Source organism: Cervus elaphus, chromosome 20, assembly GCF_910594005.1.
Source record: "Cervus elaphus chromosome 20, mCerEla1.1, whole genome shotgun sequence".
Taxonomy (NCBI): Eukaryota; Metazoa; Chordata; class Mammalia; order Artiodactyla; family Cervidae; genus Cervus; species Cervus elaphus.
This window is the reverse complement of record NC_057834.1, coordinates 47,871,739-48,015,627: the sequence shown is the minus strand read 5'-3', so window position 1 is coordinate 48,015,627 and position 143,889 is coordinate 47,871,739. Positions and strand designations below refer to the sequence as shown.

General features: G+C 45.4%; 3 protein-coding genes across 10 annotated transcripts; 2 read left to right on the top strand and 1 right to left on the bottom strand.

The window, feature by feature from the left end:
- Nucleotides 1-37,377: 37,377 nt before the first annotated feature.
- HAO2 (hydroxyacid oxidase 2) lies at nucleotides 37,378-67,546 on the top strand. 3 transcript variants are annotated; one of them, XM_043878219.1, is made up of 8 exons: nucleotides 37,378-37,506; nucleotides 50,431-50,569; nucleotides 52,520-52,671; nucleotides 54,506-54,789; nucleotides 56,291-56,500; nucleotides 60,766-60,924; nucleotides 61,500-61,569; nucleotides 66,214-67,546. In XM_043878219.1, exons 2-8 carry the CDS (start codon nucleotides 50,439-50,441, stop codon nucleotides 66,267-66,269), a joined length of 1,062 nt encoding a protein of 353 aa, XP_043734154.1. In that variant the 5' UTR covers nucleotides 37,378-37,506; nucleotides 50,431-50,438; the 3' UTR covers nucleotides 66,270-67,546. The 3 variants fall into 3 exon arrangements, with proteins under 3 accessions (XP_043734154.1, XP_043734155.1, XP_043734156.1); XM_043878220.1 differs by having other exon boundaries at nucleotides 37,385-37,483; XM_043878221.1 differs by lacking the exons at nucleotides 37,378-37,506; nucleotides 52,520-52,671.
- Nucleotides 67,547-83,960: 16,414 nt separating this feature from the next.
- LOC122677875 (3 beta-hydroxysteroid dehydrogenase/Delta 5-->4-isomerase) lies at nucleotides 83,961-93,829 on the top strand. 2 transcript variants are annotated; one of them, XM_043878176.1, is made up of 4 exons: nucleotides 83,961-84,077; nucleotides 84,214-84,435; nucleotides 88,935-89,099; nucleotides 92,609-93,829. In XM_043878176.1, exons 2-4 carry the CDS (start codon nucleotides 84,291-84,293, stop codon nucleotides 93,418-93,420), a joined length of 1,122 nt encoding a protein of 373 aa, XP_043734111.1. In that variant the 5' UTR covers nucleotides 83,961-84,077; nucleotides 84,214-84,290; the 3' UTR covers nucleotides 93,421-93,829. The 2 variants fall into 2 exon arrangements, with proteins under 2 accessions (XP_043734111.1, XP_043734110.1); XM_043878175.1 differs by having other exon boundaries at nucleotides 84,021-84,435.
- An 11,286-nt stretch (nucleotides 93,830-105,115) lies between these two features.
- ZNF697 (zinc finger protein 697) lies at nucleotides 105,116-138,510 on the bottom strand. Of its 5 annotated transcripts, XM_043877136.1 has the most exons (4): nucleotides 138,337-138,510; nucleotides 131,094-131,192; nucleotides 111,642-111,922; nucleotides 105,116-109,801 (listed from the first exon to the last, which is right to left on the bottom strand). In XM_043877136.1, coding segments are annotated over exons 2-4 (1,692 nt in total). In that variant the 5' UTR covers nucleotides 131,096-131,192; nucleotides 138,337-138,510; the 3' UTR covers nucleotides 105,116-108,392. The 5 variants fall into 5 exon arrangements, with proteins under 5 accessions (XP_043733071.1, XP_043733072.1, XP_043733070.1 ...); XM_043877137.1 differs by lacking the exon at nucleotides 131,094-131,192; XM_043877135.1 differs by lacking the exon at nucleotides 138,337-138,510 and having other exon boundaries at nucleotides 131,094-131,547.
- Between the last annotated feature and the right edge of the window lie 5,379 nt (nucleotides 138,511-143,889).

The window sequence follows — 143,889 nt, the reverse complement described above, 5'->3', positions numbered from 1 at the left end:
AGCTGCGTGGGCGTTCTGGCCCTGTGACACTGTTAGATGAAGGAACAAAAGTGACTAATTCCCCTGGATCTGCTCCCTCATCTCTAAAATGGGAATGATGAAAACACACGCTGAGTATGGTGGGGCAATGATTTATTTAGGAGGTCAAGTTTCCGACCCAGCTCTGAAGGATGATATTACTAGGAAGACGCCAGGAAAGGAGGCAATGTGGGTGAGACTGGACCACAGAAAGTGAAGTTGCGACTGGGAGCCCAGGGTGTGGATTTGACTGTCACCCAGTCACCCGTCTCCCCATTTGCCATAGTGTTCTATTAGTGAGTGTAGCAGGGCTTCTCTAAGGCAGAGATAAAATCTACTTTCTCATTTCTGAAAGTAAAGACTCCAGGTCATCTAGGGGATTTAGTTTTTCTGGGGGAGGGGGAAGCTGAAGGTCTTCCTTGGTTATGTAAACCTGGAGGCCCACCATGTTCTGGCCTTGAGAGATAAGAGAAATTCCTGTTACTGTGGTGAGGCTGCAAGTCCTTTCACCCACTGGCATACCGATCCAATCTCTGAAGTGGTGTGGTATCCACTTGTAAAAGGAGCTTGAGAACCTTCTGGGAGAGAAGATGCTAAGGCTGCTAACTCCTGCTTCCCAAGATTTGAAAACAAGAAGACCTGAGAGGGGCACCGGGCTGCCCCCAACTAAAGTCGGGGACAGAGAGACGCGCTTGGGCTGCAGAAATAACTTAAGGAAAAGGGAAGCCTGCTTGATGCAATAGCTAAAAGAATTGCAGAGGAGGTCTGGTGCTGACACGGCATGGTGTGGCTGATGCTAGAAGCTCCTCTAGAATCAACTGCTTGTCACAGCAGCTGCACTTGTGGGGAAGATATCTGAACACGAGGATGTGAACCCCAAGTCTCTACAATCAGGACACACACATGGGGGAACACCACTAGCCTAACCCAAGTTAACTTCTAAGCTTGGAGAATCGTCCTAAGCAACAAGGTGAACAGCAGTAGTCAAGTAATCAGACTCTAGGTCTTCTGTCTTTAAACTGTAAGTCCTCAGCGTTCTCAGACAACTGGGGCAGAGGAGGGGAGCAAAGAAAAGGACCTTGGATTTTACTGTTCACAGAGCAGGTGGGAGGGGCTGGTAAAACAAAAGATATTAAACTTCATTTGGACCCCAAGTTGGTGAAAAACTTTTTATGATTTTGATGAATTCCAATATTTTTTTAAAATATTAATTTATTTGACTGCATCAAGCCTTAGCTGTGGTGTCCAGGGTCTTCGATCTTCGTTGTGGCATGCCAAATCTTAGGTGTGGCATGTGGGATCTAGTTCCCTGACCTAGAAGTCCCTAGGCAAGTCCCGCCAATACTTTTATCACTAATTGTTGCGTCTTCAGTTAGGAAACAGGCTTCATGAATTCTCAGTCCACAACACTCAAGGAATACTTATCTCTGCTTCTTTCCTAGACCTCCATTTTGCCCTCAATTATAGAGAAGGGATAACTCTAAATTGTGTTTGGAACAATTTTTTTGAATGTATCAATTGACAACATGCTTTGTTCTTATCACTCATCTTCTCTTTTTTTTATCTCCTGTCTTGGTCTTGGGAAAAGTACTTTATCGGTAAATGTTCTGCTGAATGACTTCACATAGGTATTTGATGAAGAGAGGAAGTGACTGAAGCAGATGAAGCCACAACAGTGAAAGTTCTAAAATGAAATAGGTTTGCACAAGATCAGTCCACAGCCCTCCCCACATGACCCACTGGGGTGGATCTGCCATCCCTCCCCACACCCAACCTCACTACCTGTCCACTCACAAGCGGGAACCAGCACCATCCCCCAGGGTTTCCTCTTGTGGATATTAGAGAAGAGGCCCTTCCCCCAGAGGGCCCAGATCACTGAGACATTATTTAGAACGCAGACTGAATTTCAGCCCACAGTTTCCCTCTGCTGGGGGCTCCTTTCTACAGGTGTCAACCTGCACAACTGTGAGGGAGACCCAGCCCTCAAGTTGCTCTTCTGTGATTGGCCTGCCCCTTCCTGGCCTTCCTTAGGGCTCCTGGTGGACATCTGAAGTCCAGACTCATGGGAGTCCCAGCTCCTCCATTTTTTAATCTGTGATATGGGGCACTGAGCGTACCTGAGGCATAGGGTTGCCTCTCTCTCTGGTTCCTGTGAGGGAAATATAGTTCCCACTGAGAGATAATCTAGATGTTCTAGGCCCACCCCCTCATGTTTCTAATGACAATCTCATTTTACAAAATTGATGATAAGGAGATAATTCCAAACCTTTGAGCTGGAAGGGGCTTTAAGCACAAGAGAGGGATGGCTGGATGCCAAGTAGTCAGACCTTGCCAATGGCAGGACTTCTCCGCAGGTGCCCTCCAGAGCCCTGGTGTCACCTCACATACCCCTGCCCCGGGTTTCACCGCAGCATCCGCCCCTCCACTGGCAGGGCCAGGCCAGCAGTCCCCACGGAGAGCCTCTGAAGCAAGGCATGGACCTTGTTCCTCCCCAGTCCCCCAGGAGTCAGCACTCAGATGGGTTTTGTCACCAAGCAGGCCCTCATTAATGTGTGCTGGGCTGGGCTGAGCAGATCTGGAGGCTTCGGGACTATCAGTGTCCCCTCACGGCCCTCCATTCCACTGCAGATCCCACTGGCAGCTTGAAAATCTTCCCAGAAGGTTTAGATGTTGTCTCTTCTTTGACATTCATGAATTGTGTGAACACTGCCACCCTCCTCCTCTTTGTCCATCCCACCCTTCCTGGACCATGGCCTGTATAGTCCAAGAAGACAGAGATCCAGGAGAAGGCGCCAAGGCACACACGGTTCTAGCAAGTTCTTGGACACTCTGAAACTCTGACTTAGCATCTCAAAAAGAATGGAAAAAGATTTAGGGGCCAGAGAGGTGTCTGGGAATGGCCTCATGTGTCATCTGAGGACACAGGTGTCTGGAAGCATGGCCTGGGAGAGCCTTCACAAGCCCGGCTGTGAGGATCATCCCATGGCTGCCTTGTGAGCCCAACTTTCCAGGGCACCGAGCTTCCCCACAAAAAGCAGGCCTTTTTGTGAGTAGGCCTTTTGACATGTGAGCCTTTAAGTAAGGCTGACTTGGGTTAGCCAGACTGACAGTGTTGTGACCCTGTAGAAGAACCTGAACAACTCTGACCTTTGTTCCTCATCTACTCACCTGCCCCAGAGGCCCAAAAGGACCACATATACCTGTTATTTACCCAGATGCTAATAAAACTGAGTATTTAATTTTACTGCAAAGACAGTTTTGTTGTTGTTGTTTAGTTGCTAAATCACATCTCCCTCTTTCGTGACTCTGTGGCCTATAGCCCACCAGGCTCCTCTGTCCATGGGATTTTCCCAGCAGAAACACAGGAGTGGGTTGCCATTTCCTCCTCCAGGGGATTTTCCCAATCCAGAGATCAAACTCGCATGTCTTACGTCTGCTGCGTTGGCAGGCAGATTCTCTACTGAGCCGCCAAGGACGCCCTAAGGATAGTTCTAGATGATCACAATACCTGAACAAAAGGACTTTCTAACGAGGAGGCCAGTGTGTGGTTTGGGTCTTGGGGAAGAAACCAGGAAAGCTGACCACACTTCCTCTTTGACAATTGATTCTCTACATGGAAACGGCAGATATTTTTCTATAAAGAGCCAGATCGTAAATATTTTAGAGCCTGTAAGTCACACAGTCTGTGTCTCAACTACTCAACTCAGTTGGGATAGTGTAAAAGCAGCCGTGGATGGTACAACAGTAAATGGATTCGGCCTGTTCCAATAAGGCTAATTACCAAAATAGGCAGCAGGCCTGATTTGGCCCAAGGGCAATAGTTTACAGACCTCTGCTTTGTACCATCCGCGCCTCTGAGTATAAAAACAGACATCCTGAAATATTTCCTTTGGCTGAGGCTGGCTGCAACTCCACACCCACCCTTGTCCCTGTCCAACCCCAAGGTTATGCCTTAGGAAACAGCTGGGGGGTAGGCGGGACCAGTGCGGTCCACCTCTAGCACAGTACCTGGCGCATACTTGGCACCTAATTTATTTTCTGAATAAGTAGTCATTTAATTAGTTGGTTGATTTCTGGGAATGTGAGTTTGCTGTTTGGTTATCCCAGACTACTCTTGGTCTCCAGGTCAGTCACCAGCTTCAACGTCCAAGCCCACAATCAACATTTTTTTGGCCAAAATCAGTAGTGAGAACAGTTATCTGGGGCCATTATCTGATATATATCCTAAAGGAAATTAACCCTGAATATTCACTGAAAGGACTGAGGCTAAAGCTGAAGCTCCAATACTTTGGCCACCTGATGCAAAGAGCCGACTCATTGGAAAGGACCCTGATGCTGGGAAGGATTGAAGGCAAAAGGAGAAGAGGGGTGACAGAGGATGAGATGGTTAGATAGCATCACCAGCTCAATGGACATGATTCTGAACAAACTCTGGGAAATAGTGAAGGACAGAGAAGCCTGGCATGCTGCAATCCATGGGTTCGCAGAGTCAGACACAACTTCGTGACTGAACAACAATGACAACATATTATCTGATCAATTCAAATGGTTAACCCCAACTGCTTTGGGGACCATGTGCTTCAGCTGGGTACCCTGAGTTTCCTGTCATGAACCTCTCCTGTAACAAGCCCTCTCCCATTCCCAGGAGCCAGTGGTGTTTGGGGAATCAGTGACCTTGTGACGCTGATGGTTTCTAAAACAGACAGAGGGTCTGCCTGAACCTGAGCTTCTTAGGACATCTTATTTCTTTTTTTTGCCCGCTATGGTCAGTCCTGTCACAGGTATATTCTTGGTGCCTGAGCCAGGTTTGGAACTGAGCAGAAAAATCCACTGAACTGAAAGAAGAGGTACCTCACCGTCCCCAATGACTGCTGCATCATCTTTGCATGAGAAGCACGTCTAGCTTAAGGGCTGGTGGGGCAGGCAGATTTCTGGTTCTGCCAGAAATTTCCAACATTACTTGCTACCATGACTTATCATCTGCAACTGGACATGTTCTACACACATGGGCGTGCCGTACACATTAATACATGCTTCCTGCATTAGGAGATTTCCCCAGATTGAGGACATTTTCCTGGTGCAGAAGTGAAGACTGGATTGAGGTATTCAGATGGACCTCAGCATCTTTGAATCTAGAGTAAATTTGGGATGCCGTCTCCCCTTTAGGGGGTCCTTCTCTGTTCTGAAAAGCAGCAGCATTTATCACAAGGCCTCAGCCTGGTCCCCAAAAGACTAGAAGGAGAGCTTACTGTCCCAGCCAATCTTGTCCCTGAGCAACCCTGCCTTTCTCCTCCCCCTTCCACATGGGGGGAGGCTGTGGGCTGTAGCTCACAGCTCACCTGGAACGCCTCCGGTTGCTGAAGGACTGGATGGAGACTCAGACAACCTGATGGATCATCTCATAAACAGAGCCTGCAGGAAGGAAAAGAAAATTATGCCAGCAGAATGCACTTATGAGAAATAGATATGTGCGGTGCAGGGAGAAATGCTTTGATATTAAAATTTTTTGTAACTTAAAAAGGCATGAAAAATGATACCGACCACTAACTAATCAACATTCCTTTGCGAATGCAGCTTCAGTTCCTAACCAAAAACACATCCCTGCTATTGTCTTGTCTGGATCCAGATGCAAACATGATTAATTAAGTTTTGGGTGAGGAGCGGGCGGGAGGGGGATGGTCAGGACGGATGGCCTTTGCTGAGGATCACTTTTACACACAGGAGAAAATCTCTGAGGATGCGTGCTTTGCTCCATGAGGCAGGGTTTCCATTCTGTGCAAGATGTGGTGAGGGTTTGTGCCCAGGCCAGAGAGGCACTCCAGGCAGTAAGCAGAGGCTCTTGGTCGAGTTCATTGCTACCTCTACGCACAGCATAAAATGAAAGTGAAAGTGTTAGTTGCTCAGTAGCGTCCGACTCTTTGTGACCCCTGGACTGTAGCCCATCAGTTCCTCTGTCCCTGGGATTCTCCAGGCAAGATTCCTGGAGTGGGTAGCCATTTTCTTCTCCGGGGGATCTTCCTGACCCAGGGATCCAACCAGGGTCTCCTGCGTTGCAGGCAGATTCTTTACCATCTGAGCCACCGGGGGAGCGCCAGCACGGTATAGTAGAGTGGTAAACGCACAGGAGGCATCTTGGGAGACCTGCTCCCCACACTGCTAGCAGGTAATTTGGGACCTTAAGCAAGCTGCTTCTGTTTTTGCAGGGGTTTCTTTGTTTTTGCTTTTTCGTAAAATGAAGGGTTGGCTTCAACATTCCTTAAAGTCTCTTCCATGTCTGGCTCTTTATTCTAGTGCCTGAGGTCCTTTCCTCATAGCAGGTGTTTATCGATTGATTCCCTAGTGTGGCAGCAACTGTCACCTTTGGGCCGAGCTGCCTGCTGATAATGGGACTCGGAGGTGCACCAGGTGGGCGTCTCTGATGCCAGGGACCAGACTGCAGAGATCTGAGCTGCACATCAGAGGACAGGAGACTCGTTTTCCGATCACAGCTCTCCCGCATGGTGCCCAGTGACTGAGCAAGACACCTGATTGCTCTGCAGCCTCGGGTCTCCGTTTGAAAACAGAAACACCAAGTCCAACTTACCCTGGGGTGTCTTGAAGCCGAGCAGCGGTAGCCCACAGTTCTGGGCTTATGCTAGCTGGTCGGAGAGGACAGTAACCTGAACGAGAGCTGTGAGTGCTCAGCAGTCCGCTCCCTGGTTGGAGCTGTGGGTCATGTTCACGTTAACTGAGTGGGTAAGAGGGCAGGGTCTGGATTGAGGCTGTCTACAGTCGGGTAAGGAGATGACAACCCACACCAGTATTCTTACCTAGAGAATTCTGTGGACAGAGGAGCCTGGTAGGCTACAAAGTGTCGGACACAACTGAGAGACCAACACTCACAATTGGGTAAACTCCTCCAGCAACTGAACCATCAGGCAAGATACACACCTCCTTTTGGCCTCATTGACCTCATCCATGAAGTGGGAGTCATAATCACAGAACCTACCTCATAGGATTGTTGTGAAAATTTTTTTAAAAATGCTTATAATCACAGTACTTTTGGCTTTGCTAAATGTGTTAGTATTATCATCAAGGGCCCCTTTTCACCCAAATGTCCCTTCAGTATGACCTCAGTTGTGTCTTTTCTCAGGGAAGAGTAAGTGAAGCTGCCCTGACCTTCAGCTAAACAAAGCAGGGATATTCATTCATTCATTCATGCATTCATTCATTCAACAGCTATCACTGTGTACCCACAATGTGCCAGGCCTTGAGCTAGGCTTTGGAGAGACTGTTTTACATGGAGCCTCCAGCTAGGTTGAATCCTGGGCTCACCAGAAGAGCACATGGTGGATGCCTCCCCTGCTTGGTGAGCAGAAGCAGGTTCATGCACAGGTAAGTCTTATAAGGTCTGCTGGACCCCAGGGTGATACTGTGCTGTGCCAAGCCACTAAATCATGTCTGACTCTTCGTGACCCCATGGACTATAGCCCACCGGGCTTCTCTGTCCATGACATTCTCTAGGCAAGAATCCTGGAGTGGGTTGCCATGCCCTTCTCCAAGGGATCTTCCCAACACAGGAATCGAACCCATGTCTCCTGCATTGGCAGGCGGGTTCTTTACCACTAGCACCAGGTATTGGTGCCTGGCAAAATAAAAAAGCCTCACATCAGACTTTAAACCTACTGGAAGGATTCAAACCAGAGCCAAGGCTAGAGTTGAGCGAACTAGTTTCGATTTACTGCTTCCTTACAAAGCCACTAGTATTCACCCCCTCTGGAAGTTAGCTGGGAATGACGAACTGTTTAGTCAGCCACACCCTCTCAAACCTTATAATGATAAATTGCCCACTTCCAGTTCTATAATTTTTCTCAATTCCAGAGGAAAGAAGATGGGTTTTACATGTGTTTGAGCTTGTCCCTGGGAGTATCTAAGAAATATGCAGTATTCTTTTACCTAGTTGGGAAATCACTTTGAAAATATTATCTCTAATCCATTTTCATGTTTTCAAGAGGGAGTTTATTATTCCCATTTCCCAGATGGGGTAACTGAGAGCAGAGTTAGGAGATCGCTTGCTCAGGGACTCAGAACAACAGAAAGAGTCCATGGTAGGGCTGAAAATGAGTTCTTATTTCCTACCTCACAATCCACTGCAACCCAGGAATGACCTTTCTGAGCCACTCTAGAAACATGAACATATGAAATGGAGAATTTAGACTACAATCCCTTGGACCTTGTCCAGGACACTAAAATGAGTGTCCTGCTCCTGTGAAACACATTCTAAGGATTATTTACTGTTCTGAATGTAATTTAAGATAAAGCGGATCTTCCAAAGAGGCCCCAGGTGAATCCCAGCCCCATGGACAATGACTCTCAGTTCATGTCAGCAAAGGTTTAATCCCTGTGATGTGCAGGGCACTGCTCTACTGGAAATTTTAGAAAGGAATCAAAATGAGAAGGAACAGCATGAGGCTAGCCCAAGAGATGAAATTCTGGCCCCAGCCTGTGCATAAACCAGCATTGCACATGTGTGTCCTGTGCTGCAGCTGACCTCTTGGGAAGCCTGAGGGGCTGTTGTGCTACCTTCAGCAGCTGCTAGGAACTTTCCATCCTCATTTGAGAACAGTTCCTACTTCCCTCCAGTTTCAAGCCTCTCCTTATTTCAGGCTGCTTCTGCCCTTGGCCTTGGTGTTAATGTTCATCCTGGGTTTCCCTGCTTTTTGTTCTCAAGGTCTTGGGTTTGGACTCACTCCTACCACCAACACACATACACACACACACATCACGCACATACACTCCTTCCTAGAAATCTGTGCCTTCATTTTCCTCCCTCATGGTCATGCCCTAGCATTGACCCTTTGCCTGGGTGCCCAGAACTGGGGACAGGAGAGGAAACCCTAAGCTCTGAAGTCATAGTCTTAATATGAGGGCACATCCATTATTACTAACGAGGCCTTAGAGGAGAACTGATTCATGGCTTCAAGGCAACTTCCTGCTTATCTCCCTGACTCAAGGTCCCACTGGTCTTTGAGCATCTCTGAGCTCCTCTGTGCTCCCCTGGGAGAGGTTGTAGAAGACTTAGGCCTGTGTCTGCATAGCTTCTGAACCTCCCAGACCCTGGGAGAGCCCAGCTTCCTCTCATCAGCTAGAGATGATCAACTTCTTTGGACTCCATTTTCTTTTGACTAAATTAGCAATACCTTCTGCTTATGCATGCGCTGAGAATCAAGCAGTATGGAAAAGATGTTCCTACATTCACTTTGATACTCATAGCAACTCTGTGTGGCAGGCACATTCCCTGCTTTACAGATGAGAAAACTGGGTGATTCAGGGAGGTTAGGTGAAAACTCAAGTCACACAGCTGCTGAGTGACACAATGACAGCTGAACAGAAGCCTAAGTAGGTCTCATCTAGGATTTGCATATCATTCAAAAGCAAGCATGACATTGTTGCTGTTTTCAATGAATTTATGACTTACTAGAGAGGACAAGAGAAGAACTGGTTGAGTTTCTCACAAAAAAAAAAAAAAAGAAGAAAATAATATTTGAAAACTGGCAGAAACTTTCCTACATTCTTTCTAGAAATAACTGTATAATAACTGTATTGGCTTTCTGATATCTCTTCTTGTAAGGGCACTAATTCCCACCCTCATGACTTTATCTAAAGCTGACTATCTCCCAAGGGCCCCATCTCCAAAGGTTATCACATGACGGCTAGGGTTTCAACACATGGGTTTCAGAAGGATGCAATTAAGTTCATAGCAGATATATAAAATTATTTTGTCAAATATCAGATCACAGATAAGTGTCTCTAAATTTCTTTAAGAGATTGCTATTATTATTGAAACCCTATTTGATTTAAACACCAGAAATTCATAAACTCTTTTTGTAAATTACCTATTTGTGTTGGCTTCATTACCCACCAGCTTTTGTTTCAGCATCTTTAGTCACGAGTAATCTTATAAGGCTATCTGGTAACTTTTCTCTTCCCATTTTCCTTGTATGACTTTCAATAGTAAGATAATTTAGTTGTATGGAAGACTGGGGAAAATCATAGTTGACTTTACAGATATTAAACCACTTTCAAAACGTAACCTGACAATTTTTGCAGCAAACTTGAGAGAAGGTATTATGATCCTTGTTCCTAATTTGAAATGAGAAAACCCTGACTCAACAAGATTTAGTGCTCAAGGTGACCAAGCAATGAAGAGGCAGTGTCTGGATTTCACCCAGGTCCTCTCGTATCAAGGCCAATGCTCTTCTCTTTGCCTGCTCCATCATGTCCATGGTGGTGACCCCATGGACTGTAGTCCACCAGGCTCCTCTGTCCATGGGATTCTCCAGGCAAGAATACTGGAGTAGGTTGCCATTTCTTCCTCTGGGGGATCTTCCTGACTCAGGGATCGAACCCATTTCTCCTGCATCTCCTGCATTGGCAGGTAGTTTCTTTACCACTGAGCCACCTGGGAAGCCCCTCTCCTTAATCCATAGATGCCTTTTTAGCACCAAAAAAAAAACAAAAACAAAAACAAAACTCCTTCTCACCAGGATTCCCTGATAGCTCAGTTGGTAAAGAATCTGCCTGCAGTGCAGGAGATTCTGGTTCAATTCCCGGGTTGGGAAGACCCCTGGAGAAGGGATAGTCTACCCACTCCAGTATTCTTGGGCTTCCCTTGTGGCTCAGCTGGTAAAGAATCCACCTACAATTCGGGAGATCTGGGTTCAACCCCTGGGTTGGGAAAATCCCCTGGGGAAGGGAAAGGCTACCCACTCCAGTATTCTGGCCTGGAGAATTCCATGGACTCTATAGTCCATGGGGTCGAAAAGAGTTGGACACGACTGAATGACTTTCACTTTCACCAGGATTGCTGGACAGCATGCTTTCTACTGGGGGTCTGAAAATGGAGAGGATCTGGGTCTTACTTCCTACATGAAGTCTAGAAAGACTGCAGGCATGACGCATTGCTGTGTATCAACAGTGGAATAAAAATGGTGGCATACCATAATGGAGCCAGAGGCTACCTTGAGTTTTCTACATCCCTGAAGGGGTATGCATGACCATCTGAAAATACCCAAGGCTCTTGAGTGAGATACAGAAGACAGCTGGGAGAGAGGAAGCCCATGGGGCCTTGGGACCAGCACAAGGGAATGCCACATCAGAAGCTTGCAGCCCATGAACAGGACTGCTGACGCTCTGAAGAACTGCAGTTGCATCTCAGAGGGTGGTTGTTGTGTGGGTGGGTATCTCAGATGGATATGGGACAGGGTCCCTCTTATCAGAGCACCGAGGGAAACCAATACTGAGAAGTAGGTGCCCAGACCCCACCCCAGCCCTCAACACCATGTTGGCAAGTATGACAGCAGCCAGAGAGGGGGTGGATAGACCTTTCCCTTGTGGAACAAAGACCAAGCTGGGAGAAGATAAAAGAGAAGAAGGAAATCTCAACCATGACCCAGTTGTAACCCAGGATGGCTCAGAAATCACAAATATTTACATTAACTTTTCTCTAACAGTTTGATTGAGACACAAGAAACAAAGTAAGGCTATAAATAGGAAAGATAGAAGTCGGGTGTTTGGGGGGGTTTTTTGCCCACCTGAGTCTGTTTTGTGAAGTGAATAGTTGTTAACATTAGCTATTGTCTATCATTATCTAGTGTCAATGTTATGCCAAGTACTTTATACATATCATCTCATTTAATCATAGCAACTTTATGATGTAAGTATTACTATTTCCACTACACAAGACCAGAGAGATTAAGTCACCTACCCAGCTCACCCTGCTAATCATCAGTTAGACCAGGATTCGTATCTGTATTGATGACTTGAAAACATACATTCTTGGATTAGAGGGAAGAATTTATCAAGGGTAACATTTGTACCTTTGAATTTTAAATCCTGTAACTATATTGTTAACCTTTATAATAGTGTTGCTGCTGCTAAGTCACTTCCTCATGTCTGACTCTTTGCAACCCCATGGACTGTAGCCCACCAGGCTCCTCAGTCCATGGGATTCTCCAGGCAAGAATACTGGAGTGGGTTGCCATGCCTTCCTCCAGAATTTGTAACAGTAAATATAATTAAAAAAACAAAAGCTATTGTCTTTCAATGATTTTTTAATTGAAGTATATAGTTGATTTACAAAATGTGTTAATTTCTGGTGTGCAGCTAAGTGATTTAGTTATGCACGTGTACATTCTTTTTTTATATTCTTTCCCATTATGGTTTATCACAGGGTATTGAATATAGTTCCCTATGCTATACAGTAGGACCTGGTTGTATATCTATTCTGTATATATAATAACTTACATCTGCTAACCCCAACCCTCCCCCAACCCCTCCCCCATTGGCAAGCACAAGTCTTTTCTCTGTGTCCATGTAAAGCTAATGTTTTTACAATACCTTATCCCAGTCTTCATATCCTCCCTGTACAAAAGTACTTTGATATTCACAAACCATTTAATTCTTTTCCCATCTCTTCTTTGTAAGTGTCCGTGAAGCACTGACCACAGAGAACCAGACTTTAACTGAGTGGCAGACCTGTCGTTTCCTTTAAAAGCTATGAATAGGCAGTGTAGACTGAGATGGCCTCATGCCCTGGTCAGCAGACAAGATCTGTAATTTTTCTTTGTTCATTTAAAATGTTTGCTCATTAATCTACGTGACTCCCTATTTTGGACAGTGTGGTACCACGGGAGAGGTATGCTGGAAGATCCCACAGACTGAGGGAGTAGCGGCCAGTGAAGGCAGAAGAGTATCCTCTGATCTCAAACCTCTGCTCTTTTCTAAGCACGTAGCCAGCCAGCACCAGTGGTCTCTTGTCAGAGGACCCATGGCCTTGTAGGAAGAAAGGATTCTTCCTCTGAACAAGAGACAGGAAATGTGAAATCAATGCCCTGGTTGAGTGAAGCCTTGGAGGCTAGATTTTCATCACACACTCAGTTGTTGGAAGTGGGTGTGAAAGGATTATTCCAAAACTGATTTTAGGAAGAGAAGAAACAGAATGATACTTATTCCTCTGATCCACAGCTCTGACCATTTCCCAAATAGGAATCAAGATTTTCCCTTCCTCAGTACCTGTAACTATAAACTCGGGAAAACTAAGAATAAACAGGAAAGTGAAGGGCAGAAGAGGAGAGTGTCAGACATAGAGATCCCCATATGAATGGTTTTCATTTGTATGTGAGACTATTTGTGTCATCAGTTCAGAGTATATTTACAGCTGTATTTCTATTAATTTGCCAACAGCCCATATGTGTTCTGTGGTTGTTTGTTACGCAGTGCTAGTATGCTCACTGTTAACTGACCCATGTGCCATCAGCTCTGTGTTGAGCTCCAGCTATCAACTTCAATCCTCCCCCCTTTCTCAGGATAATTTCATTTTCAGGGACTTCATCGATCTTCTACATCCTTGGTCTTGGTTAGGGTTAGCCTCATCCACCTCCAGTGCATCATCATAACTTTGATTCTTGGGACACAAGGTTGAGATCTCAGACCCTGTTTTCCCAGAAGACACTGGGGATCCTTTTGCAAATAATTCTTAACCTCTTGCAAGACTTCCCCTTCTCAAGGAGGTAGTCTGTTTTATGAAGGCTCAAAACCTAGAAGGTCCAATTATATTCTTCTCTGGAAAATTACAACTTGATCAGCAAACTCTTATGTAAATAACAGAGACTCCTTGGGCTCTGTCTTTACAAAGCCCTGAAACCTTCTCTGGCTGGGAAAAGGTCTCTAATGGTACACATTATTATATAAACATAAGTCTTGGGGTGACATTCTATTACACGTATAATTATAAGGTAATGATCTTAGGAGCTACTTTTACATTCAAGAAAACTGAAATATTGAGACGTTGCATGCGTGTGTTTCGTCGCTCAGTCGTGTCTGACTCTTGCGACCCCATAGACTGTAGCCCGCCAGGTTCCTCTATCCATGGGATTCTCCAGGCAAGAATACTGAAGTGGGTTGCCGTTTCCTTCTCCAGGGGATCTCCCCAACCCAGGAATCGAAGCTGGGTCTCCTGCGTTGCAGATAGACTCTTTACCAACTGAGCTATGAGGGAAACCCCTTGAGAAGATGTTTCCCCCCTAATTTTAAACACCTAAAGTAAGACAGAGCCAGGATCAGAACTAACATTTTCAAGTCCTCTATTCAGATTTCTTTATATTTAAACCATGTTGGGGTGTCTGAAGGAGCCCAATATATAACACTCCTCTTTTGTGCCCATGTTCTATATAAACTGAGCATAAAACAAAAGCCTGGTCAAAAAAGCCAAGGCAAAAATCTCCCTCGTTTCTAACAGAGACCAGGTTGGGGGATATGGTTGTCTGTTAGCCAAGTAGATCTGCCAACACTGGACCCCAGTGAGGAGAAAGATCCCTCCCCCAGAAGAGCAGGATAGATTCCTTCCTCTCTCTGAGCAGCTCACTCCCAAAAGGAAGAAAGTTGGAGCAGAGCTGAGCACACCCAGATGTTTCAGTCAGTTAAGATACTCCATCCTCCCCTAGGGAAATGAGAGTAATAGAGAGAATGGAGGCCAGGAGTTACACTACATGAGCTCCCTTTAACAAACAGAAACCTCATGAGTTGGGTAAAAATGTTCCTACAATAAGCTAGATTTATTTAATATCATTTAAGGTAGGCTTCATTAGAAAAGCCCATATCTCATTTAACCCACTTCCATAAAGCAAGATAGATATGTCTTCTGTCTCATTGTTAACAAAAACAGTAATTTTTCAAGCCTTAAGCAAACTCTCAGGTACTGTGGGGTGGAGTGAAACGGACTGTATACTGAACCATCTTGAAATCACACCACCATATTCATCCACCAGTTCTGCCTCTGTGTGAAGTTGACATGGCTAATCCAGACACAAGGAAAACCCTCTGTGCTTCCTCAATTTATTAGCTAATAAGAGGCTATTTTAATTCTCATAAAATTGTCATTTCCCCTCCCACCCCATCCCCACCTTTAGATGTAGTAATGTTCTTTTAGGCCAAACTGATTCATCTTCTTCTAGGAAAAAATCATCTGTTAGAAGAATCTGAATCTTAAACAGGTTGCCATCTGAGCATATTCACAATCCATTACTTATTCCAACTGCTTGTTTGCTCCTTGCATCTAATGCACCACGCACAGTGAACATTTAAAGAATAGGAATTGATAGATGGATTCCCCAGACCATGGCAGCAAAGATTACCTATTGCCAAAGCCTTTTATAAAGTCAGTGGAGAGCAGGAATGGTTCTGATCATATCCTGTCTCCACCATCTTGATTCATCTACAGTGAAAAAGGAGGAGGGCATGGTGTGGAAATGTGTGTGTGTGCAGTGTGTGTGTGTGCATGTGTGTATGTGTGTGTTTCAAATTGCATTTTTTGGCTACATCTCTAGTGAGATGATTAAAGAACTTTAGCTCTTTGCAACCAGCTCAGCCAAGAGTTAGACTATGCTTTGCTTTCCAAATATGGTTCTCATTTGTTTTCAGCCTCATTCATTTCTTATGATTTGTCTCTCAGAGAAAAAGGCAGCAAGAAAAATCAACCTTGGGCTTTGTTAATTAAGGCTTGCATTCTTGCTGGTATATTTTAGGAAGACAATCGATTCCTTTTGCCCCACTCTCTGGAGAACCTTATACTGTGGTTCTATTCATTCACTGGGCTCTGTGAAGGTTTGGGACCTGTCCTGGTTGGTCCTTAAATCCATTTTCATACAGAATAGTGGGCATCGTATCAGTTTATAAAACTTATTTCTCTCTGCAGAGCTCAAGCAAGCAGCCACTAGGATAATCTCATAAATCCTCGTTGGGAAAACAGAAGCAAGGATTTTTATCTGACTTTGTGATTCTCATAATGAAAAAGAAAAACAAGGTAAACATTAGAGTTCTCACTCTACCCCTCCACCATCCCGTCCCCGCCCCCCCCGCCCCAGATACCAAGCATTTCTGATTCTCCATTTACTTGGTATGTGAGGTCCTGACCCACTTAAACTCAGTCTCATTTTTCATGATAAACAAAAATAAAGGTGGGGAACTTCGGGGTTATTTTCCAGAATGTGGAACCTGAGAGAATCAGGAAGAGAAGCCATATGTCTGCCTTCTCAAATCTCCTTTCCGTTTCACATGTATGCCTTCTTTTTAAATATATATATATATATATATATATTTATTATTTTATTTTTGGCTGTGCTGGGTCTTTGTTGCTGTACAGGATTTTTTTTCTCTAGTTGCGGCAAGCAGGGGCTACTCTCTGGTTTTGGTGCACAGATTTCTCTTGTTATGGAGCACAGGCTCCAGAACGTGCGGACTCGGGGGTTGCTGCTCCCGGGCTCTAGAGCACGGCCTCAGTAGTTGTGGCACAAGACTTAGCTGCTCCGTGGCATGTGGGATCTTCCCAGACCAGAGATTGAACCCATGTCATCTGCACCGGCAGACAGATACTTTACCACCAAGCCACCCTGCATGCCTTCTTGAAAGAAGACCAATGTGGTTTAGTCATTCTACCCAAACCTCTGTTTTTATTCACACCAAAATAAAACTTTCAGGCTGGACTCCCTAGGTAAGAATGGATCCTTGAAGAAAATTCTCCACCTATTTATTCAGCAGACACTGTTCTGCTCAAGGCAGTGTGTGAGAGTGTTGTAGGGATTCAGAGATGAGCTCACAGTGCATATGTAAGGTGTCCATCCACAGGACAGAAAATGACAGATTGTTGTTGTTCAGTCACTAAGTCATGTCCAATTTTTTGTGACCCCATGGACTGCAGCATGCAGGCTCCTCTGTCCTCCACTTGTTTGTTCAAACTCATGTCCATTGAGTCAGTGATGCAATCCGACCATCTTATCCTCTGTTGTCCCCTTCTCTTCTCACCCACAGTCTTTCCCAGCATCAGGATCTTTTTCAATGAGTCAGCTCTTCACATCAGGTGACCAAAGTATTGGAACTTCAGCTTTAGCATCAGTCCTTCCAATGAATATTAAGGGTTTATTTCCTTTAGGATTGACTGGTTTGATCTCCTTGTTGTCCAATGGACTCTCAAGAGTCTTCTCCAGCATCACAATTCGAAAGCATCAATTCTTTGGTGCTCAGCTTTCTTTATGGTCCACCTCTCACATCCCTACATGACTACTGGAAAAACCATAGCTTTGACTATACAGACAGATATGAAACAGAAAAAGAAGTAGAAAAGGCAGGAGAAGAAGGGAGATTAAACATGACTTTTTGTGATGTTACTTTGTCCACAAAGATCTGTCTAGTCAAGGCTATGGTTTTTCCAGTAGTCATGTATGGATGTGAGAGTTGGACTATAAAGAAAGCTGAGCGCCGAAGAATTGATGCTTTTGAACTGTGGTGTTGGAGAAGACTCTTGAGAGTCCCTTGGACTGCAAGAAGATCCAACCAGTCCATCCTAAAGCAGATCAGTACTGGGTGTTCGTTGGAAGATCTGATGTTGAAGCTGAAACTCCAATACTTTGGCTACCTGATGCAAAGAGATGACTCATTTGAAAAGACCCTGATGCTGGGAAAGATTGAAGGCAGGAGGAGAAGGGGATGACAGAGGATGAGATGGTTGGATGGCATCACCAACTCAATGGGCATGGGTTTGGCTGGACTCCAGGAGTTGGTGATGGACAGGGAGGCCTGGTGTGCTGCGGTTCATGGGGTCACAAAGAGTCGGACACGACTGAGTGACTGAACTGAACTGAACTGAACTTTGTGATGTTGATCTCATTGTCTTTGGTTTAGTTGACTCTTTCTTTACACATTGTCATAATTCCTATTTCTCCTTTAGCATTGTAGCCAGATGAAGCACTATCAGAATGAACAGCCACAAAAAGTCCCCATGGATCTGGAGGGTGTGTGGACATGGGTCAGTGGTCAGTTCCTCTTGTTTGGACTGAGTGTTGGAAGAAGCCTGATGAAAGTGGCCTGAGAAAGTGGAAACATGGAGTTTCCATCTCTGGGATGAAGAAATTTGTGAGGTTGAGTCCTGGGATGCTTCAACTTGAAAAAGTCAGGAAAATGGGGATGAACCAGCAAGAGGTAAGAGGAAATATGTGATAGAATTATGTCCTAAAGGCCAAAGGAAGAAAGAGTTAAAAGAAATAGTGACCTCTTAGCTTAATGCCAGCTCCCCTGGTGGCTCAGTCAGTAAAGAATCTACCCACAATGCAAGAAGCAACCTGCAATGCAGGAAATGCAGGTTCAATCCCCGGGTCGGGAAGATCTCCTGAGGAAGGAAACAGCAGACCACTCCAGCGTTTTAACCTGGGAAATCCCATGGACAGAGGAGCCTGGTGGGTTTCAGTCCCCAGGGTCACAAAAGTCAGACAGGACTGAGCGACTAAACCACCACTACCTTAATGGTGCTGACAGCTGAAGAGGAGGCCTGAGAATTCAAGCTTGGATTCAAATGTTAAGGCAAGAAACCAAAGCCTGACTGGAAAAGAGAAGAAAGTAGAGACAATGATTATAGACATCCCTTTTGAAAGAAATCTTTGAACATAAAAAAGACAGTCATTGTTTGAAAGGTTGATTTCTCAATTACCTAATCATTCTAATGCCACAGAATAATCGCCTCCCTCCAGGCCTGTAGGTTTGCAGTTTTCTAGAACAACAGTGGTTAACATTGGTTGCACTTCAACTCAGGGCCAGGCACCCTCATAACCTTGTATACACATTTTTGTCATTTATTGAATCCTTCTAGCCCTTGTCAACTACAAATTGGCACTCGCCAAGGGCATTTGCCATCTACCGCTGTGGAGACTGAACCCTGTCCTGCCGCAGCTGTTGACCTTCAACCCACCCTGAAGAGAGTTCAGGGTGGAGAGTGAGGCAGTCTGTGCTCCAGGGAAACTGGTGGAACACGTCTTTACATAGTTAAATGTTCTCAGACACTGATTTCATGACCCCAATCCCTGCATCTCTTCATATCTTGAAAAGTAGCAAATCCTTGCATGGTGACATCACTTCTCATGACTAGCAGAAAACCCTTCATAAAATAAGCGCTTGATTGCACCGAACTCCCCCTTCACCAAATTTTATATATTGACCTCCCACCACCACCTCTTTGGAGACATCTCTCAGAGCCATCTGAGATGCTGTCTCCCGGGCTGCAGTCCTCATTTTGCTCCAAATAAAACTTAACTCTCACATTGGGCATCTTTTTTCAGTTGACACCCTTTAAGTTTAAGTAACTGCTAATCAATAAAGCCTCACACAGATGAGGAAATGGGAGCACAGAGAGTTTCAGTAGGTCAGCAAAAACAGTATAGCTGGGAAGAGGTGGACATAGAACTCAATACAGCTGAACCGGCTCTGGAGCCCAAGTTGTAGCCCATGTGTTACCCTGTCGTCAGACTCGGTCCTTGGGTAGCACCAGAATTTGAAACCCTGGGCTCTTTCTTCCAGTGTCTGTTTTGCTGGCCACCACTCAATTCCAGCACTCAGCATTCCAGGACAGAGGGAGCAGGAAGCTGGCCAGAGCCCCACTTTGCCGTGCCCTCAGCACTCAGGAATCTCACACCTTGGTCTCCTGCTGTCTGTCTCTTCTATTGAACTTCCTAGACCACAGCCACCACCGCCTGTGATGGGTGAAAAGCTGGGGTGATGGTAGTGGGCAAGGTAAGAGGAGCCGGGGAAGGGCTGAGGCGGAGTCATGCTGCTGGAGGAAAACTGGCAACGTCCCTTGAGCCTCATGTTTCCAGCAACAAAGCCCTTTGTCGGAACTGGGCTTAGGCTCCAAGGCCACTATTCCTCCTGCTCTTCCTGCTTTACCTGCACCAGGATAAAACTGAACCAGGACGAGAAGACCTAGGTCTTGGGGTCAGGGAAGGTCTTTGAGAGCATGGAGTGGGTTCTGCCTAGCATGAACTGGCTAGAAAAAACCCCTCTAGAAAAGTTTGTCTTACCTTCATCCTGCTCCAGCTGCCCCACTGCTTACCACCTGCCTGTTTAAGAGCTTAAAGACCAGGACTTCCCTGGTGGTCTAGTGGTTAGGAATCTGCCTGCCAATCCAGAGGACACAGGTTCAATGCCTGGTCTGAGAACTAGGATCCCACAGGCTGCAGAGCAACTAAGCCCACACACCACAGCTCCTGAAGCCCACGCACCCTAGAGCCTGTGCTCCACAACAAGAGAAGCCACTGCAATGAGAAGCCTGTACCTTGCAACTAGAGAGTAGCCCCGCTCTCCACAATGAGAGGAAGCTCTCACGCAGCAACAAAGACCCAGCACAGTGAAAAAACAAAGAAACAAATGAATAAGAACACTTAAAGATTCATGTTATCATGCCATTGCTTAGCTAGTCAGAAAAACAAGCCAAGCTGTCTCACTTTGAGAAAGAGGACTGTGGATCTACAGATTGTTTTTGTGGTTGAATTGCAACCAGCCTTCTTCTCTCCTCCCACTCTATGTTTTCCGTGCCTTTACTTAAGCCCTTCTCAGAAATTTTTGTGTCCTCCTCTGCCTTCCCTGGGACTTCCCTGATAGCTCAGCTGGTAAAGAATCCACCTGCAATGCAGGAGACCTTGGTTCGACTCCTGGGTTGGGAAGATCCCCTGGAGAAGGGATAGGCTACCCACTCCAGTGTTCATGGGCTTCCCTGGTAGCTCAGACAGTAAAGAATCTGCCTGCAATGTGGGAGACCTGGCTTCAATCCCTGGGTTGGGAAGATGCCCTGGAGGAGGACATGACAATCTGCTCCAGTATTTTTGCCTGGAGAATCCCCATAGTCAGAGGAGCCTAGCCGACTACAGTCCATGGGGTCGCAGAGTAGGAGACCACTGTACAACTAAGCGCCCGCACGCGCGCACACACACACACACACACACACACACACACACACACACACACACTGCCTTTCCCAGTAAATTTTACAGTCGCTGGGAATTAACATTCTGCCATGTTCCTCTCTCCATCTTCCACACCCATACCTGGTATCTCACTGCATCATTCAGAATGTCTCAGCTAAACTAACAGAAAAACACTCAAATAGATCTAAACTAATGGACAGTTTGTTATCTCCCCAGAACAAGAAGTCCCCAGTTGGAATGTCCCAGGATTGATGAATGACACAGCTCGAGGACATCAGCGATGTCGCAAGCTCTCTGTGTCTTTGTCCTCTGCCAGCCTCAGCGTGTTGGCTCACAACCTGGGTTGACCCTCCTCAAGGTGACAGGCATGCTGTTACTCACAGACACGTGACCCTCCTCAAGGTGACAAGCACATGCAGTTTCTGTGCGTGACGCTCACAGACGTGACAGCCTCCAGTGGCCACTCTGAAAAACTGAGGAAACCTTTATCCAAAGCTCCCAGAGCAAACATTCCCTCCCCATCCTTGACAGAAACAGGGTTATATGCCCACTTCCAAACTAAGTACTGGCTTAGAGAATGGGCTTCCCATGATTAGACTAATCAGCTTTTACCCTTGATTTGGGAATTGGATGGAGTTTCCTGGGGACACTGCTACATGGAAGAGTGTGCACAGCTGGAAAAAAAATCAGATTCTACTAGCAAGAAAGTAGGGAAAGGTGGGAAAGAAAGTAGGGGGAGGTGTGAGGATCAATTTGGTGTGTGCAGCCTACAGTGTCTGATAAAATAACACATGATAGTGATGTCTATTGAATTTCACCTCACCCTAGCTTGACTTATTTCATCAGTTCTGGGAACAGAGCGGTGAGGGGATAGGACTCAGGTCAGATAGACTCTGATGATGAAAGGGAAGGGAACATGTAGGAGAAGTTGGGAGTATGAGGCATTACCCTGCTGCCTACAACACCGTATGACGTCTAACAAGGGATGAACAAGAAGCCAATCCAGAAGACCCACCACATAGCAAGCACCATATTAGGTTCCCACACACATCATCCTATTTAATTCTCCTAGAAGTCCTCCATAAAATACAAACTATAGCTCTCCTATTACAGATAAATCAATCAAGGCTCAGAGAACTTGGGTAACTTGTCATGGGTTCCTTGGCTTGTGACTAGCAGAGAGGGCATTCTGTTGGCTGCTGGTTATGACTGTAACCTTCCCACAAGGCTCAAGTCTCCAAGGGATTTATAGGGACAGAGCCCCCAGGTGAACAAATACCTTTTTATGATCTGAGGCTTTGGAACCCACATCTCTGTGAAGTTTCCCGGTGAGGTAGACCATTTGTGAGCACCAAAGTCGTGTTCATGCTTCTAGCCTAAGGCTTAGGAGAAAAGCAGCCCAGGTGAGCCCCTTTGGCCAGAGCCAGCACTTCTCAAATGTTTCTACTGAGGTGTGTCCAATGGCAGAGAAGGGAGACAGAGGTTAGGGTTGTAATCGCAAGAGATCTGTGCTGATACAGAGCAGGCTTCTGCAAGTCAGCAAGGTTGGGGAAGATCCTGGAACGCTCGCCTCCAACTCACTGCTAACTGGCCTATGACTTCATGGGGCAAAGAGCGAGAGTAGTCTTCTCAGCCAGACCCAACTTCAGAAAAGGAGAAAATGCAGAACAGAAGCAAATACTAGAAAGAAGAAAAGATTCTCATGAACAAGCTAAAAGAGTCAGCCATGGTACAAGTGATCACCTTGGAAAACTGGGCCTACTGGAGCAAGATCTGGTGGGGCGTGGGCTTCTGGAAGTGGTTGAGTCTTCCCCAGAGACTAGAGGAAAGGAGAAGGGTCAGTATGAGATTGAGTGGAGACCAGAGGAGCCAGTGAAGACTGGACCACCAGGGACCTGCAGGGCTCAGCCTCCAGAGACTGAGTTCTGGGGGCCTGGTAGGTTTCCTCCATGTTGTCTTCCCTCTTCTCCTCAAAGTCTGTCTGACCTGGCATCTATCCAGGTTGCTCAGCTCTGGTCTGGAGGACCCTCAGTCTGCATGTGACCACTCAGATAGGCCCACCCACCACCCAGCCTCACTACCTAAGACAGGTAATTGGGTGCTATTGACCTGCTGTAAAAATTTCAGTAAAATGACCCCCTTCAGAAAAGGCTGAATGGTTGAATTCTTGTGGAAATATGGATCTGATATGAGGTTCTTAGAGGAGAATCAAGAGGGTTGGGAAAAGAAAACAGTAAGAACATAAGTGTAAGAAGCAAGGATTTCTATGGAGAAGTCAGGCTTACTCAGTCCTGGAATTGAGGCGTGAGTACATTTTACTTAAATCTCCAAAGGGCCTGTGTGTGCTAAGTTGCTTGTCTTGTCCGACTTTTTGTGACTCTATGGACTGTAACCTGCCAGGTTCCTCTGTCCATGGGATTTTCCAGGCAAGAATACTGGAGTGGGTTGCCATGCCCTTCTCCAGGAGATCTTCCCGACCTAGGTATCGAACCCTCGTCTCTTATATCTCCTGCATTGGTAAGTGGGTTCTTTACCACTAATGCCTCCCCAAAGGGCATGGAGGCCCAAGGGACGTGTGGGTTATCTGCATATAATAATGCCAAACTGGCAGGATTGCTGTGAGGATCAAACCAGCTCTCTCTCATATATTCACTCACTCATTCATCAGTGATCCTCAGCACTTCCTGGGTGCTCACTACGTGTCACAATCCATTCAAAGCCCTTGACACTCCTTCCTCTCTGCATCCTGATGAGACAGATGGCTGTTGTCATTTTCCCCAGTGGACAGACACCTCCAAGAGGTGGAAGGACTCACCAGTGTCACGTATCTAGCAGGCTCTGAATCCAGACCTGTCCTCGTTCGCTTTTAACCACTAGGCCTCTTTGTGTCTGACACAGGTCAGTCATCAGAGATGCAAACAAGAAAAATACAGACATGAGGTTTGCCCTAAGACTCTCATAGGCTGATGAGAGCAAAATGTAGGAAGCTTCTGGACACAGCATCCCTTTACCAACATCAGGGATTATCTCTCTTTAGAATGGATGTGCTATCCACATAATGGTTGCCAGAGATAATACTCAAAATATTTGATAGATATTATGATATAAGCCCCAGCCAATCAGAACTGAAGCCAAATCTTTGGTCCAGGCTCACCAGGATGACACCAATGACAGCCCACCACTGTCAGTCCCAGACAGCTAGTCTGACAATGAAATGCTTCCTCCTCAGGCTGGAAGGGGCTTCCCTGGAGAAGAACAAGGACTGCATATTTCCAGATACAGCTCAAGTCTGGTGGTGGCATAAGGGGTTGGGGAATGGTTAGGTTGAGGGGAAGCAAGGAGATTTTTAAGGGAATAGGAAAACTGTTAGGAACCTGGAAGCAAAACCAGCTTGCCAAAAGGAAATTCACAAAAACCTATTGGCTGAAAGCAAATTAACCAAAAATTCAGCTTTATAAAATCGTCCAAAGAAGACATAGTTTTCCTTTGAGAGGGCTCTCATTCATTTTCAATTCTGTTCAGCAAAATCTAAGAACTAGAGAGTTCTCAGCACAGCCAGAGCCTTATCCTAGGCTCCTGGGCCAGGGCAGAATGCAGAGCACTGTTTTCCAGGGGTTGGAAAATCAAAGGTTCACTCTTGTCTGCCTTGAGCTCCAGCCCCCCGGCTTCTGTGCTGGTGCTCCTGAGACTCTGGGTGAACGGCGGTGATGACATATTTAATGAAAGATAAATATTTATGGTCAGTCTCCAGCAGATGTACTCTGTGGGTGGGTGGGTCAGTGGGTGAGTGAGTGGGTCAGCGAGGGCATCAGCACAGGAGCTGGGATCTCATCCACGGTTATGCCATGGATCTCACCCAATACGTTGCTGTGTGCCTAAACTTGACCCTTTTGTTCCGACACCAGAGCAGGTAGGAAATCACACACTCAAGATACCATCAACAACCTTCCAGCTCCAGGAGGACTGCTATATGCTTGGAGCTGGAGCAACTTCCCTTGTGTTGTTTTGAAAATTCCCAGGTCTTCCCTGATGGCTTAGTGGGTAAAGAATCCACCTGCAATGCAAGAGACACAGGAGACTGGGTTCGATCCCTGGGTCAGGAAGATCTTCTCCTGGAGAAGGAAACGGCAACCCACTCCAGTATTCTTGCCTGGGAAATCCCATGGACAGAGGAGTCTGGCAGGCTACAGTCTAGATGATTTAGCTACTAAACCATAACCGTCACCATCAGGGAGGCCCAGCACAGCCAGGCAGACTCCTGGGACAGTGCTGGCATCTAGTGGAAAGACAGGGGAGCAGATGGCATACAGATACAGCACTCAAAGACAAAGGGGGGGCCAGGGAGACCCCATCCTCTACTGCAGGGCTTACATTCAGCAGCCCGTGCTCTAACAAGAGTGGTACTAGCAAAAAGAGGAGCCAAAGGAATGGAAAGATGCTGCTCCAATTCACCCGCAAGAATCGTTCTCAACACCAGCAGACCCAACACCCTCTTTGTACTATGTATACTTAGCTTTTGTCCCCTTTGTGTCATGCTGTGCTAAGACGCTTCACTCATGTCCAACACTTTGTGACCCTATGGACTGGAGCCCACCAGGCTCCTACATCCATGGGATTCTCCAGACAGGAATACTGGAGTGGGTTGCCATGCCCTCTTCCAGGGTATCTTCCCAGCCCAGGGTTCGAGCCTGCGTCTCTTACATCTTTTGCATTGGCATGCAGGTTCTTTACCACTAGCACCATCTGGGAAGCCTTTTGTCCCCTCTACCATTCTAAAATTAAATTCATTGACAATAAAATCAGTTATGCACATTATTATGAAAATTAATATAATGTCATAACTAATAATATAACACAAAGGTGAAAATATAGTAGCATATGGTTTTTTTAAAAATATGTTTCAATATGTAGATATTCACACATGAACAAATTAGGACAGGTAATTAGGTCACATGTTTGCACTTACACACAATGATTAAGTGTGAATTTAAGAAAAGTATAACCATCAGAAGCCATTCTATACACGAAGTGTGGGAAAATAAAAGAGGAGAAATATGGGTAGGGGCTAGAATAAATCCTTTTATTTGAATAAATAATAACAGACCACCCTAATTATTAGTCCATGATATGAGAAAGGAGGAAATGACCTTACTGAGAGAGGAAAGATGTGTTTTACATTTGGGTCAATGAAGAATAAAAACAAGAAAAACCGTTGAAATTTGGGTTGCAAAACAGCACCCAGGTAGGGATGCTCTCACTGTGTGAGTTTTATCAGCAGGACATGCTGCCTGGTTCAACAAAGGGTGGTTGGCAAGTGAGCAAAGCTGCCATTTGATGAGAAAACTGCCATCTGGTTGGTGTGTAACTCAAGTAGTCTGCTTAATATTGAGGCTCTCATTACCCGTAGGTGCTTTATGCACATTACTTAATTCTTATAACTGTGCAAGGAATTCATTTGGGCTTCCCTGGCGGTTCAGACAGTAAAGAATCTATGTGCAATCCGGGAGACCCAGGTTCAGTCCCTAGGTCAGGAAGATCCCCTGGAGGGGGGAATGGCACTACAGGATTCTTACCTGAAGAATCCCGTGGACAGAGGAGCCTGATGGGCCATAGTCCATGGGGTCACAAAGAGTTAAACACAACTAGCTACTAACACACACAAAGCATTCATGTATGATCTTCACTTAACAGGGGTGAAACCCCAGATTTGGGGAATTAAATAAGTAACACAGTCAAACTTCTGGTAGAATGTGGCAGAGCCAGGATTTGAATGCAGCTGCATCTGATTTGAATCTCATACCCACCCTAGCAGTTCTGGATAGAAATAGGAATTGTCTCCACTTTGCTTTTGAGGGACCTGAAGCAGAGAGAAGTGACATGACTTGCTAAATGTCCTGCTGCTGGAGTGCAGTGTCCTTGTCCTGGCTGCAAATCTGTCTTCTCTAACTTTTCCATCATATCCTGGGATATTTATCCTATCTTGTTTAGGAATCTCAGAAATCAACTGTGATCTTAAGCAAATTAAACTCTACTGGCAGGATATAAGCATGGTAATTTATCAGCTGTTTCATAATGGAGACCAGAAATGTAAATGTCACTTTGGCATTTAGTTAAGATCTGTGCTCAGTATGGGAACAATTAGCTAACAGACTGCAAATAAATTCTCTGATTACTTAGGCCTGGGATAGTGACTTGTTACAAAGCTACTCTTGGAGATGAGGGCGATCTGGCTTGAACATCTGTCATCAAATTGATAGCTGGGTTTGATCCTGCATGGTGGGCTGAGCTATAGTGCCGTCCCCCTTCACCAATCCTCAAGCATCCTTCCTAAGTTTGCACACTGGGTCTAAGGTCCCAAGGAATGGAAAATCTTTTTCCTATTAAGGATACTCAAGAATGAGGCATTTCTTGGGGACAGACCACTCTCCAAAATCTATAAAAACCAATGTTAAGGTTCTTTGAGCTGTTCCTCTAAGTAGCGACTATGAGATAATAGAATGAAGACTAGGTGGTAACCAAATTCTCCTACTCTGAGAATGGTGGGAGTACCCTGATGGTTGGGAGTATGAGACGGCACAGTCATTTCAAAGTTCTGGAGAACTTTTCTTACAAAGTTAAAAATGTACTCACTCTGTTACTCAGCAACTTTACTCCTGGGCATCTACCCAAGAGAAAAGAAAACACATTCACAAGAAGAATTGTAAAAGAAATTTCACAGAAATTATGAAATGCTTCCCCAAGCTTCATAATAAACTTCCATAATAACCCCCCAAACCTGGAGCAACTTGAATGCCTACCACCAGGTGAATGGAGAAACATATTTGCATTATATTAACACAATAGAGCGATGCTGTTGTTGTTGTTCAGTCACTAAGTCATGCCCGACTCTTTGCGACCCCGTGGACTGCAGCACACCAGGCCTCCCTGTCCCGCACTATATCCCAGAGTTTGCCCAAGTTCATGTCCATTGAATTGGTGATGCTATCCAACCATCTCACCCTCTTCCACAGAGCAATCAGTTCAGTTCAGTTCAGTTCAGTCGCTCAGTCGTGTCCGACTCTTTGCGACCCCATGAACTGCAGCACGCCAGGCCTCCCTGTCCATCACCAACTCCCGGAGTTTACTCAAACTCATGCCCATTAAGTCGGTGATGCCATCCAGCCATCTCATCCTCTGTTGTCCCCTTCTCCTCCTGCCCCCAATCCCTCCCAGCATCAGGGTCTTTTCCAATGAGTCAACCCTTCGCATGAGGTGGCCAAATTACTGGAGTTTCAGCTTCAGCATCAGTCCTTCCAATGAACACCCAAGACTGATCTCCTTTACGATGGACTGGTTGGATCTCCTTGCAGTCCAAGGGACTCTCAAGAGTCTTCTCCAACATCACAGTTCAAAAGCATCAATTCTTCGGCGCTCAGCTTTCCTCACAGTCCAACTCTCACATCCATACATGACCACTGGAAAAACCATAGCCTTGGTCAGATGGACTTTGTTGGAAAATTAATGTCTCTGCTTTTTAATATGCTATCTAGGTTGGTCATAAACTTCCTTCCAAAGAGTAACTGTCTTTTAATTTCATGGCTGCAATCACCATCCGCAGTGATTTTGGAGTTCAAAAAGATAAAGTCTGACACTGTTTCCACTGTCTCCCCATCTATTTCCCATGAAGTGATGGGACCAGATGCCATTATCTTAGTTTTCTGAATGTTGAGCTTTAAGCCAACTTTTTCACTCTCCTCTTTCACTTTCATCAAGAGGCTTTTTAGTTCCTCTTCACTCTCTGCCATAAGGGTGATGTCATCTGCATATCTGAGGTTATTGATATTTCTCCCGGCAATTTTGATTCCAGCTTGTGCTTCTTCCAGCCCAGCGTTTCTCATGTTGTCCTCTGCATATAAGTTAAATAAGCAGGGTGACAATATACAGCCTTGACATACTCCTTTTCCTATTTGGAACCAGTCTGTTGGTCCATGTCCAGTTCTAACTGTTGCTTCCTGACCTGCATACAGGTTTCTCAAGAGGCAGGTCAGGTGGTCTGGTATTCCCATCTCTTTCAGAATTTTCCACAGTTTATTGTGATCCACACAGTCGAAGGCTTTGGCGTAGTCAATAAAGAAGGAATAGATGTTTTTCTGGAACTTTTTTGCTTTTTTGATGATCCAGCGGATGTTGGCAATTTGATCTGTGGTTCCTCTGCCTTTTCTAAATCCAGCTTGAACATCTGGAAGTTCACGGTTCATGTATTGCTGAAGCCTGGCTTGGAGAATTTTGAGCATTACTTTACTAGCGTGTGAGATGAGTGCAATTGTGAGGTAGTTTGAGCATTCTTTGGGATTGCCTCTCTTAGGGATTGGAGTGAAAACTGACCTTTTCCAGTCCTGTGGCCACTGTTGAGTTTTCCAAATTTGCTGGCATATTGAGTGCAGCACAACATCACAACATTATCTTTCAGGATTTGAAATAGCTCAACTGGAATTCCATCACCTCCACTAGCTTTGTTCGTAGTGATGCTTTCTAAGGCCCACTTGACTTCACATTCCAGGATGTCTGGCTCTAGGTGAGTGATCACACCATCGTGATTATCTGGGTCATGAAGATCTTTTTTGTGCAGTTCTTCTGTGTATTCTTGCCACTTCTTCTTAGTATCTTCTGCTTCTGTTAGGTCCATACCATTTCTGTCCTTTATCGAACCCATCTTTGCATGAAATGTTCCCTTAGTATCTCTAATTTTCTTAAAGAGATCTCTAGTCTTTCCCATTCTATTGTTTTCTTCTATTTCTTTGCATTGATTGCTGAGGAAGGCTTTCTTATCTCTCCTGGCTATTCTTTGGAACTCTGCATTCAAATGGGAATATCTTTCCTTTTCTCCCTTGCTTTTCGCTTCTCTTCTTTTCACAGGTATTTTTAAGGCCTTCTCAGACAACCATCTTGCCTTTTTGCATTTCTTTTCCATGGGGATGGTCGTGATCCCTGTCTCCTGTACAATGTCATGAACCTCTGTCCATAGTTCATCAGGCTCTCTGTGTATCAGATCTAGTCCCTTAAATCTATTTCTCACTTTCACTGTATAGTCATAAGGGATTTGATTTAGGTCATACCTGAATGGTCTAGTGGTTTTCCCTGCTTTCTTCAGTTTAAGTCTGAATTTGGCAATAAGGAGTTCATGATCTGAGCCATAGTCAGCCGTACTCAACAGTTAAAAAAAGAAATAAACTACTCATACAAGTAACAACAGAAATGTATCTCGACAGCATTTGTTGAGTAAAAGGACCTATCCATACATAAATAACCATCTAATTGACTCCAATAACGTAAAGTTCTAGGACAGGCAGAACTAAGTTATAGTGATAGGAATCAGAACAGTGGTCTCTGCTGTGGGTGGGAAGCCACTGACTGGAAAGAAAGAAGTATATTTTCTGTGATAATGAAACTGTTCAGTATCTTGACACTGGCAGTGGTTATATCAGTTATGCCAAAGTTTATCAGACTGTACACTTAAAATGAGTTGGTTTTATTGTGTAAAAATTACATTCTAATTTTTAAAATGAAATCTAAGATTGTTTCAGCTACTGGGGGAACATAACTGTGTTCTGTTTCTATTTCTGCCTTCTCTTCCACTTTGTTTTCCATGCCTTAGGCCTTAAACCATCAAGAATCGTACAGTCAATCCTTAGTGGAAATAACTGAGAGTGGGGGCTGGAACAGTGGGGTCAATTGTAGTTTAGTATTTAAATGATAGTCAGCCCACGGTTCTAGAAATTAGATACAGCACCTTATGGATCTTTTTTTTTTTTTTTTTTTGACTCAGCTGGGTCTTGGTTATGGTACTCAGGATCTAGTTCCCTGACCAGGGATCCAACCTGGGTTTCCTGCATTGGGAGTGCAGAGTCTTAATCATTGGACCACCATCTGGGAAGATTTTTTTTTTTATTAGAGTATAGTTGATTTATAATGTTGTTAGTTTCAGGGGTTAGTTTCAACAGAGTGATTCAGATATATATCATACCTGAATATATATATATTTCAATATATATATTGGAATATGACATATATATATATATGTATATATATATGTGTGTGTGTGTGTGTGTGTGTGTGTGTATAGGGCTTCCCTGGTAGCTCAGTGGTAAAAAATTTGCCTGCAATGCAGGAGACCTGAGTTTGATCCCTGAGTTGGGAAGATCCCCTGGGGGAGAGCATGGCAACTCACTCCAGTACTTGTGCCTGGAGAATCCCATGGACAGAGGAACCTGGAGGGCTCCAGTCCATAGGGTTGCAGAGTCTGACACGACTGAAGTGACTAAGAAGCAGCAACAGCAGCGCATATACACGTATATAATATCCTTTTATATTATGTATAATATTCTTTTTCAGATTCTTTTCCCTTATAGGTTATAACAAAATATTGAGTATAGTGCTATACAGTGGGTCTTTATTGGTTATCTATTTTATACACGTTAGCCACTCAGTTGTGTCCGACTCTTCGCGACTCTGTGGACTGTGGCCCACCAGGCTCCTCTGTCCATGGGATTCTCCAGGCAAGAATACTGGAGTAGGTTGCCCTGCCCCCCTCCAGGGGATCTTCCTGACCCAGGGATTGAACCTGGGTCTCCCACACTGCAGGCAGATTCATTATCATCTAAGCCACCAGTGAAGCCCATTTTATATATAGCAATGTGTATATGTTAATCCCAAACTCATAATTTATCCCTCCCCCAACTTTCCCCTTTGGTAATCAATCACTAGTTTGTTTTTCATGTCTGGGAGTCTTTTTCTCTTTTGTAAATAAGTTTGTTTGTATCATTTTTTAGATTCCACATTTAAGTGATATCATATGATATTTGTCTTTTTCTTATTTACTTCACTTAGTATGATAATCTCTAGTAGCATCCATGTTGCTGCAAAAGGCATTATTTCAGTCTTTTTATGGCTGAGTAATATTCCATTGTATGTATGCACCCCATCTTCTTTATCAATTCAAAGATCAAATATTTTTGAAGCACATTAAATGCTTGCTGTCACTTCCTTACAAAACATAAGAATAGCCAGGCAGCCTGTTCATGCAACTTGAATATACCTGTCCTGAATACGCCTTGTTCAAGGAATGAGCCCTGAGCACACGCAGGAGACTTTCAGGGTAGAAGACCATGCAAATTCAGTGTATGAAGGGGGAAGGAGAAGGCAGCTTCTAGCATCTGCTTTCAGAGATTCTAGGTCCTCCTCTTATCCGTAGTGACATAGCAGGCTAGTGAGTCCACTGGGACCTGGTGCAGCTCATTCAACAACCACAAGGTTGGGCTCTAATGGGAGTCAGTGGTGTCGTTTGTGGGCAAGGGGCTGGGGCTGATCAGAATCTAAGGACTTTAATAAAGCTACCACCTCGTGAAGCTGATTGTCCCTACATAACCCGGTGTGTTTACGTGGAGTTTGGCCCTTAATCTGCTGAGGTCACTGCACATTCAGAAATGTGAACATCAGTCAGCAGTTCACAAACCAAAGTTATCCTGACCTTTGCATTAAACTGGCTGTGCTGTTCCAGTAAGACAGATGATCGAAAGGAGTGAGGAGGGAGAGGCTGGGTAGAGACGTAAAGGGGAGATGCTGACAGCATCTCTGCTTGCTTCTTCATCTATTCTCTAATTCTACAACATGTCAGGCTCTGGTGGGCTGTGAGTTTCAAGAATGAATACAACAGGGTTCCTGCCCTCAAGGAACTCCAAATCCTACAAAGCCATAATGGACCAATTGGAATACAGTGTGACATGTTTCACACACACTCATTCACTCACACACACACACACAGTGCCAGCTCTCCTGACAGCACTGGGGAGGGCTTCATGGTTGGGAAGACACATCTACTGGATCATTAGGACAATTAGGAGTGATAAGAATATTCCAGGAACCTTGCATGTGAATCTACAATTATCTCAAAAAAATTTTTTAAGTTTAATTTTAAAAACTAAAAAAAAAAAAAAAGGAATATTTGAGGAAGAAGGAATAGCAAGTACAGGCAGAGATATAGAAACATCATGTTTTGGTTGCAATAGGGGACAAAAGTCAGCCAGCGAGCTTCGAAGTCCCTCGCTGAGTCTTCCGGAGTCCCTGCTCTCTAGGAGTCCTTCATTAACTGGCTCACTGGCTCTGGGTTCAGCAGGTCTGGGGCCTCAGCTGAACACCCTAGCTCCATCCACATAGGAGCAGGACTTGTAGGCTCAACTTCAGGCCCACGGACTGAGATTAAGAGCAGGAAATAGAATCAAATTTATGTGGAAGCGCCAGATGAACATGTTAGTTCAGGTCCCCCACTTCCTTGGTCACCCCAGCCAGAAGCAATCTCTTTCTCCTCGGGTCTCCCACAAGCTACTCTGAAATATGAATTAAACATAATAGTTAACAGCGTGGGGCTTCCCTAGTGGCTCAGACAGTAAAGAATCTGCCTGCAATGTGGGCAACCAGGGTTCAATCCCTGGTTCAGGAAGATCCCCTGGAGGAGGGCATGGCAACCCACTCCAGCTTTCTTGCCTGGAGAATTCCATGGACAGAGGAGCCTGGCGGGCTACAGTCCATGGGGTCACAGAGTCAGACAAAACTAAGTGACTAACACTTTGTCACTTTGTCTAACAGCGTAGACTCTGGAGCCAAATTTTCTGACTCTGAATCCCAGCTCTGTGCTTGCCAGCTGTGTGATCTTGAACAAGTTACTTTTCTGCTGTGTGCTTCAGTCTCCTTATCTGTAAAATGGGGATAAAGTTGATCCCTATGAATTAATACATGCAAAGCCCTTAGAACACTGTCTGGCACCTTGTAAATGCCCTTTAAGTGTTACTGATGATTGTTAAGGATAACACTACCATTTATTGAGCACTTATTCCTGTGAGCACAGTGTGAGGACTTTTACACACCTCATCATGGGGCAGCTGTAAGACACCCTGGTGTCTGAGCAAGACCAAGTCACAAATGAGGTGTCTTGAGGGAAGAAACCACTGCTTCCTCTCCTGTACCAACTGTCCCTCCCTGTCACCTAACTCATATATAAGCTGTGTTTGATCCTGGATCAGCATAAACTTGAAGAACACAAATCATCTCCAAGATGCCAGTGGCTCTCATATCAATGGACTGTTGATGGCGGCTCCCTCATTGTCTCCCATGGAGAGAGCCGTGCCTGTGACCCCAGATACCCAGCAGGATCTGAGATCCTGAACTCTTGTCTGCACCCAGCACCCAAATTTCTCCATGATCTTGAGAAGCTTTATAATCCCAGCTCTTGCTACCTAGCTCACCTCCATATTCAGAAGCTCTCTCTACTTCCTATCAGACCTGATCTACGTAGCAAACTCAGCAAATGGAGAAAGAATTTTCCTTCCTCCTTCAGGCCCTGTAAAACAAGGACAGACAGTGCAGCCCTGTGACAAAGTCAATGGCATATAACCACATTCCCCAAAAAGCCCTTCTTCAGGCTGTGTCCCCATCCTTCCCTGTGACTCACTGCACAATTGCCCCCACCCAGGGGAACAACCACACTGCTGGCCTCTTAGCCTCTGAGAGGTTCAGTAGCTGCAGAAAGATCAAACTGCTGCTCAGTTTGACCCCATCCACAACTGGTTGGCTTCAGGCTTCAATAATTCAAGGTTAATATTAACTTGCCTGCAGCTCCAAAGGGTCAGACATGTGGTGGGCTTGAGCCCAGACCTCAAAGTTCCAGGTTCATCTGGTTTCTGGAATCAGCTTAAGCAAGATAGATGGCTGCGTGGCACAGCTGGGACCAGGAGGGCCTAGGTGCCCCCCATCATAGGGGATTGGGGGGGGTGCCTTTATGCTGGCAGAACTACGTTTGTTCTCTAAGAGCTGGGTCATGACTGCTCAAGAATAACCTATTGTTTCTCTTCACCCAAATTAAGCAGGCACATTCCAGGTGGTGCTAGTGGTAAAGAACCCACCTGCCAATGCAGGAGACATAAAAGACATGGGTTCGATTCCTGGGTTGGGAAGATCCTCTGGAGAAGGAAATGGCAACCCACTCTAGTATTCTTGCCTGGAGAATCCCATGGACAGAGGAGCCTGGGGAGCTACAGCCCTTAGGGTCGCACAGAGTCGGACACGACTGAAGTGACTTAGCACATACACATACTGTTTAATATGTACCCTGTGCGTGCGTGCATGCTAGGTCGATTTTTAGCCATGTCCAACTCTTAGTGACCCTATGGACTGTAGCCTGCCAGGCTCCTCTGTCCATAGGATTCTCCAGACAAGAATACTGGAGTGGGCTGCCATGACCTACTCCAGGGGATCCTCCCCATCCAGGGATAAAATTCACTTCTCCTTTCTCTCCTGCATTGGCAGACAGGTTCTTTACCACTAGCGCCACCTGGGAAGCCCCAGGGCCACCTGAAAAGCAAACAGTATCCAGTTACAACCTTTTCCTGAAACACGCTCCACACCCACTGGTGCTGTCCTGGCCAACCCGGTGTCAAATCCAACGTTGAAGCCATCATGAACACAGTCTCTGGACTTCGAGAGATGTTACAAACCACCTCAAACAGCTCTGCTTGTGTCCCTCTGTCCCCTGTGGGGATTAATTCACTTAGGCTACTGCAGTGAAGGCTGATACTAAAGAAGAGAAAATGTTCCTTAGCTCAGTGACCAGATTTGAAAGATCCCCAGGACTTCATATTAGATTCAAACTTGAGAACCTAGTTTGAAGTTGATTCAAACTATGAACCTAGTGATGAGAGCTATAGAACCTCCACTGGTCTACCGACTACCTGAACGTTATAAGTATTAACTCATTTACTTCACATTAAAGTGTAGGAGACATTGTGAGGATGCTGCAGCACTCCGAAGTTAGAAGTGGCAACAGACTGGCATTCAGGAGCTCACAGGGCTCCAGGGTCTGTGTTCCTGACCATGACATAATGTCTCCTGGATAGCGAGGAGGCCCGGGGGTGAGAGAGCTGACTGTGGGCATGGCCTGGAGGCTGATAATGGAGGGATGAAAATCACTGCGGAAAAGGAATTTTGAGATCCTGCCGTCTGGGCACTTTGAAAATATTTCTGAGGTAAGCCTGCCATCTAGTGGTCATATAGCAGGTAGCAATTACCCTCAAGTAAATTTATCAGCAGCAAAGTTGTTTTTCAGTTCAGCTGCAGGTTCTAAAAGATAGGGAAATCCCACTGCCGTGGTCCTTGAAACAGCCTAGAATTTTCACCTGCCATTGAATGGTGGCTACAGGCTAGATGCAAATCCCAACTCTTCTCATTACTGATGGAAAGCTTGGGCCAGTTAACTTCATTTTCTCTTCTGAAAAATGGGAAAATAATATTGACCCATATGGTTGCTGTGAAGATCAAGTGAAAGAATGTGTGCGACGTGTCAGGACTATTGTCAGCAATTCATAACTGGTGGTTGGTGCAGAATGAAGGGCTGGCTCAGGAGCACAGCAGGAAAGGCCTGGACAAATTGGACATTAATTAGTGACATTAGTGAGCTCCACAGGACTGCTCTTGGGGAATTCTTTTTTTTAAACATGTACTATTGTGAAATACTTTGGCCACCTGATTCGAAGAGCCAACTCATTGGAAAAGACCCTGATGCTGGGAAAGATTGAGGGTAGGAAGAGAAGGAGGCGACAGAAAATGAGTTGGTTGGATGGCATCATCGACTCAATGGACATGAGTTTGAGGAAGCTCTGGGAGATGGTGAAGGACAGGGAAGCCTGGCGTGCAGCAGTCCATGGGGTTTCAAAGAGTCTGAGCGGCTGAACAATGATGCTTGCGTTGGCTTCCTCAGACTTCCACCTGATCACTGAGTCATCTCTCCACTCTGAAGGGTCAGTGGTTCTCCCCGCTTCCCTTACTCGTCTCTGGTCAGGCCTGGAGGGCTCGACACAGCACAGCCCTCAGTCCATCCTGGCGGGGTCCCCACTGCTGCCTGTGCACCGGTTCCCAGGTGTGACTGCTCCTTACCCATCCCCTCAGCACTTCCCCAGACAAGCCTTTCCTTTACAGCATGGGGGGTTTTGTAATTCTCCACCGAAATCACCGATTCTCTTCCTCTAACCACCTTAGAAGCACTGGTTCAGTCACTAAGTCGTGTCCGACTCTTTGCAGCCCCATGGACTGCAGCACGCCAAGCTTCCCCATCCTTCACCATCCCCAGGAGTTTGCTCAAATTCACGTCCATGGCATCCATGATGCCATCCAACCATCTCATCCTCTCGCCCTTCTCCTCCTGCCCTCAATCTTTCCCAGCCAACTCTCTTCCAATGAGTTAGCTCTTCACATCAGGTGGCCTAAGTATTGGAGCTTCAGCTTCAGCTTCAGCCCCAGTCCTTCCAATGAATATTCAGAGCTGATTTCCTTTAGGATTGACTGGTTTGATCTCCTTGCTGCCCCAGGGGAGAAATATATGGCTTGAGCAAATTAGCAACTATTTTATTTTGAGGTTGAATTTGGTAATGAGTGTCACTTTAATGTGAGGTAAATTGGCAAAGTTCATTTCATGGTTAACATGCTTTGGCCCACTTGCTCACTGGCTTCCAAGCTGGATGTTGTTCTGGTTAAAGATTAACTTGTAACTTTGAACCTCTTCTGTCTTCAGGGGGCTGTGGATGGAGACCTGCTATTCCCACCACAGCCAGCTGTGAGCCAAGATCGGGGTGGCTGCCGCCGGACACCACTATCCCCAGGTACTGGAAGAGGCTAAGACCAGGTGTGTTGCTGGTTGTCTCCCGTGTACTTGGAACTGGGGTGGGAGAGCGGGTGGCAGGTGGGACGAGAAGAGGGGCTAGAGACTTTAGGAGGCACCAGAGGTGCTCAAATGTGAGTCTTCAAAGGAAGAGTCTTGGCAGAAAGATGCCATGTGGAGGCAGGCCCCTGAGGGGCCTGGCAAAGGAAGGCTTTGCTGCAAAGTCACTCCAGTCAGTTCCCATGAGTTATCTCTTATATACAAGAAAGTAAAAAAAGTGATACAGTCATGTCCAACTCTTTGCGACCCCATGGACTTTATAGCCCACCAGGCTCCTCTGTCCATGGAATTCTCCAGGCAAGAATACTGGAGGAGGTAGCCATTCACTTCTGCAGGGGATCTTCCCGACCCAGGGATCAAACCCATGTCTCCTGCATTGCAGGCAGATTCTTTACCGTCTGAGCCACCAGAGAAGTCCCATTTTATACATAGTAGTGTATAAACTAGGTAACTCATGAGAACCTACTGTATAACAAGGGAATTCTACCCAATGCTGTGTGGTAAACTAAGTGGGAGGAAAAGCAAAAAAGAGGGGATATACGTACACGAATAGCTGAGTCACTATGCGGTACAACAGAAACTGACACAACATTGAAGTACAATTATACTAAAAAAAAAAAAAAAAAACTATAGATAGAGAGGCTCTGTCCAGGGAAGTTAAGTTTTAGAACCACCTGAAGGAGTAATTTTTTTTTTTTTTTTTGGCCATACCAAACAACTTGCAGGATCTCAGTTCTCAGGCCTGGGATTGAACCCTGGCCCTAGCAATGAAGCCTGAAATCCTAACTGCTAGGCCACCAAGAAACAGCCCCAAGGGAGTACTTATGGACGTCTTTAGGGGGGAAGATAGCTTAATAGATGTCCACTTAAAAGGGTTCTGGAAAATCTAAAAGTCACAGTTCCTGCCCTCAGGGATCTACTCTGTCACTTGACCACTGCTTTGTGGCCACAGACAGAAGATAACAGTGATGCAGGGACTGCTTCTAAAAGGCAAAAAAGTTAATGTTTGTCAATCAGGCTGGTGTAGTTTCTTTGGGGAATAAGTTTGCTTGGAATTGGGTAACAATTCCCTCCAGTGTATAGCATCCTGAAATTATGATTGGGTCAAGCTGAACCTGGCTTCCCCAGTGGCTCAGCAGTAAAAAATCTGCCTGCAATGCAGGGGACGCAGGTTCGATCCCTGGATCAGGAAGATCCCCTGGAGAAGAGCATGGCAACCCACTCCAGTATTCTTGCTTAGAGAATCCCATGGACAGAGGCGCCTGGTGGGCTATAATTCATAAGTTTCCAAAGACTGAGCATGCATGCACGCAAGCTGAATCTATAGATCAGTCTGGGAAGAACTGCCCCCAACAGTGATCAAGTCAGGGTGGTATTTATAGAAAGACACCCAGATCAGTGAATTGTAAAAGAGTCTGGAAACAGGATCAAGGGAGAAATTGCTTTTTGTGATATCCTACCTCCTAACAGGAAGCAAAACTCCAAAGTCTTTACTATTGAAGTAATAGTAATAATTTACTATGATAATTTACTATTATCATTACTATTATTTAAATGATAACTTACTATTATCCTTAGGTTATTCTGCATTTGACAAGATCCTTTGATTCTCACAAGAGCTCTGTGGGATAGACAGCCATAACCTAACTTTATAGATAGATGAGAATTGGAGCTTCTCTAGACTAGATGAAGTGGAACATCACTTATGGGCTACCCATTTGAGAAGCAATGGGAATATTCCCACATTCCTGGGCAACCCTTCCTAGAAAAGGATTTCTGTTATAGGCAACATCATATCAACTAAAGGAGAATCTGCTGTTGAAATCCATCTTCTCTTTCAACTGTAAGCTTCTTGAGAATAGAGACTAACATCATGTAGCTCTTTTTTTAACCTGTGGTGTTTGGCATGATGCCTTGATATAATAAGTTAGGTTTGGATATGCTGTGGTAAGGAGTAAACCCTGAATTCTTCATGGTTTACCATTCAAACATCTATTTCTAACTCACAAAAAATCAGCTGATCTCCAGGGCTCCTTCTTTTCAGGTGATGATTCAGGGATCCAAGCTACCTTTATCCTACAGTGATGCCTCCTGATGGACATGGCCCCTGGAATGTTGTAACAGGAGAAAAAAAAAAAAGATAGAGAGTCACATAGAAGCTCTTAAATTCTTGGCCCCAAATGAACACATGCCACTTCCACTCCCCATAAATAGTCATATAAAGCCTGCCTACCTATAAGCAGCTGGAAACCATTGAGAAGCATGTGCAGAACAGTGACTGCCTCTGCTCATCCTGGCTGAGAGTGTGCACTAGATAAGCCTTGTGGGATTAACCAATGAGTAAATCCAACACAGTTTGAATTATAGCATCGCATGGACCTTGAGTCTGTCATACAGAGTAAAGTAAGTCAGAAAGAGAAAAACAAGTATTGTATGTTAATGCATATGTATGGAATCTAGAAAAATGGTACAGATGAACCTATTTCCAAGGCAGGAATAGAGAGGCAGACTTAGAATGGACAGGTGGACCCAGGAGGGGAAGGGGAGGGTGGGACAAGTCGGGAAATTAGGATTGACAAATGTAAACTACCATGTGTAAAATAGCTGGCTGGTGGGAACCTGCTGCATTGCACAGGCAGCTCAGTTCAGTGCTGTGATGACCGAGAGGGGTGGGATGGTGAGGGGTGGGGGGAGAGGTCCACGGGGGAGGGAGTGTCTGTGTGCATACAGCTGATTCACTTTACTGTACAGCAGAAACTAGCACAACACTGTAGGGCAATTATATTCCAATAAAAAAGGAAAGAAATCACAGAATTACTCAAAGGTGAAAGCCACTCTCAACTTCCAGAGCCTCAGAGGAGAATGTCCAACAAGAGAAAGAATGCCAATGGTTCTACCAGTTAAGGATAGTCTAGTCTATACAAGAGCTTCCCTGGAGGCTCAGACAGTAAAAAATCTGCCTGCAATGCAGATGCCTGGGTTCAATCCCTGGGTTAGGAAGATCACCTGGAGAAGAGCATGGCAACCCACTCCAGTATTCTTGCCTGGAGAATTCCATGGACAGAGGAGCCTGGTCCTCTGAAGGATGGACTACAGTCCATGAAGTCACAAAGAGTCAGACATGGCTGAGCGACTAACACTTTCACTTTCACTTTCGTCTGTACAAGGCACTGCTCTAGGAACATTATGTGGACTACAGTGTTTAGTCCTCATGAGGCCCTGCAGGATAGGCATTAATAATCTTCTTTTACAAATAACCTGTCCATGGAACCTGGTGAACAAGCAGCAGAGCTGAGTTTGAGCCCATGTTTCCCAAGGCATAACACTTATGAGATCCTGTCTTCCTGACTCCATGGACTCCCTCAGCTACTAATGTCTCATGGAGTATCGTGAGCAGATTCTCTGTCTTCTCACTCCTCTCCGGCTGCCTCTCAGGAGCTGCCACTCCTGCGTAGAGCTATGCCTACAAGAATTCAAGTCAGGAATGAAAACAGCAGAGTTCAGAGCTTGTTCTGAACCTTTGTGTAGTTTCTGACATCTGTTCAGTGCCCTTCACCCTTTCTGAGCAAATGAAGATGCAGGGCAGTGATCTCCACACAGGACACCTTTCCCAGTGGCCTAGCTTTTGTGGGAACTGATCAAGCTCACTTTGTGTGCTCTTTTATTTTCTGCCATGCCACAGGGAGTGTGGGATCTTAATTCCCTGACCAGGGGTTGAACCCACAGCCCGTGTGTTGGAAGCTCAGAGTCTTAAGCATTGGATCACCAGGGCAGTCCTTGTGCCACTCTTCTGACCCTACAGAGCAGAGACCTGAACTGATCTTGTGCGTGTGTATGCTAATTCGCTTCAGTCATGTCCAACTCTTTTGCCAACCCATGGACTGTAGCCCGTCAGGCTCCTCTATCCATGGGATTCTCCAGGCAAGAATACTGGAGTGGGTTTGCCGTTCCCTCCACCAGGGGATCTTCCTAATTGAATCCACGTCTCTTACGTCTCCTGCATTGGCAGACGGGTTCTTTACCACTAGCGCCATCTGGGAAGCCTAGCAAACCACTAACACCATGTACTGGCCAACTAAAGAATATTCAGAGCAAACCAGAGGAATTCCTAGTCAGGCCCTGCCATCCTCATTGTGTGAATAGAGACAATTCATTTGAATTTTCTGAGTTTCAATTTTTTCATCTATAAAATGGGACTCTCACCATTTTCAATGCCAGCTCTCACCCTACAAACCACACTTGGCTGCAGATATTTGCTTCTTTTCGTGATGCTTAAGAGCCAAGCCACAGGAGACAGAGTATATGACTAGATATGTGATGCTGGGCAAAATATTTTAATCTCTCTGAACCTCCAGTTTCTCACCTGCAAAATGGTGATAATAATATTTGTGTTTGGAGATTACACATTAATGCACCTAGAATAAGCTACACCGCACATGACACATCATGAAGCAGTCCATAAATGGTTGCGAATTTATTGTCACTATTCTTGTTATTAAGGAGCCACCACGCTGTCTCCAAGGGTCTTTGTGTAATCAAATGATTTCACTGCTCAAGGGAAGAAAATTCCCAATCTCTGCAAACACCCTGTGAACCCTTGGATCACGGTCTCCCAGTATGTCCTAAATGATAGCCAATACCCCCATAGAAAACACACTATTCACAAAGAGGCTTGTGCTCCAAAGCTCTACGAGGAGGTCATTTGTTTGGAACTCAGCGCATATTTTCCCATAGAAAGAAAGCTATTAAGATAGTGGCTGGATTCCTAGGTTACTGAAAATACCCACTTGATTTCCAGAGTAGCAGAAAACTAGCATATTTGCAATGCAAATGAGTATAGAATCCTGTATGGCTAGTAATAGGCTAAAACTGAAAGCTAAGAAGATTGTGTACTAAATAGTTTCTTTTGTTTTTATAAACTCTGATGAAGAGGACAATTAGGCTTAATTAGACAAAGAAAGAACTCTGTGGTGACAGAGGCTAGAAATCTTGTGCCCCTGAGGATATTTTCAAAGGCTTTGGAGGTTTTCTTTAACCAAGTCTAATGCGACTTCAAAACTTTTTCACTTTGTTCATAAACCAAGGAACTCCACAACACCAGTCTCATCCACCACGAGGGGGTTATTTCTGGTTTGCAGATGGAAAAGGGAAGGAGACGGAAGAAACTAGGGAAAGGGAAAAGTGAGAAAGATTTCCTGAAAGAAAAATCAGCCAATAGTTTGGAGAAATCAGGGAAAGAAGAGGATACGTGTGCAGGAAGATGGATTAGCAGATGGGCCATCTGGAAACCCAGGTGGGGTGAGAACCTGCCTGGAAAAGGGAAACGGTGCCCTGACTGGTGAATGTGTTCCTCACTGAAGCCTCTGGTTGCACCACAGGGTCAGAGGAGCTTGTAAAAACCCGCCTCAAGGTTGGTGAAGAAGAGCAAAGGATGTCTGTGAGCTTCAAGCTGGTTAGTGTCAGGAACCAGCCCAGGTAAGGGGCTGGTTCCCTGTTCTGCACTTTATCACCATGAAGTAAGGGCTGAACAAGAATGCTAACGTGATCCATCTAAACAGAGGTCTTTGCATTTTTATGGGCAAAGCAAGCATAGAATGAGGACCTCGTGAACATCAGCCCAACCTTTAATTTCTGGTGGCTTCGAATCTGGTATTGTTGTTGTTTAGTCACCCAACTGTGTCTGACTCTTTGCGACCCCATGGACTGTAGCCCACCAGGCTCCTCGGTCCATGGGACTGTCCAGGCAAGAATACAGAAGTGGGTTGCCATTTCCTACTCCAGGGAATCTTCCCAAACCAGGGATGGAAGCTGAGTCTCTTATATCACCTGTGTTGGCAGGGTTCTTTACCACTAGCACCACCTGGGAAGCCCCCCCGCCAAATCTGGTAGAAATTATACCTAAATATATAAAACCCATAGCTTCTCCAATGAGGAACTGAGGTCCAAAGAGGGCAAGTAACTTGCCTTTGCTCATAGAGCTAAGTGTCAGTAACCTCGTCTGAAGCAGACTGCTTCTCCATCCTCCACAAGTGTGGGGCCACTGACTACACAAGCAACAGTCTGTTCTGCTCCTCCAGCTTCAGCCCCTTTTTGCTGACACTGGCTAACCAAGCAGGCTCAGAAGGAGTTGGGGTGATAAAATCCAGTGTACATAAATTAGGTCTCTAGAAACCTCAGGTCTATGCTAGAAACTAATGCCCAGGTAAGGAGAAGCAAATTCCAGGTAATTTTGCCAGCCTCTTCAGAGAAATTCTGAGTCACATACTATGTCAGAAAGAGCTCTGAACATAGAGACCGGAGACCCAGGTTCATTTTTTAATTCTGTTTTGCGGTGAACTTGTGGATGTCTCTCCGTCTCTCTAAAGTCCCTCTCAGCTCCATCAAGCACAGCCGCTCTGTCTTATTCACACCAGGCAGGATTTGCAATCATTACCATCAGCAGAGGTGGGACACTGGGTCACTAATGACCGAGTTAGGTCACAACAGCTCCAGAATGAGCATTAATATAAATGTACCTCCCCTCACAACCTCACAATCTCCTTAAACGGAGCTCCTAGAGTAAAACAAAGACAGTCTCCATAGTAAACTGCAGAATAGGTTCTGAAGAGCCCATGTGTACTGCTCTTCATAGGAGGATGTGCCCACAGGTCCAGAGGGGAGTTTTAATGACTGGGAAGAAAAACCGGCTAATGAGAGAGGATGGTGGGGTGGTGGCTGGAGAGGACGGATTATTATTGCACAAACAGAATAAAACAAAACCACAGCCCTCTTGTCCTGGAAGGGGTCCTGAGTCCTCAGTTCAGTGTGGGAAGCCTCAGGGAAAAGGCCAGAACTGACCCTGGGCTGACAGAACCCTGGGTGCGTTCTTGCAGCTTTAGACTACCGGCACCTGTCAGACCCACTCCAGGCCCCCATGTAAACGCCACCCTTAGTTCCTCAGGGCCCTCCAATGTTAGGGACACTCCCATCCCATCTTTACTCTGATATCTGACCTTATGTTCCCGAGAGTCCGAGTCCTGTTTGTTTTTATATTTTATTGGAGTTTAGCCGCTTTGCAGTATTGTGTTGGTTTCCACTGTACAGAGAAGTGAATCTGCTGTTCGCATACACATATCCTCTCCTTTTTGGATTTCCTTTCCAATTAGGTTACCACAGAGCACTGAATAGGGTTCCCTGAGCTATACTGTAGGTTCTCTTCAGTTATCTATTTTATACATAGTATTAATAGAGTATATATGTTAATCCCAATCTCCCAATTCATCCCACACCCGCTTTCCCCCTTGGTGTCCATATGTCTGCTCTCTCTGTGTCTCTATTTCTGTTTTGCAAATAATATCATCTATACCATATTTCTAGATTCCACATGCATGCGTTAATATCTGGTATTTGTTTTTCTCTTCCTGACTTACTTCACTGTATGATAATCTCAAGGTCCACCCACATCTCTGCAAATGACCCAGTTTCGTTCCTTTTTTTTTATGACAAGTAATATTCCATTGTGTTATATGGACCACAACTTACGTATCCATTCATCTGATGTCCATCAACAGAGGAATCCACCACGTCCCTGACCTTGACCTTTCCTCCTCATTTCAGGGTTCCCTGGGGGCTCGCCTGCCTCAGTCGTGGGTGTTGTTGAATCCCATCTCCTGGTCCTGACACGCCTGTGGCTCCAGCAACACCAGGACCCCTCCTTCCCCTGCCCCCACACCTTCCACTACCAGGGCCTCCTCCTGCTACAGCTTCTCCGGTTCCAATGCCACCGTTGCTATGGCAATGGCTCCAGGCTTTGCAGCCACTGTCCTTGAGACAGTCACCCACAAAGAGATTAAAGCACTGTCAGCCAACCTTGAACAGAGTAATGTCTCAAACAAGGCTCCCAACATGTAGCCTTGATGTTATCTCTACCACTCCATTGGGAAACTTGGCATAATCTCCCAGGGGACAAGGCCAAATGGTCTTAAAGGACACCAAGCATTTGCTTCTGGAGGCAGGTCATCTGAGATAGCCCTGAGATTCTCCCTTGAATCTCAGCCACCTGCACTGTGATGTCCGCCCCCCACCCCAAGATTTCTTACAGGGTGCATACAAGTCAAAGCATTCCTAAAGAGACATCAACATATGAGCCAAATGAAACTCCAGAGGAAGACAGGTTGTTATCCAGCCTAACTTGGTAGGCACTTAACAATTTTGAAGAAAGCAAAATCTGCCTTGAAATGCCAACCAGCCCCAGTCTATGACCTTCCCCTTTCCTTCACTTGGGAAGATTTGAACTTCAGGTCGTTAGCAGCAGGTACCACTGAGTGTCCTTGCTCTTAGATTTTAGTTTCCTTATTACTGGTATGTAAGTTGCACCTCATCTTTTTTTTTTACCATAGACAAAAAAAACTAAACAGATGAAATGAGCTAAAATGAGCTAAGTTGTTGATTAGCGAGCAAAAGACTTTCATCCTTTTCTCCTCCTCTTGCATAATTGGGGTAGAGGAGAAAAGAAGAAAAAAATGCTGGAATGAAGATGAAATGAAATGGGAATACAAAACACACCCATTAGACAACTTGGATCCTCCCTTTAATTTCTTGTGGCTTTAAAGCCAGTATGGGTCAAACTGAAATACATTAAAACATATAGTGCTTAGTTTCCTTCCCAAATAGGGAAAACTTGAAACAACACATTTGTCCTTCTCTTCAGTTATACACCTTATGTTGGACCTCTAGTAAAAATTACGGGCTCACGACTCGACTAAACTTTACATATGCTATGAAAAGAAAATAAAGAAGCACCATCATTACACTTTCACTCTACAAAATTCTTTTAAATTCAGTATAACAAGTAATTTAGGTAAGCCAACTACTTTGCTCTGTACCATGAAATTGAAAATGGAGACTGTCTACCTTTAGAAATGACCAAGATATGATTCTGAGCCTTCCCCTGTAATAATTTACTGTCTGATCCTTCACGAGGTATTTTGTTTCCCAGGCTCCATTCTCTTCGGAGGAAACTAATAACTCCTCCATCTACTTCACTGGGAAGCAAAAAGGAAATAGCAGGTGAAAAGGGAAATAGTAGCTAGACATTCGATAAAATTGTGCTTGCTATATGTTATGCCGATGTCCGAATCCCCGAGCGGGAAGAGAGAAGGCTTCCAAGACAATGCAACTCGCAGGAAGGGAAGTTTATTACTGACTCGAGCCAGGACTCTCCGCCCGCAACCAACGCAGTGGTGCGGGTCAGAGAGCCCCGAGCCCAAGCTGTTACACAAATTTATAGGGTGAGAAGCGGATTGGTTACACGTTTGCAAAGCAATTTCATTGGTCAATACTTTCGGGCCCGCGGGACTTTCCTGGGGGGGGTTTCCGCCCCCTTCCTAATTTCCTAATTGGCAAACATCGGTGAAAGCTAATTGGTCCTAATTGGCAAACAGTGGTCATTGTTAAGTGAAAGCTACCTGATAGTAGGAAGGCCTACTCCTAATTTAAGTTGCGTTACTTCTGCTCGCCTCACAGCTATATGTAAAGATGCTGTGTTCTTTATTTCCAAGCAGCTTTATTCACATTATTCCAGGCGAGTAATTCTGAGTGAGGCTGTACCATTTCCTTTAGAATAGAAGCAAATACTGTTAAGTTTTTATGCTAAAAGTCTGCAGAAGAACATTTCTGTGAGTGGGTAATGTTTAGGATATGGGGATTTGTTGAGACACTGGGAGTTGAAACTTGATGATGAATTCTCAGCCCACAAAGCAGAGAGATGATACACAGGGGAATGGTAAATTCAAGCACTGAACACTTATGAACAGCAACTCAGCGTCACATACTGTCCCACTGCTTGGGGAGGCAAAGTGTGTTGGGGGTCTCAGGTTCAGTGATTCACGAGGAAGACCTACAGGACACAGTAGACAGTTGAGGCTATGATTCATTACAGTGAAAGAATGCAAAACAAAATCAGCAAGGGACAAAGGGCAAAATCTAGAGGAAAACAGGCATAAGCTCCCAAGAATCCTCTCCCAGTAGCCTCACAGACGATGCAGTTAATTCCTCCCAAAATGAGCTGTGACGGCACTTTGTTGTCTACCCGGAAAGCTTGTTTTAGAAAGTTGGTGCCCCAAAGAGTCAGGCACAACTGAGCAACTGAACTGAACTGAATTGAATAGATGTAACTCCACTGTCTTCTGGCTTCCAGCATGGTAAAAGAACTCTTAACAGTCCGAGATTTTTCTCCTTATAGAATTTGTTCTTTCTGCCTGAAGTCATATACCATTTTCTATTAATAACTGGAGTTCTGGGATTTTATCATAATATACTAAGAGTTTTCCCTCATCTCTCCAGCCTGGAACTCGGTGAGATATTATAGTCTGCAAACTCATTTCTTTCATTTTATGGACACTGAGTTCATTTGTTTAATTACTGTCTGACTTCCTTTTTCCTCTTCTGCAACTACCTTAAGTCTCATGGTAGACCTTCTAGACACATTTTCTAGGTGTCTAATTGCCTTCCTAGATGCCCATCTCTTTATCTGTTTACTCTGCAGTTGGAGAAATATCTTGGCACTGATTTTCAGAAAATGTCAGATTTCAACAGTGGGAACACCCTATCCCCAAGTTCCTCTAATAAATTACATATTTGGTTGTTAAAAAAGAAAAAAAAAAAGAAAGTTGGTGCCCAAAGTTTTTTCCTGGGAGCTGGTCATAGGGACACTGTCTGCCTAACCCGTACCAAAGTTCTGGGCTCTCAGAGGGAAAGCAGATGTTCAGCATAGAGCACATTGTTTGCACAAATAGTTTAGACCAAAGAGACATTCTTATCAGGAAATGGTGGGAACCCGCTTGAAATCCAAGTTCCCAGACTTCAGCCAAGGTCCAAACTTAATGCAAGCTTTTCGAAGTCTAGTATTCTCATGTCTGCTTTACTAACCCTTTTATGCACAGAGAGGTTTAAATAATTGATTGCAATACAGTTGCATAAATACAATGATGAATTCATTCAATGAAAGTCACTGATTGTGCTCCAAAGTCCACCTCCAGGCCTCCTTGCAGAACTCACGGCACATCCCAGGGGTGTTTCCTGTCTGTTGTATAACTTCTTTCTGCTTAGCTCTTCAGGCGGGTGTTTAGGCTACCTTCCTCTTTGACTTAACTGGATTTTGGCACAGCCCCACCTCCACCAAGATTCCCAACACCCCACATTTCATCTGGCCTCTCTGGTCCCATCATTCATTAAGGGAGTTGCCTCATTAGTGTTGGAAGCGCTAGTCCCTGGGTCTTATCCACATCCTTCAGATGATAACTTGGTAGGCACTTAGTTTCTACCCACAGCCTTTAGGTAACTCTCACCCCATGGCCAACTGCTGGGGAGATATGCTGAGCTATGTACTACAGATTTCATCACCCTTCATAGTGGAATCCTCTTATGTGGAAGCTCTACATGCTGAGACTGACCATAACCAGTGCCTTCAGCAGCTCTGTAGATACTTATTCCTACTAGAGAGATTTGTCCCCTAATCCTGCCCTCTTTCCTCTTTCAGGGATGGTCATAGCAGAAGTACCAAGCTTCAGGTATTCATGAGGTTCAAATAAGGGGATAGGAATGAATGGAGAGAGCATGTATCATTTTCTTGGGCTCAAAATTAGCATCATGTTCAATGACCCAGCCAAAGAGTTGCAAAAAGTCAGCTTCCTACCAGATAATGAACTAGCTGCCCCATGTATTCATTTTTTTTTAATGCTTTGAGCCTTGATATATATTTTTTCATTTATTTTTATTAGTTGGAGGCTAATTACTTTATGATATTGTAGTGGTTTTTGCCATACATTGACATGAATCAGCCATGGATTTACATGTGTTCCCCATCCTGATCCCCCCTCCCACCTCCCTCCCCATCCCATCCCTCTGGGTCTTCCCAGTGCACCAGCCCCGAGCACTTGTCTCATGCACCCAACCTGGGCTGGCGATCTGTTTCACACTTGATAATATACATGTTTCAATGCTATTCTCTCAGATCATCCCACCCTTGCCTTCTCCCACAGAGTCCAAAAGTCTGTTCTATACATCTGTGTCTCTTTTTCTGTCCTGCATATAGGGTTATTGTTACCATCTTTTTAAATTCCATATATATGTGTTAGTATACTCTATTAGTGTTTATCTTTCTGAGTTACTTCACTCTGTATAATGGGCTCCAGTTTCATCCATCTCATTAGAACTGGTTCAAATGAATTCTTTTTAATGACTTGCCCCATGTATTCATATACCCAGAGATTTCTGGGACCTCCCAGATACTGATTTCTGCTCAGATCCAGTTTTCTTGCCCTGGTGGATCTCCTTCCCAAAAGGCAGAGATACGAAATAGCCTTCCAGAATGTTCAGAAATTGTTTATAGTGACTCAGCTGTCAAGAAAAAGCCACCAAGAAATTAAGCTGGTGTGTCAGGAGCCAGGTCCTAGAAAAGTGCAAATGCCACACCATGGGCACTTGAGAGCCAACAGCCATGACCAGACTTACATTTTAGAAAGGTCCCAGGCAGCTGGAGGGCGACGAGATGGAGACTGAGAGATAAGATAAGAAATTTTCATAATAATCTTATAAGAGGTGGTGGGGCCTCAATAAGACCTGAGACAGCAGGCCTAGAAACAAGGGGACAGCCCTGAGGGACAGTTAGGAGATCCAATAACCAGGAGTGGGAGCCGGAGTTGGGAGGACAGAGGAGGGCAACAGGACCCCCTGCTCTCAGTCTGGGAAACAGCAGACTGAGCAGCCCCTCCTTTGAGATGAAGATTACACGGGGGTTCCTGTTGAATCCAAACAGCTTTGTGCTATAGTCTACCCCTTCACCCTTCTCAAATATCTGAAGACTTCTCATTGGGTTTTGTTTGGTTGGTTTTGGTTTTTCCTTTAAAGGTCCAGAAATGCCCTTGGTGTGTTTGACAGACTTTCAGGCGCATGCACGGGAGCACCTCTCTAAGTCAACTTGGGATTTTATCGAAGGAGGAGCTGATGACTGCTGCACGCGGGATGAGAACATGGCAGCGTTTAAAAAGTCTGGTCTTCCGTATCCTTTCTATTGCTAAGCTAAGGTGCACAGGTTGAAAGCTCCTTGGAAGGTAGCAGTTCTGGTTTCTGCCTCCAAAGAACAGAGTATTCAAAACATTATAATGGGCTTTTGTTGGTGGTGGGGATTTGGGGGTTTTCCTCCGCAGGTGAGTGGGTAACTGGGAACAGGATGGTTGGAGAGAACTTTCATCTTAGTGCCTCTACACAGCTAGCACAAGCGAGTCACCCTCTGCTGATCATGGTGACTCTGCCACTCGAAAAGATAGCACAACAGTCTCAGGGTCTCCAGCCCCCTGGGCAGGGAGGAGAATCCAGCTGGGTAAGCCTAAATCTCCTGAATGCCTGAACTTTCGGCTTGGAGGTATAACAGGAGAGAGGGCTCAACGCTGGAGGAAATATGGAGACCCAAGGCGTCTTGGGGAGTACAGGAGGTTGATTCAAGAGAGAAGAGCTGGGCTGGCACAACAGGGGTAAATTAGGGGTCAGTAAACAGGTCAGGTCAGGTCAGGCCCGCTGCCTATTTCTGGATGGTCAGGTCAGGCCCACTGTTTCTGGATGGTCCACAAGCTAAGGCTGGGCTTTTTTTCATTTTTAAATCATTGACAAAAATCAAAAAACGAATTGCAATATGTCAAAATTATATGAAATTTCAATGTCCATAAATAAAACTGTATTAGAACACAGCGATGCTCACTCATCTACATCTTATCAGTGGTTGCTGTGATGTTACAATAGCAGAGCCAAGTGATTGTGACAAAGACCTCATGGCACGCAGCCTAAAATATATACCATCTAACCCTTTACAGAAAGTGTTTGCTGACCGCTGTGATACTGAGGCCAGAAAACACGGGAAAATGGGATGCAAGCTGAACACTATCTTCTGTGTTTTCATACATGTTGAGCACTATATTAAGCACTTTAATTGCTTCTTCTCATGTGTTTTCACAAGGCTATTAGGAAAGTTGAATTATTACTCCCATTTCACAGATCAAGTAACTGAGGCTCTCTGACCCAAGTTTGCACAATCACCATTTCCAGAAAAATTTTTCTCAGTTTATGTACAGGAATAATAGTATTTTGTGGAAAACAAGCACTTTTGGACCCCGAAGCTAACTAAGTCTCTGTTGGGATAATTAATACTTGTTAATTTCCCTACTTTCTTCTAAAGTAGTGTTTAAGTCAGATTTTCAATGAATTAGCCTCTAACCAAAAAAAAAAAAAAAAAACTGGGATCATTCTCTGGGATTTGTCCTCTTGCAATGACTTTTTCTTGCCTTGTAGAGACTTGTGTCTGGGCTTCCCTGATGGCTCAGATAGTAAAGAATCTGCCTATAATGCAGGAGACCTGGGTTTGTTTCCTGGGTCATGATGATCCCTGGAAGAGGAAATGGCAACCCCCTCCAGTATTCTTGCCTGGTAAATCTTGGCAAGATTTCCAGAGGAGCTTGGCATGCTACATCCGTGGGGTCACACAGAGTTGGAGATTACTGAGCAACACACACACACATACACACACACACACAGACTTGTGTTTAACCTAAGAGAGAAGAGCCTAGAACTATGCCCTGCTCATTTATATCCATTCTAGTTCTTGTTATGATGTATCAATCAAGGCCTCCACAAGTTGAGAGTCTGGTTATGGAGGCATGGCTCCAAGACACAGACCTCTGATTGAGCAGGCAGGGAACAGAAAGACTATGTGCAGTGGAAGTTCAGGGAAGGCCAGGTTAATGGGAATACGGGGTTGGGAGAGGCTTCCCAGAAAAACGGAGCCTCTTGCTTGTCTATACTGCCTCATCAGCCAACTGACCCTGCGAGAGGTTTCTTGGGACCCAGTGAGATCCTAGACCTGTGCCAGGAATCTGGAGGTCCCAGCAGCACCTTCATGCTGGAGAATGATCCCACCAACAGAACATCTCTTTGTTGTCCAGCACAGAATCCGCCTCCGTCCCCGGTACCTGAAAGATGTGTCTAAGGTGGACATGCAGACCACCATCCAAGGAGCAGAGATCAGCACTCCCATTTGTATCGCACCCACAGGTTTCCACCGCCTTGCCTGGCCTGATGGAGAAATGAGCACAGCCAGAGGTGTGAGCTGCCCCCACCTTGAGGCTCCCCTCCCAAGGCCCTTTAGGTGTGCAGAGGTGTGCTTCAGGGCAGGGGCAACCAGCTTCTCTATGGAAGGGGCTTAGGGACATGACCCTGGTTGGAATCAAGGGTAGGAAAAGGAATGGTTAAAGCCACATTTGCATAACCTTTCACCTAAGATTGAGGAAATACCAGTTTTCCATTATTAAGAATGGTTAGGGTGGGAGGGAGCTACAGATGAATAGGAAAGTATGAAAACCCCACCAAGCCATCCCAAGAAAGGGGCACTGGCCCTGTGGGGGAAGGGCTGCTTAGTGTGGCCACAAGGGGGAGGCCTTTCTTTGAACCCTAGTGGGCCAGGGCTGGGGCTGAATGCCAAGTCTCTGAATTCAGGACGAGGACAGTCATGACCTTACTCCTAACACAAGATCCTGGCAGGTGCTCTTGTCCAAATGTTCCATTTCTCTTCTCTGGGAAAGGTTGAGGGCAGGAGGAGAAGGGGGATGACAGAGGATGAGATGGTTGGATGGCATCACTGACTCAGGGGACATGAGTTCAAGCAAACTCAGGGTGATAATGAAGAATAGGGAAACCTGGCGTGCTGCAGTCCATGGGTTGCAAAGAACTGGACACAACTTAACGACCGAAAAACCACAGTTGATTTGATCATCTTATTTGACAAAAAGTTTTTCATTGGGTCTTGTCTTCTCCCTAGTCCCCTCTCAGCCTCTTCCCTCATTCGCCACCACCAAAAAGTAAGAGAGGGAAGGGCAGGGGGTAAAAACATTCCTGGGATTCATTTGCCATCTTCAACTGAAACCAAATCTTTTTTTCTCAAGTTGCCCAAGGCCTCCCTGGGGTCTTTTCCTTTGACTCTGTGATATAGGAAGTGATGAATCCAAGGATTCTAGAGTTAAAGTGACATCCATCTAGTTAGGAATACATTTGGCTGAGTTGAAATATGAATACCCTGTATGAATATGACTGCTTTACTAAATCTTCATGGTTGAGGGTGTTGGGTTGTTTGGGGCAGGAGAAAGCGATATCCCCTGTTGATGTTAGGAACTGAAAATATTAATTGTGATGAGGTCAAATTCTCTACCCGTGAGTTGTAGAATGGTAGTGACATTAACCTTTTGGGGAATCCCCTGAAAATGATTAAAGTGGGAAATGAAAAAGATGCAGTTGGCACATCATTGTCACCATCATCACCATCATCAACAACATTATTACTAGCATTTGTACATTCCTCACTTCATAGCTTTAAAAAAAAAAAAACTTCCATAGCTGGTATCCTATTTAATCTTGCAACAACCCTATAAGAGTGATATTATCATTTTCCCCCTTTACAGATAAAGAAAAAGAGACTCAAGGCCACACAGCTAAGAAGTGGTAGAACTAGTTTTCTTCTAACTCCAGATAGCATGCTTTTTCTACTGCAAAGCTCAGTCTTCTCCTTGGAATTATGTTCTCAACCTTCGCCTTCTTTAGTTCCTTTCTGCTTCATTAATGGGTTCATAAGATGTCCATTTCCTATCTGAAAGCTGCAACATGTTCAAATGGTTTTGGGAAATGGTTCTGGGGACTCAATGTCATTTCTAGCCTGAAATATTTTAATGGAATACAGAGTTTATAAGACAAGTTGTACAGTGGAGGACCCAGGCAGTCTGATCAAACAGCTCTGATGCCTGCCCGATAGGGAAGAAGAATGAAGTCAAGCTTTAATCTTCACTCACAGGCAAGCTGGCCAGAGCGAACACAGACTTATAGGGCATTTCACCCCAGTTCAGAATGTCGCTGCCCTCCAACCTGAGCTGTATCACTTGCTTTGCAGCTGCACAAGCAGCCAATATCTGCTACATCACCAGCACGTATGCCAGCTGTAGCCTTGAAGATATCGTTGCTGCTGCCCCCAGGGGCCTGCGGTGGTTCCAACTCTATGTGCACCCGAACCGGCAGATAAACAAGCAGCTGATCCAAAAGGTGGAATCCCTGGGTTTCAAAGCTCTGGTCATTACTGTGGATGTGCCCAAAGTTGGCAACAGACGGCATGACATTACAAACCAAGTCAACTTGATGAAGAATTTATGGTTGAAAGATCTCGGATCACCTGAGACGGTAGGAAAGATACCGGAGCCGGGAGGGCAGGTGTAACAGGAGGCAGATTTCCATCCCTTTTTCCTCTCTTCTTTCTCTCCTCAAGAAGTCATTGTTCTGTGCCTGTTCTGTGCCAGGCACTAGGGATGCAGCAGTTCAAAAAGCAGATGGAGTTCCTGCTGCTCAGAACTTCCAGACAAGCAGAATATAAGACATTGTTCTCACCTCTGGAGCTGGCCAGCCTGTCCCCAGAAGTGTTCTGGGCCGGGATGGGTGTTAGGAAATAAGAAAGCTAGGGAAAGGAGTTTTTTTTTTTCCCATGAAACAGGAGAGTAAAAGTTTCTTCCAACATTTTCTACTGTATGGCACACTTAGAAAATGATCACACATAGATAAATGGACCATCTGAAGAAGACGCTCCTATTCAAGGTGCATGCCTATGGAGCAGGACTGCCTTGAGCACTGGGCAGCAATACCTCTTCACACCTGGAACTCATCCATGGGGCACCAGAGAGCTACACCGTAGTTTTTTGGACAAGGTGACTACAAAGGCACTTTCTCCATTAAAATCCTTTAGTCCAAAAAAAAAAAATAAATAAAAAAAAAAAATTAAAAAAAAAAAAATAAAATCCTTTAGTCCAATGGGATGAAGTGTCCCAGAGAGAAAAGACTGTGGCAAAGTTGGAATCCCTTAACTGCATTAGAGATAATGGTACCAGCCTTCTCAGCCAATGAGCAACTGCAATACCCAGACAAATGACTCAATAGTTCTACCCTTTAGCCACAAATTGGCCCTGAGGGTTTCTGGAATCTTAGCTCAGATTCCAGGGACACCTTGGGGCCTATAGATATTTGATTCACATGGTAAGCTAAGATAAATATTGGGTAATATTTGACTCAGGCTTCCCAAATGACTCAGTGGTAAAGAATCTGCCTGCCAATGCAGGAGACACAGGAGATGTGAGTTTGATACTTGGATGGGGAAGAGCCACTGGAAAAGGGAATGACAGCCCACTGCAGTATTCTTGCCTGGGAAATTCCATGGAAAGAGGAGCCTGGTAGGCTACAGTTCAGAGGGTCACAAAGAGTCAGACATGACTGAGCAGGCACGCAATATCTGACTTAAGATTATTGAAGTGTTGCTTAGTTATTGTTACCTGGTACATATCTCAGTCACAACAATCACATTGGCCTATAAATGCTTTTGCTTATCTATCTCACTTAATAAACTCTGAGATTTGGGGGTGGGGGGAGTTGAAATTAAGGACTGTATCTCATTTGCCTTTGTGTTCCCAGGTCTTATCAAAATTATTGAGCAGGGACGCAAGTAATGGTTAACAAATAAGCAATGGGAGTAGAAATCCTTTAACAAAAGTTTTGTTTGGAAAGGAGCTAGGAGTAGTGTTGGGTTTTATGGTTCCTCTTTTCAAGCTTACAAATGGCGGCTTTTCAAATGTGCCTCGTCTTTGGAATGAGAGTCTCAAAGGAATTCAAGACTAAGGTTCTCTTTTATTCCCCGCAGGGAAATTCAATGCCTTATTTCCAAATGTCCCCAATTGACCCATCCATCTGCTGGGAAGATCTCTCTTGGTTTCAGAGCATGACTCGATTGCCCATCATCCTGAAGGGGATCTTGACAAAAGAGGACGCAGAGTTAGCTGTGAAGCACAATGTCCATGGCATCATTGTTTCCAACCATGGTGGAAGGCAGCTTGATGAGGTTCCTGCTTCTGTAAGTAGAATGACTTCAGAGTGGGTGTCTTTGTAAGTGCTGTGTGTGTGCATGTGCGTTTGTATGTGTGTGTCCACAGCAAGGCACTCTGTGAAACTTGGTGCTCGTTCCCCTCTCCCTAACCAACTGTGTTGGTAATATATATATATATATATATCGGAAGGACTTTTAATCATTAATAATAGTCTAGTGTGTGCCGGGTTATTTTTACAAACTCAACATATGTCATCTCTAAAGTGCACAACAGCCCTGCATTACTATCCCTACTTAACAGATGAGGATACTGTAAGATGTAGAGATGTTAAGTAACTTGTGAGTTCACACAGTTAATAAGTGATTAAGGTGAAATTTGATAGAAGAGCTGTTCCCAAGGCATAGAGGTCATCTGCCTTCTGAAAGAAGCATTCAGCTGGAAGTTTGCCTGTCTGCATGGATTGGAACCTCATATTTTCTCATATGACATATCCCAGGAAGAAATGGTGCCTCACTTAAGCTAACAAATAACTTTCACAGTAAAACTTTAAAATGCCCTATGAATCCTTTGCTAAAAATCCAAGACAGTCTAAATTTTTCCCTAACTTATGAATTTGTCCACTAGAGATGGAGTCTGGGGAAAGAAAATGAAAAGCAGGGAGGCAGGGAAAGAATTTTTAAAGGAAGTTCATTGATGTTCATGGAGATTGATACCTTGTATTTTTTCAAGGGATTCTATGCTGCTTGACTCATTCTGAGAAATGGAAGTGAGTTTTTTTTCCTCTTAAGTTTTTTTTTTTTTTTGTCTTTTAAGTATGACATATTCACTGCAAGTAAATTGTAAAATATACCTAAACAAAAAGAATTAAGATAAAAATCATTGCTATTTATGACAATAGTTTGATAAGCAATTTAGTGTAAATATAACATTTTAGGTTTGAAAACTATATATGATATTGTGTAATTTTCTTCTCTTCATTTATCAATATATCAAGAGCATCATTTTACTTCAATAAATTTGCTTTTTTTTGTTTTTAATGGTGTATAGTATGAATGGACAATTTATACAACCAACTTCCTATTGTTGAACATCTGGATTGCTTCCAAGGGTTTGGTCTTTTAAACAATACATCAGTGACCATCCTGAAATCTTCAGCACATTCTCAATTTCCCCTTTAAAAAGAATTACAGGAAATAGAAAAAGCTACATCAGCCAGTTTATACATTTCAAGGCTTATGAAACTTGGAGGTTTCAAATGCCGATCACTGGCCTCCTCCTCTCTGCCAGGTTCTACCTCATAGCAAACAAGCACGGATTGAACTACAGGGAATGGTCAAGCCTCCTACTTCCCACCCCAACTCTTGACCTAAGACTTTAGGAGAATGTAGGCCTTCAGAACATGCTCTGAGCTCTCTCACCCAACTCCTGCAAGGATACCATAAAGCCATCTCTCACGCATCCAGTAATTGACGGGATAGAGGGTGCAGAGCATAGCAGGTCCCCAGCTGACCCAACTGTGCTGACAATAGGAACAGAAAGCAAAGAGCCCCTCACCAACCAGCAGCAAACAGAATAGAATGCTGACTTTTGAAATAACACCAATAGAACATTATACAATCGGCTGTCTCTCATTAATCAGTTTAGCTAGTCTTGCTCCCTCAGGGAGTTCTGAGAAAGGAGTGGGGATAAGTGGCCCACTAATTTTCCCACTGCAATTCCTCAATAAAGAATAAGCAGTGATGAAGGCAGGTGCCAGAACAAGAAGAGTTTCTTCTGCCCCATCACACTGATCAATGCGCTGTTCTCCCAAGCCCTCTGACCTAACAGCCAAACCCAAGGTCATCCAGGGACAGTACCAAGATTAGTGGGAGGCTAGTGAGAGGCCCACCCTTGGCTCAAAATTCAAGAACATGCCAGAAAAACTGAATTAGGAATAATAGTTTCATGCACTATTTGAAAAATAAAAATTAGTGCAGAAAAATCCACAGTGAATAGCAACAGTTTTAATAAAGATAGGATCTGATCCTGCACTTGCATAATGTTGCCTCACTCATTTCACTGTAACCCTGGCCCTGGTTCCAATAAAGCTTTATTTATAAAAACAAGCCCCCAGCTTGCAGGTCAAAGTTTGCCATTTGATTTTTGTAAACATTGTACTCAAATATTCTTTATATTTTTGACACCCTTTAAATTTTGTGCCTGGGGTAAGTCGCCCACCCTTCTCAACACAGTCCCTCCTTGTGAGGGGTGTGACTGTCTCAGTGATAATCCATCTCTGTAATGTTCCATATCTAACACTCCTGTGCTTCCTTCCAGAACCAGGGGAAAGCTAGCTTTTGTCCCCAGAAGGCTCTAATGAATGCCCTACTGTGGCTTATCAAAAGCTAACTCTCAAGCCATACTGAATGAACCCTAGTCTGAAATTCACCCCCTATTGTGTTTCTTAAACTACTGCCAGTTCCATTGTCCAATATGGCTCACTAGAAGGGCTTCCCTGGTAGCTCAGACAGTAAAGAATCCCCCTGCAATGAGGGAGATCTGGGTTGAATCCCTGGGTTTGGAAGATCCCCTGGAGGAGGGCATGGCTACCCATTCCAGTATACTTGCCTGGAGAATCCCCATGGACAGAGGAGGCTGGCAGGGTGCAGTTTATGGGGTCGCAAAGAGTCAGACACAACTGAGCAACTAAGTGCACAGTGCAGAAGAGTTTGCACAAGTACATTTCTTTCTTTCTCACAGCATGCCGATACAGGAGACATGGGCTCGATCCCTGGATCAGGAAGATCCCACAGGCCGCAGAGCAACTAAGCCCAAGTGCCACAGCTATTGAGCCTTTTGTAGAAATGTTCCAAATAATACCATGGTGGGACTGTAAAAATACCCTGATTTAGATGCACATTCTCTCCAGTCTTCACATGTATGTTAACAAAATGTTCAATTCACCCATCCACTTGGAAAATACAAAGCTTCTTTCCTCCCTGATTTCATAATCTGCTCACTCTCACCAAAGGATCTCATTTGGGCAGAATTCAACCCACTCCTTCCGCTGCAGATTCTACTCCTCTTCAGTCATTCCTCAAAGAGACAGAACAGGAGCCCTGAGGCAGGTCCAGAAACTTTTCCTGCAGGACCCTCCCCCCAGACTCTGCCCTCACTTCTTACAGACTTGGAGGTACCCAGGAACATAGCTCAATCTGGGGCACCTTATGTCCACAGGCCTGTTGACCACACAGCTGGGAATGAAAGAGAAAAGCTAGGAGAAAAGATCCAATGGAGAGAGGCGGCCAGAGTGATCAGGCATTTTTTGTTTTGTCTTTCTAACGCTTCAGCCCTGCCCTTACAATGTCAGTGCTGCCTTTCTATCCCCCGTCTCAGATAACCCGTAAGGGAGTTAGGAACAAGTAGCTCAAATGTGTTGTGTCAGGAATAAGTTACAGCCCAGTTACATGGAACAGGCTGTGGTTCAGACACTAGGGTCACTGTTGATCACACTTGTTTTGCCAAAAAGACTTAGGGCTTCAGCAATGGGGAACATTTCTAATCGTTCCACCTTAGAAGCAGAGAAGGTGGAAGAGGATCAAATCAAAATTTTCTTTAAAATGAAGAACATTAAAATGTGTGCAGCCTGGATGGGAGGGGAGTTTGGGGGTGAGCAGATACATGTATAGCTGAATCCTTTTGCTGTCTACTTGAAACTATCACAACATTGCTAATTGGCTATACCCCAATATAAAATGCTTGTAAAAAATGAAATGAAATAAAAAGAACAGGAGACACTAGTGCTAAAGAATCTCCCTACCAATGCAGGAAAAACAAGAAACCTGGGTTCAATCCCTGGGCTGGGAAGATCCCCTGGAGGAGGGCATGGCAACCTGCTCCAGTATTCTTGTCTGGAAAATCCCATGGACAGAGGAGCCTGGAGGGCTACAGTCACGGGGCAGTAAAGAGTCAGGTGCAACTGAGTGACTCAGCACACAAAAGCAAACACTACAAGTGGAAAATGCTCCCTTGGGGATGTTAAGAGATACCAAGAGTTTCTTCCAAGCTGTAAACACCTGAACTCTGTCAGAGCAGGAAATGGCAGGAGGGGGTAGCCTGGAAAGAGTCCCTGGGCCTTGGGAATGTAGCTACTCTGCTTTGACAGCACCTGCAGCCTCATGCATGGAGCCATGAGGCATTGCCCCAGCTTAGACCTCCTGGAGCCAGCCAAGCCCGGGGGGCAGTGCTGTCCCCAGACTCCCTGAGAGTCCAAAGGCAAGTCCCTCGAGCCACACTTGTCTCTTGTTTTCAGATCGATGCCCTGACAGAAGTGGTGGCCGCTGTGAAAGGGAAGGTTGAAGTGTACCTGGATGGTGGGATCCGGACTGGCAACGATGTGCTGAAGGCTCTAGCCCTCGGGGCTAAGTGCGTTTTTGTGGGGAGACCCATCCTGTGGGGTCTTGCTTACAAGGTGAGAGTGGTAAAGTGAAAACCAACCGGAAGGCACCCCACTTCTCGTTTGTTTCCATGTGCTTCTGTGGTTTAACCCCCAAGTTTAACCAGTTTTGGGGGGTGCCACAGATCCTGAAGGACGGTGACACCTCGCCTGCCCCTCCACACTTCTTCCACAGCATGTTGTAAATTTTCAAGAGCTCTCATACCCACCATTTTCCTCTTTGCTTTCCTTTATCCCCAAAATAGTTCAAATTTCACAGATAGCCCCCATCCTCCCCACCACAGCTCTGAGCTCACTTAGAAATACTTTTTAATGTGTATTTACTTTGCTGCGCCAGGTCTTAGTTGCAGCATGCAGGATCTTCAGTTCTGTTGTGGCATATGGGTTCTTTAGTGGAAGCACACGAACTCAAGGTGTATGGGATCTAGTTTCCTGACAAAGGATGGAACCCAGGCCCCCTGCGTTGACAGCATGGAGTCTTCCAGGGACCACCAGGGAAGTCCCCTCACTTAGTGTTGAAACTCAGCCTGTGGTCAGGACGTCCCTTCACACCTCTCTGTTGTCTCCTCTCTTCTCTGTCTTATGAGCAGGGTGAACATGGTGTTAAGGAAGTTTTGGATATTTTAAAAAATGAATTCCACACTTCCATGACCCTGACAGGTAAGTTTTTACCATTCTTTTCCTAACTCAGAACTGAAAGCAGGCCGTCTAAAGAACAGAAGCTCGGGTCCTTCCTTCTCACTTGCCTCCCCCAAACCCAGAGAGGGCGCAGAGGAAATGCCCGAGACAAAAGTGGAATGAAAGTGTTAGTTGCTCAGTCAGGTCTGACTCTTTGTGACCCCGTGGACTGTAAGCCCACCAGGTTCCTCTGTCCGTGGGATTTCCCAGGCAAGAGCACTGGAGTGGGCAGCCATTTCCTTCTCCAGGGGATCTTCCCGACCCAGGGATTGAACCTGAGTGTCCTGCATTACAGACGGATTCTCTACCATCTGAGCCGGTCAAGCATAAACTCAGAATGTGATACATCTGCTACAAAAGCAAGTGCAATTTCAGATTGTGGTAAAGAGGGTCCCATTTCTCTCTGGCCTGCTCAGATCCCATCAAACTTGTCAGATGTAGTTCTGGGGGTGAACTTTAAGTGAGATTCATGGATTGTGAAGAGTAGAGAAATTAAGTCACGGGGAAAGCATGGAGGAGCTGGGGAGTTGGAAGCAAGCAGGATGACAGAACAGAGAGAAGGAGAAACATCATCCTGGGTAACCACAGTCAGCAAGACAAACTCGAATGTCTCAAAGTTACACAGGCAGGTGTCAGGCAAAACTGAGATGACTGTAAAGTAGTGCTCATAAAAACTTACATGTGTTCAGCAAGTCCATGTGATCACTGGAATCCAGTGATCCTGTGAAATAGTGATTCTCGGCTAATGATGGTAACTTCCCTCTTCAGAATCATTTGTTTTGGGGGTGGGGGGTGGCTTATCTTTTTTTCTCATTGGCACAGTGATGCAGGGTTGGTGTTGGAGGTATTCAGTACTCAGGGGTCAAGGATGCTAAATGTCCTAAAATGCTTGGAGCTGTCTCAAACAAAATTGGCCGCCCAAATGCCAGTCATCAGTAGCTCTGTCTCTGATTGTCTTTGTCTGCTGTAGATGGTAATAGATTATAATGTGAGAAGCAGACAAGATAAACCCAAATAAGACCTCCATTCATGCCTCAATTCTAAAATTTGGTAATAACAGAAACTTCCTCCAGAAGTAACAAAATAATGAATCAAGAGCTCTGAAGAGGAGTTAAGACCATTTTTGTGCCATTGACTTGTTTCCACAGATGATGCTACCAAGTGTCTGCCATCTGCCAGGCACAAGGCAAGGTGTCCAGGTCTTTTCTAGTCTGGTTTTCATGAGCTATTTAGACAAGTATCTTGTACTCAGCATCCAAGCTACATAGTGTTCCTTGGGGCTGTAACCTCAGCCTTTTGGGCTTAAGTAGTATAAGCTAGAAAACTTAGACCAGCATTAATGCCAGTCCCTTTCAAATGAGTAGATTAATAGGAAAAAAAAGGAGGAAGTGGACTAAGACATCAAGGACCAGGACTGTCCATTTGGGGCCAATGTCTATGAAGATAAGTCAATAAATAACCCAAGGTTGCCAAGTCTCTCCCGTGAGGGCAAGGGGGGCACAAATGTGAACAGATATTGTGTTGATGTCTTTTGCCCTTGGGAGGGAGAGAGAGATGGGAAGATCTAGGAGTTTCTGCAGATTCCAAGAGGTTGAGGTGACTTCTCTTGCTCCCCCAAATATTTTCTCCTGTCTTTGTGATACTATGTCTGAACTTTTAAAACAGAAGCCTGGCGGGGGAATTCACAATAACAAAGCTTTTTTATTCCACCAAAAGTTTATACTTAACAACCATTGGGATGGAAATAGAGGCTGGAAAATCTTTTTCTAAAATAGAGGGTAGAGAGCACTCTTTTTAAATGGGGTCAGGAAAAAAAGAAAGAAAAAACAGGATGATGAATACTTTTATGCCTAACTTTTTACATTCCTTTCCTTCTAATTGTTCTCCAATGAGAGTATTGTTTAAATGCAGAGAAAAAATGACTAATCAACAACCAAATGTGGGATGGGCAGGAAGGTTTGGGGAAGAAGGGAAAGAAGAGAAAACTTAGGCTGAAGGCCATCCCTCAGCATTCTCTGTGAGTATCGGTCCCTCAGGAAAGACTCCTCAAGTTGGTCCCTGGGGAGAAGGGGGTCTCAGGTGAGGAGGGCTGTGTTTTTGGTGGAACTCACTCAAATAGAAAATCATAATGTGAAACCCCACAGAGTTTCACATTCAGTTCAGTTCAGTTCAGTCACTCAGTTGTGTCCGACTCTTTGCGATCCCTTGAACCGCAGCACGCCAGGCCTCCCTGTCCATCACCAACTCCCAGAGTCCACCCAAACCCCCATGTCCATTGAGTCGGTGATGCCATCCAACCATCTTATCCTCTGTCGTCCCCTTCTCCTCCTGCCCTCAATCTTTCCCAGCATCGGGGTCTTTTCAAATGACTCAGCTCTTCCCATCAGGTGGCCAAAGTATTGGAGTTTCAGCTTCAGCATCAGTCCTTCCAATGAACACCCAGGACTGATCTCCTTTAGGATGGACTGGTTGGATCTCCTTGCAGTCCAAGATTAGCCCTTCCACGCACAATGCATGTAAGATGCATGACACAAAACCAGCACCCAGGAGGTGATCAGTCAATATGACTTCTCTATCCTAATTCTCCTGGAGATGTGTGACATTTTTCCTCTGTGATCTTGTGACATCGCAGCCCTGAGAAGAGAACCCTGTTTGCACTATTGTGAAATCAAAATAAGCTTAGAAATCATCTTTTCCTAATTGTGAGACCATATGCCAAAACTGTATATATAGGAATGTTACAATCCCAATTTGCCTTGGAAAACAAAACTGTGTACATATAAATCATGTGTGCACAGACCTCACTTAGGTCTCATCTCTTGTAAGGGGCAGGGGCTGAAACAGAAGAGTATATGAATCTTCTTGAGTTTTATTGCTCAAAATTACCTACTTTGTTTTAATTTAGCTAAAGTGTTTTAGTGTGAATATCCTCCTAATTTACAGCAATGAAAAAACAAGAATACATTGTAATTATGAATTCACTCTTAAACCTTTAGTGAACCTCTACCAAGAACAAGGCAATGTCCCTGGTACCATGTGGACCAAGACTCCATCTAATGAGCTTATACTGATAAATAGAACAGTACACAAATAGTACCAGGGCTTAAATGGGAACAGATGTTTCAAAGTGTCTCAAAATGGTATCACACACTTTGATGCAACTACTGAGACATTTTTACATAGCTTAAATATTTGTTTCTACTATAATGTATCAGCAGTTTCTATTTTGGCATCTCTGTGCTCCTTGAGGAAATCTACCCTCTCCAAAGCTGTCTGCCCCGTGGAAACCCAGAGCTGTCAAAATCATTGTCACTTCTGATGAGAGCACCTCTGGCTCCAAATTCCCACTTCTGCTGACTTAGTTCATTTTATGAGTTATTTATGCCTCCTTCACCTGCCATTCCTGTCACCTATCATCAACACCAGGGGCTTCCCTTGTGGCTCAGTAGTAAAGAATCTGCCTGCCAATTCAGGAGACACGAGTTTGATCCCTGGGTTGGGAAGATCCCCTGGAGAAGGAAAATGGCAACCCACTCCAGTATTCTTGCCTGGGATAATCCCATGGGACAGAGGAGCCTGGTGGGCTACAGTCCATAGTGTCGCAAGATTCAGACATGATTTAGTGAATAAACAAACACAAATAATCAACACAGACATAAAACTCAACTCTTTCCTCTGCTTCGATTTTTTGAAAAAGAGCCTCTCATTAATATACCTCTGTGAATAACACAATTTTCTAGTTAGGTTTTTGGAGATAACCATACACACATCACAGATGGGGAAGAACTTATGAAATATTACACGTTGTCTTACTCAACTTCTTATCACCGGTGAATTTTCTTGAGTCCACAATTCTGCAACTGACATTACCTCTTTCTCCCTTCTCTTTTGTCGTCTTATCTGGAGTCACTCTCTTCAATTCCTGTGTCTCATCTCTATGACAGTCCAGTTTTGCATTTTAATTAAGATCCTCCACTAAAGAAAGATATTCTGCTTTAAAACTTTTTTTTAGAAGACAGTTGTATGAAACATTCACCCCATCTTGTCTGCTTTCCTTGAGCCCTCATCCTTCCTGACTGATCCTTCCTGTGTCCTGAAGGCTTATCCAAAGTGTACGCAGTTGCCTCCGTCATGTCTGACTCTTTTGTGACCCATGGAATATAGCCGCCAGGCTCCTCTGACCATGGGATTCTGCAGGCAAGAACACTGGAATGGGTTGTCATTTCCCCCTCCAGGGGATCTTCCTGACCCAGGGATCGAACCGACATTCCCTGCATTGCAGGCGGATTCTTTACCTCTGGGCTACCAGGAAAGCCCCAAGGTTTATCTGGATGGCAATAAAAGTCAGGTGTTTTCACTGCACACAAACTGACTTTTCAAAAAGTTGAAATACTGTTTTTATGTTTTTACCGTGCCATTTTGCCATGGCTGTTTTAAAAGAGGACACAGGCACAGGCTCATAGAACAATCCCCAGTGTAATCAGAATTACGGGATATGTTCTGTACATATAACATCTTATCAGGGTGAGGACAAGGCTCAAGGCTTGTTTCTATCCCCATGGTGGGGTGGCGACTGAGGTTTCAGAGAAATGAGCTTTTAAACTACATTTTTTTTTTTTTTTTTAGGTTGCCGATCGGTTGCTGAGATCAATCAGGACCTGATCCAGTTCTCCAGATTGTAAAGATAGAGAACCGATGGCCTGACTGCAGAGTTTGCCCACAGGAGGAAGACAAAATCACAGTAGGGTGTGTGACGCCCTCTTGCCTCAGTCCCATCCTGGCCAGCAGCTTACTCCTGCACCCTCAACCACTTCACCCCAAATCCCTGATCTCCCTCAAATATGCCAATGCTCTTCTTTGCCTCACTGCCTTGTATATGTTGCTCTCTTGCCCGAAATCCTCCTCTGAAAGCAGAGATCTTAAAAGAGCAGATCAGCAATGGCTGAAATAGCTAGTGATTAAAACTATTTGAATATACTATGTTTCTATGAAATAACTATGGAAATCTGTACCCGAGAACGGAAGAGCTATACATATAAAATATTCCCCAACAAAAATCATACTCCTATCTGTAGACAATAGAGAAACAATATAGTTAAAAACATAAGCTTTGGAGTCATACAGACATAAGATTACCAGGACTGTTACTGACAAGCTGTGAGGCTTGGGGATGTTTTTTGATCTCTGTTCTTCCAAGTCTTTGTGTATAAAATGAGATTTATAATACCTAGCCTATTAGGTTGGGAGAAAGATTAAGAGAGATAACATAAAGTTCAGAGCACAATGCTTAGCCCCTAAGTTTAAGAAAGAGTAGCTTTTGGACTTCCCTGGTGGCCCAGTGGTTAAGACTTCACCTTCTAATGTAGGGGGTGTGGGTTCAAGCTATGGTGGGGGAATTAAGTTCCCACATGCTGCAGGATGTGGCCAAAAATTAAAATACATAAATAAAACTTGAAAAAATTCCTCTTAAAAAAGAAAGAGCTAGTAGCTTTTATGATTATTATTTGGCAAATTCCTGTTTATCTTTTAAGATCTTATTCAAATATCACCTATTTTTACCTGGCTACTTGCTAAAGGTTTCCTATTGTGCTTTGCACATTATACTATTACAATCCTTATTATAATGTGTTATGTTTATTTGTCTCTCTCCGTAAATAGACTTTACATGTCTCTGAGCAAGAAACTGTATGCTTGGTACTGGGTTTGGCATATAGCAGCATCTCAGTAAACATTTGTAGGATGGATAGATGGGTGGATGGACTGAAAAGGGTGAAAGGAGAGATGGGAAAATGAATAAATGCTCTATCAGAATAAAAACCCCCCAGAACAGCAGTCAGCAAGAATAGACTTCTAGAGCAGGGGCACTTGGCTGAATAAGATCTAACACTTGAAGACATCAAGGAAGTTAAGGATAAATTCTCAATATCCTAAATAAATATTGATAATTTCATAACTGGCATTCATGTTCTATCTTGGTCCTTGTTATAGTCTGTTTTCTACACGACAATCATTGACTTTTTTAAGTAAAGCAAATCCTACTAGTTTAGTGCCTAATTCAGTCATTCAGTCATGTCCAGCTCTTTGCAAGCCCATGGACTGCAGCATGCCAGCCTTCCTTGTCCATCACCAACTCCCGGAGCTTGCTTAAACTCATGTCCATCAAGTTGGTGATGCCGTCCAACCACCTCATTCTCTGTTGTCCCCTTCTAATGCCTTCAATCTTTCCTAGCATCAGGGTCCTTTCTAATGAGTGGGCTCTTTGTATCAGGTGGCCAAAGTATTGGAGCTTCAGCCTCAGCATCAGTCCCTCCAATGATTATTCAGTACTGATCTCCTTTAGGATGGACTGGTTGGTTGGATCTCCTTGCAGCCCAAGAGACTCTCAAGAGTCTTCTCCAACACCATAATTCAAAAGCATCAATTCTTTGGCACTCAGCGTTCTTTATGGTCCAACTCTCACATCCATACATGACTACTGGAAAAACCATAGCTTTGACTAGACAAACCTTTGTTGGCATGTTATGCCCGATGTCCGAATCCCCAAGCGGAAAGAGAGAAGGCCTCCAAGACAATGCAACTCGCAGGAAGGGAAGTTTATTACTGACTCGAGCCAGGACTCTCCGCCCGCAACCAACGCAGTGGTGCGGGTCAGAGAGCCCCGAGCCCAAGCTGTTACACAAATTTACAGGGTGAGAAGCAGATTGGTTACACGTTTGCAAAGCAATTTCATTGGTCAATACTTTCGCGCGCGCGGAACTTTCCTGGGGGTTTCCGCCCCATTCCTAATTTCCTAATTGGCAAACATCGGTGAAAGCTAATTGGTCCTAATTGGCAAACAGTGGTCATTGTTAAGTGAAAGCTACCTGATAGTAGGAAGGCCTACTCCTAATCTAAGTTGCGTTACTTCTGCTCGCCTCACAGGCAAAGTAATGTCTCTGCTTTTTAATATGCTGTCTAGGTTTGTCATAGGTTTTCTTTCAAGGAGCAAGTGTTTTAATTTCATGGCTGCAGTCACCATTTGCAGTGATTTTGGAGCCCAAGAAAATAAAGTCAGCCACTGTTTCCATTGTTTCCCCATCTATTTGCCATGAAGTGATGGGACAGGACGCAATGATCTTCGATAGGCAAATCCTATACCTCACCTGTTTGAGGCTTTTCTATGGCTTCCTATTCCATTCAGTATCAATTCTACACTGAGCACCAGCTCTCCAGGAGATTGCATGATCTGGTTCTTCCTGATTCTTCCCTCAGCCTTCACTCTCCCCTTCCCTCATTATGCCTTAGCCAAAATGCGTCCATTCTATTCCTTTTTTTTTTTTCAAATAAAATCTATTTTTATTTCTAATTGGAGGATAATCACTTTACAATGGTTGGTTTCTGCTGTACGACAAAGTCAATCAGCTGTAAGTATACTCATATCCCCTCCCTCTTGGACCTCCCTCCCACCCACTTCCACCCCGTCCCACCCCTCTGGGTCATCACTGAGCACAAGGCTGAGCTCCCTGTGCTATTGCAGCAGCTTCCCACCAGCTACCTATTTTACACATGGTAATGTATGTATTTCAACGCTACTCTCTCAGCTCATCCCACCTTCTCCTTCCCCCTCTGTGTCCACAAGTCCATTCTCTACATCTGCATCTCTGTTTCTTAAACAAGTAAAACTCTTGCCTCTGGACTTTCATCTTTATTATTCCCTCTACATAAAATGTCCTTCCCCATTCTCTTCCCATGACTGGCTCTTTCCCTATAGTTAGATCTCAGCTTAGCTCAGACGGTAAAGAATCTGCCTTCAATGCAGAAGACCTGAGTGCAGTCCTTGGATTGGGAAGATGCCCTGCAGAAGGGAATGGCAACCCACTCCAGTATTCTTGCCTGGAGAATCCCATGGACAGAGGAGTCTGGCAGGCTACAGTCCATGGGGTTGTAAAGAGTCAGACAAGACTGAGCAACTAACTACACTTAAATGTCACCACCCCAATCAGATGAGAGTTCCCTGACCATCCCATCTAGAATAGTCTCTCCTTTACTCATCACATCACCCTGTGTTTTCCCCTCCCAGCACTTAATACAACTGGCAATTAACTTATCCTTTGTTTATTACTCATTTGCACCAGCACAGCACCCTTTATCAGCTGTGGTCACCTCTTCATTCCCAGAGCATGAACCAGGCCCAGCTCCATGGAAGGCTTTCAATAAATATGTGTTAAATGAATTAATCCAAAAAGACAAAGCTAAATCAAACTGCATCGCCATATATGGAGAAATATACTGGTCCCAGAGGGAACACAGTTAGCAACAGAAAGAAGCTGAATCAGACAGTATCTAAGCCAACAGACATGGAAAGTCTCCTATCATTCCTAGGCCGACGCTTTTCTGCATGAACTCCTGACGTAACAAAGGTCCCCTGTTGCCCAGATTATCCCATATAACCAAGGTCAAGGGAACATTAGATAGCATGGGGAACATGGAAAGAGAAAGCAGTCCTGTGGTAGCCTCCCTGATCATAACTGTTAATGCTCTAACCATCTGCCTAACCCAAAGGTATGGCATATATGCCACCTATATATTTGTAAAGAGAAATTGAACTATGGTGGCATTAGAGAATCTTGTTTGCCTATACTGGGGTATATTTAGGAGATGTGAACACCCAGACTCCCAAATCTTCAATTCCTTTGATTCTTCTCTGAATAAAAGATCTTTAAAGGGCAGATCAGGAATGACTGAAATAGCTCTATTTTTTTGTACTATATCTTTATGATATAACTGTGGAAATTTGGACTCTGGAGAGAGAGCTGTCCACATAAAATATTCCCCAACAAAAATCATACTCCCTATCTATCAGACAGGGCAGAACAGATGAACCAGATGAAAGAAGGAAAGAAAAGTTACTGTAGTTAGAATACTTAAAGAGCAGTAGCCTCTTTATAGAATTGTGGTCTTTGAAAAGAGGCCCAGGAGAGTGAGTTAGATGACATTGTTAATGGGTTTTAAAAGGAAAAAGGTAATTGACCATGACCCTTGTGCTAGACCCTATGTTTTTATTCAATTAAAAGTTAAAATTGGCTCCTTCATTGTCAGGCTCATGGTCAGTTTGAGGCAAGGAAGGGTCTTAACTTGGCAGCAAGAATAGGTGCTTGTGCTCAAAGTTTAGGGACATAGTAAGTAAGTGCCACGTCCAAGGGCACCTGCCTGGCTGACACAGAGATCACAGATGCACAGCAGTGGGATAGGAGGCCCAAATGACCATGGGTTTGAAGAAGGCCCTCAACACGCAGATTGGAGAAGAAACATGGGGAACGCTCACAGGATCTAAAAGGGTGATGGTGCAGGGGTGGTCATAGTGTAGACTAATTCACACACTGCTGCAGGAATCTTCAGGAATTTTTTTTACTTTAGTTCACAGAGCCAAGACCAAAGACATGAGAGAACAGAAAAGCAAGAGAAAGCCTAAACATTTGTGCTTATGACCTAGGACGCTACAGAACCTAAGGGCGCATTAAGTATGCCTATTCTGTGTAGCACGCTGACCTCCAGGAGAGGTAGTGAAAAGAGAGTTTTCAGACAAGAGCTTCGGGGACTCCGGAAACTAATCAAAATAGACTGTATCAGTCCTTGGGGGGCTTCCCAGGTGTAAAGAATCCACCTGACAATGCAGGAGACAAGGGTTCGATCCCTGGGTTGGGACTATCCCCAAGAAGAGGAAATGGCAACCCACTCCAGTATTCTTGACGGGATAATCCCATGGACAGAGGAGCCTGGGGTTGCCAAGTGTCGGACATGACTGAGAGACCAAGCATGCACACAGGCATCAGTTCTTGACCAATAAGTGAGAAAGGAGAGACCTTTATTGCACTCATATTTTAGTTTTCCTTGATAGATGTAGGCTTTCTCAATAGAGTGCTCAACCAACTAAAGAGATTAAAGTCTTAAAAATAATCTCTTACACAGGGGTCCCCAAGAACATGGTCTCCGCCAGTAGAAAGGCTTTGGGGAGACTCCTGAGAGAACTGGACAGCCCAGCCACATCATGTCTAGATGGACTTTGCTCTTCTCTGCCCTGTTCCTCTGCCCCCATATCCCCGTCGCCCATTACGAGTCAGCATTGCATCCCCTGGGACTTACTGCACTTTCTAGAAATTCACTCTCTAGAATTCCACTTCTAGATCACAGAACTATGCCTCAGATACCACTTGTTGAAGTCTCTTCCAATTTGTGTTAAGTCTGTGACTCTGGTCTCATGATTCTCTTATGTCAGAAACCAGATGAGAATATTGCAGTACCACATTGCCCTTCGTGGTCCAAGAGAATAAATAGACAGCCTTGACAGTAAGGTTTGAAACCAGAGAAATCACTGGTAGAACATCCACTCCCCTAGCCACCTCACCACAATCTCATAAATCAGATTTTATTTTCATATTAAGATTATCCAGCTGGCTGATGAACATGCAGTAAAACTGGCCAAGTTTCTCTGTAATAACTGTACTTATTACAGGGTACACTGCCGACTACCCCTTCTAAGTAGGCACGATGGCCAGGAAGCCTCTTCAGTCCTGAAATCACCAGCTGGGATCTTGACTGAGTTGTCCAGACTGGTTTGGGGTAAGAGAGAAACAAATCATAATAGCATATGGCATGAAGGTAATTTGGTGTGCAGATAATGGAGTTTGCTTACTTTACGAGAGAATCTGGTGTAAGTTCTCCCTGGGCACATCTACTTGGGTGATAACTGTACTCTTTTTTCAGTCCTGGACACATGTCTGTGTTATTTTCTGAGTTGCTTTTCCTTCTGGACTCAGAGGGATGGATCTAAGATTCAAAGGGATATGGGCAAAGATGTTATAAAGATAGTGTCCAACGCATCAGAACTGTGGACAACAGAATGTCCTCAGTTACATGGAGGGATACATATGAAACATCAGAAGGGACTTCTTGGCCTCTAGAGATGTCCTACGTGCCTACGTATTCACTCTCTTCAGTTGTGTCCAACTCTTTGTGACCCTACAGACGTAGACCACCAGACTCCTCTGTCCATGGGAGTCTCCAGGCAAGAATATTGGAGTGGGATGCCATGCCCTCCTTCAGGGGATCTTCCCAACCCAGGGATTCAACCTGCGTCTCTTATGTCTCCTGCATTGCTGGTGGGTTCTTTACCACTAGTGCTACTTGGGAAGCCCAAAGATGTCATACACTAGAATGCATTTGTAAAGAAGGCAGAGAAAACCTCCCCACTAGAAAGTTTCAACAACTGAACAGAACACTGAGTATGTAAAAGAAAAGCAATGTGTTCTGATAGAGAGGATCAGCTTTTGAGTCACTCCAGGGTCAGGCTATCTGGATTCAGATTCTGACTCCACTGTCTTCAAGATGCTTAGCAAGACCCAAAATATCTTTTGCTTCTTCTACTAAATAATAATACCAATCTCTTTGGAGTCTCACTGTGAAAATTAAACACTACAGGGGACTTCTGATTCCCAATATAGGATATAGGGAGCTTGGAAGTTGCCAGTCCATCCCCAAAACAAGCAAAATGTTGAACAAACTGAAAAATCGACAGCTCCTCTAGTTCCTTCAGAAAAGTGAGGTCATAGGGCACAACACAGTCCCTCAGATTGGAAGAACTAGCAGAAACAGAGGACTATAATTTGTCTGAGCAGAAATCCATGAGCAGAAGCGTCCATGAAAACCAGCCCTGACATTAGAAAATCTGAACTGCAACTGATGAATAGCTGGAGGCTCAGTGTGGACAAATCTGAGAATTAAAAATTCCAGGAGGAAACAGTCAGGGGAGCCCCTGCCCCATACTTTTGTTTTACCAACAGGAGCTCTACTAGGCTCTCACACTGAATATCAGAGAAAAATCCCACAGAGCTCCCACTGGGAGGGGAAAGCAACCATTTTGAAGCACTCCAGTGAATTCTGTTCTTTTTTTTTTTAAATATTTATTATTTATTTATTTGGCTGCAGTGGGTTGTAGTTGCAGCATGCAGGATCTAGTTCCCTGACCAAGGATCAAACCCAGGCCCCTTTCATTGGGAGCCTGGAGTCTTAGCCACTGGACCACCAGGGAAGTCCCAATAGTACGTTCTGTTCTTAACTAGGCCTGCCCTCAAGAGGGACTTCCCAGATGACTCGGTGGTAAAGAGCCTGCCAATGCAGGAGCCCAGGAGATGCGGGTTGGATCCCTAGGTCAGGAAGATATCCTAGAGGAGGAAACGGCAAGACACTCCAGTATTCTTGCTGATTTAATCCCATGGACAGAGGAGCCTGGCAGACTACAGTCCATGCGGGTCACAAAGAGTCGGACATGACTGAGTGATTGAACAGGAGCATGCCCTCAAGAGAAACCACTTTACCAGACCCTCACATACTAGGATTTTATCACAACCTAACCAACTTGTCGTTGTTCAGTCTCTCAGTCATGTCTGACTCTTTGTGACCCCATGGACTGCAGCACACCAGACTTCCCTATCCATCACCATCTCTCAGCTTGCTCAAACTCATGTCCATTGAGTCAGTGATGCCAAACCATCTCATCCTCTGTCATCACCTTCTCCTCCTGCCTTCAACCTTTCCCAGCATCATGGTCTCTTCTAATGAGTCAGCTCTTCGCATCAGGTGGCCAAATCATTGGAGCTTCAGCTTCAGCATCAGTCCTTCCAATGAATATTCAGGGATGATTTCCTTTAGGATTAACTGGTTTGACCTCCTTTCAGTCCAAGGGACTCTCAAGAGTCTTCTCCAACACCACAGCTCAAAAGCATCAATTCTTTGGTGCTCAGTCTTCTTTAGAGTCCAACTCTCACACCCATACAGGATTACTGGAAAAACCATAGCTTTGACTAGGTGGACCTTTATTAGCAAAGTAATGTCTCTGCTTTTTAATATGCTATCTAGGTTTGCCATAGCTTTTCTTCCAAGGAGCAAGTGTCTTTTAATTTTGTGGCTGCGGTCACCATCTGCAGTGATTTTGGAGCCCAAGAAAATAAAGTGTGTCACTGTTTCCATTGTTTCCTCATATATTTGCCATGAAATGATGGGACCGGATGCCATGATCTTAGTTTTTCAAAACCAACTTGGGAGATGGGAAATACCCAGCTCCAGCCCCCTCTAGCCATCCGGTCCCACTTAAGGGGGCAAGGAGGGACCATGAAGCACTGGTAAAGTTCACAGTCCATGGTTACAGGCTCACCAAAAGGCCAAGACTAACCATAGGACTAGAAAACACTTTTCCTAACACAGACCTTACCACCACATTACTACAGGCCTGTTGGCCGGAGTTCCTCTTACCCAGTACATCATGTCTGGCTTTACCTTTCAATAACAATGAACAGTTTCATTTCCATTTGTCACTAATGCCCAAAAGAATTTCTATTCAAAGGTTTCTGTAAACATTAGTAATTACATGTATGCATGGACATCAAGAACTTGCAGGGCTTCCCTGGTGGTCCAATGGATAAAGAATCTTCCTTGCAGAGCAAGGGATGCCAGTTTGATGCCTGGTTTGGGAAGATCCCACATGCCTCGGAGCAACTAAGCCCATACGCCACAACTACCAAGCCTGTGCTCTAGAGCCTGAGAGCCGAAACGACTGAGCCCACGCGTTTACAACTACAGAAGCCCAGGTGCCCTAGAGCCTGTGTTCCACAGCAAGAGAAGCCACTGCAAAGAGAAGCCCGCACAGCAACGAAGGCCCAGCACAGCCAAAAATAAATAAACCAACAAGAAAAAAGAAGCCTACTACACTCTTAAACAGGTTCTGTTTAGAGACAGACCACTTTTCTCTCTAAAGGCCCAGACGGTAAAATTTTAGGCACTGCAGACCACAGTCTGTTGCATCTAGTTAAGTCTGATGTCATAGCATGAAAGCTATGAGTGTCAGATATTAAGTAGAGCAGACAAACTGTTTGTTCTCTTACTCTCTCTCCTTTTGCCTATCTGGTACCCCTCCTTGTTATCATATACTTGGGGTATACTTACACTGGGTTCTGTGTTGAGCTATTGGTACTGAATTTAAAAGGATTAATGTATTCTTTCAAGAACATGGTACATTTGATGGGACTGTTTAGAAGAAAGTTTTCAGTAATCGAGTATGTTTAATGATTGTTAACAGTCCTTCTGTCGAGTGAGTAGAAAAAGTGGCTCAGCTAGACTAGATAAGGCTACAGGTTTGGCAAACGCTTAACTTTTTAAATCAATGGGCCCACAGGGAGTGGGTGAGCCTTTCCCCTGCACTCTTGACCTGCTTACACCCCTTACACTGCCTATTATCTGCCGGCTCCAGGAGGCAAAACACACACCTCGTGACATTATTACAAACTGTCTGTCTCCTGCCTCTTACAAAATCAACTAACACAGCATAGAACATGAGGTATGAATCTGAACTAGCACATTCTACTTAAAGCTAGTCATCGTGGATTTCCAGGGAGTATCACACACCAGCCAGTGGCTATATTCAGACAGACTCTAACATGTGTACCTGGCATGTGGTTTAGAAGGAGTGCAATGCTTCCTTCTATTTCTAACAAGCCTGTCACCTTTTCTCTGTCTCCATATCACTACTTGAGAGTGAGTTACCGTCCTTTGTCTTACACTTCCAAACTCCTTTCCCAGTGGATTTCTCTGAGTCTTCTTAGCTCACACTAATTTGTTCTACACACAGTAGCCAAAGTGATCTTTTAAAAATGTAATTCTCATCATGCCACTGCATGACTCAAATTTCTGTTTTGACTTCACGTTGCTCTTAGGAGAAAGCCAAAATCATTATCACGACTTCCTTTCAAGATTATGCATGTCAAGGCCCAGCTCACCTTGACAACCTCATTTAATCCCACCCTCTCTCAGATTCTTGTGTTTCAGACACACACTTGTATTGTTCAGTTCCTTGAACTAACTCTCCAAATATACCACAATTTCTTTTTCTATTTACCCACTGATGGGCATTTAGATTATTTGCATATCTTGTTTATTGTTTATATATAATGCTGCAATGAACATGGGGGATGCATAAACCTTTTCAAGTTGGTGTTTTCATTTTCTTTGGATAAACATCCAAAAGTGGAACTGATGGATCATATGGTAGTTCTATTTTTATTTTTTCAAGGAGCCTCCATACTATTTTCTGTAGTGGGTGCCATTTACATTCCCACAAATAATACACAATGGAGGGTTCCCTGTTCTCCATGTCCTTACCAACACTTGTTATTTCTTATGATATGACAGATATTAACCCAGCTATATAAATACTTCCTTTAAGCACCAATGGTCTAAATACACCAAATAAGATTTAAAAAACAGGGACTGTCAGAGTGGATCAAAAAACAAGACACAATTTATTTTTGTAGTCACTCTATTTACTTTTCATCTGTTTCTCAACACATTCCAATTAGAATTTCTAAATCCATTGAAATTGCTCTTACCAAGTTACTTATGAACTCCATGTTGTCAAAACCAATGGTCAATTGTTTTCTTCATTGCACTTGATGCTTCAGCAACATCCAACACAGTTGACCACATTTTCCTTCTTTACGTACTTCCCTCATGTGATTTTCCTAACGCCGTACTCTCCTAATTTTCCTCCTGCCTTACACCACTCTGGCTCAGTCACCTTAGCTGGCTCTTCCTCCTCTCTTAAACCTCTATATGTTGTTAAGTTTTTCCTGGGTTTCAGTTCTGAGGCTTTTCCTTTTATCTACAAGCCTTCTTTCCGTATAGTATCTCACCTAATCCTGTGGCTTAAAAAATTATCATATGCTTTCTCTTCCCAAATTTGCCTCTCTAGAACCATGGCACAAGGAACTTAAGTGGCCCAGGACTTTAACAACTTATCCAAGTGAAGGAGTTCCCTCTTCCCAGAATGAGAGACTGTACCATGAATAGATCCCATGGAAACAGTGGCTTCTTTCCAAAGAGAGAAACACTTCCTATAAGCCCCACGGACTCCAGGTGCTGGGCAGTTAACTTTCCCATACAACTCTTTTTCAAAATTTATTATTTTTAATTACTAGTTTTTTATTGTTAAAAAATTTATTTATTTTATTTATCTACACCATATCTTAGCTGCGGCATGTGGGATCTTCTGTCTTCCTTGTGGCATGCAGGATCTTTAGTTGCAGCATGTGGGATCTAGTTTCCTGATCAGGGACCGAACCCAGGCCCCCTGTACTGGGAGCACAGAGTCTTGGCCACTGGACCATCAGGGAAGTCCCCTCATATAACTTATAAATAGCTAGCACTCCAAATCCAGACTGCTTGGCACCAACAGTAGGTATGTTCCTCTATTGATTAGCCTGCTTTCTTGTGCTAACAGGATACCAAAATAAAATAAAATAAAATAGAATAAAGGAAGCTTGTGTCCCTGCACTAGAATGCAGACACACACCGTAGGCCCAGTTTCCTGAACATTTACGCATCAATCAGTGTAGGATAGAAGGATGGGGGAATCATACCCTCTGTTCCTTTGCTGACCTTTGCCTTTTGTGAGTGTCCCTGATGCAGCGTATTTTTCAGCCCATGATGTGTCATACTGAGGAGTTCTTCCCAAACCCCAACGCCAACTGGGGGTAACCCAGATGGGCCCAGCCTTACTTAACACGCTCTGACCTTCCCTGAACAGGTACAAATCTCAGTCTTGAAGGGGATGGAGGACAATCCAGTTGTCCCAGTGTCATTTGTTTAAAGGTTATCATTTTCCCCCACTGAAGTTACTTGACATCTTTTCAATTGACCATCTGAACTAGACCATAAACTCACACCACATGCAAAAATCCCCTCAAAATCTATCATAGACATAAATGTAAAGGCTAAAACCATACACTTCTTAGAAGAAAAAATAGATTAAAAATCTTCCTGACATCCTGACATTGAGTGAGACAAAAACACGAGCGGTAAAAGAAAAAAAATTGAAAAATGGGACTTAATCAAAATTAAAAATACTTATTCTTCAAAAGACATTATCAATATCATTTTTCTAGATTCCATACATATGCACTAATATACTATATTTGCTTTTCTCTTTCTGACTTACTTTACTCTGTATTACAGGTTCTACATTCACCCACCTCACTAGAACTGACTCAAATTCATTCTCTTTATGGCTGAGTAATATTCCATTGCATATATGTACCACATCTTCCTTATCCATTCATCAGTCAATGGACATCTAGGTTGCTTCTGTGTCCTGGCTATTGTAAACAGTGCTGCCATGAACACTGGGGCACATGTATCTTTTTGGATTATGGTTTTCTCAGAGTATATGCCCAGTAGTGGATTTGCTGGGTCATACGGTAGATTTATTCCTAGTTTTTTAAGGAATCTCCATACATTTCTCCATAATGGCTGTATCAGTTTACACTCCCACCAACAATGTGGAAGGGTCCCTTTTTCCCGTATTCTCTCCAGCATTTGCAGGGAAGGAAGGAGACACAGATGTAGAGAAGAGACTTGTGGACACAGTGGGGGAGGGAGAGAGCGAGAAGAGTGGAGGAAGTAGCACCAGCATATATACACTCCCGGGTGTAAGATGGATAACTGGTGAGAAGTTTCTGTATAGCACAGGGAGCCCAGTCTGACACTCTGTGATGCCCTGGGGGGAGGGGAGGGAGGCTGGGGGGGAAGGGGTGTATGTGTCATTACGGATGATTTGCATTGTTGTATGGCAGAAAACAACACAACATTGTAAAAACAATGTTTTAAATATTAAAACAAAAGACATTATCAATAAAATAGTAAGATAAGTTATAGACTTGGAAAGATATTTTCAAATCATTTGTCTATGAAAGAACTTGATATAGAATATAAAACACTTTACAAATCAAAATAAAAAGATAAATAACCCAATTTTAAAATGATCAAAGAATCACATAGATTTTTCACCGAAAAGCTATAGGGATGTTCAATAAGCATATGAAAACATGCTTAGCATCATTCATTATTAGTGAAATACAAATCAAAACCAAGGTGAGATACCACTTCTTATCCACAAGCATGGCTATGATTTTAAAAATAGATAACGTCAGACTTCCTTGGTGGCACAGTGGATAAAAGCCCGTCTGCCAATGCAGGGAACCTGGGTTCAATCCCTGGTCTAGGAAGATTCCACATCTGCTTAGCTGCAGAGCAACTAAGCGCATGTCTGCAACTACCAAGCCCATGCTCTAGAACCCATGAGGCGCAACTTCGGAGCCCACATGCTGCAACTACTGAAGCCTGTGTGCCTAGAGCTCATGTTCTCCAACAAGAGAAGTCACCGCAACGAGAAGCCCATGCACCACAACGAGGAGTAGCCCCTACTCACCACCACTAGAGAAAGCCTGTGCAAAACAATGAAGACCCAGCGCAACCAGAAGTAAATAAACTTTTAAAAAATAGAGAATGTCAATTGAAGAATATGAAGAAACAATAATGTGGAAAAAGTAAAATATTCACTCAGTACAGGTAGAGAGCACAGCCACTTTGGAAAACAGTTACGCAATTTCTTAAGTTAGAGATAAATTTACCACATGACCCAACAACTTCACTCCTAGCTCTCCGCCCAAAAGAAATGAAAACATGCGTCCACACAAACACATGTATGTGAATGTTCCTAACAGCTTTACCCATAATAGTGCAAAAAGTGGAAACATCCCAACTATCAAGTGGTGAAAGAATAAACAGAATATGGGATATCAATACAATGAAATAGTACTCGACACCTAAAAGGAATGAAATACTGATACATCCTACAACATAGATGAACCTCAAAAGTATGTTATGGTAAGTAAAAGAAGCCAGACACAAAAGACCACGCACTGTATGACTCTATCTATAGGGTATTCAGAAAAGGCAAATCTATAGAGTCAGAAAATTAATTAAAGGTTGTCTATAGCTGGGGTAAAGAATTCACCTGCAATGTGAGAGACCTGGGTTCAATCCCTGGGTTGGGAAGACACCCTGGAGAAGGGAAAGGCTACCTACTCCAGTATTCTGGCCTGGAGAATTCCACGGACCATATCGTCCATGGGGTCACAAAGAGTTGGACATGACTGACTTTCACATAGCTGGGGAACGTGAATGAGGAGTTGCTGCTAATGGGTACAGGAGGTCTTTTAGTGGGGATAGAAATGTTCCAGGGCTTCCCAGGTGACACTAGTGGCAACGAACCCACCTGCCAATGCAGGAGACTCAAGTTCCATCCCTGGGTCAGGAATGTCTCCTGGAAGAGGGCATGACAACCCACTCCAGTATTCTGGCCTGGGAAATCCCATGGACAGAGGAGCCTGGCAGGTTATCGCTCACAGGGTTGCAAAAAGTTGGACACAACTGAAGCAACTTAGCACACACACACGCACATACACAAACGCAAAAATGTTCCAAAATAGGATTATGGTGATGGTTACACAGTTCATAATTTTACTTAAAATAGTTGAATTGTATATTTAAAATTAGTTAATTTTATGACACATAAATTTGTTTTACAGCAAAGATGTTTGAAAATAAAACAAAGGTAATGTTCTGACCCCCATCTGCCTTCCCCTTTATCTCTCGCTGTCTACATGGTTTCTTCAGTTCCACTCATCGACTCTGAAGTCTTGTTCTACTGGTTCTTTGGCTGAAGGCAATTCTCAGAGATACTAGACAAAATCTACCAGCCTCCAACATTTCCAAGAGCTGGGGGAATTAGCTCTTCAGCCCCAACCTTGGAGGGGATAGGAGGCATAAATGCCCACTTGCAGCATCACTACAGCACGCAAAGCTGTACGATGCACTTTGATGACCTCAGACAGGCTCCATGGGTCTCAGTAAGACCAAGGACCTTTAGCTAGTGCTCATAGAACAAGATGCTGTAACCCAGCGCCTTTCCTAAGCAAGGGTGTTTGAGGCATTGGGAGTCAAGTCCCAAGTGACAAGAGGAGAATGTCTACAACACAGGAAGAGGGAGAGACCTGAAGGAGGGTGTCAAACCCACTCTTATAAAGCTTCACTCTCATCAACTGTTGGCAATTTAAAAAATTCTTTTCAAGTGCTTGTGGCATTTCACTAAGACAGACCATTTGCACTGAGCCACCAAACAACTTTCAATAAATATCTGAAAATCAAAATCATACGGACTATATACTCTGACCGCTATAGTATTAAATTAGAAATTGATAACATTATCTAGAAAATCTCTGGGTTTAGACATTTAACAACATGCTTATGAATAACTCATGCAGTAAGGAAGAAATCACAGGTAAGTCAGAAAATATTTTTACCTGAATGGTAACAAAACTGTTAAGTGACTTCCCTGGTGGCCCAGTGGTTAAGACCCTGTGCTTCCACTGTAGCATGCAGGTTCACACTCTGGTCGGGGAACTAAGATCCCACATGCCTTCAATGTGGCCAAAAAAAAAAAAAACAACACACTGTTGGTTGCAGGTAATATGGTGCTTAGACAGAAATTTGTAGCTTTAAACGCAAATGCCCATTGTCAAAAAGAAGAAATAAAGTATCTAATCTTTGACCATAAGAAACTTGAAAAAATATAAATTAAACACAAAAGCAAGCAAATAATTAAAACAAGAGAAATTGATGAGAGAAAATGGATAGGCAATAGAGGAATACAATAGTAACATTTTCTGTATGCAGTGTACAAAACTTGATTTTAGATGAATTCTATATTTAAATATACATCCAGAATGATGAAGACTTTAGAAGAAAAGTTAGGAGAGTATCTATCCACTAAATATCAGAGTGTAGCTGTTTCTGGGGTAGGTTGGAAGGGTGGGAATTGACTGAAAATGGGAAGAAAGAATTTTCTGCAGGGAAAAAAACATTCTAGATCTTGTTTTGGGTGGTTTCTTACATAGCTGTACATAATTGCAAATGGTTCGTTGAACTAACATTTAAAATCTGGACATTTTAATGCACGTAAATTACACCTCAATCTTTTGACAATATCTTGAGATGCTGATGGCAGTGGTATTTGGATATCTCTGGGGTACAGGCTTCTGAAGCATATAAGCATCATCTGTTCAAGAATCTACTGAGAGTGTTTTTGCAAACAGAATGTGGGTTTAGTGCAAACATTCATAATAAAAGCTACTATGGCCCATAGCTACAGACCCCTACTGTTGGAGGCATGCCCATCAAACTGAGAAGGCATCTTGGGAAGGAAAAATGAAGCAGGCAGCTCCATGTAGTCATTGGATCAGTTTATCAGAATAAAACTTACAGAGTAGGGTTTGGTGGACAATGACCCAGAAGCATTCACACATGTACTCATCACTGCTGAGGGGCCATGGGGACAATTTTATCACTAACCCAGGGTATATGGGTAGGTGCTGGGAACACCTGCATACAAAACATACATTCCTAAGTTAGTATTTATGAAGGGGTAACTAGTTTCATGGTTGCCAAGAATACAAATAGTTTCACTGTTGTTTGGGACTAGCAGAGCATAGAGCCCATTGGACCCTAACAGTTATTATGCAATATCTATTGCACTTCCCAGGTGGCTCAGTGGTAAAGAATCCTCCTGCCAAAGCAGGAGACACAGGAAACACAGGTTCTATCCCTGGGTCAGGAAGATCCCCTGGAGAAGAAAATGGCAACCCAGTCCAGCATCCTTGCTTGGAGAATCTCATTGACTGAGGAGCCTGTTGGGCTGCAGTCCATGGGTTCACAAAGAGTCGGACACCATTTAGTGACCAAACAGCAACAACAACTAATATCTTTAAATAAAAAAGAAGCCCTTGATGACAGAGAAGTGATTCACTGTACAGTCCTGGGTAAGGTTAGTGAAAGGACAGGAGAAACTATAAGGGACCAAGGTGGCGATAGTTATGCTAACAGCCATACACCTACTCAAGTTGTGCAGGTCATAGAACTAGACAGTTATCACCAGAGAGCTTCCCTTCAATGGTGCTCTTCCTCCAGAAACCCAGAGCTCTGCAGGGGGAAAGAAACTAAGGTTCCAGATATATTGAGTGGGAAAGAAAATTGCCTTCCACAGAATTTAGTGATTGGAGCTTCCATCACTGCAAATTTCTCAACTCTAAACTCTGCAAAACAGCAACATTTCAAAGAACACTCTGACAGAGGAGACAGTGGGCTACAGTGGATCCACCTCACCCCCCCCCCCCCCGCCCTCCAGATGTATTTGCTGCATAAGGCAACAGTTCATATTGCTGGAGATTTCTCCCCGTCCAGTTTAAGTTCACAGATTGTGGATCCCAGGCAGCAGACACTGACTGCCAGGAGTCCCGCTGAGGGTAGAACCAAGCGTCTTTATCGCGCTGTGGCCTCGAAGCTTGCTGTCTCTTCCTATGCCTTGGAGGAATGAGAGATACAAGGCAAAGGTCACTACTTCTTGGAGAGGAAGTGAGGAGGGGTAAACAATGAGTACACCATAAGAGCTCAAGGCTGAGTGGGCTGAGTCAGAGGCAGCAGCATATAAAGCTCTCTCCAGTTCCGTCTTTGGGCAATCTGGAGATCAGAACCCGGGTGCTTTCATCTGGCTTGCCACAATCTGACCGGTTAGAGCTTTTTCACTTTCTTTCTGCTGCTCCTGGGAGGGGGGCACAAGGGATTTTTACAAAAATGGAGAAGAAGGAACACCGTGTGTCTTTATGAGCATGGAATCACTTGAACTCTCTTTTGGGCTCTCTCCAGCATCGTCCTCTCGCCCAATCTGCCCCCCCAGTGCTTTCTGGTTCCTGGTGAGCGTTTCTCAGCGCCCAGGTTTGGCCATGGAAGGATGGAGCTGCCTCGTGACCGGAGGAGGAGGATTTCTGGGCCAGAGGATCATCCGCTTATTGGTGGAGGAGAAGGATCTGCAGGAAATCCGGGTGCTAGACAAAGTCTTCAGACCAGAAGTTCGGGAGGAATTTTCTAGTAAGTAAGCCTGAGTCACAGGAGTGTAGCTCCCTTTGAAGACCTACGTGGGTGTGGGGGAGGGGGTTCTTTCTAGCAGTTTAAGGAAAGTTGTAGCCAAATCAAGGCTAATCCTGTTATCAGAAAGGAAGATCACAGATGGGGTAATACCATGGTATAATCACAGGTAGTGTCAGAAGATGGGGTAGGGCGATACATGGTGTAGTCCCAGGTGGGTCAGAGGTCCCAGCCCAGGGTGAGAGGGTGGGCCGTGGACCAGACACTTAGAGTCTGTTCTTCTCATCTAGAAAATCATGTTTTCGTTTTCTCCCTTGTCCACGAGGCTTGTTACTTGTTGTGCACTGTCTGCAAAGGGCGAGCCTGTGCTGTTAACCTGGAGATGCCACCACTGGGATCCAGAGCTTCTTGATTGCCCTTGTCTTTCTGTGGCTTCACTGAGCGTCTCTGTTGAAGGTGAAATAAAAGGAAGAGAGGGTGAAGTGTGCGAGTGTGTGTGTGTGTCTGTGAGTGTGTGTGTGTGTGTGTGAATGAGAGAGAGAGGGAATTAGAGAAGGAGCCAGAAAGAGCGGGGAGGAGAGGATGCACAGGCATGCAACAAGGGAGCCAGAAAGAGAACTAGAGGCAGCGTGAATGCAGACACGCCTTGCGTGGATTCCCTGTGCGTCTCTTTGTACTATTCGCCTCTCTCCTCATCATCACAAGGACGTGACTACAGAATCCACTAAAGCAGCTCATGGCTCTCTTTCCTGACTGCTGCCCATGATGCCAAGGCAAACGCTTGATTTATAGTGTCTTTTCCAACCTGCTTTGCTCTGAGATCCTCAAAATAACCTTGTGAGGATGGTAGGAGAGGGTAACACCCACCCGGACAATGAGGAATTGAGGTCAACAAAGGTAAAGCGACTTGTCGAGGTCTCTGGGATTGATGTGGAGCAGAGCTCAGATGAGCCCCAGTCAATGCCCCGAGGGCCAACTCTGGACAAAGTGAGTCTTTAGTCTCTCCCATTTCCTGCCTGTGTGCCCCCAAACCAACTCCTTGTCTCCCCTCCCCAGCCCCGGTGGATTGGCCATCTATACACAGGCCCTGGCTGCCCAGGACCCCCCTCCCCACTTAAAGTCTCCCTCCCCAGCTCACTCTCCTGGACCCTGCCCATCACTCTGTTCTCCTTTTCCCTCCCTGACCTTTGCAAACTTCCTGTTTCCTCTGCCCTCTGCTCCAACAGTGTCTTTGATTTTTTTAGAAAAAATTCACAGATGATGAACACCAACCTTTTGTAATCCCTCCATCCCAGCAATATATACAGGCTGATGACTTATGCCCAGAGAGAGTGATGCTCAACCTAGCAGAACAGCTCCCAAGGTGAATAAGTCAGGTGCAGGTGTGGGTGGGCAGGGGCCTCTGTCAAGATAACGACAGAGAAAACTTACGGGATTCCTTTTGTGCCAGGCGCTGTGCCCAGCGTTTTACATGTATCAACTCATTTGCTCCTCATCACAACCCTCTCTTTGGGATGGGTAACAGGGTCTTCGGTTTATTTTTTTTCTTTTTTTTTTAATATGAATACAGGCATAGAAGAATCCAGTCAATTCGGGCTGCCATAACAAAATACTGCAGGCTGGGTATCTCATAATCTGAAATGTATTGGTCACAGTTCTGAAGTCTGTGTGTGTGTGCGTGCTTAGTTGCTGCAGTCCATGACCCCATGGACTGTAGCCCGCCAGGCTTCTCTGTCCCATGGGATTTTCCAGGCAAGAATACTGGAGTGGGTTGCCATTTCCTCCTCCAGGGGATCTTTCCAACCCGGGGATCGAACCTGCACTCCCTGTGTCTCCTGCATTGCAGGTGAATTATTTATCCGCTGAGCCATCTGAAGTCTGGAAGTCCAAAATCAAGGCAGGGTCAAGTTCTGGTCAGAGGTCTCTTCCTGGTTCATAGCTGCACCATCTTGCTGTGCCCTCTCTCGGTGGAAGGCATGAGGGATCTCTCTGGGGTCTTTTCTGTAAAAACATTAATCCTATCCATGCTCTACCTTCATGATCTAATAACCTCCCAAATGCCCCTAACTCTTAACACCATCACATTAGGATTTCAATGTGGCTCTGAGGGGACAGAAACGTGCAGACACAGCAGAGGTTAACTAACTTGTTCAAGGTCCCATCTCAGGAGACCCCGGTTCAATCCCTGGGTCGGGGAGGTCCCCTGGAGGAGGTCATGGCAACTCAATCCAGTATTCTTGCCTGGAGAATCCCATGGACATTGGGGCCTGGGGGCAACAGTCCATAGGGTTGCAAAGAGTCACGCACAGTCTGGCTGCAGTATCTGGGCTCTCAACCGCTAGTCTGTCCAGTAGCTTCTCTCTGGGCCTCCCTCCAACCCCGCTCACAACAGGTAAGCTTCCATCGCATTTTCAGTCTATGCAAAACACTGGCCAAGCCCACAGAGGCTTGCGGAGGGAGCTAGGGGTTCCAGCTGAGGCATCTACAGCGCCTCTGCTGGTCACTCTGCATCCCTGCAGACTAACGGCTGAGCGGTCGTTCCTCACTTGGCCTTTGAGCCAGTCTGCTGAAGTCAGCCTTGAAAGAGAGGAAGAGGAAGGGACAGGCAGGGAAGAAGTGGGGACACAATCAGAAAACTCTGCTCTCCAGCTAACTCCTCTGCGTTTCTCCCACTCTGTGGCCTTTTTGGAGTGGAAGGGGCTGGGGCGGAGCTAATCTCAAAGAGGCTTAAAGGAGAGCAGATGGTTTTATCAAGTTGTAACCTAAGAAGGAAATTCAGTCTATGAGGTCTCTACCTTCACGATCTAATAACCTCCCAAAGGCCCCTAACTCCTAACACCATCACATTAGGATTTCAACAGTGGATCTGAGGGGACACAAACATACAGACCGGATGTAGCAGAGGTTAATTAACTTGTTCAAGGTCCCACACCTGGAAAATGGCAAAGCTGGATTTGAACCAGGCTGTCTGGCTGGCTCCCCTGGTGTCAAAGTGGTGATGAATCTTCCTGCAACGCAGGAGACTTTTCACTCTGGATTTCTCTCTCACTGTTCTCTGGCCAGTGGAGAGACTGGCCATTTCATCTAAACTGACTGATCCCGAACTTCTCTGCAGTCCTGCAAGTGGGTGATGGGACAGCAAGCAAGGCTTGAAGGCAGGTGGGCAGGCTGGCGCCTTCATTAGAAGTGTGACTTAAGACTATGCCTCTGAGCCTGGATGTCCTTGCCTGTAAAGTGGAAATCAGAATCCCTGTCTCATGAGATGGCTGGGAAAGGGAATTAGAAAGCTGAAAGCCATGTGTGAAATAAATAGCACAAAATAAGTGCAGGATACTTATCTAAGCTCTATGTGCGGCATTTATTTCACGGGCAAATCTAAGGTGGGGCTTCCCTGTAGTTCAGACAGTAAAGAGCCTGGCTGCAATGCAGGAGACCTGGGTTCGACCCCCGGGTTGAGAAGATTCCTTGGAGAAAGGAAAGGCTACCCACTCCAGTATTCTTGCCTGAAGAATCCCATGGACAGAGGAGCCTGGCAGGCTATAGTCTATGGGGTCGCACACAGTAGGACACAGCTGAGAGACAACACTAATCTGAGGAGATGAAGTTGTGCCACCTCCAGTGGGCTTCAGAGGAGCCGGAGACCCTGATGACATCTCTGTGACCCTTGGCTAAGATGGCCAGAATGTTAGTCCCTTGGTGGCTGGCTCATTTTCAGCACTGATGTCTTCTTTTGATGATATCTAATAAGAGCTCTTGCAGTTAAATTCACCATTGGGGCCCATTCTAAATTCCTGTTAAAAAGCACCACCATCCTCTTAATCACTCAAGTGGAAAAAACTCGGGCTGCCTTTGACTCTTCCTCTCAGCCCATCTCCAGTAAGAACCAGGACCTGGAAGGTAAGGTCTGAAAGTCAAACTTTGGGCACTTCTCTTCTCAGCTCCCTCTGCTGGATCCCTGGTTCCCGTCCTCCTCATGTGAACTGTGGTGCCATGGCCCGATTAATCCCTCAATCACCTTGCTTTCTCTTAGCCACCCCCCACCTTGATCTACTTTATAATACTGCAGCCGGGGTTTGCTTCCTACACCACAACTCTTGCTTACATTTCTCCCTTAATTCCAAATCCATACCCGATTCCCCATTTCACTTAATTTAAATTAAATGCAAATTCTTTCCTTAATGAATTTTATACATGCCCCATGAGTCTTTTTCACAATTTAGTGTTCCAGGCACTCTTGACTCCTCATAGCTCAAACTCTCTTTTTTATCTTTTTTGGAAGGAGATGGGATGGAAAGAGATGTTTGCTCCTTCTCAAGAAATGCTGTGCATTCTGATTACTATGCCCTTGTTGACTTGCTCCTTCCATGGGCTGTTCACCTCTCCTCCCCATCCCTCCTTCCCCTCAGTCTACCTGTCCTTGAAGACCTAGGTAAAATGCCACCTTTATCAGGAAACTTGCAGATTCAGAGAGCCTTCCAGTGACCTGCCTCCTGTTCACACAGAGCTCCAGAGCAAGATCAAGCTGACCCTGCTGGAAGGAGACATTCTGGATGAGCAGTGCCTGAAAGGGGCCTGCCAGGGCATCTCGGCGGTCATCCACACTGCCTCTGTCATCGATATCAGGAATGCTGTCCCACGAGAGACCATCATGAACGTCAATGTGAAAGGTACAGGGTCCTGGGGAGGAGCTGGAGGGAGATGGGCCAGTGAGGATCAGAAGCCAGGATAAGGGAGGGGGAGCCTGGTGAACACCTGCTGGGTGGACACCAAGCGTTTTTGCTCATCACCACCGACAGAGATTCCTGGTGGCTGAGAGACTAAAGAATCTGCCTGCAACTTGGGAAACCCGGGTTCAATCCCTGGGTCGGGAAGATCCCCTGGAGGAGGAAATGGCAACCCACTCCAGTATTCTTGCCTGGAGAATTCCGTGGACAGAGGAGCCTGGTGGGCTACAGTCTGTGGAGTCGCAAACAGTCAGATACGACTGAGCGACTAACATTTTCACACACTTTCTAACAATCAACAGAGATTCACAGCCATCATCCTCAGTTTTTTAGATGACGAAATTGGGGCTGAGATGGGCTAAATAACTTGTCTAAGGCACTATGGAGAGAAGTGAAAGGGCTAGAATTTAAACCCATGCCTCTGTAAGTCCAAAGGCCACAAAAACCTTTCTGCTGGTCCAATCAAGTGTTGACTCAACTCCAACCTCAAACTCTTGTTCTCCGACCACCTCCTGCCTCCACTGTGTTGGAGCCAGAACTTACAAGTGTTTCCTTGGTCATCACATTAGCCCTTCTGTGTGGCTATAAGGCAGGGGTCACAGTACAGCCAAGAACTAACTAACAGGTTTGTGATACGAGGTGCCCCCAGGTCAGGAGTGATGGGCCACAGCTCTGGGCCTGTTTCCTTCAGGCAAGACTTCCTGCAAAGGAAGAATCATAAGCGTAGTGAGAATGTTGAGAGGACTTCTGCTCACCCCCAAAAAGAATTCCTCACAAGAAAACTGCCAAAGCTGGTTCATAGTGGTCTAGCAGTACAGAATTAGCCAGCTCTGGTCTTCCTGTAATATCTTCTTAACAAGACTAGTTTTACACTATCCATAATACCATCTCTTCAGCTCACTTGTTGTGCAGTTGCTCAGTTGTGTCTGACTCTTTGCAACCCCATGGACTGCAGCATGCCAGGTCTCCCTGTCCTTCACTATTTCCCAGAGTTTGCTCAAACTCATGTCCACTGAGTCAGTGATGTTATCCAACCATCTCATCCTCTGTCACCCCCTTCTCCTCCTGCCCTCTATCTTTCCAGCATAAGGATCTTTTCCAATGAGTCACCTCTTCACATTAGGTCACCAGAGTATTGGAGCTTCAGTTTCAGCTCACCACCAGGTCTTTTTTTTCTTCCGTTCATTTTTTTGGTGGTGCCACATGGTACATGGAATCTTAGTTCCCTGTCCAGGGATCAAACCCATGCCCTCCTGCTTTAGAAGTGGACCACCAGGGAAGTCCCACCAGGTCTATTATTGAAGAGTAGTTCAGGTGTCCAAAGTATAGCATCTTAAGATCCTTATCCCTTAAATGCTTCCTGGCTGTCTCTGAACTGTGGATTTCCAATCTACTTTAAATCTAGACACTTCGCTCAAGGGATTAGCTTAAATCCCTTCTTAGCTTGCTGTATAGTATCCTCCTCTGATCCCTGGAGGCCAGTCTCTCTAGGACCACAGCATCCCAGCCCCCAGCACATCTGCCTTGCACCTGCCCACCAGAATTAGTCTACTCAGAGACTATTTTTCTAAAGCAACTCTTTGCCTTTGCATCTCTGTCCTAAAATCACAGTCTCAAAAAAGACCCTTTCTAGTTTTGCCTTAGCCATACCCCTGGTTACCCCCACACTGCCAGGAGAGTGCTAACGGGTCTTGAGTTTTCAGCTCCCCTAATCCATAATTGCCTACTCTCCACAGCTCCCAACAAGAGGGGATTTGAAATCCCCGGGAAGAGTTAGAGGCCTCCACTGACTAAAACTAGTATCACTGTATCACTCTCTGGTTTAGAAAATGCTTCACAATCATGGTCTTTTCTTCTTGTGCAATTTACGTGAGTGCATGCTCAGTGGCTCAGTCGTGTCCGATTCTTTGGCCCCATGGACCACAGCCCACCAGGCTCCTCTGTCCATAGGGTTCTCCAGGCAAGAACACGGGAGTGGGTTGCCATTTCCTTCTCCAGGTGATTTTCCCGACCCAGGGATCAAATCTGTGTCTCCTGTACATCTTGCATTGGCAGGAGATTCTTTGCCATTAGCTCTGAATTATCTCTGCTTTTAGATTTAAGTTTTTTTAATGAGGCTGTCTTTCCTGAAAATCAAATTGCACAAAGACATTAAAAGGTTTTTTTTAAAAAAAAATACCACTCCAAAATGATGTTTTTTCCAGGAAATGATTTCTTTCCTGTAGGGAAGACTCTGGGTTACCTCTAGGAGCTGAAATTCTCCCCAGGTTAAGGAATTCTACAAGATCCGCCCATGACATATATTACCAGCAGAGGGCGCACTCCTTTCTGGTTCTTCACCAGGCTCAACACATAAGGCCATTGACAGGCTCCAGAAGACTAGTATAGATAAAAGGTTTACCACCCCAGCTTTTCATACCTCGGTAAAAAAAAGTCATAGCCAAAATTAAGAGTGGCCTTTGCAAGAAGCAAAATCAGAAACAGTCCGGATCTCCAGCTTCTCCCCAGAACCCACCATTCATTTGCTCAGTGACAAAAAGTCCTTGTGACAATTTTTTTATTGGTCTTCAAAAAAAGATAAGAAAATACCAACAATTCAATGTATTATAAGAGTATATATTACTTGGATCTTGCCTGGACAATCCCCTGGACAGGGAGGCTGGTGAGCTACAGTCCATAGGATCACAAAGAATTGGACACAACTGAAGCAACTTAGCATGCACGCTCGCATTACTTACATACAACTCTGTGTGTGTGTGTGTGTGTGTGTGTGTGTGTGTGATGTGAGTCCTTCAACTATCCTCCTATGGACCAGAGTTGTCCCTATTCTAAGAGTATGGCCCCCTAATCTTTTAAGTTTACAACAGCTGTCTTTAGGACTTCCCTGGTGACTCAGATGGTAAAGAAGCCACCTGCAATGCAGCAAACCCAGGTTCAATCCCTAAGTCGGGACAATCCCCTGGAGAAGGAAATGGCACCCACTCCAGTATTCTTGCCTGGAGAATTCCATGGACAGAGGAGCCCGGCAGGCTATAGTCCATGGGGTTGCAGAGTCGGACATGACTGAGTAACTAACACTGTTACTTTTTCATTTCAGCCCACCTTTAATGAGGTGCTGGAGATGACAAATGATCATTTTTAATCTCTTTACTCTGCAAAATATAAGGTGACAACTCGTTCTTTTCCAACATAAAGAGTACAAACATGTTCCATGTAAATCCCAAAAGTCCATGAAATCCAAATGCTTGCAGTCCAGAACCCAAGTCTTGTTCTCCTTTCATTTTTTCATTTCCACTTTTGTCCTATGGCTTTAGCATGGTTGGATCTTAGCCAGAGACCATGCACTGCTCGGATGTGATGGCCACTGCACTCAGGACCAGGGGCAGACACGGGGCATGGCAGGGCTGGCCTGGGCTGTGTCCGGACACTGACGCTGTGCTTCCTTCGGGCAGGTACCCAGCTGCTGTTGGAGGCCTGTGTCCAGGCCAGCGTGCCAGTCTTTATCCACACCAGCACCATAGAGGTGGCTGGGCCCAACTCCTACAGGGAGATCATCCAAGACGGCCATGAAGAAGAGCATCACGAATCGGCGTGGTCCTCGCCCTACCCGTACAGCAAGAAGCTTGCCGAGAAGGCAGTGCTGGCAGCTAACGGGTGGGCTCTGAGGAATGGAGGCGCCTTGCACACTTGTGCCTTGAGGCCCATGTACATCTACGGGGAGGGGAGCGCATTCCTTTCTGCCTACATGCACGGAGCCTTGAAGAACAACGGCATCCTGACCAATCACTGCAGGTTCTCCAGAGTCAACCCAGTCTATGTTGGCAATGTGGCCTGGGCCCACATTCTGGCCTTGAGGGCCCTGAGGGACCCCAAAAAGGTCCCGAACATCCAAGGACAGTTCTACTACATCTCAGATGACACGCCTCACCAAAGCTACGATGACCTCAATTACACTTTGAGCAAAGAATGGGGCTTCTGCCTGGATTCCCGGATGAGCCTTCCTATTTCTCTGCAGTACTGGCTTGCCTTCCTGCTGGAAATAGTGAGCTTCCTGCTCAGTCCAATTTACAAATATAACCCCTGCTTCAACCGCCACCTAGTGACTCTTTCAAACAGCGTGTTCACCTTCTCCTACAAGAAAGCTCAGCGAGATCTGGGATATGAGCCCCTCTACACTTGGGAGGAAGCCAAACAGAAAACCAAGGAGTGGATTGGCTTCCTGGTGAAACAGTACAAGGAGACCCTGAAAACAAAGATTCACTGACCTAGGAGTGACAATGATGGGAATGTGGACATGTGGGTATGGTTAGCAGATGTCTATCGAGCGCTCCCCTTGAGGTTTCATACAGAAAGTAACACAGACGCAAACCTGGGTCCTCCTGCCTCCCTTTTAGAAGATGCTCATCTGCCTTCCGCCTCCAGAAATTGTGTCTTTCACTGGCCCAAGTGGAAGCTTTCTTCCCTACCCGCCTCCAGGGGACAGACAAGGTGATTTGCTGCAACTGATATCAAAATCTCAGTGGCAGATTCTGAGTTATTTGGGCTTCTTTTAACTTCGAGTTTTGTCTCTTAGCTCCACTTTCTTTGTTAAATGTGAAAGCATTTCTTTTAAAAGTTCATATTCCTTCATGCAGCTCAATAAACATGATCAACGTTTTCATGACTCATCGGGAGGAAGTTGTGGTTTACGTGAATACATTCTCTTTTGTTCTCCCCTCCATTTCCAGATATCAGCCTTTTCTATTCAGAGAAGCAGCGTGGGACCGGGTTGGGCAGAGTGTTGGGAGGTGGACAATAGGGTTGATGAGGACTTACTATGTTTCAGGCACCTACTGAATGACTCACATATATCACTTATTTAACCCTCACCAGAAACCTACGAGGTAGGGATGACTGACTATTCCCTCTTATGAATAAAGAAACATGCTCACAATCACACTAACTAGTGAGAGACTGGGACATTTAACCCAGATAAACTTGAGAACACTTATCTGCCACTGAAGTGTGTCTGCTGCTGGCAAATGAGCTGTAGGGTGCAGCGGGAACACTGGACATGGGGTACTGATTCTTGGGAGCGCCCAGATCTCTTGGGTCACCTCCTTCTTACCCGGTCCTGTGCAGGAGACACCCTAGGGCCAAGGAAAGCCCCTCACGGAATCTGGGATGTTTCCCTACCCTTGGCAGCTGGGAGGAGAGGGAGACACAGAGGTGCAGCCAGCTCCACGGCTAGTGCCAGCGTCCTTGAAGGTCCTAGAACACACTTGGATGTATGTGTGTCTTGGCCACTCTGGTAACTCAGAAGCAAATAATCCCATGTTCTTTCAAATCACGCAATGAAGCCACATGACGGGGTCCCAGGCAAGTAAAGGGAACAGATGTGAATGTCCCTGAAAATGTCTCTCCCACTCGGTGCCAAAGTCAAGATTTAGCTCCTCCAGATTTAGCTCCTGCTCCTCCTCCTCCTTCCTCCTCCCCATCTCTCCCTCACCCTGACGCCTTTCTTCCCTCCCCTCTCTCAGCCTCTGTTCCTTTCCTCCATCTCTCCCGAGCCTCTAGCCCTCTCATTCTTCTCAGTTTCCCCAAGGAAGGGAGGCCAATCGAGACATGTTTGGGGACTTAAATGATGACACCCTCATTAACTGACTGGAGGACAAGCAGTCAAAAGAGACACTGTCAGACCATCAAGGACCGTGTGACCCGCAGCAGGAGAGGAGGTGGCCTGGGGGGTCAGGGGCAGGGAGGTGGGGCTGTCTCTTCTAGACCAGGGGGTCACCTGTCTTTGTGAGCCCCGGCCACAACAAGAGTCACGCCCAACACCAAGATGGCCTCTCTCTTACCCAAGGAATTTGCAGATTATGAATTCAGTTGAATTTGATACCGCGAAGCTCGTTTAAGTATTCACTCTTAAGGAGAAAAGGGAAAAAGCACTCTGGCTGGGAGAAATGGGTTTCTATCACCTTAAAAACCCCAAAGGAGGGAAAAAAAAAAAAAACAACCCAAGGGACAGAGGATCAGCCCTGGGAGATCAGTAAATGGTCCCAGGGGTGAGACAAAGTGAGAGATGGAACACCCGCTTCCTGCCTTCCCCCAGGACACAAAACACAAGAGGCAGCCTCTGTCCAGCCGGGTACGATGTGCAAACCCTCATATGTTTATGCCGATAAGGAAGGAAGGAAAGGAGGGTGGTGGAGTCTGAGACAAAAATTCCCTCTGGCCGTTTTCAGTCTCATGAAATCCCACAAACATAAACCCGCCAGAGCTGTCCTCCCAGGGGAGGGAGGTGGCATTGTCACCAAAGGGCAAGCGGGGTTGGTGTGAGAGAAGAAAGAGGAGAGCGGATCTGGCCGGCTGTTGGTCTCCACTGAATAAGCTAAAGAGACCTGGCAGTGCTTTGACCAACGAAGCCGCGTCCTTACGGACACTGGGCTCCCTGACACCCGCGCGGGGTGGTCCGAGCTCGCGCACAGGAGCCCTCGGTGCACTACGGGGAAGCACCGCACGGGGGCAGCAGAGACCCGGAGGGAAGAGGGAAACCGCCCCGCCGCCCCGCTCCCCGCCCCGCCCGCCCCCCACACCTGGGTGACCGCGTGGGGTACGGCTGAACGAGTGGACGCAAGCCAGCCACGTGCTCAGCCACCAGGTTACTGCTCTGGATACTAGGTCTGCAGAACGGAGCTGAGCAGAAGTTATTGGGAAAAGCCTCAAGGACGAGGTGGGACCGCAGCTAGGTCTTGGAGGAGAGAGCTGGGACCTAGGCAGGAGCTGAGTGAGGTGGTCCAGGCAGCGGGAAGCAGCTGAGCAGTGGTCGGAGGAGGCGGGGGCGGCGCTGGGCGAGGGGAGGGGGCGGAGGAGGGGAGAGAGGACCCAGGTCCGCCGGGTGAGAAGGGTTTGCCCGGGGAGATTAGGTAGTTTAGACTGCCCCCCAAGTTTGAGGAGGCAAGCCTCAGAGGGCCGAGATGGAGCTGGCGGGAGGGTGACTGGCCTGGGGAAGGAGGGGCAGAAAAGCGATAAAGGACCTGAAGGGGCTGGAGGAAGGCAGACCACACAGCTGTGGTGGAAACTGCAGGACAACTACAGTATTCCCAGTTACTTTATTAACAAACAGATGAGGACAATGACAAAACCCAACCTCACAATTTCTCCTCTCACAAGAAATCCCAAATACCCCCAAAAGCGTCAAAATCTGAGAGCTCTGGGATTGAGACCTACCTTCTCCCTGAAGGCCTGAATGCTTGTAGGCAGCCTGGCCCACCCCAGAATGGATGGAGCAATTTAAGTCTGCATCACACTTCACATGTACTCTAGGTTTCTTTCCGCAGAAATTTCAGTGTGTTTAATGACAAGTTGCTAACCTGGATCTTGCTGGGGTGTACTGTAATATATGATACATACTCTTATTACCTTGGTAAAATCCAGAAGAAATCTGAATTCAAAAATATATCTAGCCCTGAGGGTTTTGGATAAAAGAAAGGGAACCTCAACCAGCAAAATTATGAACCAAGTATGGTTCTAACACACTTTATATGAGTGTGTGTGCGCTCAGTCGTTCAGTCCTGACTCTGCAGACCCATGGACTGTAGCCTGCCAGGCTCTGCAGCCCGTCTGTGAGATTTCCCAGGCAAGAATACTGGAGTGGTTTGCCACTTCCTCCTCCAGGGGATCTTCCCGACCCAGGGATCAATCTTGCATCTCTTGTGTCTCCTGCATTGGCAGGCAGGTCATGTACCACTAGCACCACCTGTGCCTGCTAAGTCGCTTCAGTCATGTTGAACTCTTTGTGAACCTATGAACCATAGCACATCAGGTTTCTCTGTCCATAGGATTCTCTAGGCAAAAATACTGAGGTGGGTTGCCATCCCCTCCTCCAGTGACTCTTCCCAATTCAGGGATCGAACTTGCATCTCTTTCATCTCCTGCATTGTCAGGCAGGTTCTTTACCCCTAGTGCCATCTGGGAAGTCCCATATATATAATAATACTCAGTCAACATCCAAAAGTAGGTACGCTTATTATCCTAGCCTGATATATGAGGAAATGGAGACAGAGAGGTCAATAACTGGCTCAAGGTCATTCAGCAAGTTATGGTTCAGTTCCAGTAATAAAAAGCTTTTGACTTCAAAGCTCTTACATAAAGATGGCAAACTCACATGCCTGCAGGAGCCAGGTACCATGTGTAAGTGAGGCAGGCAAGAGCTAAGAGGCTTCAGGGAGTGGTGGGGAGTGTGGTGTGCAGGGGAGCACATACTTCATCTCAGGAGGGTAGCAGTCACAGACCCCCCTCCCATGACTCAAGTGGGAATATACCCCAAATCACCAGATCTTCTGACTCTTCAAGGAAAGCAAAGCTTCCTAATTTTTTATGTGAAATCTTTTGATTTCTAAATACTGTCAACTAATTCTAAATTTTAAAAACAGTGTGAAGACCAGTTCTGGGAATGGGACCAGTGTGGGTTTGTGCTCAAATTTTATGTGTAATAGCTTATTTCTTTAAAAATGGGCAGTGAGGTGTTGAAGGCAATCTGTTCATTTTTGGCGCTAGGTCTTGAGTATATATAACATTATCTTCTGTACTTTTCTGTATGTTTGATATAGGTTATAATTTTTAATACATTAATTTTGATTTTAAAAAAGTTCAAAATAACAAAACACATCTGTGGGCTGGACTGACACCTAAGGCTTCTGGTTTTGCATCTCTGCTCTCAGTCTACTGGAAGCAATTAAAATAGGAGGCACGGTCAGTTCTGTGCACAGTAAAATGTACCAAGTGCCCTTAGAAAGGTAAAATGCTTTTGGAGGGTCCTCTCTGGGTAGGGTACTCCACAGAGCCCTTGCACTGGGCCTTGATGTTGACAGATGGGTAGGACTTCAACAGGCAGAAATGTGGGGGGATGTATGCCAGCCAGAGGCGATAGAGACAGGAAAGATACAGAGGTGAGAGAGGGGAGTCATTTTCAGGCAGCGAAGAGACCCGTGTGGAAAGACCAGATGCGGGAGAGAATGGAGGACACACCTGGAAAAACTTGGTGGGTTCCCTTGGTCACCTATAGGAGACTGCCTTCTTTCCCCTTCCAGAGACCATTTGACATTTAACTACATGTCACATGCCTCACCTTCTCTGGAAAATTAGACTCTTTAAGAACAAGGAGCATGTCTCCATACCTGCCACCTCTCCCCACGCCCCTCAACAACAAATATCAGTAGTCAGACTATGGAATGTGGAGATTATTCAATATGCAACGGGAAACCACTGAAGATTCTTGTTCAGCTGTCCCTGGACGATTACTTTGGCAGCGATGTGTAGGATGGATTGGAAAAGATTAAAAGGCTACTTCAAGAATGTAGGCAAGAAATAAAGGCTTGATTTATGTAGTGTTAACAAAGGGAACACACAGGGCAGCTAGGCCAGCCTGAGGCAGAACAGACACTACTTTGGGCAATGCCTGAGTGAGTACCCCATGTACCCACTTTCTGAAGCCAGAGACCTCAGTGGCCTTCCCTTACTCTCCCTCCAGCCTATCATTCAGTCTTATCGGCTTCACCTCCCAGACACCTCCCGAAGCTGTTGCCTGCCTCCCTGGTAACCCAGCCTGGGTCAGGCCTCCCTGCCTCAGAGTCATTGTCCGTGAAATTCATTCTCAGTAGTTTTGCCAGAGTTATCCATCCAACATAAAAACTGACCATGTCACTCTCTTCCGTGAAACCATCCAGTGAAGGACCCTCAGGACTCCTAGGATAATCCTGAGTGTCTTAGGACAACATAGAAAGCTTCTCAACAGACTGGTGGTTGCCAAGATGGGAGGAGGAGGGGGAGGATAACTGGTTAGCAGATATAAGCCTTTATATATAGAAAGGATAAACAACACGGTCTTATTGTAGAGCACAAAGAACTATATTCAATATCCTGTTGCAACCAAACAGGGTTCTTGGCCTGTCCCAATCAATAGAAATTGACTAGAGGCCAGATGAGAAATTCAGGCAAGGCTTTATTGGGGTCCCTGCGGCGGCAAAGGTGAACAAGGACAAACAACACGTTCCCTTGCTTGCTTATTCCCCTGCTGAGGGGGCAAGCTTGTTCCTTCTATGGGGTGAGGGTAGGGTGTGTCCAGGGGTCGGGTTTAAGAGGTGGCTTGGGTGTTTTGCCCACCCTTTTGGTGGTATTGCGTGCAGGGGGCATGTTGCTCACCCCCAACTTTTCCTCCAGTTTCTTCAAAAAGTGGCAGTTTTTTTTATTTCTTTGTATCTTTTGGATCTGGAATTTACCCCAACCCAACCACAGCTATTTTTAGTCCCTAGTCCTGTATAGTTCCTTTGTATTTTATTTCTTGAGGAGAGGTGTGTCCAAGTGCAAGCATTGCCACAGTGCAACAAAGTGTCCCAGGTCCCAGGCCTGTCTCACTATTATGAACCATAATGGAAGAATTTTTAAAAATGACTGTGTGTATATATATATATATATACATATATTAACACAATGTTGTGTTAATTGCTGCTGTATAGAAGTGGTTCAGTTATGCACACATACATATATACATTTTTATGTAGGTATGTGTATATATATATACGCAAATGTACATATGTATGTAGTAGTAGTAGTGTTAAGTCACTCAATTGTGTTCAGCTGTTTGCAACCTCATGGACCGTAGCCCACCAGGCTCCTTTGCCCATGGAATTTTCTAGGCAAGAATACTGGAGTGGGTTGCCATTTCCTCCTTCATGGATATATGTATGTATGTATATTTATATGTACACATATATATACATACACAGATATATATATATATATATGTATGTGTGCATAACTGAATCACTTCTCTATAGTAGTAATTAACACAGCATTATAAATCAACTACACTTCAGTTTTAAAAGAAAAAATCTTAAGAGCTAGCCCCTGCCTACCTCTCCAGACTAAATTCCCACCAATCTCTGCCCTGTCTCCAGATTCTCCAACTTTATGCTCCAATAACAGGCCCAGATTGGGAGCTGCTGGCGTGTACCATCTTTTACATATTCCTGTACCAACGCATGGTGCTCCTTCTGCTTTGAGCTCGCCCACCTCTCCTGCCACATCCTTCTCAACTCCTTATTTAACATTCAGTGCTTCCCATTTTATCACCTCTGCACCATGTGGATATCTAATTGCTATTCATATATTCTGCCTCCCTCGCTACACGGTTATATTCTTGAGGGTGAGAACTCACCATGTCATCTCTATGTCCCCTATGCCTGGCCCTCTGTCTGTCACAAAATGGTCACACGATGGACTGATGACACGTGGATGAACAGACAGACAGACAAACACACACAAACAACTGAATTGCTGAGGTGGGGAGTGAAGGGAGGCAGAGGAAATGACAATTCTAGAAAGAATTCAGCGATAATGTCAGGGTTTTAATGAACCTGAAGAAGTTGGACCTTCATTATGAGAATCAGGAAAAAGAGAAGAAACCACACTTCTTCTTAGGGGGTTAGGGGTAGAAATATGAAGAGTGAGTGAGTGATGAGTAAATGAAGAGACTATGAGAGGGAAAAGGCTTTTGTGAAGGAAAAACTTAGCTGCTAAGATTTTAAGGGTTTTAGAAATTAGATACACAACCTGAAACAACCTCATGCCCAGAGTTTTTGTACTACAGAAATAAGGGGATCCTACTTTTACTGAAAAGCTGAACTCATAAGAAAATCTCCCACTCCCTTAAGTGATTTGGGATGTGTGTGCTCAGTCACATCTCTATTCAACCCCAAGGACCATAGCCCACCAGCCTCCTCTGTCTATAGGATTTCCCAGGCAAGAATACTGCAGTGGGTTGCCATGCCCTCTGCCACGGGATCTTCCTGACCCAGGGATCAAACCTGTGTGTCTCCTGCATTGCAGGTGGATTCTTTACCACAGAGCCACGGGGGAAGCCCAAGTGACTCAGGGTAAGGACAGCTCAATCCCTCAAGCTACAGCAAATGCTTCTTGAAGCATCAAGGCAGGGGACTTCCCTGGTGGCCCAAGTGGTTAAGAATCCACCTGCCAAGGCAGGAAACATGAATTCAGTCCCTGGTTTGGAAAGATCCCACATGCCAAGGGACAAGTAAACCGGTGCACCACAGCTACTAAAGCCCACGTCCCTAGAGCCGGTGCTCCACAAGAAAAACCACCACAGTGAGAAGCCCTCGCACTCCAACTAGAGAAAGGCCGCATGTAGCAACGAAGACCTAGTGCAGCCATAAATAAATAATTTTAAAAAGCATCGGGGGCATCTGGGAGAAGTTCATGGGGGAGTCGTTTTCCTTTGTCATGGCCCAAGATCCCAGAGGTCTTGAGCAGGGAGGGGACCTGGTATTTCAAGGCGTGAAAGAGGTTCATTATGAAGGAATGGAGCCTCTGTTGGGATGGAATCCAAGAAAAAGTGGATTGACCACTCTGTTCCCAAGGGCAGGGGGCCCTGATAAGTGATAAGTTAAGTTGCTCAGTCGTGTCTGACTCTGCGATTCCATGAACTATATAGCCAGCCTACCAGCCTCCTCTGTCTATGGAATTTTCCAGGCAAGAGTACTGGAGTGGGTTGCCATTTCCTTTTCCAGGGGATCTTCCCAACCCAGGGGTCGAACCCAGGTCTCCTGCATTGCAGGCAGACACTTTACCATCTGAGCCACAAGGGAAGCCCAGGGGGCCCTGAGGTCAGTCACAAACTCTGGTACAGTCACCAGTCTGTCTTAGAGAACTGAAGCTTCTCATACGCAGTCTTTCCATCATAAACTGAAGAAACTGCACCAGCAAAGTCAGCCCTTCTTCCAAAATAGATGCTGGAGACAGAGGGTGGGCATGAGGTGGGCTACTGGCCCTCCTGGCACAGACCCTGGCCATTAAGGTAGGGAGAGCCTACTCACGGCTGGGGATCTAGAATCCTCCCCCCACCAGCTGGAGTGTGAAGTCCCTGGCAGTTATGAGCAGGGCATCTTCACCGGCATGTGGATTGAGAGGTGACCCGTGCTTGACTTCATGCTCTACTGGGAGGGCCCCCCTTAGATTTTGCAGAGCCCTTAAAATTACACAGCCAGCCCTGATTAGGAACATGTCTTTCAGCAGTGGGCAAAACAGCTCTTGCTTAATCATAGGTATACAGGGAAGGCTGTCTCCTGCAGGGGAAATCAAAGGAGCACCTTCTGCAGATAAATGTCTGCTCTGAATGCTTCCACTGACTCCCTAGTCTCCAGCAACTTGGGGGGCCTGGAACCTTTCAGTTCTTTCAGTCAGGATGAAATCCCTCCAAATACATATGTGGGAATGCCCACCTGAGCACTGCACACACACTGATACCTTTTCAACCTTCTTAAGCATAGGACAACTTGGTACTTGGGACACTTTGTCACCCACCTCTTTGGTTTCCAAAGCTGAGCATCTTGGTCACTGTGATGAGGTGGGTCACCTCATCATAGACGGATACAGAGGGCTGTGAACAGTGTGACTTGGATCCCATTGGGACAGCTGGAAATTGAAAACCAATGGAATGTGTCTGGGGCTAGCAGAAGTGACCTTGAAACACAGGCAGGCAGCAGCGAACTGCAGACACTTGAGCTCTGGCCGGGAAAGACAAGAGCATGACACTCGTCTGCTCAAGCTGGGACCTCCTCCTCTTTCCCTCCGGCAGCAAAATTTAGGAAACAATTTGACTGCCAAGTGCAGCTGAGAAAAAGAGAAATGTGTGGAATTTTGCTTTGTTAAGTGAGCTGAGACAAGGGATGAAGGTCAGAAAGAAAGGAAGGCAGACTTTCTGCAGTTGGCAAATACAGAAGGGCCGGTGGCAGCCAGTGATGCCCCTGGGGCATTATCTGAGGAACAGCAGACAGGCATTTTTCCTGACTCTTACTTATTATCTTTAACTATTTGGGGAAGGCATGTGTGAAACAGGCCTACCAAGAGCAGACAGGCAGCAGAGCCTGCTCTGTCTGACAACACCCTTTGCATCTGACCGGCCCCTCTGTACCCCAAGGCAGACAAAAGGATTTGCGGCTTAGGAGTCTTACCTAACCATAATCCCCAAGGAAGAAAGGAGGTGCTTAATTCATCCTACAGACCTCTCAGTCATGGCTGAGTTTCCATGAAATACCCATTAAAATCACCTGGGAAGCCTTTATAAAATCATGATGTACTTGGACATCACCCCAGACCAGTTAACCAGTGCCTTGAACAGTTTTGTTTGTTTGGGATAGGGTTGTTTTTAAAACTCTCCAGATCCAACCTGTCAATCCTAAAGGAAATCAACCCTGAATATTCATTGGAAGGACTGATGCTGAAGCTGAAGCTCCAATACTTTGGCCACCTGATGGGAAGAGCCGACTCACTAGAAAAGACCCTGATGCTGGGAAAGATCGAAGGTGGGAGAAGGGGGTGACAGAGGATGAGATGGTTGGGTGGCACCACCGATTCAATGAATATGAGTTTGAGTAAACTCTAGGAGATACTGAAGGGCAGGGAAGCCTGGCGTGCTGTAGTCCATGGGGTCACAAAGAGTCAAACATGACTTAGCAACTAACAAGGTAATCCTACTGTGCAGTTAATGTTATATTAAGAAAATCTGTCTGAAATGAATCAAACCTGGAGAATTCCACGTTGATTAGACATACTTTCTCTAACTGGAACATGGATCGAGGCTGCCCTAACTGAAGTCCAGGTTGAGCATCCCCTCACCATGCATCACCTAAGACCATGCATCACCTAAGGCCAGGTTTACTGTTGTGTTCCCATAAGGCACTGAACACGTACTTCAAATGCTTGGTTTAACATAGCTTCCCGGGGACTAGGAATGAGACTGGTGGTTGCTTCGAGCCAGAATAGTCAGGCTCAGGGAGAAATGCTGCAATCACAAACTGACTGCCTCCTTACAGGACTAGAACCCAGCAGTCGCTGGCCCTGCTCAGCAGCGCAAGGGCTGTGGATATTCACTTGAGGAGGTAGTTGCGATCACGAAAAGAAATTAAGCTGCCTTTCATGCTCTTTTCTATTACTTGAGAACCCCTTCTTTTCAAACTACTGTGTCATTGTTTTCAGGGATGGAGACTAGCTAGAAAATACTTTGAGCAAGTTTAGTCTAGCTGATAAGTTGCATTCCATATTATCTGGAGTCATTAAGCTATATTTTTGAAAACTGGGTGAAAGAAAATACTTTGTTGTGTGATTCAGGAATAGTTTTTACAGATCAGAAATGGTACCTGAAACTGCTTCCCTCCTCTGTCACTGTAGTCCTGCCTACTGCCAAAAATCCCCACAGATTGCTTCTTACAAGGAATGAAGACAGATCTTTGGAAATTGCTACAACAGTATAAAATTAACACATTCCCAACCGCCCAAAGCCACATTAGTGCAGAAATGTTGCTCTGAACTATTGGTGAGAATGGGCAGACTACTTAAGACATCAGCCAATTCCAGAATGATCTAGGATCCACCTAGACATTCTAAATCAGGAGTGAGCAGACACTTTCTGTAAAGATTCAGGTGGTAAATATCTTGGGATCGTGGGTCACATAGCCTCTGTCACAACCACTCAACCTTGCCATTTAGTGCACAAGCAGCCATAGACACGATGTAAAGAAGGCTAAGTAGAATTGCACCCCAATAATTTTTTTAAAAAATATTTATTTGTCTTTGTTGGGTCTTAGTTTCAGCACTCAGGATCTTTTGCTGCAGTGTTTTTTTTGTGGTTGTTTTTTTTTTTTTTTTGCTACTTGGGCTCTCCAGTTGTGGTGGGATCTTAGTTCCCTGACCGGGGATCACACCGAGTCCTCTGCATTGAAAGGTGGATTCTTAACCACGGGACCACCAGGGAAGTCTCCCAACAAAATTTTATTCACACAAAGAGGGGCTGGATTTGGCTTCTTGCTGACCCTTGTTCTACCAGAGCATAACTTCCATAGATTGAACTGAATGCTATTTAATGGGTGACAAGTGCTATTTAATGGGTAAAGAAGAAAGACTGACATGGTAAAAGACTGATCTGGATTTAATGACAAATATTCCATATTGGTTGCTGAACACCAGAATGCTGTCCAAGGAACCATCATTTAAATAAAACAACCTGAAAATAAGGTAATTCTCACATACACAAGCACACATTCACACAAAACCTGTTACTTTTAGGATCATTAAATTATTCACTATTATAACAAACAGTTGTAAAATAACATTACAGTGAAGGAAAATGTGCACAAACTTCAGAAACACAGTTCCGATTGTCTATGAACACAGGTTCTTAATTTGTACTTTTTCACATATGTATAGCCTCAGGATTTTAAAGAGGCCACATGGCTCAAGGGGTTAACTTATCTTCTTCCAACTCAGAGCTCAATATTTAATCAAGCCATGTAACCTATTTAAACCTGCTCTCTGTTCTCAGAAAAGTGCAGCCTGCACTTGACCCAGCTCCCCAGGAAACAAATGATACATTTGCCTCCACCATCATGAATGAGTTGGTAGAAGGAGTCTTCAGATGAACATTTTTAAGGGTGAACCACAGTTACCAGGGTTTGCTTTAGAAATACTAATTTTCTAGAACTAAATATAAGAAACTTCCTGAATGCATTTAACCTCACTTAATGCAGCTATGTTCCCTGAAGAATTGTAAGGAAAATGGAATCACATCTTAGATGCACCATGAGCAGGGAACTGGTGGCTGGACTGTTTTCTTTTGCTAAGGGATGCACTCATAGAAGGGATCCTGAAGTAGTAGCTGGCTTTCTTATCTATGGTAACTGAAAGAACAGAGGAGGTCAGTGACATCCAAAGATTTCCGCTGCCAGTAAATTACTGAACATTAGTTTCAGCCTCCTCTTCCCATTGAACCCATGCTCGAGAGCTGCTGCAGATGAGACTGCAATAGTATGAAAATGTCAGCAAAAGACCAAGTGACCCAGAATGTGGATCATAAACCCATGAATAACCAAAAGTTGGATGAGATTTCATAGGCACAGACTTGAAAGAACTTAAAACAGCTGGAAGAGGTAGATGTGCATTTAAAAAAAAAAAAGGAATAAGATTACCTACAAATTGGCTATATTATTTTCATGTGAGTCTTATACACTTAGTATTCAGACTTCAAGAGTCAGAATAAATAATGGACACTTGCTTTGCTCAGATTACTCTCAACCAAAATAAAAAGGAATTAGTATCTTCCAAAACTATCTATAGTTTAAAAATCTATTTGCATTTGTGAATAATAAACCAATTAGAGAGTAAGATCAACAGGCATTATACAAACCCAGATTTCTCAGGATTTTTTTTTAAGTGTTATGATGGCAAAAACATGCTTTCCTACAGTCCCCAAAGAAGTTCTTTGCTAAAATACAACTGACCAAGTATAACCTACCAGCATCCATACAAAGTTTGCTAAAAGACAAAAACGATCTTGTGGATTTTTTTTTCCTTGTCAAGTGTGTCCAACAGTTTGTGAAGATGCTTTCATGAAAAGTAGAGAGTAACAATCACTAATAAAACAAAACCGCTTTCCACAACTCTACCTTCTAAAGGCTAACCTAAGGGAGGGATTTTCAGCATAGGTAACTGAAGTCTATACAAGAGTCATCTATAGCCCCGACTAGAAATGGAACAGATCTAGGACACTCTAATTACATGACAAAGACCAGCTTTGTCAACAAGGACATCTTTGGCCCTTCTAGACTAGCCTTAAGTTTTTCCATCAAGCATAAGAATTTTCAGTGTCCTTATTATATAAATCACAACAGGTGAGTCTTCCTAGCAGCTGAACTAGAGAGCACAATAGGTCAGACCCGCCTATCCACACTGCTGTCTGCCTCTCTTCAGAACCGCCTGTCGCATTCCTGTCCCCTGGCCTTCCCTAAGACAGGCGTCATAATACTGTCCTACCTCACAAAGATGTGAGAAACAACTAACAATCATTCAAAAGCATGAAGCACTTTACAAATACAAAAGTGCTATTTTGGCATGTACAGAACCACCAGACAACATTCACTGCTTGTGCTATTTGGCAATTTTGCATCCATACCTATCCCTGCTTGTGCCCTCCTTGTGTAGTCTTGAGTTTTCTACTGTGCCTCCCTGTGTAGGAAAGAGAAATTTCTGCTCAGACCAGAGCCCGTAACCATATGGGTGGAGGTGGGAGTGGGGATAGCTCCCCAGTCACTGCAGAGGGGGAGAGGTACACAGATACCCATGAGACACAGGAGCCTTGCGCCCCAGCACGGGAACATCTTGCTTTCCTGGATTTCTCCCAGAAGGCCAGCAAAACTCTGAGCAAACTGACTTTTGCAGCAGGTCACTAGGGTCACCATTGATGGCCCGAGTTTCACTTGAAACAAGCATCAAGCTGACCTGGGAAAGGAAAAGAAACACATGGCTGGCCATTTCCCAGCACTTAAAGACCACAGAGGAGACCTGAAAGAACACTGGGCCTGGATCACACCTGCCACCGGGGGCGGGGGTATTCATCCACATAGACCACCCTAACCCTGCATGAAGCTAGATTACTTTAAAGTAGCAAAGAACCAGGAGCAGTACCAAGCGCTCCCTGATCTGAAAACCAGTTACAAATGAATTTCTAAACCTCAGAGCTTCTGCCCTGGAAATGAGGGTGTGTAGCTGAAAATTCTGCCCAGTTTCCCCTGGACGTCTCAAAATAGCAGCTAGCTGTGGCTCAGAGAAAGGAAGGGAAGAGTACACCAAATATCCACTCCTGTAGGACTGGCAAAGTTCCTCTACTTTTTGTGGGACTGCAGCTGATGTGGGGGGAACAGGGCAAACAGTGGCTTAATACCTGGTGAAGCCAGGATAGAATTACTCATACCTGCCTTTGATTTTATCCCATAACTCTCACTCCATCCACACCCACTCCCTGCTTCCCAGAGGCCATCACGGCCCAACCTACTGTGTTGCCTGCCATCTGTAGCCTCCCCCACCCCGTATCTCCTCTTCCTGTAAGTCCTCAAAATGCCTGCTCCTCCACACTCTTGACTCCCTACAGCGTGCATTTGATGAAATCACCACGCTCAAGCACATCTCCCAAACATTTCACCGTTAGGGAGGAGGCAGGCAAAATACAGCACCTCCCAAAGAACAACTCTTATTCAACCCACCCCTTCGGGACTCCTAACACCTAAAAGGCTCCGCAGTCGTTCTCAGATTGTGCCTCCCGCCCCCCTTCCCCGTCTGTTTCTATAGGGTCTGTCCCCACGTGATCTCCCACCCCCGCCCCGCCCCGGGCAGCCTCCGTTGGGCCCAGCCCTAACACAGGTGCAGCTTCTGATGCTGCGCCAAGTGCGTCTTGTAGCGGAAGCCCTTGCCACAACCCGCGCACTTGTGCGGCTTGTTGCCCGTGTGGATGCGGCGGTGGCGGATCAGGTGTGAGCTCTGGATGAAGCTCTTGCCGCACTCGATGCACGTGTAGGGCTTCTCGCCCGTGTGCGTGCGCTGGTGCTGCGTGAGCGTGGAGAAGTCGCTGAAGCGCTTCTCGCACTGGCCGCAGCGGAAGGGCTTCTCGCCCGTGTGCACGCGCAGGTGGTTCACCAGGTGCGAGTTGCGCCCGAAGCCTTTGCCGCACTCGCGGCACACGTAGGGCCGCTCGCCCGAGTGCGTGCGCTTGTGCGTGAAGAGGTGCGAGCTGACGCTGAAGGTCTCCCCGCACTCGGAGCACATGTAGGGCTTCTCGCCCGTGTGCACGCGCTGGTGCTTCACCAGGTCCGAGCGCCAGCTGAAGCGCTTGCCGCACTCGCCGCAGCCGTGGGGCTTCTCGCCCGTGTGGATGCGCTGGTGGTTGGCCAGGTGCGAGCGGCGCACGAAGCCCTTGCCGCACTCCCCGCAGGCGAAGGGCCGCAGCGCCGCCGGCCCCGCGCCGCTGGCCGCCGCGTGCGCGCGCCGGTGGCTCAGCAGGTGCGAGCTGAGGCTGAAGGCCTCGCCGCACTCGGGGCACGGGTAGGGCTTCTCGCCCGTGTGCAGCCGCCGGTGCTTGAGCAGGTCGGCGCGCCAGCTGAAGCTCTTGCCGCAGTCGGCGCACAGGTTGGGCCGCTCGCCCGTGTGTAGCCGCAGGTGGTTGGTCAGGTAGGTGTTGCGGCTGAAGCCTTTGCCGCACTCCCCGCAGCGGAAGGGCTTCTCGCGCGGGGGCCGGGCCAGCGCCGGCCCTGCCGCGAAGCCCCCGCCCACACCCATCATCCCCACCACCGCTTCGCACTCGCCCGCGAAGCCGAAGGGCTCCAGGCTGGCGGCCGCGGCGGCCTCGGCCAGGCGGTGGATGCGCTGGTGCTGCAGGAAGGCGGCGCCGGGGCTGAAGCTCTCCCCGCAGTCGGGGCAGATGGTGGGCGCGTCCATGATGCTGGCCATCAGGCTGTCGAGCTCGCCGAGGTCCATGGACATGGGGTGGTGGAGGCGGCGGAAACGGCGGTGGGCAGGCTTGTCGCCCCGGTGCCGACTCCCCAGGGAGAGATGCCGCCTCCAGGGAAGCACGGCGGGGGGCGGCTGCTCCTCTTCCTCCTCTAGCCGGTTCTCCCCTGCGCTCTCCTCTTCCTCCTCTTCCTGGGGGCTCCGGGAAATGCTGTCGGACTCAGACAGCCCTGGGAACATGGCCATCTCAGCTACGCCAGATTGGTCTTCCTTTTCCTCAGGGCCTGCAACCCCATCTTCCTCGCTCAGCAGCCCCTCTGCAACAGAAAAGGCGGCCATGGGGGTGACTACGCTTGGCGCTCAAGTGGTAAACCCAGAGGAAGCCTGTCACAGTAAGAGTGTGGGCCACAGGTAAATCTCCCCCGGGACCTCTTAACATGTCTCTCCAAGATCCCTGCCCACTCAACCCCCAATTCAGCCTCCTTCCCACCTGGAGACTCAGGGATGGCCTAAAGCGAGAGGGCTCATCTGACCCTTGCCTCTCCAGTTCTTCAAGCAGCTGTCTCTGGGCCTAGGCCCCACCACTGGACCTGGGGCTCTGCTCAGCGTGGCCGCCTGAAGCCCTGGCGGCGCGCTTGAGATGGTCAGCTCTGGGCCAGGCGGGACTTTCTGTGATCTCAGAAGAGATTGCTCCACTCTATGAGCCACCAATCCCTTTCAAGGCCCTAGCCTCAAAAGACAAGATCACTCTGGCCAACCACAAGAACCACCTGGCCTAACTCACTGGTCTGTTTTTTAGTATGATTGGTCAGTCTGCAACAGCTTAAGGTGGAACAACAAACCAAACACATCTCAACTTAAGGGCTTTTCTCCTGTGTGTGTTTGGGGCGGGGGGCGGGGAATGGGTGGGGAGTAGGGAAAAGGGGAGGTGAAGGCAGGATCTGGAGCTAGCTGGTGAGTCCAGCCTGGAGGCTGACCCGGAACACACATCTATCTGCCTCTGGCTGCTTATCCCCAGGCATGTGAAAGACATTCTGTGCACTGCAGGGGAGGTGTCCTGGGGAAGGACTGTCACCTCAGGATCCCGATTGTAAGGTATTTCAGCTCATTTCAGTTCCCAGGGCATGAGCAGGATCAAGCAACAAAAGCCCAAAGATGGAACCAAGGAAGTGGATGGAGGCCCAGTATTCTCTTTCCAGATGAAGAACAGCAAAGATTTAGGAGAGCCCTTGGGCACTTTGGGTATTAGCCATGTGAACCCAGGCAAGTCTCTTACCGTTGGGTTTATTTATCTGCAAGCAGGGATGATGACTGTAACTGTAAACATCTGGATCTGTGCTAAACAACTCATATAACTCTCCAGCAACCTCAGGATGGTAGGACCCAGTATTACCTGCGTTCCTTCTTGTGCTGTTAACAAGTGTCATTTTATAGCAATATTTTGTATTATAAAGTGCACGCCAGTGAGTTACCCTCTTCACCCTTGTTTACCAGCTACAGTTCCTCCCCAGACCAGACTAAAGAAAAGAGATGTTCCTCAGACTTAAGACGGTGTGTGTACCATCACTCAGTCATGCCCGACTCTGTGACCCCATGTACTTTAGTCCGCCAGGTTCCTCTGTCCATGGGATTTCCCAGGCAACAATACTGGAGCGGGTTGCCATTTTCCTGCTCCAGGGCATCTTCCTGACCCAGGGATCTAACCTGTGTCTGTTTGCATTTCCCGCACTGGCAGGCAGATTCTTGACCACTGCACCACCTGGAAAGATGCTGTAAGGCGGTACAGAATCTGCTTAATGGTCTCCGACAGAGGAGCCTGGTAGGTTGCAGTCCATGGGGTCGCTAAGAGTCGGACACAACAGAGCGACTTCACTTTCACTTTTCACTTTCATGCACTGGAGAAGGAAATGGCAACCCACTCCAATGTTCTTGCCTGGAGAATCCCAGGGACGGGGGAGCCTGGTGGGCTGCCGTCTATGGGGTCGCACAGAGTTGGATACAACTGAAGCGACTTAGCACCAGCAGCAGCTAGAAAGCTGCCTCCTAAGAATGCTGCCCCTGATTATCACTCTGAAGGAGCTAGAAAACAATGTGAATGGGGCAGAAAACAATGTGAATGGGGCAACTTCCATGGAAATTCCCCAGCTCTTTGCTCACCTGTGCAGATGTTAGACATCAGTTCCCTGTCCTCTGAGCGTCCTCTCAGAGCTTCATCCTGTGGGTTGGAGCCCATCTCCCGCTCCAGGTGGCCTTCTCTCTTGTCTGCATCCTGTGGGTTAGAGCCCATTCCTCTCTCATCTGGGTCCCCTTCCCTGTCTTCACAGTTCTCAAAATCAGAGCCCATGCCCTTGTCTTGCGAGTCCTGGGCTTCACACACACCCTGTTTGTCTTCTTGTTCCATCCAGGAAGAACAGGATGAGGGAGGTGACCAGGGATACCTGCTCCAGACAAAACAAACACAGATCAAGATCATGTGGGTCTGGCCTCATCCCCTCACCAGGTCTGGCTTTGATTGCCGTGAAAATTGATGGCACAGTCCAATAAAATGTATAGAGTTCCAAGCCCTAGATGGCAGATCCTAGAGGCTCCCATTTCATGATTTAAAGTAAATAGAATCAACTGAAAAGGAAGCTGGTCTGGATGGCAGAGGAACAGTGGTAACTCATGGGGCCACATGCCAAATGTCACCAGATTACAGTCGATCCGCTTCCATCTATGAAATGGATGGGTTTCCCTGGTGGCTCATATGGTTAAGAATCTGCCTGCAATTCAGGAGACCCGAATTCAATCTCTGGGTTGGGAAGATACCCTGACCAGAGAAGGGAATGGCTATCCACACTCCAGTATTCTTGCTTAGAGAATTCCATGAACAAAGGAGCCTGGCGGGCTACAGTCCATGGAGTCACAGAGAGTCAGACAGGACTGAGTGACTAACACTTTCATGAAGTGGATTATTCTATTAGCAGGGCTCTATAGCTTTAACAGTGGGGTAACAGTGGTATTCCCATTTTACAGATGAGAAAACTTGAAGCTCAAAAAGAGGACCCCACAAGCCTAAGGCCAACTTGTAAGCAGTGCTATTCTGGGTACCATACCCTGCCATCTTAGTTTTATGAGTTTCTGGTGACACTTATTTGATTTCTTTACTTTACTGATATAAAATTTTTCTTGCTGGTGTTAGTGATAGTCACTCAGCGTTCTCCATGGGATCTTCCTGACCCAGGGATCAAACCCAGGTCTCCTGCACTGCAGGCAGATTCTTTGCCGTCTCAGCCAGATTGGCAGAAACTGGGGATTAAACTAATCATGCTGCCTCAAAGTTCTATGAGTTCTTTACTCCTGTTAAAGCTTGCCCTTCTCTAAACATACACCATTTTTATTTGTCAATTATACCTCAGTAAAACTGGGTGTGTGGCGGGGCGGGCATCTTGACCTCCTGAAACCCACAACAGTCTTTGTGAGGATGTTAGCTAATTAGGAGGGGGTCTGGAAGGAACCAGAGGAAAAGTACAGTCACGACACAAGAATAACAAGCATCAGTATACTGACTTCTCGTCTAAGACTGCGTCACTCCCAGCAGCAGCACCTGGCTCTGCAGTGAGGACCTGCTGCTTCCTGTGAGTAGTGAGCCAAGAAGTTCACGCTTTAGTAGGTCTCTTGGGGACAGGTGGAGGGGACGCAGGGACCCTCTGTATCAGAAGCCATCTCTAGAACCTGATTACATATTTTGCCTTACTTATGCACCTTAATTGTAGATCGACCTTAATAGGAACATACCTTGGCACAATCGGCAAAACTAAAACAGAAAGGTATGGTACCCAGAATGGTACTGTTTACAAGTTGGCCTTAGGCTTGTGCAGTCCCCTTTTGGAGCTTCAGGTTTCTCATCTGTAAAATAGGAATACCACTGTTACCCCATCATTAAAGCTATAGAGCCATTTTAACAGAATAATCCACTTCATGAAAGTGTTAGTCACTCAGCCGTGTTTGACTCTCTGTGACCCAATAGGACTGTAGACTGCCAGGCTCCTATGTTCGTGGAATTCTCCAGGCAAGAATACTGGAGTGGGTAGCCATTCCCTTCTCCAGGGGATCTTCCTGACCCAGGGATCAAACTCAGGTCCCTTGAATTACAGGCAGATTCTTTACTGTCTGAGCCACCAGGGAAACCCATCCACTTCATGGATGGAAGCGGATCGAACTGTAGTCCAGTGAGAGTTGGCATGTGGCCTCGCGAGTTGACACTGTTCCTCTGCCACCCAGACAAGCCTCCTTTTCAATTAATTCTCTTTAAAACATGAGGTGGATCTTCTAGGATCTGCCATCTACAGAGCCCCTCTACAGAACAGGCCATCATGTGAGCTGTAGAGAGATGACATCAGATTCCTAAACCTTTTGTAGATGTCAGGTTTATATATCAAATGTATAGGGCGCCCTGCCAAGTCTGAGCACTTGAGCCAAAAATAATTGACCCCTGCCATCTATCACTCTTACAGCTTAGCTCAAGGCAGCAAAACAGTTTATAGGTCAAAGATCTTGGACTGACTTGGAAGTGTCCAGCTCTTTCTCTGCCTCGGCAGTCCCCAAACAGGACTTGCGAGAATATGGCTGAGCAGTGGGACTTCCTGGTGGCCCAGTGGTTAAGACTTTGCCTTCCAATGTGGGGTGGGGGGTTGGGGTCAATCCCTGGTCAGGGAGCTAGGATCCCACCTGCCTCGCAGGCAAAAAACCAAAACATAAAGCAGAGGCAATATTGTGACAAATTCAAGAAAAGTGTTTAAAAATGGTCCACATCAAAAAAATGTTTGGAAAAAAATTATGGTTGAATAAGCTACTTCAGCTTTTCCTGCCTGCTTTCACTGAGAGGGCTTCCCAGAGGCAGCCTGGGCTCTGCAACCAGACTCTTGGGCATGGAAAGCAGGAGTTACAGGCAGCTGCCATTCCAGTGGGGCCAGCCTTCCCCCAGAGCCCCAGGCAAGTCAGTAAACCTCTTATTGTTTCAGTGTCCTCATCAGTGCAAGGAGGATAATGCTACTTAACCTTTCTCTCAGGGAGAGTGTCAGCAGGAAACATTAAAAAAGCACTTTGGAAAATACTTGAACTTGATATTCTGAGTAGTCCAGATGTGGAATTCAGAGTCTTCTTCTAAGTCCTGATGCCATTTCAACAGACCTCAGAGACACCGCAGCCCCTCCTTAATTTTGACGGGCTCATGGCCCTAAAGAACACATTATATCTATCCTCAGAGTTGATGATGTGTGTGCTATGTGTGTGCCAAGTCGCTTCAGTCTGTCTGACTCTTTGTGACTCTCTGAACTGTAGCCCATTAGGTTACTCTGTCCCTGGGAATCTCCAGGAAAAAATTCTGGAGTGGGTTGCCATGCCCTCCTCCGGGGGATCTTCCTGACCCAGGGACGGAACCCACGTCTCTTATGTCTCCTGTATTGGCAGGTGGGTTCTTTACCACCAGCACCATCTAGAGTTGATGATATACTCCCTCAATTAGAGGGAAAAATCAAGCCTTTCTCTTAAACATTGCAGGAAAATGGCTGGGACTGAGGATGGTCACTCAGCAGTATCCTGAAACACAGCAGAGTCCCTTTAGAATGTGTTAAGTGGTTACAACGCCAGGTCCCAAATGCAGGATTAGGCCATAGGGGAAAATCCCTTTAAAACCATAAACCGTTTAAGAGGTCTATCGCTCAAGGGACTCTCGACCCTAAATCACTTCTACCCATCACTCTCTTGTCTCCTGGAGCTCAATCTCTATAATAGACAGCTATACCCCTTGAGTCAACATGTGTAATACACCCTGAAGATGGGGGATGGAGAGGTTAAGAGGAAGGTTTGTGACCTACTGGTTTGCTAGTGACTAAAAGCAAAAGCAGCACAGAGGTGGGGGGAACTTAAAGGGAACCTAATCAATGATTTCTGCCAACCTAAGACCAGCAAGAAGAATTTTATATCCATAAAGCAAAGGAATCAAATAAGAATGAGCATCACCAGAAACTCATAAAACTAAAACGGCAGGGTATGGTACCCAGAATGGTACAGAAATGACTGCTGCTCTCCACCATGAAAGGCAGGGCTTAAGGGTCTACCTTGGGAAGCAGGAAATCATAGTGTTTTTACCTCTAAGCCTTTTAAGAAGGACAGAGCGCCTTCTGAGAGAACACACCAGACAGCAAAACTGGAACAGTGGACTTTCTGATTGTGATTTCTTGGGAACCAAGAGACAGTTCACACCAGAGACACTAAATAAATAAACATTCTTTTTTTTTTTTTTTTTAGATTTAAGTGGGGAGACAGGAGGAGAGGCAGAGTGTGAGCTCCCCATTTAGGGCCAGTGTATGAAATTCATAATGCTGCCCTATTCAGAGTTAAGAAGGTTCTGAGCTCCCAAAGGGAGGATGTCCAGATCCTTATTCACACCAGGGGAGGGAGGATTAGCTTATGTTCTGAGATGAGTGGGAAGCTTCTGTCACCTCAAGAGATACATTCATGGTACAATATCTACTCCAATTTGTTTAAAAATGCATTATGTTAGTGCAAAACCAGAATATGGATTCAGCTCCATCCATCATATCACAGGGTTCTAGCCAGCTATCAAGTAACAGAGAAGGCTATTTAGAGGTAAGGAAAGGCAGTCACAATGTATTATTAGATGAAAACTAGCTGGTTTAAAAATAATCCCGTTTATTAGGATATGCACACTAGCATACATATCGTTATACACGTTTACACAGGTTCGGAGAGGAAAATCAGAAGATTACTTATTAAAATGTTAAACCATCTCTTGGTCATTTCTAGGGACTTAACATCGTTTAATCTTAACAACAACCTAATGAAGCAGGGTATGCATTTCATCTTGAGAGAGGAGGAAAATGAAAAAAATGAATATGTTAGTCACTCAGCCGTGTCCAACTCTGCAACCCTGTAGACTGTTGCCCACCAGGCTCCTCTGTCCAAGGGGTTCTCCAGGCAAGAATACTGGAGTGGCTGCCATGCCCTCCTCCAGGGGATCTTCCTGAACCAAGGATCGAACCTACGTCTCTTACACCTCCTGCATTGGCAGGCAGGTTCTTTACCACTAGCGCCATCTGGTTCTAATCACTGAACTAGCAGGGTGAGCCTTGGTTTTGGCCACAACAGACACTGTGCTATGTGACTCTAAGTATCTGCCCCTCTTAACTTCTCTTCAATGAGGAGACTGGGTTTGAATGTGCCTGAATCCTCTTCTCGAAGTCATGTGACAAGGAAGGAGTGTGAATCCAGGGAGGCACCACTGTCAGTTTCCTTAGATATTTCCAGCCCCAGCTTGTTTACCTGACACCCACTGCAAGCTGTTAGCTCCCTCAACACCCACCAGCACCACCACAGAAACCTTCTACCAGGGTCCGATCACTTCAGGGTGGGATCAGCCAACTTTGCCAAGACTGCTCGGATCCTCGTTTTCAGAATTTGCAATATGTTCATCTTCCTTTCTTCTCAACCCACACCCTCCCCACATCTCAAAATAGAGTAATGTTTCTAACTCTGCAAAGTCACTAGGCTCGAGTGCCTGCCAGACAAACTCAACCCCATCTGAAAGATCAGTCTGAAGATACTGCTACCGAGTGGAAGTAAATGTGATCAAGTATGGTGAAAGGAGGGAGGGAGGGTGGGAGAGAATGAAGTGGAAGGAGGGGAAGTGAAGCCAGCAGCTGGGCCAGAATTCGAATTTAACCTGCCCGAGTTTATTGGCACCTTCTCCCAGTAGCCCCTGTCTGGGCCTCTAGAAAGGCAAAAGCCATTCCTTTCCAATAGCAGAAGCCTCACCACTTTATGGATTCATCCTCCCTTCCTGCCAAGAGGTGGAAGCCAACCAGCACATACCTCTCCCCCACCTTCTTATGGATGAGCCATTGACTCTCCTTTTCTGGGGCCTTGTGCACGGATCCTTGTGCACGGCCTTGGCGAGTCCCGCCACCTGCTGGTGGGGATGGGAGTGGCAGAGGGCGGTGCTCCCAGCTCCCCTGTGGCCAGAGGGCTTCCATTGGGACCGCCAATGGAGCTGACCCTGCACTTGAGGGCATCCCTCTCATCTGAGTAATTCTGTGGGGTGCGCACTGAGGGTCACCCAGTTTTCCATGTGACAAGAACTTAGGCTCGCTAGCTGAGCTCCAGGTGACAGGGCTCCGAGGTATTGTCAGGCCTCTCCAGTCTACTTGCCATCGTATTCCTCCTCCCAGGGAAGAGGACAGACGCCCCTCACCCCAGCAGCGGGTCCGCCTGCAGCTCCCCACCCCCCTAACCACCCCCAAGCCTCAGGCAGGGCAGGCGGGACCAAGCTGGGGGAGCCGCCGCCTGAGCACAGACCTCTCCCGGCCCGTTCTCAGGCAGGATGGGGAGTCATGTGCCAAGGCCGCTGCAAGGCCACGGCCGGGAGCCAGGCCGGCGGGGCTGTCATGTCAGGGGAAGGAAGCGGCCAAGAGGCCGGCCAGGAGCAGCTCCTTTCCTGTCCCCTCTGCTGTGGCGGGTCCCTTCCTTACCTCGGAGCGGCTCAGTCTCCCGCCTCCCCCACAGCCCGGGTGCCTCCTCCCTTCACTTCCCACGCCCCCTGCGCACCAAGCTCTCCCCCGGGAGAGTTTCCAGCGCAGAGTCCAGCAGGGACGCCCGGCTGGGTAAAATGCTGGAAAAACAATTTAAGTCTGTGGCTCCCAAGGCTGAACTCATGACTGTAACTGGGGTCTAACTGGGAATTCCAGGGGGTTAATCATTTGTCAGCCTTCAAGCATCAACTGGGTAAACAATCAACCAGGGGGTTATGGCCATGGGAGTCCTGCCTCCTCCTGAGTAAGCCTGTGGTCAGAAAGGATGCAAAGGGCAAAGAACTCCACCCCCCCCACCCCACCCCCCGTACAGGGGGGAGATGCCTCCAGTGAACCCCGGGAATGGGTCCACATCCCAAGGGGCAGCTGACTTCCCAGGCACACACCCAGACTGTCCAGTCCCACATGCCAACCTCCCAAGTGGCAGACTGCTGCGGTGAGGTGCATGGTAATTCCAGACAGAGCCAAAAGATTACTGCAGCTAAGTACTGACCACTCTCCAGACAGGAGAAGCTAAAATAATATGGTTTCCTCCTTGTGGTTACTGGTTTTTTGTTTTTTTTTTAACCTGGAGAGGGAAGCCCAAGTAGAAAAAAAGAAAGGCTCAAAACCAAGGCAACAGAGAAATCCATTTACAACCCTGTTGGCCAGAGCTAGTCTGAGATTCTTTCCAATCTTTATGGTCAAGAATAGCACATATGTCCTTGGGGTCAGGCATTTCCTGTCTGTTGGCTGGGCCAGAGCCCCTCAGTTTGGCCGAAGGGCCTCAGCTCGTCACAGCTGCCAAGCCTGCACCACCATCCCACGCCTTCTGCACAAAATAAAAATTACTGCAATGCAGAGACAGATCCTAAGCGCCTTCAAAGTTAGACCATCCTCCCTAAGATGGGAAGGCACAGAAGCTAAAGGGTTTCACGCAGGTGTTTACCATCCATATTTTACATTTAACTGAAATAGAATATTCTACCTGATGCACAGAAAATCCTTCTGTTCAAGATTTTTTTCTCCGCTCTGCCTGGCATCATCTCCCACCACTACCTGTGTTACAGCCTCAGCAGTTTCTTCTTATCTAGCACCGGGGCAGTTCTCAGAAGAATTCAGATAACTCCTCAGCGGGCTTCCCAAGTAGCACCAGTGGTGAAGAATCTGCCTGCCATTGCAAGAGGACCCAGGAGACACAGGTTTGATTCCTGGATCAGGAAGATCCCTTGGAGAGGGAAATGGCTAACTCACTCCAGTATTCTTGCCTGGGAAATCCCATGGACAGAGGAGCCTGATGGGCTGCAGTCCATGAGGTCGCAGAGTCAGACGTAACTGAGTGCACACACACACACAACTCCTCAGCAGCTGGCTCAAATGTTCAATGTTCGTACTTCATGGAATCATACACTCGGGAATCCCTCTGCTGAAACTCCTTCCACAGATAGGAAACAGAGGCTCAGAGAGGGAAAGTGACCAGATCAGAGACTGAAAGACGGTTTGCTAGAAAAGTTACGGCCAGAATCTCACTTTTCTAATGGCTTTTCCAGTGATCTCTCCATCTCTTTAATATAAAACATCACTTCGAGAACAGCCAGATACATTTGGGGCATATACTTACTTGTCTTTTTTCCCCCCACACTATTTGTCAGAACCAGTTTGACAGAACCAATAGGATGTGTATAGAGAAAGAGAGTTACTATAAGGAATTGGCTTGTGTGCTTATGGAGACTGGCAAGCCCCAAACTCTGCAGGATGGGCCAGCAGACGAGACTTGGAAGAACTGATGCTGCAGTTCCAGTCTGATGGCTGTTTACTGGAGAGCCCCTCCTTGCTCAGGGAAATCAGATTTTTCCTCTATTCAACTGACTGGATGAGTCCCACCCACATTATGGTGGTCAGTCTGCGTTCCTCAAAGTTTGTTGCTAAGTCACGTGTCACTAAGTCACGTCTGACTCTTTTGTGAGCCCATGGACTATAGCCCACCAGGTTCCTCTATCCACAGGATTATCCCAGGCAAGAATACTGGAGTGGATTGCCATTTTCTTCTCCAGGGGATCGTCTCAACCCAGGGATCAAACCCATGTCTCCTGTATTGCAGGCCAATTTTCTACCACTGAGACACCAGGGAAGCCCAGTTATGTGACTCCTCAAAGTTTACCAACTTAAAGGTTAACCTCATCCAAACACTGTCACAGAAACACCCAGAATAATGTTTGACCAAATATCTGTGTACCTACTGGCCCAGTCAAGTTGATGCATAAAATTAACCATCACACCGGGGCTAAAAATACAGTCTGCAATAATCCCGTCCTATGTGGACGTTTACTCATGAAAACATCTTATTTTTCATAAAAACTATTATTATATACAGAGAGTGGAATGGAGTCTCAGGGTATATGCACTGTAGAAGGCAAGGCCGGGGGTGGGGGGTAGGGGGAAGAATCAAAATCAATCTTAATTAAAGATCTACAGACACTTGTGTGTGTATAGGCATCCCTCCCCCATAGCAGAAAGAGAAATTTAATAATCTGTTTCACTGAAGGACAAAAGAGAACACAGAATGCACAGCGGTGAGGTTGGGGAATATGAGAGTTGTTAACAAACAGCTTTGTTCTGGGAGAGCTGAGGCTGGAATTCCTTGTTAAGGTTATTTGATGGGGTCAGGTGACCTCAGGAAGTCTTTTCCAACCCAATTTATTCTGTGATCATATTCCACTGGAATGAACAGCCATCAAGAGAATGTTCTTCACAGTGAATAGGAAGAGAAGAATGTTGGGACCAAAAGGTTTGAGGCATACGGTCAACCACCTGAGTTTCCCACGGCAAATTCAACAGGAAAAACAGCCCTTCCAATTATCTGCCTAAAATAACCATTTGGCATCACTGATGAAGAATGGCTGGCATGTTTCAGCCCAGTTCATTTCAGCAGTGGCTGACACCTCTCCATATAACCTTTTACCAAGGTGTCTTCCAATGAAGAGAAAGCAAGAATAAAAATGGTAGTGATGTCACCTAATCCTTCAGTGTTTCTGCCTAATAAAATTTTAAACTCCATAGCTAGTCTGTTTTCAGCATAAAATGACATTTACATATACTTAACTACACCTTTTAAAAATTCACTTACTTGTGTTACTCTTATTTCCTCAAAAATAGCAGTATCAGCAAAACCAAGATCATAGAAAAATTTAAGACACAATCCAGTTTCTTCAAAAGTGGTAACAACAATAAAAAAATGGTGACAAAAATAGCAAAATACAAAAGGAGAAAAACATACAAGTTAAAACACTTGAAATGTATCACCCAACCTCAATGTATAGACCTTATTTGTATCCCAAATAAACAAACTAAAAAACAAAGTATAAAATAATTGTGGACTTGTGAATGAGGGTTAGTTATTTGATACTGAAGAATTACTCTTGTGTTTTTAAGAAATATGTAAGAAAATATTTACAGGTGAAATGCTATGTCTGGAATTTGCTTTATTTGAAGTGATATGTCTGGAATTCCAGGACAGAGGGGAGTATATACAGATGAAATAAGACTGGCATACACTGATCTCTGTTGAAGCTAGGTGGTGGTAGATCTGATTTTATTTCTGCATTCACTAGAAAACTTACTAATAAAGTTTAAAAACAGAAAACATAAATCATTTTTTCCTGAAATTTAAGGTGGCTTATATTCATTGAGGGCTTCCCAAGTGACACTAGTGGTAAAGAACCCACCTGCCACTGCAGAAGACACAAGAGATGCAGGTTCAGGAAAATAACCAAAAAAAAAAAAAAAAAGAGAGATGCAGGTTCGACCCCTGAGTCAGGAAGATCCCCTGGAGGAAGGCATGGCAACCCACTCCAGTATTCTTGCCTGGAGAATCCCACGGACAGAGGAGCCTGGGGTCAGAGACGACTAAAGGGACAGCACACACACATATATCTATTTACATTCTGAGCAGACCATAATAAAATATCAGTAACTTCCACAAAAGGGTTAGTCTGTGTTTTACAAAGTGTGCCAAATTAGGAGTGATTACAATACTTAACACTGAATAGAGTTCATGGGTATTGAGAAGAGAGTTAGTAGGGGAAAAGATGAAAGAAATTTAAGTTTCATGCTTTGGAATCTTTTTTTTTTTTTCCCTCTTTATGAAATAGAGGAACAGCTGTTATATACAAAATAGAATCAGAAAACTGTTTCTGCTTTCATCTACTTGCATTTTTCCTAAGAACTCAAAGGAGTTCTGAACACCACAGCCAGTGCTTGTTTATTTCCACCATTAGTTCAGCCACTCTACACTCAAGAGAGAAGAGGAGGGAAATCCCTGGCAGTCCAGTGGTTAGGACTCTGCAGTCTTACTGCCAAGGTCCTGAGTTCTATCCCCAGTCGGGGAACTAAAATCCCACAAACCAAGTAGCGAGGCCAAAAATGGGGGTGGGGTGGTGGTGCATGGGAATAGAGAAAATAAACCTGGCTAGGAGCCCTGGCTGTGACAGCTTTGGTAGAGGAATGCTTTATCCCCAGTAAAGTCAAGCCCACAAACCAATGCAAGGGTCCAACAGATGAAGTACATCAATAACTGGTTATCTCCAGAATGCTCTCCTAAGGCAGGTGTCTCCAACTTCTGGGATCTAATACCTGATGATCTGAGGTGGAGTAGATGTAATAATAATAGAAATAAAATGCATAATAAATGTAATACGCTTGAATCATCCTGAAACCATCCTTCCCGCCCCCCCGACCCCTGTCCCCGGCAACCCCACACTGCCTGGGTCCATGGAAAAATTGTCTCCCACAAAGCTGGTCCCTGGTGCCAAAAAGGTTGGGGACCACTGTTCTAAGGGGATAAAAAAATGTGTGTAGATGAAAAGGAAGCTAATACACTAGTGATTTATGAAAATGTTATCTCCATGAGATGCACCCTGGCAGGAACAGAATTACTTTATTAGCCCAACCTGAGGACTTTTAAGTTAGTGTCCTTCTCAGGGAAACACTAAGGATGCCATCCAAATATACTTGAGATACCACGTTACAAAGAGAACACCTAGAAGAGATCATGTTCCCACTTCATGTTAGAAACTAAAGGCTTGCATAGTTTCCACCTTACCCAAGAGTACACGGTAAGTCTGTGGTGCATGGAAGCAATGACAGGACACAAGTTTCATCCAAGCAGTGGAAAGGAGGTCAGAGTGTCCGGGGCCCCCCTTATAGCTTGAACATCACAGTTCCTAAGTCAATCATCAGTCTCAGGCTGTTTGGGTTCCTTATGTCCTTTTACCTCCAGCTCCTGGCATTTCCTGGAGAGAGCAGTAGTCCTAAACAAGTTTGAAACAGAATAATGGTATTTTTCTTAGGCCTGGGTTCTTAGCCTGAGGGCCCTGAGAGTCCATGAACTCTGGATACCTTACATGAATGTGTCTGCAGAACCTTTCTTCTGGTGAGAAAGCCGATAGCTTTCCCTCAGGCTCTGAAAGGATACCGGACACAAAAGCAAAGCAAAATCCCTGATATAAACCTCTATTAAGAGGATTCATGATGCATTCCTATCATTTCAGAAAACATCCAGAGCAGTTTTGGGTAAGAGGAATAACAGCAGTTTCACTATTATATGCCACAAGATCTTTTGGTGGGCAGGTGGAGAAGAGATGATAGTGACAGTAAATCAGGCATTAGCACCAACAAAAATGTCAGTAAGTTTCAAAAAGGATGGAGCAGAATGAGGGACATGGCAAATGCAACTTGCTTGACCCAATTTGCTGGTTTAGTCCGTGTGTGGTTAGTCACTCAGTCGTGTCCGACTCTTTGTGACCCCATGGACTGTAGCCCGCTAGGCTCCTCTGTCCATGGGAATCTCCAGGCCAGAATACTGGAGTGGGTTGCCATGCCCTCCTCCAGGTGATCTTCCCAACCCAGAGATCGAACCCAGGTCTCCCACATTGAGGGTGGATTCTTTACCAGCTGAGCTACCAGGGAAACCCTGGTCTAGTCTAGCATCCTATATGACAGATGAGTCAGGCAACAGGGACCCTGAAAGGGTAAGTGAATTACCCATGAATGCACCATTTGAGCACAGACAGAAACCTAAATCCCTGGTATCTCAACTTGTGTTCTAATCCCCTTTCTACTCAACCTAGCATAGCCTATGGTGCTTGGCTGAAATACTCAGGCTGGCGACTCGGCATCAGTAGTTCATCTGCTTTTCATGTCCCGATCGCTTGTGTTAGGTGGCAGGTGCACTGAGAGGATGTTAAATTGCTCTTCCAGCCTCTAACACACTGCCTCTCTGGGATGTGGCTAATTTATACAAGTTTGACCCTGGGTTTATGGCTCCCATCAGCAGCTTATTTGGGCAGTGAGTCAGAGCACATTAATCAAGCCATAACCTACCCAGGACACAAAACACTTTGTTCGTTAATCCTTCTCTTCTCAAAAGAAAACGAATTAAAATCTGGCCAGAGTCACCAACTCATTCCTAACAAATCATCAGAGTGTTCACGAAGCCATCCTGCCTGCAAATACATAGTAATATGTGAAGAAGGGAGTTCTGGGATAAACTCAAACTCCTCAGTGCAAAGAGCCTGGGTCACACAAAAGGGCCATTAAGGAAGGGTACCACCCACCCATACTCATCCAACATGGCCCATGCCTACAAATCCAGTTTCTCAGACTCACCCTCTTTTCTACCATTACCTTTTTGCTTGTTTTAATAGCTCTGCATTCTCTGTGTGGAAGGTGGTGCTGAAGGGGGCCAGGTGGAAGGAGCAAGCCAACCAGAAGCTAAGGGAAGAGACTCCATCCACAGAGGAGAGATCTCACGTCTTTTTGTTGAACATTTCTTTAAGGATCCACCATTTTACAGATAAGGAAAATGAGGACCAGAGAAGATAAAGGCCTTTTCTGAATTCACTAACACAGGGGGTTGGTGGCAGAATTGGGACTACCACTCAGGTTACCCGATTCCTTTTAAGTACCAGTTCCCCTACACCAGACTCTCCCAACCAACTCTGTCATATTCATGGATTTAGTGCTCTGGCTTTGCTGACAGCATTCATTGACACCTCCTTCTTTCTTCCTATTTTTCTTGTTCTCTTCTGGACTCTTGCTTCCCCTGCCCCTCTCAAATTGATTTTAAACAGTTTCCCTCTAAAAAACCTAAGAGATATCCTTCAAACTTTTAATGTGATCCTCAGAAAAGATCTCCAAATTAACAGATTTTGGATTACCTACTGTCTTTCTTAGAGAAAAAAGACATCTTGTTGCCCAGAAAAAAGCGTCGTTCTGAATTAACGTTGACTCAATGGGAGGTTACGGTAAACACTGAATACTTCTATGTCTTTGGTACAGCATTTGAAAAAGAAGTCATCATGGAAGACAGAGAGACAGCTGGAGAGAAGAGAACACCTATGGAGCATCAACCTGAACAACTGGTACTGACCATGTCATTTTCAAAGAATTTTAGGGAGTTCCCTGGTGGCCTTGTGGCTAGGATCCAGCACTTTCACTGCAGAGGCCAGAGGTCAATTCCTGGTCTGGAAATCATCCCCACGTGCCATACAGTGTGGCCAAAAGGCAAAAAAATTAAAATTTTAAAAGAGAATCTTAACAGAGCATTTCCATCATGCAATTAAAAGTATTTTTAAAAGGCTTAAAAATTCAAACTATGAAACCGTTTCATGGAAAGGAGAGACTTTTTCTTTTGCAGAGACTTTCCTTCCTTTTCATTTTTTAAATGCCTAAAGCCAGTTATCAAACAATATAGCATTTCCTTCTGCAAAGCCAACAGGTCTTACAAGCTACTGGGAAAAGCAGAGCTGGTGTCAGTGAGCCCTCGTCAGTTCTAACCTCATCACCACACTCATCAGTTTCCTAGTGAATCACGGTCTTCCCAGATGTGTACCATCTCAGTAGATCATAGTCATTTCTAACACTGAGTCTGGCTCACATCAGTATCAGCTATAATTTTCCATCTTCCAATCCAACATTCAGTCTCTTCTATGATCTCACCATCAACACTGGAACGTGCTGGACATACATAATCGAGATGCAATAGATGCCTACAGAAATCCTGTTGAGATGCTGTCCTTGAAATTCTCTCATTCCTTAGCATCCACTGTTCTAGGCTTCACCACTTCCCTCAGCATCCTGCTTCTCTTCTTATCTCCCAACAGGTCGACCTTCCATGGTGCTGTTTACATTTTTTTCTCCCTCTTCTCTCAGTCACATTGCCCCTTCCCCTAGTTTTCAGTAAATACCTCCTCTGTCCAGAGACCCCACGAATACAAAACTCTCCCCCCAACCCCTGACCTGTATTCTGGGTCCATATTTCGAATGGTGCATCAAGCATCACAGCTGAGGATCTTCAATGTCCCTTCCGTACTGAAGTGCTGCTCTGTATGTTACATGGGACTCGGGACATGGGGCGGGGAGGGATGGGCAGGAAGGAAAGCACAGGTAATGGCATCAGCAGATCTGGCTGCAAACAGAAGTTTGTCATTTACACTCTATGCTCCTAGGATGGCTATTCACCAAATCAAGTCTTACTTTTCTCATCTATACAATGAGAGCAACAAGTTACCTTGAAAGATTGTTGAAAACTCAAAGGGAATTTCCATTTGGAAAGGATCTGGCACTGGTCATATTGAAAAACATTAGTTCTCCCTCCAAATCTCTGTTACAAATCAGCTGCCCATTTCTGTTAAAAGCCTCTTTGTTCTTACTCAGGTTTAAAACCCTGGAGTCAACTTTGGCCCTTCCCCTCACCCCTTTCAATCCAATCAGCTGCCAAGTCCTTTTCAGTTCTCTCCTCTATTTTCCCTTATTACTGTAGTAGACGCTTCCGGATGCATCTTAAAACATAGTTGCCACTCCATTTACCATTCGCCATTCTCCTGCTCAGGAACCTCTAACTGACTTTGCCATTCTGTCCAGAGAAGCAGAGAAGTGCAAACTCCAAGCCCTCGACAATGTAACAGAAAGCTCTAACCTCTCCCTGACTTCTGCCAGCTAACCTCAACCAAAAAGGCATGATTCAAGCCTCCCAGAAGACACCTTGTGTTTCTCCTCTCTCACTGTGCTTGTCTCTCTCGAGAAACAAGTCTCTCCTTTTCTAGTGGGAAGCAATACCAGTAGTGGTTAAAAGCTCAGCTGGTGCTCTGGGATGACCTAGAGTGCTGGGAAGGGGTTATGGGGAGGGAGGTCCAAGGGAGAAGAGATATATGTACACATAGAGCTGATTCACTTCATTGTACAGCAGAAACCAACGCAGCACTGTAAAGCAATTATCCTCCAATAAAGAGATGAAAGCTCAGAGTCTGGAGCTGAACACCTGTGTGAATCCAGTCTCTAGCTCAATCTCTTTGAGCCTGGGCTTTTTCATCTACAAAATGAGAGAAACAACTGGGTCTACCTTATCAGATTAGTGTTAAATGCTCAAGGAGAATTCTGATTATCTCACTTTGTATATGATTCTTTAGGGTACTCTTCCTTATTTCATTCTGCCTAACTCTTTGAGAGTCCCTGGACAGCAAGGATATCAAACCAGTCAATCCTAAAGGAAATCAGTCCTGAATATTCATTGGAAGGACTGATGCTGAAGCTGATGCGAAGAAATGACTCATCAGAAAAGACTCTGATGCTGGGAAAGATTGAAGGTAGGAGGAGAAGGGGATGACAGAGGATGAGATGGTTGGATGGCACCATGAATTTAAGCAAGTTCCGGGAGTTGGTAATGGACAGGGAAGCCTGGCATGCTGCAGTCCATGGAGTCCATGAAGTTGCAAAGAGTTGGACATGACTGAGTGACTGAACTGAACGGAATGTTAGTTTTAAAAATATAATCATAGTTATAAGTTGTAACTTATCATTTGCCCTCTCTCCCTCCCTCCTAGCTCCCAACTCTAAGTCCTGGTGGGAACATATTGCTTTATGCAATTTCATGATTCCCCACAAAATGAGCCTTCAAATAGTTCTTCAATACAAAAATTTATTGTATTGAGGTATAGTTGATTTACAATATTGTATTAATTCCTGTTGTATAGCATAGTGACTCACTTTATATATATATGTAAGGCTTCCCATATATAGTGGGAATAGTGGTAAAGTAGTAAAGAATAGTGGTAAAGAATCTGCCTGCCAATGCAGGAGAGACATAAGAAATCCAGGTTTGATTCCTGGGTTGGGAAGATCCCTGGAGGAGATTCACTCTAGTATTCTTGCTTAGAGAATCCCATGGACAGAGGAGCCTGGGGGGCTATAGTCCATAGGGTTGCAAAGAATCAGACTTGAATGAAGTGAATTAGCATGCATGCATATATATATATATATATATATATATATATATATATGCATGCACACACACACACACACATATATAAAATACACATGTATATATATGTCTATTTTTCAAATTCTTTTCCATTATGGTTTACTACAGGATACTGTATATAGTTCTCTGTGCTATACAGTAGGATATTTTTGTTTGTTCATTCTATATATATTAGAATATATCTATATTCATTCTGTATGTTATATTACATCTGTCATTCCCAAACTGTCAAATAGTTCTTTAAATGGATAAAGTTAGGGCTAATTGTCTCCTTCCTCAGTCTCAAAATGAAGGACTAATAGGACCAGGAAATCTAGCAATCTGGCCAAGATCATGTCAGGCAGAGAGCCCTGGAAACAAGCTAGCTCTCCTAACTGGATCCAATAACCTGTCAGCACCAGGAGCCAAGCATGCTTAATTATCCTGCTACACAGGTAGATATGAAAGTGGTGATTAGCTTCAAAAGTTAGAACCTTCTCAGAAGAGAATCCCGAGTCCCATGGCCAAATGACAGCAGCCCTTGTTGGCATCAAATAGTCTTGTGCGTGTCCTGCCTCGCCTCCAAGGCTTTAACACGCAACTCAGTGGTGCAAAGAAGAGATGGCCCAGAGCTGTGTCTGGATCCACGGTGGAAATGTTCCTGGGCTCTCCTAGTCGGACGGGACAACAGCTTCTCTCCCATCCCTGCAGGAAAGACAGGACTAGAACCAACAGCAATTAATTGAGGATGAACAAAGATCAACATTCAACTTTTACAAAGTAGTCAGGAGACTAAATAAAAAGTTGCTTGGGAGGAGAGGGCAACAGGAAGCACAATCAAATACAGGAGAAATCTGTATTCAATATTTATTATTAGAGTGTCTACTCAGACCAAAGTTTATTCTCCAGCAGTTTTCATGGGCTTTGGGATTCTGTTTTGTTTGCTGGCTCTGACAGGAAGGATCTGCACATCTTGATTTCTCTTCTCACTTAGTCATCAGCCTACAGAAACACTTTCCTAAGGGTCCACAGTTAAGCTATGAGACAAACATAGGTTCTTAAAGAAGTTTTTTAAATGGGTATGTGCCACTTAGGAAGTAGGTGACCAGAAATATTCACTAAGCCACTAATTCAATTAACAAACACAAGTACCTATGAGGGAATGGGGAAACAGAAATAAAAGGAGTTCCTATAGTAACTGCCCCCAAGCTAATTAAAGGCTGTGACCACAGCCTGGTTAAATTTAATTGGCATTTACCTTATTTTTTTTAAAAAAACAGTAGGGGACTTCCCTGGTGGTCCAGTGGTTAAGAATTCACTCGCCAATGCAGGAGACACAGATTGAATCCCTGGTCCGATTTCCCATGCCTCAAGGCAACTAAGCTGGCGGGCCACAAGTACTGCGCCTGTGGTCTAGAGCCTGGGAGCCACAACTACCAAAGCCCATGCACCTGAGCGCCACAACGAGAGAAGCCACCGCAATGAGAAGCCTGGTCACCTCAGCTGGAGAGTAGCCCCTACTAGCTGCAACTAAGAAAGCCCACATGCAGCAAAGAAGACTTGGCACAGCCAAAAATAAATGAAATAAGTAAATTTTTTTAAAGTAGGGGAGCATTTCTTCAAGTTTATTTCACACTATCTGTCTTCATTTCTGCGGTAAACCTGTTTCATATTAAAATAGATCCGGTATACTTTTCAAAAAGAAAAAGATAAGTTCATACATATGAAAATATATCAAGAGAATGAGAACCTAAGCTGGGAGAAAATATTTGCACAACACGTATCTGATAAAGGACTGTTATCCAAAATATACAGAGAATTCTTAAAACTTAACAGTAAGAAAATGAGTAACTTAATTTTAAAATAGGCAGGGATTTCCCTGGAGGTCCAGTGGTTAAAACTCCACACTTCCAATGCAGGGGGCACGGGTTCATGTGTCACTATGGAACTGTAAATTAATAATATACCACTACATACCTATTAGAATAACAGTGGTATCTCATTGTTTGCTTTTAAACTGTGGTGCTTTTGGACTGTGCTTTGGAATTGATGCTTTTGAACTGTGGTGTTGGAGAAGATTCTTGAGAGTCCCTTGGACTACAAGGAGATCAAACCAGTCCATCCTAAAGGAAATCAACCCTGAATATCATTGGAAGGAGTGATGCTGAAGCTGAAGCTCTAATACTTTGGCCACCTGATGCGAAGAAATGACTCATTGGAAAAGAGCTTGATGCTGGGAAAGATTGAGGGCAGGAGGAGAAGGGGGTGACAGAGGACAAGATGGTTGGATGGCATCACTGACTCAATGGACTTGAGTTTGAGCAAGCTCCGGGAGATGGTGAGATACAGGGAGACCTGGCCTGCTGCGGTCCACGAGGTTGTAAAGAGTCAGACATGACTGAGCGACTGAACACCTATTAGAATAGCAAAACAGCCAAAACATTGACAACACTGCATACTGGTGAGGATGTATAAGAACAGGAACTCTTGTTCACTGCTGACAAAAAAGGCAAAATGACACAATCACTCTGAAAGAGAATTTGTCAGTTTCTTAGAAAACTAAGCATGTTTTTGTTCAGTTGCCCAGTCCTGTCTGACTCTTTGTGACCCCATGAACTGCAGAAGGACAGGCCTCTCTGTCCCTCACCATCTCCCAAAGTTTGCTAAAGTTCATGTCCATTGCATCGGTGAAATCCAGCAATTGTATGCCTGGCTATTTATGCAAATAAGTTGAAAACTTACATCTCCACGAATGGAAGTTTATGGGAGCTTTATTCTTAACTGCCAAAACTTAGAAGCAACCGAGATGTCCATAGTTGGTGAATGGATAAGCTGTGGTACCTTCAAACGATATTATTCAGAGTTAAAAAGAAATGAGCTATCAAATCATGAAAAGACACAGCATATGGGAACTCTCTGTACTTTCTGCTCAATATAGTTGCGAGGGCTCTCCTGGTGACTCAGTGTTAACGAATCCGCCTGCCGACGCAGGACCGCCTGTTCCATCTCAGGTCCGGGAAGACCCTACATGCCACAGAGCAATTAAGCTGGTGTGCACAACAATTCAGCCTGTGCTCTAGGACCCAGGAACTGCGACTACGGAAGGCCACGCCCCCTAGAGCCCGCGCTCCGCAATAAGAGGAGCCACGGCGGTCAGTCCAGGCATGCAACGAAGAGCAGCCCCCCACTCACAACTAGAGAAAACCCACGCAGCAACGAAGACCCAGCACAGCCAAAAACAAATAAATAAAATTTTAAAAAATTCTGCTGTGCGCCTAAAAGTGCTCTAAAAAATAAAGTCTAAGGGGTTTCCCTGGTGGTCCAGTGACGAAGAATTCCCCTTGTAATACAGGGGACACAGCTTCAGTCCGTGGTCGGCGGGCTAAGATCCCACAAGCCATGGAGCAACTAAGCCTGGGTGCTACAACTACTGAAGCTCAAGCGCTCTGGATCCCACAAGACACAACTAGAGAAACAACTTGCACCACAAGGAAAAAATCCCACCTGACACATCAAAGATTCTGCTTGCTGTAGCTAAGATCCAATGCAGCCAAATAAATAAATATTTTAAAAATAATTTAAAAGATGAAAAAAATAAAATTTATTTTTTAAAAAATGTATATGTCCTTATAAAAGGTCCTTTCCCTATCTAATATCACACATAAGCTACACCCTTTGCCATATCTCATTATAAAACATTGGCAGTGCCATCATATTAGGAAAGCATCAAAGTGAAATGTTTTAAAGTATAATACATCCATTCATTAAGCAATGTTTTTTTTAAAACATGTACCATGTGCTACCTATTACACTAAGTTCTGCCTTGTGGAGATTATATTCATTTGAAAAATTTCTAAAACCCACTGCTTTCAAAACTACTTACTGCTACCAGAAATCATTGTCAATACCTGCATGAGGGATTTTTTTTTCTTTTTGTCCTTAAGAGATTCTATGAAATTCACCAAGGTTCTTACATGTGGGAAAAAAAGCTGAATAACTGGAAAGGTGTTCTTCCCAGGTGCCCTGTTTAAGCATGATCAAGTACCAGAGATGAGCTAACCTCCTGAATAGGCAGGACACTGAGACCTAAGTGATACGTTTCTTATTAATAAAACCCAGGAAGAATGGTTCTTGTTTTGCAAGTCTGGGTAAGATGCTGACGAAAGAAAATATATCTCAAATGCCTCTCTGAATGAATGTAGGCTCTTTTCCCCTTTACACACATTTTAGCAAATTAGAGCTGTGTGCACATGACCCAGACTTGACCCTCTGCAGGCAGGGGAAACTAAAGAATTGCAGGTGGTGCTCCACACATCCGACTGGGACACTGTTGCCAGCCTCTGGATATATTGTGCCTGACTTGCTGAACAAGTGCAGGGACCCCAAGAACTGTGTACATGCAAAGTTGCTTCAGCTGTGCCCGACTCCTTGTGACCCTGTGGACTGTATGTAGCCGGCCAGACTCCTCTGTCCATGGGATTCTCCAGCCAAGACTACTGGAGTGGGTTGCCATGCCCTCCTCCAGGGGATCTCCCTGATTCAGGGACTGAACCCAAGTCTCTGGTCTCCTGCATTAGCAGGTGAGTTCTTTACCACCAGTGCCACCTGGGAAGCCCAAGAACTGTCCTATCCTCGTGTAAAATGACTGATGTGCTTTTAAGAACCCACACACACTGTATTTATACCAAGGCATCCACAGCACTGTGGGGCCTTGAGGTCAGGGAAAAGAAGGCTCAGCCAGCCTCAGGAGATGGCAAAGCCATCTTGTGGCAAAGCCTCTTCACCCACAGAGGAGCAGCGGCTGATCTTTTTAACATCCCCATTAATACAAGATGCAATAAAGCCCAATTCCATACCCCATACAAATCATGCTACTCTTCTCAGAGGTAAAAACAGAAGGAACTATCTTCCTTCCTCATTCCAGCCTTTTTTTCCCCGTATCTGCAGCAGCAGGGAAACCTCTCCAGTTTTCTCTGATGTGCACCATAAAGGCCTCTCCTAGGAGATATGGCAGAAGGTGTGCATGACAGCAAGGAGGAAGGTACTGAAGCTGTGACCCCACCCATGCTGTGAAGTGAAAGTCGCTCAGTCAGGTTTGACTCTTTGCGACCTCATGGACTGCAGTCCATGGAATTCTCCAGGCCAGAATATTGGAGTGGGTAGCCATTCCCTTCTCCAGGGGATCTTCCCAACCCAGGGACCAAACCCAGGTCTCCCACATTGTGGGCAGATTCTTTACCAGCTGAGCCACGAGGGAAGCCTATCTACCCAACATCAATAAAACACCATCATCGTTTGGCACTGATCAAGCTCGTACAACTGAGCAATACCCAAATCTGCTCTCACTTATTTCCAGAGGGTGCTTAATTTTTCGGGCAGTCTGGTGAAAAGGATGAAAATTATAATAACTAACAAAATGACCCTCTGACCTCTCTCTTACAAACTGGCAACATGCAAATAATGTTTCATGCCTACACTTTTGCATTTTGAATCATTACCAATTCATTACCAACTCACAATTCCTGAAAGTCCACCATATGCCGGGCTGTGTTCTGGACTTGCAGTCCCTGCCTTGCAGAGAACATGCAAATGTTCCAGCATTTGCTGAACAAGTGCAAATGGCGCTCATTCAAGTCTACATTCTTCGAGAAGACACTGAGCCTCAGGCATTTCAGGCAATGCCAAAGGTGAGAGGAGAGCCAGAATGCGGCCAGGAGTGGTCAAGAAAGGCTACAGAAGGGGGAAAGGGTAAGACTTGGCCTGGAGGGAAGACAGAAAGAATTCAGATAATAGGCTGGGAGAAAGGGGGAAAGAATTCCAGGGAAACAGTTCTATGCCCAAAGGTCTTATTATGGATTCTGAACCTGGTCTTTCCAAATGAAGGCCATGGGATTATAAAGGCATAAAAATAATGAATGTATGAAAAACCCAGGCCTCTCATAGGAGATCCATTAGGATGCATTTAGAAGTCCAACAATATTCCAGGAAGAAAATCTGTAAAGTGAAGAACCTCAGAGGAAGAACATAGATCCAGCAGTTTTCTCCCACGGAAAACAAAGACACACCTGTTTTGAAAACAGACCTAAATTCCAGTCTATCTCCAGCACCTGGGACTCCAAGCAAGATCCCTAATTTCTCTCTGAGACCCAATTTCCTCCTTTTTAAAACAGAGATGATTGCAATATGTAAATCATCAGATTAAGACAGATTAAGACAAAGACTAGAAATTCTCTAGTTTAATAGCTGATACATAGATGTCTGATATACAGTAACTCCTTCATCACATTAAAAAAAAAAGCATAAAAAACAGGTGGCTCAGTGGTAAAGAATCTGCCTGCCAAGCAGGAGATGTGGGTTCAATCCCTGGGTCAGAAAGATCCCTTAGAAAAATAAATGCCCACTCCAGGATTCTTGCCTGGGAAATCCCATGGACAGAGGAGCGTGGCAGACTGTAGTCCTTGGGGTCGCAAAGAGTAAGACATGACTTAGCAACTAAACAACAATAGTTGATACATAAATGTTCAATACACAGTAACTCTTGTCATCACATTAAAAAAAAGCAAAAAAAGCTTTCCAGTTAGAGATAAATGAGCAACTACAAAACTGCAATGTCTTTAAGGAATGTTTGAAAGTCTGATTTGTCTTGAACTTCTACAAGCCACATTTTAATCCTAGTAGACTGCTTGAGCTATAAAAGTCGAAGGGACATGATGGGAGTCATTGGCTTAGTTGCAAATAGCAGGATGATCTTTGTAGTGCTACTTTCTAGAAAGCACATTGAACTTTCACAACTGAGAAGAAAATATCACCTCCAAGAACATGGCAAAAGTCATTGGTTATCCCCTTGGGATTAATCCATTTTATATCCTGCCTACAGAGTTTAAAAATTTAGGCTAGCAAAGACCCTATTCAACAACTTTTAATGAGTGTCTTTGTACTAGACACTGTGACAGATCCATTTAGGGTCTCCCAAGACAGGAACAAAACGAAAAAGTCTAGATGCTTTAGAGTCACATCTGCAGTGAATCCTCACAAGTCTGTACAAAGGCTTCATCCTCTTTTTCACAGAAAGAGATAAATTAAGACATATGTATTCTTTCAGTTCTTTCACTCATTCCTTCATTTAGTCATATTTTTCAAATAGCATCCTCTGTGCACTTGTTAGGTTTAAAGTATACGGTACACAGCCATTGCCCTCAGGGATTTACTTTTTGAAGGGGAGAAGGAGAACATCTAACTATCACAAGGCAGACCAGAGACAGGTATCCTTCAGAGGATGCAGAGTACAATGGGGATACGATGGATTCTGACTGGGAGGTCTAGGGAAAATTCTATAAGACTTCTGCACCAGCTGGGCGAGAATTTGGAGACAATAATCAGGGCAGGGCAGGGATGCCCAACAGGCATGGAGTTCCAAGTTGATGGAGACACACAGGTGGAAGAATGCTGCATCTCAGACTAGGGAGCTGTTTGCTGCGAGAATGGATAGGTAATATGAGGTGGCCCAGGTCCAGTGGAGAACAGAGGTAGGTAAGCACTGAATTGTTGAGGGTTTTGAATGCCAAACTCTGCAGTTACCTTTCTGATTACATTAACACTACATACTATGTACTAAGAAACCTGTTAGGAAAGGGGTGGGGCGGGAGGGAAGGGGTTGCTGCGCAGAATGAAGGAAAAGAAAAAAAGAAGTCGGAGCACAGATCAAAGGAAAAGCCCAAATGGCATTAACATAGGATCAGGCTCCAGACCTCTTAATGACATTGCAGGGTTTTTTTTTTCCCTCACTCTACATGAACAGGCAAGCTCTTTCTTGCTTTAAGTTATCATCTTTAACCAGCTTTTACTCTTTTTCCTTGCCTTAACTAGACACGAGAAATTGGGCAAATGTGCAGCTTCAGAGGAAATCCAAAGAGCTTTGAGGGGAAGGAGAGGAAATGTGATGCAACCCCATCATCCTTAGTCATCCAACCTTTGGCGAGGTCACCGTCCCAGGCCAATTCAGTTCCATCACCAGTGCTTCTCAACCTGATTTCTTTCCATCCATTCCCTTAATCTCAGTCATTTTTGAAGGCCATCTATATTCTTCTTTCTGTAAAAAGTAGCCTGACTTCCCATTTATGACCTTTGTCCACTATGGTGTCATCATATTCTTCTTGGGGCCCAGCTAAACTTTGAATATCAAATTTCCCCCAACGATAACCTCCACGTCCAACACGCACACACACAGCCAATATGCTCCAATTGGAAATCTTCTGAATTCACAGAGCATGTTCTCTTTATTTCTCCATCCTCATGTCCTCAGCCTCAACAGCTGGGTTTTTCCTCACTCCATTCTTAAGTCACTCCAGATGCCTCATCTCTTCTAGAGAAGCCAGTGGAAAAGATTTTGTTTTTCCCCACAAGCTATTTATATAGGAGACAGGGCTTTGTGCCTACCACATCATCACAAGCCTTGGATACTCCTGCCTCACCACCCAAATGCCATCTTTCAAGATTCATTTGGCTCTTAAAACATATGCCACATTAAATAATATCCCTATGTTGGCTTAAGAGAAGAAGGCTTCCCTGGTAGCGGAACAGGTAAAGCCGCCGGAAATGCAGGAGACCCCGGTTCGATTCCTGGGTCGGGAAGATCTGCTGGAGAAGGGATAGGCTACCCACTCCAGTATTCTTGGGCTTTCCTGGTGGCTCAGAGGGTAAAAATACTTGTGGAGCAGTAAACTACACATAAGTAGGGGGCGAGGGTGGGGGCAGAAAGGAGAAACGGGCTGTTTAGGAGAGGGAGTTCATCTACACAGCAGTAGCACCTGGGCTGTGTTTAAAGTTGCCCACTCATCCATCACAGTAGCCATTATCCAACCGCCTTCACCACACCCTGAGTCCCAGGAGAGGAGGATAACGCCATCGGGGATGCAGAGTATTCAAGTCAACCTACAGGTAAAGGACACTAGGCCAGCTATCAGAGCAAAGAGAAACACCACCAGATTGAATCCAGCTCACGTAGGAAAGGGTGGGTGATTCATTATTTGGGTAAGGCCGGGGCGGTTAGGAAAAAGGAAAATCGGAAAGTCCCAGAGGAAGTGGCCATCTGATTCTCGAAACGTGGCCATCAGGTACACTCAGCTGACTCCCTGTTGCGCTGACTCTCCCCCTCCACCTCTTACTCGTCCTCTCCTCCCATCACGCTTCACCCGGTGCCTCCACTGACAGTCCTTCGTCTCGGCATTCCCCCCGGGTGAGGGTACCAGTCTGGCCACACCGGCGACATGGGCGTTTCGGGGTGCGAAGCCTACCGGAGCTAAACGGCGGCGACCACTCCCAGGACGGCGGGCTGCTGCTGCCCCATCTACCCTCTCACCCCATTGTGCCATTTGTCCCGTCTGATGGCAGCCCAAGCCGCTGCTCCGAGTCAGGATAGAATGCAGCCGAGAGGAAAACGGAGCACACGTTTCACAAGGACCCGAGATGACCCGCTGGCCCTCCTCGGAGTCCCCCATCCCCACTGTCCACAGCCCCAAGTGGGGCTGGGGGCGCGGGGAGACAGGGCGAGGGGGGTGCAGTCGGTCCCCGTCCGCAGCCGCACACAAAGCCCTTCACCTTCTCCTTGCCTCCCAAGCTCCTCCCTGGGCTTCGTTTTTTTTTTTCCGAGGGTCTCGGATGCCCCCTTCGGTGGTCGGCGGGACGGTCTGACTGCCTCTCCAAACGCTGCCTCCTCCCTCGCTACTCAGCCTCATTCTCCCCGCCCGTCGCCACAGACCCCGAAAGGAGCCTGGTCCCGGCTTGGGGGGGCCGTAAGTACACCCCCACCCCGCGCCCACAGCCCCGGGGCTCCTGCGCCCCGGGGGAACAGACAACGGTACAAGTTCGCCCAGCGGCACGGCCACCCGCTCCGGGGCGCACGCCCCATCCCCGCAGCAGTCCGGTCGGGTCCCGATCAGCCCCATCCCCGGGCGGCGTGGGAGCCCAGCCGCAGCCACGCTCCTACCTGCGCGGCGGCGGGCGCGGCAAGGGGCGAGGGCACCGTGCCCGGGCCCAAGCCCCGCGCCGCGGCGCGACTGCCCTTGTGCTGCGGCTGCGGCGGCGGCGGCGGCGGCGGCTGCAGCGGCCGCGGGCTGGCTGGCAGACTGGCTGGTTGCCCGGCTGACTCCTCACTGGGGCTTCCTGTAGGGCTGGACAAAGGACATTTCCTGGGAGGAGCGGGGGAATGTTCCCAGCATGCCTCGATTTGTAGTTCCCGGGGACTTCCTGCCACCATGGCAGCGGGCGCCCAGGAGGCAGCCCCGGCCAGACTAGGACCCCGGGCCTGGAGGAGACGCGCTACCGCCTTCCCCGCAGCGCTCCCGGGAAGGGAGCGGCGGGTGGGTGGGACCCTGGGCCCCGCCCTGCGACTAGCGCCTGGCCCGCGGCTTGGGTGGGCGCCGGGCGCCCTAGTCCCTACTGAATAGAGTCCTGCCGCTGATCTGTCGCTGTGTGCGGGGGGACTGCGATGGGAGAGGCCTTTTTTTTTTTTTTTTTTCTAGAAATGAAGAAGTTGGGGATGGGTTCGCTTTAGGTCAGCTCGGTTTTTTTTAATAGATTTTCTTTTTTCTGTTTTAAGTCACCGGAATGCTGCTGGGGGCGAATGAACGAAGTTGACTGCTCACCAGGAATTTAAATTCCTTAAGATCTTGGCGCTTCATCCTTAAAACCAGAAGAGCTGATTGTTCCCAGATCCTGACCCAGTGGCATTCCTCCCTGCGATGTTGGTCTTGTCCCAGGCATCTTTTCAAGAAAAGTAATTCAACTAAGAGATTGAAAGCAAACTACATGAATTAACTATAAGACACGTAAAAACCCATGTGCTCTTGAATGAGGAACTTGCTGGACTCTCTGCCTATCTTTTCCTTTCACCTTTTAGGATTCAGTTTCCTGGGTTCTACAAAACGGACATGGTGGCCACTGTAGAGCCTGTGAAGGGGTTAGGGAAGGAGAGGTTGGCTACAACAGAGGAACTCTGCTTTCAGACTATTAAGAGTCTGTAACATCCTCCACAAATTCCTGTGTAGTTCCCCCGACCCTCATGGGAAGGAAAGGCCACTTAGAGACTACATGACTAACCTCAGGCATGGAACGGGCTGGATTAATTTAAGGTGTAGAATTGATGAGAAGCACAAAGGTATGCTTGCTTCCCTTCCAGGAGTTCCTGTTGCATGGCCCTGTGTCATTGTCCACCTAAATGAGCGGTGCTGTGATCCTCGAATTTTCCATTCCCTACAAATGACTACTTCTTAATGGTTTGCAGTCTGGTAACATTCCAGTGAAAGCGTGCCCCTCTTCCAAAAGATTAATTGGTGATGATGGTTTGGCAAATCTGTCGACTTTTTCTAGGGTTCAGCTTGGGGGAAAAAAATTATATACTCGCTTGTAGCATTTAACATTATCTACCAGGCCTTGGTTGAGGCTGTTTTCTGCCATGCTTCTAATATGGTACCCTCCTCCTTCTACATCTCTAACTTCAGCTCATTATACCTGAAACTTCACTATATCCCATATCAAACCTGCTCCTCATTTTATTTTGCCAACCTAAGTTAATTCATTACTTTAACAAAGATCAGTGTAACTCTTACTAGTCGCTATACCTAGAGTAGACAACTGATAACATTCAACAGTAAGATATCTACTGAGTAACTTAACTACAAGCTATATCTTACCCTCTGGCTTCCCAGGTGGGCAGTGTTAAAGAATACACGTGCCAATGCAGAAGACGTAGATTTGATCCCTGGATCGATCGGGAAGATCCCCTGGAGTTGGAAATGACATCCAACTCCAGTACTCTTGCCTGGAATATTCCATGGACAGAGGAGCCTGGTGGGCTGCAGTCCATAGCGTCGAAAAGGGTTGGACACAACTGATCCACTGAGCATGCATGCACTCGCGTCTTACCCTCAAGAAGCTCACTCTAATTAACATCACACAGACAATTACCACAGTATTTAACAAAGATGTCTGTGTTCCCAAAAAGTGGTGCTCTTTCCATAAACTCTTTTGTTCCAGTGAGTACAGGAGTAGGACAGGAGTGACCAGAAGAGGGAATGGGAGATAAGAAAATGCAGATAGTACATCGGGATGCTTAGTATGTGAAATTTGGTTGTGTAGGGGGTAGGGGTAGCTGGGAAGGAAGTAGGATCTAAGGAGGATTCTCTGTTTGTAGGAGTTTTATTTGGTTTTTAAGATGAGAGATCCTTGGGGATGTTTAAATGCTGATGGGAAAGGACTAGGAGACAGAGGGTGAAGACAGAAAAGAGAGAAAGGGTAAGGGATTAGGCATTCAACAAATACTTGTTGAATTAACTAATTCCTGTTACGGATCATTGCTGAAGATATTGAGGTTGCAATTAATAAACTGCACATTCCCAGCAAAAATATGCAGAGTCTGAGACCAGACAGAAATGACATTCCTTTCTCCCTCGTCATTGGCCCTCCCCCACACTCCTGGTCCTCAGGGGAAGGCAATAGATAATCCGATAAAGTGGGGAAGAAGGGCTTCACAGCTGTTAGAGGATGGAAGTCAAGTTCTCCAATTCAATGACAAGTTCCAAAAGCACTCAGCAACTTCAGAAAAGTCTAAGATTTTAAGACTGTGGGTTTGGGTATTATTTCATTAGTAAAGTAAGCAAATATTTTACTCTTTTTTTCTTTTTGACTTTACTTTGACATAGACTAGATAACTGTTCTCATCATCACCTCAAAATGGGAAATTGCACCTACATTTTTTAAGCTTTCAAGTATAAGGTGGACCACTATTGTTTTTCTTACCCTTGAGAACATCCATCTCCCTTTTTTGATAACAGCAACTTTGGGAAAATAATTCCCTTCCCAACCTTTAGTCATTGTGGTTTAGAGAGTGGCAGATCATGGTGGATACAAGATCAACACGTGCCAATGAATCTGTTCTGTTGCTGTGGAAGGGATAAACTAAGGGAAGAAGCAGAGCTGAAAAAAGATGTGTGTGGGGGGGTGGGGAATACTATCACAAGCAAAACCTTATGCTATTGTTGATTATGCCTGAAGCCAAAATACTCCTAGACTTTTTAGTTACATGAGCCAAAACATTTTCTTTGGGCTTATGTTATTTTGAGTTAAGTCCTGTCTCTTACTGCCAAGAGAGTTCTATAGAGCTAGCTGGTCATGGGGTATTGTGATGCAGATTCTTAAATGTGCAATTGGCTAAGTTGAGGAAGGGTGGCAGTGGAAAGGACCCCTCTGTACCGGGCTGGAGAATTGGAAGTACTTGTGATATGGTAATCAAAAAACTGAGTGAAAGGTCTCAGACCCCAGCATTGCAAGGGAGGAGTTTTAGAGGTCTTGATTGACATATGTCAGGGTTTTCAAAGATTTGGGCTCCCTGTAGTTTTTATAAATGTTCTAAAGAAACAGACATGCTGATATTGAACCTGGGTTTATGTAGAAGCAATGAGGAAGAAATTACAGTCTGACTAAAAGATGCTTTTTCTGCCTCTAGCCAGGAAACTTAAATGGTCCAGAATCAGATGTATTGAGCCATGCCAGGTTGGGCAAATGAAATTCTCTGCTCCTTCCAGAGTGACAGCAAAGGCTTGAAGGTTAAAAAGCAAAAACAAAACCCTGATAATGGAAAGACTGTTTGCAGAGTCTATATCAGACTCCTCCTACTGTGCCATTCCTGTCTGAGAAAGGGAAGAAATAACCCCATTTTAAGTAGGGTGACCATATAATTTATCATCCAAATGGAACAATTTTGAGTGTGAGTAGGGGTGCTATTAATAATTACACTGGAGTGACAGCTCTAAAACAGGTCACCCTAATTAAAGGAGCTATACACTAGAACACAGTCTCGCTTCAAGAGGCCAATCTTTAGTCTTCTTCACCCCCAGTTCATTGCTTCAAATTCACCCTAGGCAGAGGTCAAGATGGCAGTCATTAGGCTGAAGACTGAAAGGTGAATCAGCGCTAAAATCTTTCCTTAAAGACTGAGCCCCCCAGGTCAATGTTTAGAGTGCAGCAGAACTCCACACCACTGAACTTCATTAGTAAGTGGGAGCTTAAAGTAGTGTGGTCCCAAAATGGGGAACTCTCCTCAATTCCCATTGCAGTTGTGGTCACATAGGAAAACAGTCAATAAGAATCTTTCTTGATCGTTAAAGTGAAAATAGCTGAACTGATCAAAGAACTGTAGATTTGTCTGTAAGAGGCTGTCACCCTTCCCCCACCCCTGTCTCTTCATCCTCAGTTCCAGGTCTGCGTCTGTAACCCAGGCCTGCCAGTCAGCATCTCCCGCATCCCAGACCAGCAGTGGGGTCAGACATGGGCATGTGACCCTGACGCTAAGGTTAAAGAAGCCCTCGTTCCCTGTTGGAATTGCTAATTGAAAAGACGACGCCAACTGGAGATGCTGGAGTGGAGTGAAAGTGGAGTCAAGACAAAGAAAAGCAGAAAGAGGGAGGAAACAGTATTTATTTGAGGTCTTCTATTCAGTCTTTCCTAATCTATCCCTGTTCTTCTCAGTTACAAGAATGACTAAATCCACCCCCCCCCACACACACACAACATAATGTGATTATTTATCTAATTGAATTGGATTTCTGCCGGTTTCAAGAGAAATAATTCTGACGCGGAGATTCTGACTGCTTCTCGGTGTTTCTCATGGTGGAAATTCTCAGGAAAGAGGAGAGAATAGGAAAGGGGTAGACTCACAGGGCAACACTATCGATGAAGTGCTCTCGGCAGACCCCCTGATGTTGACAGTGCCAGCTCTCTAATCCCATCATCCAGGCCGTATGATAAACTGGCCTCCTTCTAGGATTGAAATGACACAGACACATGGATCGGTCAGTGCCTGACTGTTGGGAGAGCTCGGTCATATTTTCCTCATTCTACTGGTTCTTTTGTTAAAAAAAAAAAAAATTCCAATTCTTACAGTTATTCTTTAGACTGATTTGCTTGTTAGTGGTTTTTTGCCTAAAGTCAGCCCCAACTCCTGTAGCAACCTTTCTGAGGGGCGCTCTCTCTCATCCTAAACCTAAATGTCGCTTCATTATAGAGACTTTCTCTGACCACTCTATCTAAAACACTCTCCCCATCTTCTCTGTTAGTCTTTTATTCTCTTCATATTTGAAACATTTTATCCTTTGTTTTCCCTGTTTCCCTTCTCTCCTGCAAATAGCCTACTAACTCCATGACAGTAAGTTCTATATCTGTCTTATTCATAGTTTTGTCCCAAGAATCTAGCACAGTACTCAGCTTTTGGAGCAGAAGAAATATCTGTGGAGCACATTTAATAAATATTTTTTAAGCAACTGAGAGGAGTATCCGTGTTCACTTGTGGGCAACCTCTCTTAGATACACCTTTTTAAAATGGAAATATAGTTGCTGTTCAATGTTATATGACTTATAGGTATACAATGTAGTGACTTTTAAAGGTTATATTCCATTATAGTTATCATAAAATATTGGTTATATTCCCTGTGTTGTACAATATATCCTTGTAGGCTTATTTTATACATAATAGTTTGTATTTCTT

Coding starts and splice junctions, on each gene's coding strand:
- LOC122677875 (XM_043878175.1), top strand. CDS start 84,171: ATGAGCATGGAATCACTTGAACTCTCTTTTGGGCTCTCTCCAGCATCG. Junction 84,436..88,934: donor AGTTCGGGAGGAATTTTCTA/GTAAGTAAGCCT, acceptor CTGTTCACACAG/AGCTCCAGAGCAAGATCAAG. Junction 89,100..92,608: donor CATGAACGTCAATGTGAAAG/GTACAGGGTCCT, acceptor TCCTTCGGGCAG/GTACCCAGCTGCTGTTGGAG.
- ZNF697 (XM_043877134.1), bottom strand. CDS start 117,568: ATGAGAGGGATGCCCTCAAGTGCAGGGTCAGCTCCATTGGCGGTCCCA. Junction 111,923..117,359: donor CATAAGAAGGTGGGGGAGAG/GTATGTGCTGGT, acceptor TGTCTGGAGCAG/GTATCCCTGGTCACCTCCCT. Junction 109,802..111,641: donor GATGTCTAACATCTGCACAG/GTGAGCAAAGAG, acceptor TTTCTGTTGCAG/AGGGGCTGCTGAGCGAGGAA.
- HAO2 (XM_043878219.1), top strand. CDS start 50,439: ATGCCCTTGGTGTGTTTGACAGACTTTCAGGCGCATGCACGGGAGCAC. Junction 52,672..54,505: donor AGAAATGAGCACAGCCAGAG/GTGTGAGCTGCC, acceptor CTTGCTTTGCAG/CTGCACAAGCAGCCAATATC. Junction 61,570..66,213: donor CACTTCCATGACCCTGACAG/GTAAGTTTTTAC, acceptor TTTTTTTTTTAG/GTTGCCGATCGGTTGCTGAG.